The sequence below is a fragment of the Microtus oregoni genome, unplaced genomic scaffold (genome assembly GCF_018167655.1).
Source record: "Microtus oregoni isolate MIOR12 unplaced genomic scaffold, Mior012 000036F_ref0000092, whole genome shotgun sequence".
Taxonomy (NCBI): Eukaryota; Metazoa; Chordata; class Mammalia; order Rodentia; family Cricetidae; genus Microtus; species Microtus oregoni.
This window is the reverse complement of record NW_024543095.1, coordinates 17,780,228-17,923,904: the sequence shown is the minus strand read 5'-3', so window position 1 is coordinate 17,923,904 and position 143,677 is coordinate 17,780,228. Positions and strand designations below refer to the sequence as shown.

The 143,677-nt window shown below is 44.8% G+C and overlaps 4 protein-coding genes and 1 non-coding gene across 7 annotated transcripts; 3 read left to right on the top strand and 2 right to left on the bottom strand.

The window, feature by feature from the left end:
- Positions 1 to 24,246: 24,246 nt before the first annotated feature.
- Positions 24,247 to 24,379, top strand: LOC121433117. Its single transcript, XR_005972281.1, has one exon. It is a non-coding gene; the product is annotated as a small nucleolar RNA SNORA40 (small nucleolar RNA).
- A 22,991-nt stretch (positions 24,380 to 47,370) lies between these two features.
- Cript (CXXC repeat containing interactor of PDZ3 domain) lies at positions 47,371 to 55,531 on the bottom strand. The gene is made up of 5 exons (XM_041631296.1): positions 55,425 to 55,531; positions 53,096 to 53,161; positions 52,561 to 52,615; positions 48,888 to 48,991; positions 47,371 to 48,262 (listed from the first exon to the last, which is right to left on the bottom strand). Exons 1-5 carry the CDS (start codon positions 55,438 to 55,440, stop codon positions 48,198 to 48,200), a joined length of 306 nt encoding a protein of 101 aa, XP_041487230.1. The 5' UTR covers positions 55,441 to 55,531; the 3' UTR covers positions 47,371 to 48,197.
- Positions 55,532 to 55,685: 154 nt separating this feature from the next.
- On the top strand, positions 55,686 to 83,100 carry Pigf (phosphatidylinositol glycan anchor biosynthesis class F). Of its 2 annotated transcripts, none has more exons than XM_041630994.1 (6): positions 55,686 to 55,784; positions 57,261 to 57,509; positions 59,444 to 59,535; positions 60,862 to 60,978; positions 71,216 to 71,324; positions 82,786 to 83,100. In XM_041630994.1, the coding sequence occupies exons 2-6, from the start codon at positions 57,282 to 57,284 to the stop codon at positions 82,897 to 82,899; spliced, it is 660 nt and encodes a 219-aa protein (XP_041486928.1). In that variant the 5' UTR covers positions 55,686 to 55,784; positions 57,261 to 57,281; the 3' UTR covers positions 82,900 to 83,100. The 2 variants fall into 2 exon arrangements, with proteins under 2 accessions (XP_041486928.1, XP_041486929.1); XM_041630995.1 differs by lacking the exon at positions 55,686 to 55,784 and adding an exon at positions 56,872 to 56,978.
- Rhoq (ras homolog family member Q) lies at positions 80,287 to 120,182 on the bottom strand. 2 transcript variants are annotated; one of them, XM_041630996.1, is made up of 5 exons: positions 119,758 to 120,163; positions 119,166 to 119,224; positions 85,472 to 85,636; positions 85,101 to 85,196; positions 80,287 to 83,446 (listed from the first exon to the last, which is right to left on the bottom strand). In XM_041630996.1, exons 1-5 carry the CDS (start codon positions 119,897 to 119,899, stop codon positions 83,291 to 83,293), a joined length of 618 nt encoding a protein of 205 aa, XP_041486930.1. In that variant the 5' UTR covers positions 119,900 to 120,163; the 3' UTR covers positions 80,287 to 83,290. The 2 variants fall into 2 exon arrangements, with proteins under 2 accessions (XP_041486930.1, XP_041486931.1); XM_041630997.1 differs by having other exon boundaries at positions 83,340 to 83,442; positions 119,758 to 120,182.
- Positions 120,183 to 139,054: 18,872 nt separating this feature from the next.
- Atp6v1e2 (ATPase H+ transporting V1 subunit E2) lies at positions 139,055 to 139,735 on the top strand. Its single transcript, XM_041631361.1, has one exon. The coding sequence runs from the start codon at positions 139,055 to 139,057 to the stop codon at positions 139,733 to 139,735; it is 681 nt and encodes a 226-aa protein (XP_041487295.1).
- Positions 139,736 to 143,677: the final 3,942 nt, after the last annotated feature.

Below are 143,677 nucleotides of genomic sequence, written 5' to 3'. Positions count from 1 at the left end.
TCTGGTTATTTTGGCTTTGCTTCTGACATGTCCACAGGGAGACTCAGAGGAACTCAACTCCCCGAATCTTCCATGTTGATAAGAGTCATTGTCCTTTGTGCCTGGCAGGGTTTCTTGCATATAATACTCTCAGCTTGTATCTTCTTAAGACCTGAAAATCATTGCTCCACTTCTCTCTAACATTCTGAAACACCCGGAGCAAAGCTAATTTTCTTTCTCTGTCCCTGGGATTCAGTCTTCACAAGCTCACCCGAAAGTTCCCAGCCATATGAGCATGTCTTAATTCATCATTCTTAAGTCAATATCCTAGATACATGTTCTGTGTTCTTCCTAAAGACAGGTGTCCCATTGCTTAGTTTATTTGGATGCCAATGACTGAACTTGGGCCTTGTACATGCTCAATAAGCACGTGTCCTTCCACTGAGATACATCACCAGCCCCCAAATATATATGTTTTCATTTTAAGATTTTATGTGTGTAGGTGTTTTGCCTGCACATTCTGTGCACCGTGTGCATGCCTGGTGCCTTTGGAGGCCAGAAGAGAGAGCCAGATACCACGGGACTGGAGCTATAGACCACTGTGTGCTGCCACGTTGGTACTGGGAATTAAACCAATGTCCTCTGAAAGAACACCAGTAATGTTAACCACTGAGCAATCTCTCCACTCCATCCCCTCCATTTTTTGATTCAGTAAAGATTGTTAGATATTTTTAAAGAAATAGTCCGAAGCCAGGCATAAAGGTCCACACCTATAATCTCAGCACGTTGAGGCTGGAGCAGGAGTATTGCAACCTGGGTTACATAGTGGATTCCAGGCTGGAGTAAGAGCCTGGCTCAAGACAGGCAAACTTGGAGAATGAGAAAAGACAGACAGGAGAGAGGGAGAACAAGAGAGGAAAGAGGGGGAGAACAGGAGAGAAGAGAGGATATTTGTACTGCACTCTTTCTGTGGTTTTATTCTTTACAGACTCCCATAGTTGGATGATAGATCTTCTCCTCTCATCAATAGTTGCTACTTTCTTTTATACATTTTAAAATAGATTTTTAACATCCCTTTTGCTTATGTGTATGTGTGAGTGTCTGCATGGGGTTATGCCATATGCGTGCAGAGGCTGTGAGGGGTGAAATCCCCTGGAGCTGCCTGATGTGGGTGCTGGGAATGGAACTTGGGTCCTCTGGAAGAGCAGCCAGTGCTCTTAACCTTTAAGTTACCTCTTCAGTCCCCTTTTGAATCTCTATTTTAGTTTTTACAGTTCCCCTGATCTTTTACTGTGTGTGTACATAAGTGTACATAAGTGTACTGTATGTGGACATAAGTGTACTATATGTGGACATAAGTGTACTGTATGTGGACATAAGTGTACTGTATGCGGACATAAGTGTACTGTATGTGGACATAAATGTCAGTCATTGTGTTCACTTGCTCTTGTGTTCCTTTTTAGTTTTGTTTCTGAACTAAAATTTCCTTTAATTTTTGAGTCCTTTCCCATCCTTTGTAAATTTTAAAACTGTGTTTATATTCTCCTTTCTTGTGTGTGTAACTTTGCTAATGCTTTTCACTTCCGTTTTGTAATGGTAGGTCATGGTTTTGAACTTGTGTGAGGACGTAACCTTATTTAGCCCCCATTCTCCCTTTATGAATAAGCTTTTATGCAATTGACCCTGTTCCTTTTCTACTGTTTGTTTCTGTGTGAAACTTGTTGTCTTGAACCTTTAACAGAAGACATGCTTTAGCTGAACAGCATGCCTCTGATGGCAGAAAAGCTAACTTCACCGGGTCCCTGCCCAGTGGTTTGTGTGATGTTTGAAGGCCTGAGGTTTCCTGGCTCCATTCTTTGCTCTTGCTTCTCTTCCTTCATCTCAGCTGCCACAATCCAGTTCGGTTTTAGTTCTGCTTCCCTAGTGTGGAGCACTGGCCTCTTAGTTTCAAGAGTTCTTGGGTCTAGAGACTGCTCCATACCCCATCATTGCTGTGAACTCAAAGCCCTCACCCACTGGAAACACATCAAAATCCCCCCAGATGCAGCGGCTGTCAGCATGTTGGTCCCTGTGTTTCCCAGTCTTTGCCAGTTGGAGCCGTTCTTGTTCCTAGTTCCATTAGACCCATCCTTCCTCCACTTTGCTTCTTCCTGCCAGGTATGGATAGCATGCGGCCCCGTGACTCTTCCCTTCTACTAATGTTTTGAAGTTCATGCTAATGTTCATAAAGTATACATACATACATACATATATGATTTATTTTTGTGTATCTCTGTGCATGTACATATACGTGTGCATGGTTGCCTGAGGAGGAGCAGAAGGTATCAAATCTCCCTGAACTGGAGTCACAGATGACTGTGATTGCCCTTCTCCAATGTGGGTGCTGGGAACTGAACTCTGGTCCTCTGTAAGAGAAACAAGTACTCTCAACTGCTAAACCATCTCTCCAGCCCCATGAACTATATATTTTTATCAAAAATTTTATAAAAAATGTTGGTCTTTCTTCTCAAATTACTCTTTTTGTGAAGGGTGCTAGGCAAATTTCAAATAATACCTCCTCCTCTGCTATCTTTCCAGAACCCTCTTCAACTTTAGGATGCGGGTATATGTTGCTAAATTTCTTGATATGTGTCTCAGTTACTGATCTATCGCTGTGAAGAGACATCATGACCAAAACAACTTATAAAAGAGAGCATTTAATTGGAGCTTGCTTACAGTTCAGAGAGTTAGTCCATTATCATCATGTCAAGGAGCATGGCAGCAGGCAGCAGGCATAGTGCTGGAGAGGTAGAGACTGAGCCTGGCATGGATTTAGAAATCTTAGAGCCCACCCTGAGTGATACACCTCTTCTAACAAGGCCACACCTCCAAATCCTTCCTAAATAGTCCACCAACTGGAAACCAAACGTTCAACTATATGAGCCTATGGGGGCCATTCTTAGTTTCAACAATATGCTATATGTAGGCATTTTATTTATATTAATAGACTTTCTGTTTCCAAACAGCATAGGGAAATGCCTGAGCATTCTTGGAAGCTGTATAGCCTATAAATTCTCCTGAACCAAAGTCTGGGACTAAAGAGTTTGGTAAGGGAGGGTGGCGAGCTTTGGCAAACTCCCTCCAGGCTGTCCTGAGACAAAGCACCTGGAGGACAGGGGAGCTTGCCGACTTTTGGAGACCCAGGCAGGAGACAGATTCATAGGAATCCTTCCGGGAGCCACATTTGAAGCAGAAAGTGCAGATAGCTATAGGCCAAGTTTGAATCCAAACATGTTGGAGAAGTTTATTTGGGCATTTCTCAAACCACAGGTCACATGTCTGTGTTACTTCAGATTCCTTAAGAAATCAAATCCTCTGAGAGGACAGTTGTTTGTATTTATTCCTCTGTTTCAACAGGCGTCTCATTAACAGCAAGGAACTTTGGACATTTTTAGACTGTATACTCACATTATTCATATGCCATATGAATAAACCCAACGCCTCTGAAACTAGTCATTGACTCAGAATCCTGCTGTAGAAAAACAAAACAGTCTATTTTGGACTTTATCTTCCAAACTGGGGTGTGGATCAAGTCTAGTTGCTGGCTAATTACATATTTTAGAATATTAGATTCATCAGGCCTTGTATGTTTGTGTTAACATTTGCTCTTGTGAGTTTCATGTTTCCTCCCAACTCACTGACCGTGATGCATGGCCTGATCATGTTGGGGTGGGAATCCCACCTACTTCTGCAAACTGCCCTATTTGTGCTGTCCCTGTCATTAGGAGCCTTAAGACAAAAACTCAGAGAAAATTTTTTTCTAGGACTTCTAGGCTGCTTAATCTAGACTAGATTAAGATCATGTGGAACTGATCAGTTCAGTGTGAGATCGAAGGGTATGTTGAGCCCCCACTACCAATTTTCTTTTTTGTTTAAAGTTTTTCTTATGTAAAATGTTGTATTTTGCAAAGACCCATGAAAGAATAATAGAATAGCTATTTTTAGACATCAGTGACAACTAAATCTATACCACTGCTAAATTTATGTGAATTTTACAGAATACTAGCCCACAGGCCATCTAGATCATTAATAGTTTCCAAATACTATTTCTCCTATAAACTATACACTCTCCTGTACCTTCTAAGTTCATCATGTGGCTTCCATCCATTCATTAAAAGAATTCATAAAATTATTCAAGCTTCCACCTATCAGGCATCCACATAAAGTAAGACCTAGGAGACGGTGGGATATTTCTCGTGGAGTTATCAGAGTAAAGCTCACTGAGTGCTTACTATACACTTGCTATTCACAAGTACCATGGTAAACCATATACAGTTTCAGAGTAATTAACCCCTAGTAAATGCAGATCTCTCAACTGGCGTTTGTGAAGTATGAAATGCCAAAAGCTGTGTGTTTCAGTTCTTCACATGAAGACACTGTTAATTGCCAGAATATGTAGCTTGAGAGACCTATCTATTCCTCCATTGCATTAGTTACACTTTAGCTGAGGAGGAGGGGTGTTTTCTCTTTACTGTGTTTAAACATATCCAATATGGAGGAGAGAACTTTAACAGACTATAGTAAGAAATGGGACCTAGAAAAGTAGCTGGACCAGGTTAAGGAAATGGCGTCAGCGGGACAAAGAGAGAGTTTATTATTTACTTCTTTGCAGGAAAAAGAGATGACATGTTTTGGTTTGCTCATTTTTGTTTCAAGATGAGCAAGAGGTTCGTATTTGGAAAACCAGACTCAGGGAAGAGAAGGTAGCAGTAGACAAAGCTTCTTGGAGGACTGTGCCAGCTAGATGTTTGTTCAGTATTATATTTTGGTTTTGAATAATAAGTATCTGGGCCGGGCGGTGGTGGTGCACGCCTTTAATCCCAGCACTTGGGAGGCAGAGGCAAGCAGATCTCTGTGAGTTTGAGGCCAGTCTGGTCTACAAGAGCTAGTCACAGGACAGTAACTAAAGCTACAGAGAAATCTTATCTCAAAAAAACCCCAAAATATAAAAGAAATAATATCATGGTCTAGGAATATCTGAGTAAAAACACAGGTATGTGAGATACTGAAGTCTAGAGTTTTATGTCAGCATCAACATGAAGATACTTAGGGTCACAGTAGTCTACACTGCACATGCTCATTGGCTCCTTTTCTAGCAAGAAGGCACCACTGAAACCATACAGAATGTAGAAATGGTCGGAAAGCCTCAGCAATGACCTGGAAATGAGGTAGTTACTGGAGGGGAAAGCATTATATAAGGAAGACCTGTAGGGATAAGTCCCGCCCCTTAGGGGGCGTGTTCGCCTCGGGCTAATGTCTGCCTATAAATTTGGCCAGCGTGCCCCCAGCATAGCTTCTGCTTTCCTGGTCTCCGCGGGAACGGTGGTTCTGTAAGTCTATTTCTACATTAAAACTATATATAATTTTACAAACTGTCTGCATTCATTTACGCCGCTACATTTTGGCGTCCAACGTCGGGCTATTTTGCCCCCGACTCAAGCGGGTAGCCCGCTAGCTAACACAGCACCCTCCCGGGTGCTGTTTTTCAGTTTGTGACTCAGGCCCCAGTGCCAAGTCCGAGACATACTCAGCGACACAGGCCCATTCTGCCTGCCTTGGCTAAGTTTTGCAGCGGAACCCCACTGCCTGAATTAGCAGAAGCTCAGGTACCTGCGGTTTTGCAACAAAAGCTGCCACAGCATCAGATTTGGTCTGATATAAAGTGACTTGGCCAGGCAGTGGTGGCGCACGCTTTTGATACCAGCACTTGGGAGGAAAGGGCAGGCGGATCTCTGTGAGTTTGAGGCCGGCCAGGCAGTGGTAGCGCACGCCTTTAATCCCAGCACTTGGGAAGCAGAGGCAGGCAGATCTCTGTGAGTTTGAGGCCTGCCAGGCCGTGGTAGTGCACGCCTTTAATCCCGGCACTTGGGAGGCAGAGACAGGCGGATCTCTGTGAGTTCGAGGCCAGCCTGGTCTACAAGAGCTAGTTCTAGGACAGGCTCCAAAAACACAGAAACCACCACTGGCAGGAACCGATCATTGCAGGTAAAAAAATTTTTCTTTTATAAATAAAATGTCTGAACACATTACTGTTCAAGAATTTAACAATTTTTTTAGTTGTACCATGTGGGAGATTTTACAAGAGGTGTCTATCGCACCACATCTATGGATCCTTCTGGGATTCGTAGTTTACATTGGCACCAAATGGTTTGATAATAGAAATATGATAAAGTCTTCACGAGACGAATCCAGGATTCTTAAGGTAGAGATTGAACGCTTAAAAACAATTGAGAATGACAACAATCTTCTCAAGAATCAGGTTGAAGTTCTCCAGGCTGATAACAATCTTCTCAAGAATCAGGTTGAAGTTCTCCAGGCTGATAACAATCTTCTCAAGAATCAGGTTGAAGTTCTCCAGACTGATAACAATCTTTTCGAGAATCAGTTTGAAGTTCTCCAGGCTGATAACAATCTTCTCAAGAATCAGTTTGAAGTTCTTCAGGCTGATGTTAAGGAGAAATTCATTACTATGGAAGAGGGAACAGCTGATCTGGATCGTAAGGTTCAGTCCCTTTCTGTAGGAACTGAAACATTAGTGGCTGATATTAAGGAGAAATTCATTAGTATGGAAGAGGGAACAGCTGATCTGGACCATAAGATTCAGTCCCTTTCTGTAGGAAATGAAACATTAACTGAGAGAATCAAAACTGCTGAATGTGACAATCGGATTTTGTCTAAAGCTTATGACAGATTGACGGAAAGATTGTCAATACAAGAAGGCACGGTTTATGCCATAAAAATTATGTCCAAAGATGAGATGTTATCTCTAACAGACAAACTTCATACATTAGAATCCTCAATGAAGGCTTTGGAACATAATTCTGGACAGGAGATTCAGACATTGCAGAAGGCAATGGTGAATAGAATTGAAAAGATTGAGGAATTTCTAAATTCTGATGAAGAAGAGCAAAGGGTAGAAAGGCAAATTTTAACTACATCTGTGGGTAAGTCTCTCCGGGACAATTTCCACAAAGCTCTACCTACAGCTCTACCTGCCTTTCCAGTAATAACAACAGAGAAGGTGATTGGTTCCAAAAATCCTAGGGTCATCAAGGAGGACACATGGGAGCCTGTCCGTATGAATGATCTCAAGGAAATAAAACAGGCTGTCATGACGTTTGGGATGCAAGCCTCTTTTGTTAAAGAGATGCTAAGATCTTGGGCCACGACAAGCAGAGCAACCCCCTCGGACTGGCTCCAGCTGAGCTCTGCGGTACTCGAGAGTGGACCGCAATTGAAATGGAAATGCTTATTCAGGCAAGAGGCTAGACTCTTAGAACAGCAGGAAAAAGCCAAGGGAATTGACATTTCCCTAGATCAAATTCTAGGTGAAGGGCCCTTTTCCGATCCTCAGGAACAAGCTAATTTGGATGAAAACACACTCTCCATGTGTACTACAGCAGCCTTAAGGGCTTGGGACAGGGTACAAGACCCAGGACAGAGAATGGAATCATTTGTCAGAGTTAAACAGGGTCAGAGAGAACCCTTTAGTGACTTTTTACAAAGATTAACTAAGGCTGTACAAATAGGGATATCTGACCCAGAAGCAAGATGTATAATGATTGAGTCTTTGGCTTATGAAAATGCAAATGTGGAATGCAAAAGGATTTTGGGGCCTTTAAAGCTCAGATCAGCGCCTTTGGAAGAATGGGTCTTGCATACACTCAATGTTGATACATTTGATTATGGCACTGAAGCATGGGTAGAAGAAGCTATTTCCAATGGTAAAAGGAGACACCAGAATACCAAATGTTTTAATTGTGGCAAAATGGGTCATATGAAAAGGAATTGTAGACAACGGATTTTCAGAAATAATAATAATAATAATTATAATAATAATGCATCTTTCAGAAATAATAATAATAATAATGCATCTTCTAGAAATAACAGAAATAGGAGGACTCAGCCTTCAGGTTTATGTAGAAGATGTGGAAAGGGCAGACATTGGACGAATGAATGCAGGTCTACAAGAGATAGACAAGGCAACCTGATACAGTCGGGAAACGTGAGGGGGGGCCTCACAGGCCCCCATGGCAAACATGGTTCAGTCATATCCAGTTTCTGCAGAGAACGTGCCTCATCAGGACAATTAGGAAGCCCCATGCCTACTGTTACAAGCAATAATGATCAGAAAGATAAGTTACGTGTGTTTTGGCAAACTTCTATAAATGATCAAAGACCTAAACTGAGAGTGTGTGTAAATGGCATTTTTATTACTGGCCTGCTGGACACAGGTGCTGATGTAAGTATCATTACCCCAGAATCTTGGCATCCGTATTGGCCTCTTCAGAATGTAAATGTTCAGCTCCTGGGAATTGGAACCCTATCTCGAGTAAGGCAGAGCACGAGATGGGTTGAATGTATAGGGCCAGTGGGACAAATAGGAAAATTAAAGCCATATGTAGCCAATATCGCAATGAATTTATGGGGTCGTGACCTATTACAACAATGGAATACCGAAATTAACATTCCTGCTAAATCTAGAGCGTATATTTCTGAGAATAATATTAAAAGATATTACAAACGGAGAAAACCGGCCATTCGGGCTGTACAAGAACAAGCAATTGATGTCCCTTCAGAGATACCAACAGCCTTGCCTCTAAAATGGTTGACTGAGAAACCAATATGGACAAAGCAATGGCCTTTAGCTGAGGAAAAGTTACAGGCTTTAGAATAGCTGGTACAAGAACAATTAGATGCTGGGCATATAGAAGAATCTACCAGCCCTTGGAATTCTCCTGTATTTGTGGCTAAGAAAAAATCAGGTAAATGGAGAATGGTGACAGATCTCAGGGCCATCAACAAGGTTATTCAACCTATGGGCCCTCTGCAATCTGGAATTCCTTTGCCCTCTTTATTACCAAAAGGATGGCCTCTCATAGTTATTGATTTAAAGGATTGTTTTTTCACTATACCTTTGCAAAAAGAAGATAGAGAAAAATTTGCCTTCACAGTGCCTACTTATAACAATTCTCAACCTTCCAGGAGGTACCACTGGACCGTTCTCCCCCAGGGTATGTTAAATAGCCCCTCCCTGTGCCAATATTTTGTGAACCAACCATTGCAAATAATACACAAGAAATTTCCCAAATCAATAGTATACCATTACATGGACGACATCTTGTTATCCGATTCAAACATGGATACCTTGAACAGACTGTTTGAAGAAATAAAGATACTTTTACCTAAATGGGGATTGCAATTAGCTCCTGAAAAGATTCAGAAGGGAGATTCTGTTAATTATTTAGGTTATAAAATAGGTTTGCAAAGAATTAAGACACAAAAAGCACAAATTAGGAGAGATCGCCTACGGACTCTTAATGACTTTCAAAGACTGTTAGGAGATATTTCCAGTCTACGACCAGCTATTGGAATAACACCTGATTTAATAATTCATTTGAACAAAACCTTGGATGGTGATAAAGATTTAAACAGTCCCAGAGAATTAACAGCTGAAGCAGAAAAGGAACTGACAATGATTGAGGAAAAATTACAACAGGCACATGTGGACAGGGTGAATCCAGAGCTCGATTGTATTCTCGTCATACTACCATCAAAAATTTCTCCTACAGGAATTTTAATGCAGAGAGATGATATTATTTTGGAATGGATCTTTTTACCACATAAACCAAGTAAGAAACTGAAAACTTATGTGGAAAAAGTCTCTGAGTTAATTATAAAAGGCAAGCTGAGACTTCGTCAACTAGCAGGCATATAGACCCAGCAGAAATTATAGTGCCTTTCACTGCTGATGAACTAAAGAAATTATGGGAAGATAATGAACCATGGCAAAGAGCTTGTGCTAATTTTTTGGGAGACATTAATAACAACTATCCAAAAAGCAAGAGGCTTAACTTCATAAAGAGAACCTCTTGGATTCTTCCTCAAATCGTCCGTGATGCTCCAATAACTGGAGCCCGTACATTCTATACTGATGCCAATAAATCAGGGAAGGCAGGTTACAAATCAGAAGACTTGGGTAAGGTGGAACAAAGTCCGTATAATTCTGTCCAGAAGGCGGAATTATATGCCATTCTTATGGTGCTAAGGGATTTTAAAGAACCTATTAATATAGTTACAGATTCACAATACGCAGAAAGAGTTATTTTACATATTGAAACTGCTGAATTTATACCTGATGATACTGAACTAACCTCATTGTTTCTCCAGGTTCAAGATTTGATCAGGAACAGGCTTTGCCCTATGTACATAACACACATCCGATCCCATACGGGTCTGCCAGGTCCTCTAGCACAAGGTAACGCAGAAATTGATCAATTATTGATTGGCAGTGTGCTACAAGCCTCTGAATTTCATAAAAAACATCATGTTAATAGCAAAGGTTTGAAGAAAGAATTTTCAATTACATGGCAACAAGCTAAGGAGATTGTAAAGAAATGCCCTACTTGCTCTTTCTATAACCAAACACCACTGCCTGCAGGGGCTAATCCAAAGGGCACCCAAAGGAATGAAATCTGGCAGATGGATGTGTTCCACTTTGCAGAATTTGGCAAATTAAAATATGTTCATCACACCATTGACACTTATTCAGGCTTTCAGTGGGCAACTGCTTTATGTTCAGAAAAAGCTGATTCAATAATCACTCATTTATTAGAAGTCATGGCTATCATGGGTATACCTACACAAATAAAAACGGACAATGGTCCTGCTATGTTTCTAGGAAAATGAAACGGTTTTTTGATTATTACAATATCAAGCATGTTACAGGTATACCATACAATCCTACAGGTCAAGCAGTCATAGAAAGATCAAATCGAACTATAAAGGATATGTTGAACAAACAGAAAGGGGTGGAAAACACCCCCAGAAATAGGCTACATAATGCTTTGTTAACCTTGAATTTTCTCAACGCTAATGAGAAGGGAACAACGGCTGCAGAAAGACATTGGATAATGGAAAAGTCTACTGAACTAAATCAACCAGTTTATTTCAAGGATGTGCTGACCTCACAATGGAAGCCAGGATATGTGCTACGTTGGGGAAGGGGTTTTGCTCTTATCTCCACAGGTGAGGAAAAATTGTGGATACCATCAAAATTAATAAAGGTTCGGTTTGAAGAAGAGAAGCCACTTGGAAAAGATAAATAACAATTCTTGCGCAAGGATGGTGAGCAGACTGATGGTAAGAAATAAAGATTGGTTGGGGGCAGGGTTCTTTTCTTATCTCCACAGGAAAATACTCATCTTCAAAGAAATTTAGGGACCCTGAATATTTAATAACTGATGGATGGACACATTTTGTAAGTATTAATTTTTATATACATGTCTTATTAAACATTTCTTTATAAATATATAGAGCTGGTTTTGAAGTTGGACTCTGGCTCAGTCCCTCTCCAATTCCAAGCCTGTTAGTAAGAGAAAAACCCAGAGTTTCTCGAGTTTCTGTCTCATGTCAAGAGCCATGATATGGGACAGAAAGAAATATGAGTTTAGAAAACATCTTTGCTTTTCTTCATATCTATCATACTTTTCATTGAATATATCTATCATGCCTTTCATTGAATATATATGTATGTCTATATATGTCTATATGTTTAATGTTTAAGTTTTTCACAATGAACAATGAGTTTTTCCTGAAGTGACATTTGAAGTTTCTAGGAAGAAGATGGGGCCCCACAACAACAACTCTACCTGGTTGATATGACGTCATGATACTGATAGCGCTACTACAAGATCTGTTTTGGATACCAGCTGCACAAGATGATCCCAACTTGGTTAGCTGAAATGGTGCACATCTTGTACAACATTCTGGCCAGACCTCCACAAAATACTCAGAGACTATTTGCAATTTTAAAAGACATTGATCTTGAAATTTAACCATCATTTTACTTTCACAGGATCCCCCAGAAAGAACGTCGCCCCCATGACAGCTGGAAGTAATTCTAGAGGACGACGTCCCCTCTCCCAGTAAAGTTTACCCCTGGGTTTAGGGACATCATTTAGGGGTTGGGAGGTTGGGGGAGGAATTTTATAAGCTCAAGGATCATTTTGAAAAAAAAAAAGAGGGAATGATGGGATAATAGATTTATAATTGTGAGTTACTGCTTTTAGACAAATATATTGGTATCAATTCTTGTATATTGAAACAAAGTTAAATTATATGGACTATTGTATGCATGCATGTTTCTATGTCTGTTTAAAACATTTTTATGTATTGACATATATTGTATTGATATATATATTGTATATATTTACCATATTGCAATGTACATTTCTACCTCTGATTAAGATACTTATATAATGTTTGTGTATTGATGTATATTTGCCATATTGCAATGTATATTTGTACAGTGTTTATATTTGGAGGTCATTATCCTCATTTGTTACACAGTTGTTTATTGTCTTAGTCTTTAAGTTAGATAGATATTGAGAATTATATAGATAAATAGTCATCTAAGTTTGTCATTTATAATCAGACTAATCAGGTTCTTTAGATATATAGAGATTATACTCAGTATAGATAGATAATCTTCAACCCCTTCAAAGAGCTGTAGAAAATGGCCTTTAATCTAACTCAGAGTTTCATGATAGTGAGACACAATTGCTCCTGGCAACACTGCTCTATTCCCGAGAGAATGTTGAGCACCAAAGACACTCCACCTGGAGCCTTTCTATTTGGCAGAACTGGCCTTTGGGCAAAGAAATGCCCATGCCTCAACCATTGACACAGATACAGAGCGTGCATCAATGGATAAAACAGGACTGTCATATCCTGCCAAGACAGGGTAAGATAGTTTTGAAAAGTTCCTTGCCTTTAATAATGGTATGTCAGTTATGTTAGGCCTTAGCCAAAATTGGTTGACTCAACATTGCAAACGAGACTTTGGGTGATTGCCCAGGTAGTCAGTTGTCTCTGTCAATTGTTGCACATTTTGGATATATCTTGTTTGTTGAGTAGTGTTTATTCCCTTCTCAGATCTTTGACTGAGTTGAAGATTATATAATTGTAGTTACTCTTTACATTATTTGGACTCCTTGAGATAGAATGTTTAGCAAAGCTTTTGTTCTCAATATTGTTTGTTATATTTATTATTTGTTGTTATAGTATGTAGTTGTATTTGGTTTAGTTCTGTCTTATTTAGACAAAAAGGGGAGATGTAGGGATAAGTCCCGCCCCTTAGGGGGCTTGTTTGCCTCGGGCTAATGTCTGCCTATAAATTTGGCGAGCAAGCTCCAAGCGCTCGCTTCTGCTTTCCTGGTCTCCGCGGGAACGGTGGTTCTGTAAGTCTATTTCTACATTAAAACTATATATATTTTTACAATCTGTCTGCATTCGTTTACGCCGCTACAAAGACCAAACAAGAGCACAGTTGCATTCTTTGAAAATGTGCCGCTTCTGTACTGTGCCACCAGGAAGAGTTTACCAGATGATCCAAAGTGAAAACGGAAGGAAAGCGCCCTTGAACTGTGAAAGAAGTAAGTTTAGCACATATAAAGACCTTCTACTTTACACTTAAGTTATAAATACATTCTGCAGAGTTATAAATACACCATAGCAACAAACATCAAGGCAAACAAAATAAATGCTGTAGGGATAAAGTACTCACAATGAGTTGTTAGGGAGATTAGAACCAGTTAGCATGTGTCTATACTTTGTAAACCTGGTGTACTGATGATCACTTTGATCTTCCCATCAGACATTTCTTTCTTTGTCTATCAGCATAGTCTTCTAAATGACCAAACAATTTAAGATCTCATACAGTGACACCCAAGCAGAGTACTTGATGGGAGGGAGGCTTTGGGGCTTTGGGTTGTTGAATCCTTTTTTATACTTTAGAGAAATACCATCTTCCAAATGCTGATGCTGATCTTACCTCATAGTACTTAAATTCGGATGAGTAAGGTATTTGAGGAACGTAAACATTGTCATCAATAAATAAGCCCACGAGATGCATTGCTATTAGCAATGTGATGTTAATTTATGGGCTACGAGACTGGGTTGAAACTTCTAGGTTCCACTGTGGTTTGTGCTACTGTGCAGGGAGTGGCTCGTGTGTGTGTGTGTGTGGTGTGTGTGTGTGTGTGTGTGTGTGTGTGTGTGTGATAAAAGGCAAACAGACACAGGTAAACAAGGTTGGACCAAGACAGCTGTCTTCTTAGGCTGATGAGGCATTGCTTCAAACTCTTGAAACATGTATTTATTATTTACTTAAAGTTAGCTTGGGAAGTCCAGGAAATGAGGATGGGATAGGCGTCTTCTCTGTTGGTTAAACAAGTTGGATCTGTTTCTGCTCACCCAAAGAAGGTCTGCAGTTAACCACACATAGCCTTCTTTGAAAGCAGGTGATTGAAATTCCCTTGCTACCTGAGAAGCTCATTAAACTCTATGAGGTCTGAGAACCACCTGAGAGGCAGCGAGAGTGCTTACCTAGCTTTAGTCTACAGGTTGATTGTATAGCACACAGCCAGGGCCTGATATTTTTACAGAATGACAGCATATCACCCCGTTCATTTCACTCTTCAACTAAAAAGAACAGTGAGAAAATTTAGTCTGTAAATTTGAGATCTTTTTGACTTAAATTATTTGCAGTGCCCATGGATGGCCAGTCACTAAGTTGGTGCTCCGTGAGGGTACAGATGGTATTTCTATAACCACATCATCTAGCCCAGTGAGGGCAGGTAGTGTTTGAAAAAGGGGCCGCTAGAATCTGATTTAAAGACTATAATGCTGGTCCACTCTCTCATTGTGCTCTTAGTGTTATCCTTGAAGGTACTTTATGGCCATTACATGTAATCTCACATTCCTCAAACTGTCAGTCAGCTCAAGCTTACGAAAGGAGGAAGCGACACCGGGAGGAGCCACTCACATCATAGCAGCCAACGACACAGGAAGTTCAGTGGTTCAAGTCCAACAATTCAAACTACTCTCCCTAAGAGCACACTCTACATTGGATTAAGTTGTGCTATGTAAAATAGCGTGTGCTCAGCTGTGCTGGGTCTCGAGGGAGGCTAATCATAGTGGCGACCTAATTTTTGACAGTGTGGCTTGGGAGAAGTAATGTGGGAGACCAGTTCTGGAGCTGTAAATTCAAGTTTCAACATCATCTCCTTTTGAAAAAGCCATTTATCTTCCATGCGTTTCATTTACTGCTTCAAAATATGAAGTTCTTATCACATACAAGATTATAGGGAACTTTAAGATGTGTGAAACACTTATTTATGTCTTCTTCAGGCTCATAGTTTACTGGGGAAGATGAAATCAGTAATCTATCTGCAAGGCAGAACACAAAGAACCCACAGTTGCTCATATATATATATATATATATATATATATATATATATATACAGTATCCTGAGCAAGATAAATGACTTCCTGCTGCAATAATCAGGAAGGCACTCTAGAAGCCAGTTGAGCTGAGGATTAAAGGATGATTAAATTTCATTAAGCAGAAGACTGGGGGAGGGCGGTTCAAACAAGCGCTTGGGCAGCAGCGAAGGTGCAGAGCTGGAGACTACAGAGCTATTTTGGTATGCTTCGACAGATGGCTTGTGTGGGTGGCCCATGGGAGATAAGGCTCGTGGCCTGCTTCATCCGTGTCATGGAGTGGCCAATTTCTGCACTGGAGAAATAGAATAAGGAAGATGCCTCAAGAGAACCCTAGGATGGAAACTGGGAGCCCAGACCTCAGCTTCGTCACCACTTCTCTGGACTTTCTTGGTCATGTATATCACTAGGAAGTTATGTTGTCCTCAGATGTCTAGTGGGGAGAACTGACTGTTCCTACATGATCCTAAGAGTTAAAAGGACAGAGTGAACAGCAAGGAGGAAAGGCAAAGGAAAAATGGCTGTGTCTTCCCAGTCAGAAGCAGCTGGGAGTGGAGGAAGCTGAGTACTCTTGAGAGTACTAAGTACTTGGTGCGCAGTAATGTAATTCTTCTTCAGAACAGGGCAGAGAAGCTTGGGCAGAGTGCAAACTGGGATCGCCTGGGCTGACCATGCATCTGCCAGTCTCTCAGATGGAGGCATGCAAGCAGCGAGTGTAATATCAAATGGAAGGCTCACCGTGGCAAGGGAAACCAGGGCTAAAAGGCTCCTGGAAGTAGGAGATTGGGTCAGATCTGAACCCCAGGGACATCCTCAGAGAACAAAAGCCTTCTGATGTACCTGCAGTTCATCAGCCGGCCAGCCCCTCTGCTCCAGGGAGGGTACAGAACAGGAAGAAGCAGTTCTTTCCTGGCCAGTAACTTACCTGGAGCCAAGCTACTCTGGCATCCAGACTCCAGACAGGATGGGTGTGCCACCACCTCAGCTTCCTGGATGAATGAATCCTGCCCTTTTCAACCTATTTCCTCTGCTCTTAGATTCCAATGAGGATTCTACCAACAACAAGTCCTGTGTTTCCCAAACAAGAGTTGGTTTAACAATTCCTCCCTTGCCTACTTGGGTCAGGCTAGATGCCCGTTGAAACATCTCAAGTCCGGGTTCCAGAGGCTGTGGCTTCTTTTAGTGTCTGGGCTCTGTGGGCAGGATAAGGCTATCAGGTGGACAGATCTATCAATGTGGCACTGTCCATAAAATCACAAGGATGAGTATCAACCTTCTGGGGAGTTTTTCTTGACACTCCTCATCAAAATCACAACATCTGTCAGCTCAGTGATGAAATGAGCCTGTCACCTCTAGTATGGGCCAAACCCCTGTGACACAGAGCCTTCAGGATCCCACTTTCTGTCCTGAGTATGTGCCCAGGTGTTGGGAGCGGCAGACCCCTGGCCCCTTGACTTTCTTTGCCTGCTTCAGACCCTTTGCCTGCTGGAGTGAACTGAACAACTTGTTTTCCTGTGCCTGCAGCTGCTCTGAGCATCAGACCCTAATGGCAGGGGAGTGGGTTCTGCTGAGGCCTGCAGCTGAAAGATCCTGAGAGCTGAGGTGGCTAAGGCCCTATATATATTGCCCCTGAACACAATAGAATTGGCATTCTTGTATCAAGGATGACCCGTGTCCCCGTCCATCTGTGTGCCTGTGTTTTTAAGGCCCCAGCCTAGTTCCCGGTTCACATACCATCCCATAGTGCAGGCAATACACCCAGGCACCTTCTTTCTAAGCCAACATTTGACTTTCCATCTAAGGTAGAGCTCGTGGGAAGATGAGGGAAAATGAAGATCATGGCCATGGAATCTGGTTCTGGGCAGAGATGTACTTTCAAGATTGCAGATACCCACATCCACCGCTCACTAGGCAAAGTGATTTGGAGATGATCTCAGGGGTCTGGGGATCTTGAGCTTCTTCATTCTGCCCTGACCAGTGGCAGGGGAGAAAGGGAAGGTGGGGAGTGGTCAAAAGGAAGAATTAAAGCAAGAGAGCATTTGTCTGAGTCCCTTGGGGGAAAAAAAAACAGGTGACAAAAGGGACATCAGCCCAGGAAAATTATTTTCTGTATCAGTCTCCTGCTCTGTAAAACATTACGAAGATATTCTCCTTTAAACCTAGAGGGGGAAAATACCTGTCATGTCTTTGTGTGCTTGCCACAACATTATTTTAGTGGGAATGGTGGGTTCTGGTGATGTGTTCCTGCTACCACAAGTGAATACGTTTCAGAAAAGTACTGTCTGCGGTGTGTGAGGGTCTGCCATGCTGTCACAGTAAAGGAAGACAGCGGTTAGACCTTGTTTCTGGCAGCAAGTGGACAGGAGCAGAGTTCAGTGCTGAACTTGACTTTTCCCATCACAGCTGCTGTGATGGGACCGGGGTGTTTGGAAGCCTAGGAAAGCCTTTGCCAAAACAGAAAGGGCCTGAGCCTCGAGGTGATATGTTTGCATGCTGAAGCGTCCAGGAAGACCAGGATAATAATAGATCTCTTGAGTAATAAGAGTACCCATGATTTCTTGTGACTTCTGCACACACAGAGTAAGGAATTAGGAATGTGTGTCTATGCTGCCTAGAGATAGGTCATCACTACATGCTTGCATGTGTTTGTTTGTTTATGAGCTATTTTATATAGTGATACGTGTACAGTACACACCTATGCACTAAATATTATTTGTTCTCCACGTTGACTCAGGAAAGATTTTAGGAAGCATGTTTTTAAGACAGGATTTCACCATGCAGCCTAGGCCAGCCTCAAACTCATGGTTCTCCTCCTTCAGCTTCCTGTTCCTTGAGAGTGCTCGTGCACACGACCAAGCTCAGCTAGGAAGCATACTTTATTCTATGATTTGTAGTTCATAAGGCTTTGCGATACATAGTTGTCTGCCTTTATCTTTGGGGTATATGTTCCAAGGTCCCTAATGGATAGATATTTAAAACTGGGGAAGTACCGAACCCTATATATATATACACTGTAAGAGGGTAGTGGCTAGTCACGTGACCAAAACAGCTAGCTGCTAAGTGACTAGTGGCCAGGGAACATATGAAACATGGGTATGTTGGATATAGATTTGATTCACATTCTGGAATGGGTGGAGTTGGCAATATATTTTATCACACTACTCAGAACAATCCAGAATGTAAAACAGTATTTCTGGAAATTTCCACTTAATGTTTTCAGGCCTTGACTGCTGAAAGGGGGAGACACTGTGTGAAAAGCCATCTCTACTCTTCAGCAAGTCAACCTGGGGGAGTAATTAGATACGTCCAATATCATTTCACAAAATCAGAGTTCAAAGGGAGAAGAATGGAAAGTAACATGCTTGGGTATATCTGTCCCTGGATTTACCTTGTATTTGGCTATTAGATCAGATAGGATAATCTCTTTTAACAACTTTTTTTTTTCTCTCCAGATGACCCCAACCTGCTCTGTTCACTGGTCCGGCCTGTCTCCAGTAGGTATGGACTTCTTTCTTTGAAATTGCTGGTGCTCGGTGATTGTCTGTCTTCTGGTAAGACAAGCGCTCTAGGATCAGGGCCTGCTGCTTCATAAGCCAGGGCCTGTTTCCTAAGGAGAGTTCTGTGCTATCCCACCATGATCACACACAGGGCAGATCTCCCTGCTTCCCCAGACCAGGTCGCTTGGAGAAGCTGCTGTTCGCTTACTGAATTCAGTTCTAGTCGGCCAAGTGGTGGTAACAGGACCTCAGGCAAAACGGGTTTGTGCTGCAGAGTAGAGAATCCCACCACAGCCAGGGGTTGCCCAGTGCAGAAGATACCGTGTTTCCGAGTGGCTCATTCGTCTTCTCCTTCTCTTTGTTCTGTCACATACCCTTCCAGCACCCTCTTTCTGTCTCCTGATTGTCTTCTATAACCTAGTCAGCAAACCCTCGACAGGGGAGGAAGTCTTCCACATCTGCCTTATATGTTTTACACAGGATAAAACAAAACTAAACAGTAACACATATCGCAAAGTCCTGGCATTGCCCCAGAGTCTCTCTAGTTGACAGCGTCAACTAAAGGATGAAGTTGGGAGGTTTTGGGGGACAGTAATTAGCTGTCTGTTGGAGAGTTTTAGAGCCCCTTCTCTGGGCTCCACCATTATCATACAGTCCCAAATTATTTGGGTGAATCTATTTGGGTGCAACTGTTTGGCCTGAAGTTGTCCCCCAAGTGCTTCAACACTCACATGTACACACACACACACACACACACACACACACACACACAGACAACAGCAACAACCCCCCTCCGAATCCCAAATTGGCTCCATGTAGCAGAGAAGAGTTTTAATAGATTGAAAATGATACCCAGATGCTCAACACAAAGGAGGAGGCCCTGCCCTCCAGTTCTGAGCTGGCCACAGTGCTCCTTAGCCTGGTCCCTCCCATCTGGACAGCTGCCCTGAGCCCTCTGGGAGGCTTCCTTGGGAGACCGCCCGGGAGCTCCAACTGGCCCCAAATCCAAAGAAGGCAGGCAACCCATCTGGAATACATTGTCCAGATGAGCTCTGCACTGCCAGGCACCCTGACAGCTTCTTGGGTCCATGTGACGCTTGGATTGAATCCACCCAGCTCCCCAGACAGAGGCTTCCAGACGTCTCTTTGACTCCTTTCAGAATCTGGATTCCAACAGAGGTACAATTAGACCTGCTAGTCACTTCCAAGTCTGGCTTTCTCAGGGAAAGGACCAAGGTGTGCTCTGAGAAACACTTTCCAGCAGCTCTTGGCCTAATCACAAAGAAAGAAAGGGAATGGTTTGGGCAGGAGGCCTCTCTCTGTTTCCTTTGTATTCCCACTGTAATATGCCAACCATCCATCCAGCCCTGACAACTGACACTTATTTGGAAAGAAAAAAAGAGAATAATCCCATTCCATGACACTTGGTGTGTGTGTGGGGAAGCTTTGTAAGTGGTAGTCTTTCCACACCCTCTTGACACCATGCGAGGTCTGGGGGAGGGGAAAGGATTGGGAAGGCATTTGGGATTGTCCTTAAATCAAACCGTCAAAAAGACTGAGGGCTTATGTTTTCTTCTTTAAAATCATAAATCCCCGAAAACAATAGGTTGATTACAGTTTTTCTTCTAGGACAACAAATGCTCTGTTGGCGTGTGAACAGTATTAAATTACTCCTTCCCAAAGCCTCTGCCATCTCCCTTTTCCCTGTTTCCACTCCTTATTCATTTCTTCATTGATAAGAAAAATGCGTAGTTTCTCCTAAATCTCTCATCAGAGAGCAGATTCCTAGGTAATCGGGCCTATGTTGAAGAGAATCTACTGTGTCTCAGACCAATGCCCTCACATGACCAGAGTGACAGTGAATCTCAGCATTATCAGCATCATTTCAAAACTGCTTTCGAAGCTTCCAGTATGTTTCTCTAACAGGGATATGTTTCATGTCCTGTGTGTGTGTGTGTGTGTAAGTCAGCTGTGTGTGTGTGTAAGTCAGCTGTGTGTGTGTGTGTGTAAGTCAGCTGTGTGTGTGTGTAAGTCAGCTGTGTGTGTGTGTGTAAGTCAGCTGTGTGTGTGTGTAAGTCAGCTGTGTGTGTGTGTAAGTCAGCTGTGTGTGTGTGTGTAAGTCAGCTGTGTGTGTGTGTGTGCATGTGATGTGTGTAAATCAGTGTAGATGTACATGAGCCAGTGTGTGTGTGGAAGTCAGTTGTGTGTGTGTGTGTGTGTGTGTGTGTGCAACTTTCTGGAGTTGGTTCTTCCCTTCCACTATAGTATTGAACTCAGATCATCAGGCTTGAGTGGCAAGTGCTTTTGTCTGTGGAGTCATATTGCCAGCCCAACCAATTCTTAATACAGAATTATTTAGCTGTGTCTGTCTTGTTCAAGGGAGCCATCCAAGACATGGCTGTCGATAGAGCTCGTTTATTGCTTCTCCACACCGAGGAGAACCTCTTGGATGAAGCACGTGTCCTCTGCAGGAAGCCTTTGTGCCAGATCTCCTGGGCACAAAGAAACAGAGGATGTGGTGGCGGTGGGATGGGCTGGGGACTGCTCCACTGCAGACACGAGGACTAGAAGTGACAGTGCCAGGCAGGCGGGCAGCTTACGGCCAGGCTCACCTTGGACGTCATGCCAACTCGAGTCTGAACTTTCCAGTTTGGTTGGCAGGGCATAGCCCAAGAGAATTAAGAGGCCGTTAGTGACTCAGAAATCCTCTAGGTACACAGATACCATGGACAAGTTTGCTTGCCAGATGCAGGGCATAGCCGTAGGGGCTGAGTATAGGTGAATGTTCCACCCCAGGAATGAGACCAAGAGGAAAGTTCACCTTCACCAGCCACTGCCCACCCCCATGAATGAACCATTCAAAGTAGCTTCAAGAAAGGCAGGGCAATAAGGAGAAACGTTAGACACCAAGGTCAAAACTTTCAGTAGACGTGGGGGCTATAGAAAGAGCTTTAGCTCAGGGCCAAGGGCTGTTACTCAGTAGTCAAGGCAGAGCCCTCAGACCACCAGTTCACTAAGTAACAAAGACAGTAGGGCAGTAAAATAGATGCACGGCCCTTCGTAGTGGACACCCAGCTATGGCAATGCTCTCTGACTCTCTGCCCTATTGGATCGTGAATAAAGGACCAGAGTGGGCTATTTATGTACCAAGGCCGGCGGAGCCAGCTATGCTGGACTAGGGAAGGCAGAGGAAGAGGAGCCAGCATGTGGGACCGGCCATCTTCAGTCATAAAGGGTAACATTTATGATTAAAATAGCACCTTGCTATTTTAATTCTGGTCTTGTGCCAGCCCGAAGTGGTAGAAGAAATACCACAAGAGTTTAGGTATCTCTGGGGTAGTCTGGCTGAAACGATCCGCCAGTTTGGGACCCCTAGATATGTCTTTTTATTAACTATAATGGGTTCATTTTCCTCGTTTGTAAAAATCAGGAAGATAAGCTAAACTAAAGGTTTTCCAAGCGTCCTCCGAAACTGGCAGTATCAGCGTCACCTGGTGGCATATGGGAAATTCTTGGGCCCTACCTTAGTTCTGCCAGATCAGAAACAATGAAAGTGAAGCCCAGAGACCCCTGCTTTTAGACGTCTCTGGGTGGTTCTGAGCCCAGCAAAGTCTGAGATGCAATGGCCTAAATAATTCTGAACCTGTGTGCCCAGGTGCCTCTGCCTTTGCATCTGCCAGAAGAGAAGAAAGGCGCCCGCCCCTGCTCTCACACGCACAGACGCCCCCAGAGCAGGTCTCGGTACACAGCCTTTCTCTTTAGTCTGTTGCTAAGCCAAGGTTGTCTCTGCAAGGGGTGGATTAGTGCGCCAGCCAGCCAGTTAGAGAGGATGCAGCGTTCTTGTCTCCTTTACCTCCTGCCCAATTAGCCAGGGGTAAGTTAGGAAGATTTACTCTTTTCCACAAGCAAGGTCACAAGCTGAGGTTGTCATAGAAGCCGGTTTCCACCCTGGCTCTCCCGAGGCTGCAGCAGCGGATTGGCTAGTAGGCAGATGGCTCTGCCTGGTAGCAGGGATTTAATAGGCAAAGCGATGCAGGGGGGAGAACCAAAGGGGAAGAATAGCTCTGCTAAGCCTGTTGCCTTCTGCTTAAAAAAATTTATAGGTCTATTTATAACCTGTCTTGCTCCACAAAGGGTTTCAGGCGGCTGCATTCCTTGTTGGAAAATCCTTGATGCCAATATTTGGCATCTGATACCAAGGACTTTCAGACCCAGAGCAGGGGGCCAAGTCTTTGTTCATGCGGCCTCAACAGAGCTCACAATGGGTACCCTAGGCTTTGTGTTTTAGGATATCCATTTTTCCTCACCTCCTTTCTTCCTGCATATCTCCACGGAGGATGCAATCAGCATCTTGTCTGCCCCTGTCTTCAGTGGGCATATAACCTGCCCCTGTCTTCAGTGGGTATATAACCTGCCCCTGTCTTCAGTGGGCATATAACCTGCCCCTGTCTTCAGTGGGCATATAACCTGCCCCTGTCTTCAGTGGGCATATAACCTGCCCCTGTTTTCAGTGAGCATATCAGTTATAATCTGATAACTCCTGGTTTTCATCTTTTCCTTTTGGGTTAAATAAGTAAGAGCCAACCAGAAAAAGTCCCAAAGCCCAGTTTGAGACTTGATTGTCAGAGCTCTGTAAATAAAGGGAACCCTCCAACTGTCCTCAACTATCTCTTCCTCAACGGAAAATGCCAACTGCTCCTTTATTGATTGGACTCATACTTGCAGTTAATTTGAATTTTGAGGGTTCCTTAAATTAGGTAAACTCGCAGCATGCTTTGGAGGGAGCCCAGTTCATAGTAAATGCTCAATAATTGTTACATTATATAAACAAAGTAAACCCCAGTGACATGGATGCTACTGGACCCTCTTGGGAAGTGATGGGCTGGGGCTGTTGATCCAACTAGGTTCATCCCCTCACAGGGATCACTGCTCCCTGAGTCTGGACTTCAAATTCTGGACTTGTTTTACCCTTTCAATGATCTCCTTAGCCTCCAGAGAAATTTAACAATCGAATTTTATTTATTTATTTTGTCTTTCAGAATGAGTGGTTCTAGTTCCTTGACAAATCTCCCATAGGAGGCTTATGTGAAAGACTTATTGCCTTTGTGGTAGCCAGCATTACCTACAAGTGGAAATGGCCACATGCATTGACACTGGCTGAGGGTCTCTGCAAAGGGCTGCCTTATTCTGACTCCCAAGTCCTTGGGTCCTGGACTGCAGACTTGCTGGGTCTCTGACACATAATCTGCCCCCAGCATGGCTTTGCTGCCATTGCTTTATCTGTAGGAGCTCGTCCCTACCCTTGCTGCTCACACACGGTGTTGTTTTGGACTCTGACTAACCATAACAAAAATGGACAGGGAAGAGCCAGGAGCAAAGGATAGACAAGATGCTTCTGAAGAAGAAAAGAGGCTTAGCCTGCTCAAGGTCAAGACTCATTATTAGTAGCATTTGTGTGGTTTTTCTTGCTGTTGAGCTGGTGGACAAAGACTTAAAAGGCAGATGCTAAACAAACACTCTTTTGTAACCCAGGATTCATTGTTCTGTGTGCGTTTTTGGTATGTGCAAGAAGAAATATAATGATAAAAGGAACTGCATTAAGCAATAGAAGTTATAACTTTGGGCAGGGCTAGACTAGCACACAATAGAACGGAAGAGAGAATGCAGAACGGACCACGCCTGGACACTGGACACTGGAGGTGGCTATAGGGGATGGTGGCTATTTTGAGTGGTCCTGGAAAGCTAGTTTCCTTATACATGGAAAAAAAAAACAATGGATCTCTACCATATACAGAGAAGAAAGAGTATGAGAAAGTATATATACATATATATATATATATACAGAAATACATACACACATATATACTATATATAGCAAATTTGAAACAATTTGTAAAACCTCCATTTATTTTGTTATTTATTTATTGTCGGGGCACATGTAGAGGTGAAGGGACAGCTCGAGGGAGTTAGTGGGTCCCAGGGTTGAATTCAGGTTCCCAGACTTGGTGACAAACGCCTTTGCCTGCTGAGCCCTCACTACCCATGAAGCACTTGTTAAGTATGCCTTATAAAATATAAGGTGGGCTACAGTATCCATTTTTAATGAGTGCAGTAGTACCCCCAATGCACACACTTGCACGCGCGCGCACACCAAAACAAAACAAAAATTTTTAAAAATGGCCCTGAAAGGATAAAAAAAAACAGTATTATCTTTATATACAAAGCACAGACATATATATGATACAAAACCCATTTACTCATAGGATTGAAATGTCAGTGAAACTGATTAGAAAAGAATATCTGGAAAACTTTAAAGGTTAAAGGGCTGAGCGTGCCTGAGGCCATTCCTTGCCAGGTGCCTTAGTCACTGGTCGACTGCTGAGAAGAGACACAGTTACCCCGGCTGCTCTTATAAAAGAAAGCGTTTAACTGGGGGCTCGCTTACAGTTTCAGAAGGTCTGTCGTTATCATCACGGCAGGGAGCATGGGAGCACACATGGCCCTGGAACAGTAGCTGAGAGCTACATTCTGATTCACAAGCAGAGAGACTGGGCCTGGGCCTGGCGTGAGCCTATCTATCCCTAGTGACACACTTCCTCCAGCAGTGACACACACCTCCTAATCCTTAGAATCCTTTCAAATAGCTCCAATACCTGCTTGGACTAAGCCTTCAAATATATTAGCCTAAGGGAGCCATCCTTATTCAAACCGCCATAAACATTATAAAGGGCAGAAGAGACATCACAGGTTTCAACACTGTAGTCACCTCTGAGGGTAGGAAGGGTGGGGACTGAGACAAGGGAGGTACCCAAGGGGCTTCAGTTAGCATTGGAAACATGTCCCTTCAGCTGGGTGGGATGGATTCAAAGGTGCTGATTTTCTTCTGTAACATGTATGGGAAATGGATACTCATGTGCAGATACAATCTAGTTCATAGAGCTTGGTTTGTTTGTTTTTTTTAATTGGCAAGGTAGTAACTAGAAAAGCGAGGTAAAATGAAAAGAGTGCTTCCTGGCCTGGAGAACTGGCTGCATTTTTCATACCTGCTGCTCATCTGAACATCAAGGAAATAATGTCCTGCCTTCAAAGTTGTTATGATTAAATGACGTTATATAAAGTCTGTGGAGTGAAGTAGTAAGGGCGGCGGCGGGGCTGCGTCCCCAACACCCCAGCCGCCTGCCCGGCTAGCTTATGCCCCGAAATAATTACACGGACACTGTATTCTTTTAAACACTGCTTGGCCCATTCTCTTCTAGGCTAATTCTCACATATTAATTTAGCCCGTTTCTAATCATCTATGTATGGCACCCCAAGGTGTGCTTACCGGGAAGATTCTAGCCTATGTCCATCCTGGGTCGGAGCTTCATAGCGTGCGTCTGCCCAGGAGCCAGGAGCATGGCGTCTCTCTCAGGCGTCTACTCCAGAGAGGAGAGCTGTGGAGACTCTGAGCTCACTTCCTCTTCCTCCCATCATTTTGTTCTGTTTACTCCTCCCACCTATCCTCTAACCAATAAAATGGGCCAGGGCAGTTCCTTTATTAGCCAATGACCTTCCTCCATCAGTGGAGTCACATGTTCCATCAGCCAATGCCCATCAAGTATTTTCTCCTCTTCTCTATCTTGCCATTTAATTCTGTGGCTTATGGCCTATGCCTTTATGAGTTCCTGTGTTCTGACCTCTTGATGTCCCTGACTCTAACCCCAGCTCACTGGGTCCTGCACGAAGACCTGGGCCTGTGTCCTCCCTCAAGCTGCCTGACTCAAGTCAAGAGCCCCCAGAATGCTCAGCCCACAGTGTCCTCACAGTTCCTTACAAACTAGATGTTAATAAAAATAGAAATTAAATTATTATCATGGGTTCTCTCTTCAACCACAATTGGGACTGCACTAGTCCCACCTTGTCCAAGATCCCTAGAGGACGTCAAAGACCAGAGAGAATACTGAGACCGGTGAATAGGGCTTTTCCAACATGTACACATCTGTGATAAAGCTTAATCTATAATTAGATAAATAAATGATTAATGGCAATAAACAGAATGAAAATGACACAGTTATAATATGCTATAATACAAGTTACAATTTTTTTACTCCTGAAATTTATCCTTCAGCATTTTCAGTAAAGGTTTCTAAGCCATGGATAAAGAGAGCTACAGTGATTGTAAAAATCATTTAGAACAGTGATCACTGCTAAAGACCCACCCGCATCTCAAAAATGTAAAATAAAAAGTAAGATGAGACCAAGACAGACCTGGCTTCAAACCTGTAGGCCATGGTGCCCATAATCTTGGAACTCAGAAAGTTGAGGCAGGAACATCAAGAGTTTAAGACCAGCCTAGGCTGCACAGTACATCCCTGTCTTAAATAATAACTTCAATAAGTAAATAACCTGAGACAGACCTGCATGTCCTTGTCAGTCAGGCGTAAGAGTCTCAGCCGTCTGAGTGAGTGTCTTGCTGTTTTCTCGCATTGTCTCTAAACAGAACAAGAACACCGGCACTCTAGAAGCCAAGGTTGAAGAGCTTGCAACAGACATGTGACCAGAATGACTTTGTCTTTCTTTGCACGATGCCAAGCTGCACAGTGCTCTGTAAATTTAGTGAATTGCAGAGCTGCTTGGCTGGCTGCCGGGGGAGGCTTGGGATGGGAACAAATGAGACTCAAGGTGCCAAAGAAAACTTGACCCATGCTCTAACAGTGTCTCTAGGCATGGTTTCATACATAAAAGCCGTCAGCTGGGCCTGTCCTTTTCTGCTGTGTAGGGTGGGGGGGGGGGGTCCCTTAATAAGGTTGGGGATCTCTGAAGGCAAGGACAGCAGGTTTTTAGCTCTCCTCCTTAACCAGCTTCTCTGGATTCTCCTTTGTCCGATCTGTGTTCTGAGGTCAGACTCTAGTTCATGACTATTGGAAAATCTTAAACTTGGCTCCTGCAATGCTGGTGGGTGCTCTTGGATTCGAGTGTGTGTGTGTACAATGCTGGTGGGTGCTCTTGGATTCGAGTGTGTGAGTGTGCAATGCTGGTGGGTGCTCTTGGATTCGAGTGTGTGAGTGTGCAATGCTGGTGGGTGCTCTTGGATTCGAGTGTGTGAGTGTGCAATGCTGGTGGGTGCTCTTGGATTCGAGTGTGTGAGTGTGATTTCCTAGGGCTGCTGAAAGATTTACAGATCCACAGGAGATTATGTGCATGTGTGTATGTACACAAATATGCACATACGTATGCATGTGTTCACAGATCTTTGGTCTTCCAGCCAGGGAAGCACAGATTGCACAGGGACTGAAGTAGGTCGTGCCCCCTGCTTATGATTCCTATAATTTCTACTCACAAGGTGCCGAGATTGTTTTTTTTTTTTCCACAGATACTTTCCCCACACAGATCCCCTAGCATGCAGAAGAGGCCCTGCAAGTCCAGCCTGCTTGTCATAGCAGGACCTGGGAACAACTTATAATAATCATGGGCGCTTACTGAGTGCAGGCAGCTCTTGCTGGGGGCTACACAGAGTGTAGGCACGCCATCCTCTGCTCGCTCACAGTCCTGCTTTGGGAGAGTCGCTGCTCAACAGGAAAAGCTAGGCAATGCTCGCTGGACACCTGGCCAGCACCCCACCATTTATTGCCCATGGTGTAATTTGGGTTCCAAAGACATTTGGACTGGCCAAGAGGGAGGTTTTTGTTTGTTTGTTTGCTTGTTTGTGTTGTTCTCTACCTTGGCACAGAATTGGTAGAACTCTCTAGAATACTTTCCTGATTTCCAAGATGTTCAAATTATAGCCCAGAGAGGTTCCTGACTTTCTACTCATTGCATGGGCTGTTACACTCCCCATGTTTCAGTTTAAGAACTGGAACGTTAAAAATTTCTCATTATTTTTAGACTAAATGACTATTAGCATCTTGCATCTCTGTCATCTAGTTTAGAGATTTTGTTCAAGTTAGTTGATCTTTGTTTTTTTAAATCTGTGAAACAGGGTAAATAACACCTTCCAGGATGATTGTGAGGGTGAATTAATTGTGTGATACTCAAAAACAAAACAACAACAGCAAAAACCCAGTTGGTCCTTACTTCCTCCTTTCTGCCCCCTTTCCCCCCTGGTTTTTCAAGACAGGGTTTCTCTGTGTAACTTGCTGTCCTTTGTAGACCAAGCTGACTTAGAACTCACAGAGAATCACCTGCCTCTATCTCCTGAGTGCTAGGATTAAGGCATGCACCACCAGGCCTGGCTTCTTCCTACCTTTTTAAGACCATAACAAACTAAAAAAAAATTTCCTGTTCCATTGACAAGCTAAGCTCAGATTCACATTGCAAAGCACTGTAAAGCAGTTTAGGTAAACCAAGGGCATTGTACAAGGTGCTGTGGGCAGGACAGGACCCTGGGATGGGCACGGGATTGGGAAGGGGTGTGAACTGACTGAAAAGCCTCCAAAGGGAAGATAAAGACTTTTTCTGCATCTTAAAAAACAGTGCTGAAGGGGAGGTCTGCAGAGGCAGGGGGTTGACAGCAACTGCAGAGATAAGCAGCTTCCAGGGATGCAGCTGTGAGTCTCAGTAAGCAAGGAGTCTGGTGGCTTCCAGGCAGCCCAAAGATCCCGAAGGAAGACAAATGGGGCATTCATTCAGGTCTCCATGGTAAGCATGCCATAGCAGAAAGTTGTGTGGGCAGCATGTCTGAAGAGACCGTCTGCCCCTCTTCAACCACATGAAGTAAGGGAGAACACAAGAGTCCCTGAAGTGCCATGGGAAGAGGGACTTTAGCGGTGATTTAAAACTGTTCTGGGTACACTGCCCTCTGGTTATAGCCCTGTGCCAAAGGTATTTGCGAGGCAAAGAGGGCCTCTTGGTTTGCATTTTCACATACGGAGCACATCAGAAGACAGCCAAGTTCAAGACATTTTCCCGTGGGGACCGGGGAGATGTTCCCATTGGGTAAGATTGCTTGCTGTGCAAGCATGGGGATCTGAGCTCAGCCCCCCAGCATCCATACAGAAGCCAGGTGTGACCCTGTGAACACCTGTAGCCCTGGCACTGTTTCTACAGGTGGGTAGAAACAAGAGGTTCACTAGGGCTCAGTGGCCATCCAGTCTACCCCCAAAGTGGCAAGCTCTGGGTTTAGTGAGAGACCTTGTCTCGAGAGGATAAGCGGAGGGTGAGAGGGCGGGACCTCCACCCTGGGAGCATGGGCATATGCATTCCCACACACATGTGTACATACCTACATACAACACACATAGACATCCAGTCTGGTGCTTTCATAGCAGTGATGGGCAGTAGGAAGGTCTCCTGACTATGGCTGTCCTATAGACTATAGAACAGAATGGAATCTTTCTTGAAAGGAATGTCTGACATTGGACTGAGAGGCAAATTGAATAGAAACACAGCCCTGCAATGCTAATGGATCACACTCAGGCCCAGTTGTCTCTGTCTCTTCAGGCTCCCTGAGCAGAACCCAGAGGTCCCATGATGAGGATCCCTGGCTCTCCAGAGGCCACTATGGTCTGGAGAGGCAATCCAATTTGCATTTGGAGGACAATGCAGTAACCCTGAGATCCAAGAACCCAGGGCTGAAATGCATGGTACCCAGGCTGCTGCAGCCATCCCGCAGTTCCTCTACACAGATCCGGGTCTCCAGGCTTAGGCCAAACCGGAAGTAATACCCAGATGGGGAGATATGACATTTGTCGAATACTGGATGCTAGTGGCTTAAGGCGAGAAGCTAGGGTGAAATACACATGAAATAAAAATTAAACTGTCCAGGCTAGCCACCTAGCTGACTGGTGATAAGGGATCCACCTGAAGGCAAACAGCACCTCGGAGGTGAATTCCCTGGACCGGAGAGCACAGCTCCATCTCCAAAGAGGAAAGTGATTGCAGGTCGGTTGGACACTCACGGAAGAACTGACGTCACTACTCTTGTCACTGGTTCCAGAGAAGGGTTCCTGTTCGGAAAATTGTTTCTGTTCTGAAAGTGTGTATGTGGGGGGGAGGTGCGTCTTGTTTCCTCTTGGTAGCTCCAAGTCCTTCTTGTACTTTCCAAAATATAGTTCAACACCTACCCACACCATGAACAATGAAGGGTGACTTTGCCAGGACCACAGAGCTTGTAAAGACTAGCTTAACCACATCTCTTTTTTTAGAAAAAAAAGTTAAATATTTGCTTATTTGTGTGCATGTGTCCAAAGAGGTCAGAGGAGGGTATTGGATGAATCTCCTGGAACTGGAGCCACAGATGGTTGTGAGCTGCCATGTGGGTGCTGGGAATTGAACCTGGGTCCTCTAGAAGAACAACCAGTGCTCATAACCACTAAGCCATCTCACCAGCCCTCTTAACCACATCGCTTCTCAGGGAAAATCTGTCTTATCTAACTACATCTCTTCTAGCCTCACAGAGTCTCCATCCTTGGCCAGTCCTCTTTGTTGGGGAGGAACCCTAGCTTAGGGTGGATGGAATGTCTTGAATCATGAGGCACAACAAAGTGGAGCAGATGGCAGGAGATGTCTTTGGTTGCTGAGCCAAGGTGTATCTAAGTGGATGAAGTCTGGAGATAATGGTGTTTCAGCTGGTAGAAACATGGGCTCTGACTCCAACTTTCCGGATTGAGAAGCTGCATTCACAATGGCCTTAGCCAGCTCAGCCCTGCGCAGCCACAGTAGCTTCCTCTCTGGACTCCAGGTGAGGGAGATGGCATATCTCTTCAGTCTAGCCCTGGCAGTGGACAACCAGCTGACACTTGAAAACGTCTTTGCTTTCCCACACATGTCTACAAGGTCACTTATGTGAATGGAAAAAAATTCTTTCTTACATTTTTTTTCATTTTTATAATCTGTTGGTCTTTTCTAAAACCCCCGACCCCATTATTTCCTTTCTTTCCTGTAGCCCTGGCAGGCCTTGAACTCACTATCCTCCTGTCTCAGTTCCTGAGTGCTGGTATTGCAGATGAGGGGCACCATTCCTGGCCTGTCTTCCCATACCTAAGGTCCCACAATACTTTACAGACCCAGTCCTGTTATTATTTTCAGGTGTGTGACTTTTGTTTGGGGTGCATTTGGTTAACTGTGAAGCTGTGATTCTTTGCCCGTCTAAAACACCTGATGGTCCTGAGAGAGTTGAACGGCCAATAGCGAGGCAAAAGCAAGGACAGGCAGGGCTAGCAGGCAGAGAGGATAAATAGAAGGAGAACGGAGAAGGAAGAGCAATGAGAGAACCAGGAGAGAGAGCACCAGGGGCCAGCCACCCAACTATACAGCAGTCATGGAGAAAGACATAAAGAAAGGTGTACAGAAATGGAGAAAGATAGAAGCCCAGAGGCAAGAGGTCGTTGGGATAATATAAGACAAGCTGGCAAGAAACAAGCCAAGCTAAGGCTGGGCATTTATAACTAAGAATAAGCCTCCGTGTGTGTGATTTATTTGGGGGCTGGGTGGCGGGCCCCCCAGAAGAGAAAACAGAATAAAGCATCATTACACAGTGGCATGCACCACATTCACTAATCTGGTCCTTTCGTAAGTTTCTGTGTATCTATGTATGTTCATGGCACACATACAGACCACAACACACATAGACATTGTTGACATGTATGTGAGGATGTGTTCATGCTTATGCACCTGTGTAGAGGTCAAAACCTTTGATACAGGGTCTCTTGCTGAACGTGGAGCTAGGCTGGTGGCCAGCAAGCCCCAGCCGTCCTCCTGTCTTTACCACCCGTGTTGGAGTTACAGGGCTGTACATGTTCATGCCTGGCTCTGTACATCGCTGCGGGGTTCTGAACTCAGGTCTTCATGTCTGCGTGGCAAGAGCTCTTACCCACTAAGTCACCTTGCTAGTCTGCCCAGTCACAGCCCTCTTATTCAGAGACAGGGTTTTGCCACAGCCCAGACTGGACTTGAACTCATGGTCCTCTTTCTTCTGTCTCCCAAATGCTGAGATGACAGCTCAGCCCACTTCTGCACTGTCAGTTGTGTTTTGGATGGTTTTCAAACGTGTGTCTTGTCATTCCAATTGTGCAGGAGGTTACTTTGGATTTAATACGAAGCTGACTGTTTTTAAACCTAAGTACGCTGTGTAGATTAGTTCATCTAATCTTCACAGCAGGTCTGGGGCAGATGCCATCCTGTATCTTTCCTGTTTAGCGGAGGGGAAGAGAAACGTCCACAAACTCTTTTAAGGTTCTTGTAGGGGATGAGGGAGTTGTAACTTCTCGTCTACAGAATGGGATGGCTAAACAGCACCTGCTTCAGAAGAGCGCCATGAGGAATGTGCGAGCTACGGAGTACAAAGCATCAGAACGGTGCCTGGCACACGCGCGCGCACTTCAACGACGTGGGGAAGCCCATGAATGGAAAGCTACATGACCAAGCTGGAGATAACCAGGTACTTCGATTCCTGATAATCCATTCCTGTGTACCATGTCTCCCCTGCCAGGTCCACTGGTCTGCTCTTCTTCTTTCCCTGAGGCTGTTGGCAAGGCTTCTCACAGATGGGGAGACTGAACTACAGAAGTCATGGTCCAGCCAGGGCCACAGTCAGAGAATTCCATAGTGACTCTTCCTGTAGTCAATGGGCCACTCTGCTGACATTAACTGATATACTGGAAATACTGTCTTGGGCATGGGAAATGCTCCTCTTGTACACAGATGAGGAAGCAGGTGCAGGGTGGCCCTGACACAGCTCTTTCTGACCTCCCCCCCCCCCCCAGGGCCTGAGACCAGCCAGTTCTGCTCAACAGGCCCCGGAGCAGGAACTGGTATGTTAACTTATTTTATTTAATAAAAGAAACCCAGAAGCTGAGTATAAACATGTCCTTACTGGGGGACAAGTACCAGCCTCGCCTGGCCTGTTTCGCAGTGATCTATGATGGACCCCAGATCTCAGTATCTGCCGTACTCTGACTTCAATAGGCACATCAAGCACACCTCGTCTGACCTGTTGCTAGGGCAACCAGTTGTCTAGTTTGTCAGAGGCCAATCGTTTGACAGCCCTGTATCACAGGAAACTCCTCAGTCCTGAACAGTGATGTTCTGGGGCTTGGTGCTCAGTACCCTATAGATTTCCAGAGAAACACTTCTTTTTTTTTTCCCAAATAGTCCCCATATCATTTTAATTTTGGGAGCAGCTTGAACACATTTTCAACCATGGGCATAGGGAACATCATGTGGCATATGTTCTGTCCTGGTGGGCAGATGCCCAGGGTTTATTCTCCATAATCATGCCAGAGTTGTGTAACCAGTCATGTAGCAAGTTCTCCTCCCGTCAGTGCACCCACAAAGCTATTATTGCACCCGAGCATTTTCGAAGGTCTACATTCCGCAGCACCATACAGAATAGAGAGATGAGTTTGGCATCAGATGGTGGTGGGGGCAGCTTGGACAGAAGACAGAGCAATGACTTCACAGGGAGAAAGATCTGCTGTGAGTCTTGTCTCTGAGGGGGTCACTTTATGACTTTGAGCAAGCTTATCTGCTAGGTGACAATACTCTGCAAAATCGGCAATGACTCACATGAAGCAGCTTGCAAGGAGAGGGTGTGATCAGCATTGATGTCTGACCCAGGAGGCCCAAGGCAAGACTTGGGCACCCCATGACTGGCAAGGGCCTGAGCTCAAGTGGGGTTTGGTATGACTGCCCAGAGAGATGCTCTTGAGTGGCTACTACCTGTCTCACATGGCCACACTCTTCTCTTCCCACTTTCAACATCACTCCCTTAGGCAAGCTTTATCATAGACTCATAGCATCCTGTGCTCTGTTTCTTTATACACGATAAATTTATTTTGGTAGTCATTTAAATTCCGTCTTCCTCTTCTAACAACAAACTTTCTAAAGGTAGAAGACATATCTATCTTGTTCATTCCTGAAGTATTCACAAATACTTGTTGAATTGAAATAAACCCATCAAATGACCATCCATAGGTATGCGGAGAAGACAGCGATCGCCTCGGAAGTGGTCGGCCACTAGATGGCGCAAATGCCCCACACGCAAACTGCAAGCAGGCTTTCTCAAACCCGAGGGATGGGTGGCAAAGGCTGTTTCCAAATCTGCTAGGAAGGGCTTCTGTTGAGTTCCTAACATCTGTCTTTACTGAGTGCCTTGCTGGGGCCCTTTACATTGCTTACTATAGTTCTTACAACCGTCACTGGGGAAAGTTGTAAGGTTCTTCCCACTTTCAAGGGAAGAAACAGATGTCCAGCAATTTGAACTAACTTAAGAGACACAGCTTGCAGCAGGAGATTAACATTGCAAACCCGAATCTGTCGGCTTCCACATCTGAGTTCTTTCTAGTGTATGCTAGTGCTTTTATTATGGTGGCCTCATAAACCAATAATGTACTTTCTTCTATTTTTAAAAAAAATCTTGCCAGGCAGTGGTGGCACACGCCTTTAATCCCAGCACTTGTAAGTTAGAGGCCAGCCTGGTATACAGAGTGAGTTCCAGGACAGCCAGGGCTACATCCTTACTGGTGACGGTTGTTTCACCACAGACCCAATGTGAAGTCTCTGCATGGCCTTTGGTTTCCAAAGTTAACTTACAAAAGAGGGGAAATCAAGTCTGAATAGACTCCGTATCTTTTAGGCCAGACATTTAGGTCCTGAGCTTGTGGATAAGCTAAGCATAGTACTTGGAGAAAGAAGAAAATAACCCTCAGTGTATCAGCCAATCATGAAGAGCTAGCTCTTCATCCAGCAAGTAAGTTTGTAGCTGGCCTGGCAGAAATGAAGAGAATCTAAAGAGATACTGAGTCTCTTGATTTATCTCATATCTCTCAATTTAGCAAACTGTTGAAACAATGGATCCCGAGGACATGGGAATTTGCCCAGGAATCTCATCGTGGAAGAAGGAAAGGGCACCTGTCAGAGGAGGAACTGTCTCCATGAGAGAAACATGATACTGATACCGGATGAGACTGATGATGAATCCCTTGTGGCAGGGACCACATCTTCTCCAGGGTTGCTTAAATGCACACACCCTTGGCCCTCCATTTAATCTTGGATCTCACTTCAGGCCCCCAAAGACAGACTTGAAAGGCTGATGGATCTCTTTGTCCCTCTTCCGAGGGTGGCCACATTACTACTAATTTTCCTTTGTTCTGCTTTCCATTTATAATTTGATTATTTTAGTTGGCTCATTGAGAACCTGACTTGGGGCATAAGGTGTTACTCCCAAATTTGATAACAGACTCACACCCAAGGTTGAACAACACAGGTGGGTTTACAACCTGGTCCGTGATGTTAACTGTGGGCAGGTGAGTCACATCTACACACTCGGCACCTCAGTGGCAGGCAGGTGAGACACATCACAAGAGAGAGCATCATGAGTTTGAAAGCCGGAAAGATTCCTGGAGCAGGTACTCCCAGATCCGAAAGGCAGAGGCGAACAGAAAACACATCAGGGAGACAGCGAATAAATTACATCCTTTTTACTCAAGGTGCAGACCAAAGACCAGAGGTGCTGGCCCTCCCTGATAGCTTGTGGCATGCTATCCCAGACCTCCTGAACAAGAGTCTGCACCTTAGCAAGCTCCGAGTGATTCGTATGTGTTTAAGACTTCCAAGGACCAAGTGTTTGTGTTTCTAAGTCTCTTTAAAATATACTAACACTTTAAACTCATCTTCCTTTTGGATTTTGTCTTGTTTTTAAAGGTGTTGTACTGTGAACTCGGCTCCTGCTGTTCTTCACATGGACCCCCATAGATACTGCTATTGGCCAAGTTGTCTGTGAGCTGGTACGTTATTAACTAGATGGGAGGCTCTTGCCCTGAAGGGTTTTTGTATACGTCTATATGAAACAATTTCAGGAAGCTAGACCTTGAAAACAATCTGAAGGATTAACTTTTTAATCACTAAAGGGACTTTCACATCCTCATTTGAACTGTGATATACTATAATCCTTTGGAGATAAATAACTTCCATATGTTACATACATCAGTACTCCTCAACTCACTGTTTAGCTCCTCCATGCCTCTCATTCAGCATTCCCAATTCACGAAAGTTGAAACCTGGAGTCCATGTCTACTGAGATGGACGGAGAGCTCTTAAGATCCAAGCACTTCCAATGGAACTGATTTAACGTCTCCGCGAGGAGACAGTGCCCCTTATGTCTACCCGGGTTCATGTGTCTATCTACCCAGGAACGTTATGTGAGCCCATTTGGATAGGCAGTGTGATCTAAATTTAAAAAGCATCAAAAGCTCTGAACAGAGAGCAACACGGTCCCTTGGCTGACAGGTCCCTGTTTGCTGTGTCTAAATAGGGGAATTTAGATGTAAGGTCCCTTCCCTGGTCTAGTATTACATGTGCCTGGTTCCCTAGGAGTAGGAGCATGGGTTGTTATTCATTAAACCCAGAATATATATTCCCAAATAGAAATGACCCACACTATCCTCACTCCCAGATATAAAAGTTGAGAATGCTGGTTACCATGGCAACTCACCTTCATGGAGTCATTTAGAAATTCAATTCTGGAAAGTGACAGTATTATGTACCAGCACCTGCAAAGTTCTATAATATTTCCTCTACTTCCCTTCTTGCCCTGGGCTATGGTGCCAAGGATTGTCATAATCTGGAGAAGCAGTCAGGGTTCCCGAGCTGCCTTTCGGGCTGCTGGCACAGAAGGTGCCGACAGGGGTGGGAGTGAAGGGAGGCCTCGTTTTGTTTTACTAATTCTGCAGCCGCCCTCCACAAACTCCAGCAAATATTGAGTGATGTTGCAAGGTGTTACGAGAAGTGAAAAGCAAGCTGCGAGTCGGCTGGCGTGAAGACTTTGCAAACACGGAAGGGTGATGTGTGGCAAGGCAGACGATTACTTCCGGGAGTCCGCAGAGCGGAACGCTAAAGAGCGCCTTCTGCCAGGCGCTGCCATCGTGCACACTGAAGTTTTATTTTTAAACACAGGACCTATTTAAAATTATTTGGCCTAGTAGGTCTCCCATTTTGGACCCTGGGCTCTTGGGAGCTCTGGAGTTACTGCAAGAAATCTGCAAGCGCCCTGTGTGTTCTCTCTGCAGAAAGGATGAAAAATGTGCTCATTTCTATGAATTAGTTTTCAAGTGTGCACGAATATTAAGATGGCCAGTATGCATAAATTAAAGTTAACTCATTTGCAATGCTACTGACTACGTCTTAGCTGTGTTTTTAAATCAACTGATCATAAAAACGGGGTAAACATCATTCTTGAGCATAAGGAAAAGAGGTGATTTGGGTGGAGTTGGCTGCTGAAGTCTTGATTCTGAGGGCAGAGGAAAGGGATGCCTTACTGTTCGAAGGGAAACTCTTCTTCAGCTACTGGCTGCATTTTCATGGCCTAAGCGGAGTTTATTTACCACCATCTTCTAGAACGTTAGCACCTCTTAGGGGCCCTTAGTTGGCCAATTGGGCACTTTTTTTCTCCATGGAAATGTCATATCCGAATATAAGCTGTGACCGATGGGTGGAATTCTTAGTACACATGCTCTTATGACAAACATAACTGAGGTACTAGGAGTTAGACAGATACCCCGAGAGACAGACAGATGGGGAGAAGGGCCATGACTAGGTAATAAAGAGTGTGAACTTCCAAGATGGCTAGCTTCTTCCTCATGATGCAAGACACATTTGACTGCTTAAAACAAAGGACTCCTGGGGCTGGAGAGATGACTCAGCAGTTAAGAGCACTGACTGCTCTTCCAGAGGACCCTGATTCAATTCCCACTGCCACATGGTGGCTCAAACTGTCTGTAACTCCAGTTTCAGGGAACCTGATACTCTCACACAGACATACACACCAATACACATAAAATAAAAAGAAATAAATAAAAACAAACAATCAAAGGACTCCTGCTTAAAATCAGGCCTCCTGCTGATAGATTGGCTCAGTAAGTTCAAGGCCTGATAAGAACATGTTCCGCAACAGTTGTGGGCCAATCAGCCATAATGTCTTTCTTCAAACTGACCAACCCTGAACTGGGGGACCCCTCAAAACCCCACCAAGCCCTCAAGGAAAAGTTTGGCTTAGGCTTCCTGAGACCCTCCCACACCCTGCTTTGTAGAGGGTCTTTTTTCTGTGTGTGCCTACTGGGTATGTGTGCTTCTTACCCCTAATAAAAGCTGATTCTGTCTGTTGCAGTTTGCTTGTTCCATAATTTTCCTGGTGCTACCTTTCATACTTGAGATTTTTCCTGTCTCTTAATTTTTCAATTGGCAGAGGCAATGAGCTGAATCAAAACCCATAGACAGGGTTAATCCCAAAGATGCAAGGAGAAAGACCACCAACCCAAATCATTATGACCAAATTGATTAAAGCAAACATTTTTTATTTGTGTACATGGGCTGCCTCCCCCTAAGGCAAGATGTGAGGAAGACAAGGTTTTTATAGTTCAGGAGTACGGGTTTTCCAAATGGAGGATCTGGTAGGCAAGTAGGCGGGGCTACAGGAGCAGACCATAACAAGGTAGTCAAGACAACAGGTGGTTTTAATCGCCTTTGGAAACAAAGACATGGGTGTAAGAGGTCATAACAAGGTGTTGTAACAACTTTTTGAAATAAAGGCATAGTTCCTGTTTTCTTGGAATAGGCAGTACAGAACTATTTGTAGTTAAGGTTACAGGTGGGACATAGCCCAACCCTTGAGAAACAGAGGTTAATTTCTAAAAGGAATGGGTCTAGTTTGTCTTTACTATAAGATGGCTTTCAAGCCTAAGATGGAGGTAGTGTGGTCCATCAACAGTAACTTAACTATTTAGTTCCAGACCTCCTTAAATTCTCATTGTCAAAGATGGAACTTCAGTGAATTGATGACTTTCAACCTTATTTTACCCTGGAGCCTTGTCTAGAGAAAAGGAGGGGTCAGGAGATGCCAGGAGTTCACTGAGAGGGGGCAAAGGGCTTGAGGAATCTGACCTTCAAGTATATCCTTCCATGCCTTTATTGTATTCTTCACTGTTTGTGTGATCCCTGCATTTCTCTCGAATTTTCTTGGGCCCCAGGAGACATGCTTAAGTTTCAATGGGGCATGAAAATTGCATAGCTGCAAACAACAAAAAAGACGGTGTGCCATGCGGCAGACAGTGCTTCTGTTGGCGTCCATGTATGGGAATGCTAAAAGAAAGATTTCTGCAGATATTTCTGTTGGATATTGTGTTGGTTAAATTTTTGTAAAATTTGACACCAACTAGAGTCACCTGGGAAGAGGGGAGCTCCAGGAATTGCCTCAGTGAGATTGGCCTGTGGCCATGTCTGGGGGCATCTTCTTGAATTGTGATTGATGTGGGAGGGCCCAGCCTGCTGCAGGTGGTGCCACCTGTGGGCTAGCGGGCCTGGGCTTTATAGGAAAGCAAGCAGAGCAAGTCATGGGAGTAAGCCCGTAAGCAGTGTTCCTTCGTGGTTTCTCCCAGTGAGCAGTCAGTCTTGGTCAGTGTTAAATCACAGCAACAGAGACACACACCATTTCTTTGCTGAGGTCCTGCCACTTTCTCGGGGGCTCTACTAAGGTCACAAGAACATGTACTCCAAGTCCTACAGGAACAGCCGAGACTGCTCATCTTCCTAGGTGGGCCTGGGTCATAGAGCACAGCTCCCTACCATAAATCTATTTTCCCAGAGGTCTTGTCCTCATCTTTTCTTCCAAGTATTGTGTCTGTGCCATGGTTTGTTTTCCCCCATCCCAAGGGAGCTTCTAAAAAAATGCCAGGACGACTTTTGTTATTGTTGTTTCTCTGTTTCTTGCTGTTATGTGTCTACTCTAGGCTCAGGGCATAAAATCTTGACATTTTCTATAAAGGGGACTGGACATCCAGAACTCAGTGCTTGGAACACACTCAGGGCTTTGGAACACAGCATTAAAATACGATTATTTTTCTCAGGATTGGTGGATGATGGAAGCTGTTGTCTATGACAGCCCCTCAGCCTAAGTCTTGGCAGGAAATGGGAAAGAAAAAGCAGCTACTCACTGCCATGGCCAGCCCCTTGAGACATTCTCTCTATTCAAACGCTCTCTCTTTGGAAAGTCCCTAACCCTCAGCCTCTTGGAAACACAGCTGCCTCTGATTTAGTAATTTCTACTTTTACCAGAACAAGAATAATTCATTAATAGTTTATTGATTTATTATATAATTGTAAATTAATAGTTTAATGATTTATTAATAGTAAACCATTATTTTATTCAAAGCCTTTTTAAAACCCATCGACTTCCTGTGGTGAGCTATGAAGTAGGAACAATGTCCTACCTTCACATCGGTGACTTCATCTAAGGGGTCTGATGAACAAAAAATACATCATATTTGGATGTATGAGTCTTTTTTTTTTAACGGTCCAGAAAATATATTTAATAAAATTATAGAAGAAAACTTTCTCAACCTAAAGAAAGATATTCCTTTTTTTAAATTTTTTTTTTATTGAGAAAAGGAAAAAAAAAAGTTTCCGCCTCCTCCCAGCCTCCCATTTCCCTCCCCCTCCTCTCACCCTTCTCCCCCTCCCCCCACTCCTCTCCCCCTCCCTCTCCAGTCCAAAGAGCAGTCAGGGTTCCCTGCCCTGTGGAAAGTCCAAGATCCTCCCCGCTCCGTCCATGTCTAGGAAGGTGAACATCCAAACTGGCTAGGCTCCCACAAAGCCAGAACATGAAGTAGGATCAAAACCCCGTGCCATTGTCCTTGGCTTCTCATTGGCCCTCATTGTCCGCCATGTTCAGAGAGTCCGGTTTTATCCCATGCTTTTTCAGTCATAGTCCAGCTGGCCTTGGTGAGCTTCCAATAGATCAGCCCCACTGTCTCAGTGGGTGGGTGCACCCCTCGTGGTCCTGACTTCCTTGCTCATCTTCTCCCTCCTTCTGCTCCTCATTGGGACCGTGGGACCTCAGTCCAGTGCTCCAGTGTGGGTCTCTATCTCTATCTCCATCCATCACCAAGTGAAGGTTCTATGGTGATATGCAAGATATTCATCAGTATTGCTATAGGATAGGGTCATTTCAGGTTCCCTATCCTCAGCTGCCCAAGGAACTAACTGGGGACATCGCCTTGGGCTCCTGGGAGCCCCTCTAGGTTCAAGTCTCTTGCCAACCCTAAGGTGGCTCCCTTAACTAAGAATTGTGCTTCCGTGCTCCCCTATCCAGCCTTCCTTTATCCCAATCCTCCTGTTTCCCCAAGTTTCCCCCATCCTCCCCTTCTCACTTTTCTCTCCCTATCTCCCCTTACCCCCATCCCACCCCACCCCCAAGATCCCACTTTTCTCCCCGGCAATTTTGTCTACTTCCCATAGCCAAGAGGATAACTATATGTTTTTCCTTGGGTTCACCTTCTTATTTAGCTTCTTTAGGTTCACCAATTGTATGAGTCTTATAGTTCAGTCGGGGAATGAAAGAGCGCATGTAAATGCCCGTGGAGTGACCTCAGTATGATGGGGAAGTGCAGGCTGTAGGTCACAGAGCAACAGGATACCTAGCAAGGCCTTGGAGTGACAAAGAAGGCTTGCTGGGTAGGCTAAGAAGAGGACCAAGGCTCTGGGTGCATGGCTAGCTCTAACAGCACTGCTGTAGGCAGACTGCCCTGTATGTAGGAAGGGAGCAAAGAGCAGCTGGCATAGCTCTGACTCAGACCCAAGTCCCTAGGAGCAGTGATGGGCTCTATGTTTCAAAGCTGGTGGTCTTGAACACACTTTTTCTTCCACTCAAAAGATTGAACTGCGCATGCCTAGGCAAGAGGCTTCCACTCCCGTTCATCCACATGCGCTGAGAGAATCAAGAGCCCATGGAGGATCTCTTCTCCCTTGCCACTTGGGGAGGAGGGAGCAATGCTTTACAGGGGCTATGTTCCAGGATGTGGGAGGCGTTAAAAGCTGGATCAGACCTTTTGCAAGCAATGCATTTCTGTGATTAAGCCTTTGGGTAAAGCTTACTTGTTTCAAACGGGATGCTTTAGCTGAGTGTGTTCATCTGGGTGTGGGGTAAATGCCTTAAAGCACAGGTTTGCTGCGAATAATTTGCAGAGGAGTTAAAATTCATTTTATAAAATAAGGATTGCCCGAGTTGTAGGAGGCTTTCTGGCCCATTGAATCATGGGAAAGAATTATGTTTCTGCAGCTGTGAAAAAGCAAAACTAACATCCTATCTGGGGAACCCCAGCCGCATCACCCAAAGGCCGATTTCATGTCATGGAAGTGAATCAGAGGGCTGAATTTGGAGAAAGTTCATAAATTCTAGCTTACACAGGAAATAATTACACACTATTATTATTGAGTGAATGTAGCAAGAAATTATGATCCTTGAGTAAATAACCAGAAAGATCTAAGTCCATTTGTGTTAAGTGCAAACGGTCCTGTGGATCAAATTACTGATCATTACGCTCATGGATGTACAATAAGATGTGCTTCAACTTAGGACAGTAGACAATCTTCAGAGATGTCTAAGCGGCTTCTGGCCCTGACATTAATCCGGAGGTCACTGGGGAATTAAAAAACAGTCTGGGAAAATGTTGAATCATTGCTGGGCAGCCATTAACCTTACATAGCTTCTCAGTTTCCCAAAGATACTGAGCATTTCTATGACAAGGGTCAGGACAGCAGACTCACTTTAAGGAACAAGCAGTAACTACTGTAGGCTTTGCAATTCTGTCGTCTCACAAAAAAGAAGTCACTGAATGTCCTAACAACTATGTCCACAATAGCGAGTGCCCGTGACTATGTTCCAGTATGACTTTATCTGTCAAAATAGTTAACTTGCCCCTGGGCTGTGGTTTCTTTATGCCTGACTCTGAATGGTTGCCATCAATGCAGAAAGATTTTAAATTCTTTGAGAAAAATTAGGAGCTCTCTGGGGATCCACAGCAGACTTCGGTGAAACAGTATTTTAAGGGCATATTCGTCACTAGCCAATGGACAGTGTCCTTTAATATTTATAAATCCTGCATGAAGAAGTCTGCTTTTGTAAGAGGCCAGATGCCTCATCAGGAAGCAGGTTTGGGGCTGGGATCAGGGAGAAGTTCTAATCTGAGGTGTAAAACGCTTAGATTAAAGGAATAACTATATTAAGCATATTCTCTTACACAATTCCTTTCTCTTATATATATTCTCTTTACACATTCAACTTCAACCAGTTTAATCTCTCATATCCCCCGTTAACATCTTTCCCCTCATTTCCTGCTGTTAGCCTTTGGTTTTGTCCCCACCATTTCTCCTATTGACATTTTGGGTCAAAATTTAATTATTAGGTTGGTTTCTGGCCTAACGTTTGTGAGGGCACTCTCCAGTACCACAAACTAGATGGACAGCTAGACAGATAACAAGACAGACAAGCAGGGATGAGAGTATAATGTCCAGTGAACACGAGGAAGATGTTGAAACTATAAAAATACAGGAAACTAAAATTTCTGGCAAAGTCAATAAAATAAAAGATATCTAATTTTGATCCTCAACTTTCCCCCTCTAAGACTACATTACTATATTTGGAGGGGGAAGGGCATGAGAGGACACCCCATCCATACCTAAGAGTGAGTGAGGAAGAGACAGAGTTAAAACAGTGTGGGGGTAAAAAGTTAAAAGATGCATGGCAGAGCTCGAGAAAGGATTCCAGAAATCCTTCATAGCCATCGTTCTGTCGGCCAGACAGTAAGGTGTGCACGCGTGTAGCGTGCAAGCCCATTAGGGCAGGGAAAGTCAAGAATGGTTGGGAGTTGAAGAGTCCCCAGCTTTGGCACAGGGTGTGTAACTCCAAAATTCCAGCATTCAGAGAACCAGATGTGGTGGTTGGTGCCTACAATCCCAGTGTTCGGGAGGCTGAAGCAGGATGATAGATAGGAAGCTTGGGACAGCCTGGGCAACATAGACCCTGTTTCACATTATTTCTTACATTGTAAAGCTGGGTCTCTGCCTGAGGCACCTTCTGATTGGTTTAATGAAGAACTAGATGACCAATAGCTAGGCAGGAGAGAATAGGTGGGACTTCTGGGCACAGAGAGATAAACAGGGAGGATTCTATGCACTGTGACTTCTCCAGCAGCCTCTCCAGTTGGATGTGCTGTACTAAGTAACTGAGCCATGCGGCAGAATGTAGTTTAAAAATATGGGTTAACTAAGTTACAAGAGCTGGTTTGGAAAAAGCCCAAGCTAAGGTCAAGCTTTCATAATTAAGTCTCTGTGTTGTTATTGGGGAGCTGGCCATCCCACAGAAGGAAGTCTGACTACAATTAGAGAAAGCTTTTTACAGGACCCTGTCCAAACACCTAGCATATAGAGTGGAGGAGCCCTCACTGACAATAAGGCTTCAGAAGTAATCCTGAAAGGCCCACGCCCCCGCAGGAGCTAAACTACCCTTTGAGAGGGCTCCTCTACATCAATCCCAACAGAGCTAAAGGTATGTCAAGGAGCAAGCTCAACCATACATAGTTCCTCACAGTAACAAAGTCTAGCAAATCCCTTTCAAGAAATGCACTTTAACATTCCTGAGATTTGTTGTGGGCCTTTTGTTACCTTAGAAGCAAAGGAATTTCTAATTTTATAGCAATTTTCATTGTGATTAAATTGTTAAAAATATATTATTTATATAACTGTGTGTCTATGTGTGGGGTGTGCTCACCTGTTTGTACAAGCAGAGGTCAGAAGAGGGCATTGGTACACTACTTCACTATTTTTCCTGTTCCTCTGAGGCAGGGTTTCTTCTTGAACCTGGGGCTTAAGTTTCTGCTAGGTTGGAGGTGCTACCGTGACCCTCCTGTTTGCTTTTTTTGGTCCTGGGATTATAGGCATCTGTAGGGGACCCTAGTTTGTTTCATGGGTGCTGGATCTGAACTCTGGGCCTTACAATTGTGGAGCAATTGTTAATAACTGCTGGGTCATCTCTCCAGGCCCCAACCACTGCACTTTATCAAGTGGGTTTTCTACACTTTGAGATGCTCATGTAGCTTTAATTTTCTAGTGTATGTACCTTTAATAGGTTTTAAAAAAATGTCAGTCACCCTTGAATTTCTAGAATAAGCCTAAACTGGTCACAAAACATTGTCCTGTGTTGCTGGATTAGTTTTCTAATATTTCTGTCTTTGGTCTGAACATTAGCTTTAATAACATTTTAAGTATATTTTTCAGAATTAGAGATTTATTTAGTTGTGTGTGTGTCTACGTTTGTATGGAGGCTGTGAAGGCCAAGGTGAGGCTGTGGGTCACCATGTCCATGCTGGGAACCGGAACCAACTCCTGGGAGAGAGCAGTGTGCACTCTTGACCACTATTCCCCCACCCCCTTTTAAATATAGTCTCATGTAGTCTCGGGTGGCCTTCCACATAGCCAAGGGAAACCTTCCAGCCTCTAATCCTCCTGTCTCTATTCTGCAAGTGCTGAAGCAGCACACTTAGTATATATGGCACTAGTAATCAAACCCAGGGCTTCATGCACCCAGGCAACCGCCCTGTAGGCTGTTCTTATTTTCCAGATTTTAAATATTTCACGATAAACTTCTCTGGCTTATTCACAATATTACTGGGAACTTAAGTTCACATATTTGGTCTTTGGATTGCTTTAACTACAAATATTTTAGCACGATGTCAAATTAAAAACCAAGCGGAGCATCGTTGCCATCTGGTGGAAATGCCTGTTACCACATTGTAAAACGGTCCACTGTGATGCCAGTCTTTCTGCTCAGGAAATCAGCCCTGCCAGTTTCTCACTGGACCTCTCCAATTTGTATCTTTATTTTCATCCACCCACCACTACCTTAGTTCAGCTTCTCATGTAATTATTTGGCTAAAATCATTGTTCTGAAACAGGCCCAGATTCTACTTTCTGTGCGAACAGTTTAAAACGATCAATCTGCCTAGAGATAAGAATACAGCAGGAGTCCAACGAGTACCGGTTAAATTTTAAAAGCACTCCACTCCCTAACAGTACCTGGAGGGAAGCAGAAGCACACACTTGCACGAACAGACTGATAAATGACACACATGCTGGTTGTCTTGCGGGCTTGCCAGAGAGAGTAACACTTACACCAGTGACACTTGGCAGAATAACCACAGGGCTTGGGGTGGGAGAACAAAAGTAAAACAGATCTGAGAGCAAAACATCCCTGCGGGAGAGTATTTCCATAGATGTGCCCGCCTGGGTCCTGCTATGATTTCTGTTAAGGTTTTGGTTTAAAAATGCCCGTGCTCAGAGAGGCCAGCGTGCTCTACAGGACAGCCAAGGCTACGTAGAGTGACACTGTCTGAAAACAACAACAACAACAACACCCAAACCCTAGAACTCCAAAACTGATTACAATACAGAAGGATAGTTTTTGTCCTGATAGATAGTATTTGTATTTTACATTATTCAGTAATCTTTCTGATTACAGAATAATAAATAACAAAGCATCCTAGAAAAACACTAAAAAATCTTGTAGATAAAATGAACTTTTTCTTCACAGTAATTTTAGAACAATAAGCAATGCCTACTTTTTCATTATTTATAGTGGTTCCCACATTACATAGTGGTATGTATGTTAAGATTCCACAACTCAAAACAGAATATCCTTTTGGTCTCCTGGTAGGCTGAAGGTTTTAAAGATAGAAGGCCTAATTCTAAGAAAGCAACAGAAGAAAAACCTTCATTTGGAACCTCAGATCCTGGCAGTCTAGGGTAGTATCATTAATACACACACAGAGCCAAGCTGTTTGTTTTATTGGTTTCTTGGGTGGGGGTGGCAAAGAGGTTAAGAAAGGGTTTGTTTCCTGCTTCAAAGAACACTCCCAAGCAGAAACCTTCATTCTCATATGAACGACACTGCCTCCACGCCCCAGCTTTCATGACAACCTGAACTTAAGATGATGCTGACAGGGTGCATCTCTCTGAAGTACAGGGCACTCGGCAGGAGAAATGGGCACTCCGTGGGCTCCTGTTCACAGCTAAAAGGAACTGGCACTTTAGCTTCAACAACAAATTTAAAATAAAAAAAAAAATGTAACTTGTTTGACTTGTGGCAGGACTGGTTACTAAGGAACCATTTAGCAATAATGGCCTTGAATATTTGTAGCTAATGAAAATTCATTTAACCAAGGACTGCTGATTCTAAGAACTGTGACATCTGTGAGGAAGGGAGGAAAACTAAGTCTGAATGTCAAATTCAGAGCAAAGCATCAGTAATTTCACGTTTGCAGCATCTATAAATAAAATACACGGGCCATATAAGAGTTATATGAATAATGTTAAATTGAAAGTGCATACAGAACTCAGGAATATGTTTTCTCATAAATTTTGTCACTTATTCTGGTTCAGTAAAATGCTCACAAGGAAAATAACCACTTAAGGCAGAAGACTGGTTATATCATTGCTGTTCGGAGTTTCATGAGAACAAATGAATCAACTTCCTGCTTTAGATTGAATCATTCATCTTGAACCAGGTTATTCTGCAAGATGGAACATCTGTGTTACAACTTGAAAAGTCAAAGCAGAAAGTACAACCATAGAAAGCCAGAGAGTTCAGCAGAACATCTAGACGGAAGTCTGTTTGTAGTTTTTGGTATCCAAGACCTTTTTGCCACACATTGCACAGATGCCTGAAAAAAAAAAAAAAAAAAAAGAAAACAAGTGAGCAACCAAATCGTACCAACTTCTGGTTTACTTATGGTACTCTAAAGCTGAAGACCACTTGTGGGCGTGGAGAAAGGGCTCCATGGCTAAGAGCACTGACTCTGCAATTGTGCCAACTAGAGTTTGGAGCTCAGCATTCACATAGCCTCACAAATGCCCGTAATTCCAGACCCAAGTGGGGTGGAGACAGGAAGACCCCTGGGGTTTGCTGGCTTCCAGCCCAACTGAGGAAACAGAAGCCCCAGGTCCAGAGAGAGATCCCTCCACGAAAAGGAGGAAGTAGAGAGTGCAGAAAAAGAAGACACGTGATGCTCTCTTTGGGTTTCTGTGTGCATGCCTGGTGTGTCTCACATGCGTGTACGTGCACAAACACAGGTACAGAAACACACATATAAGCTTAAGTAGAACCTTTAAGAATTTCAAAGCATCATAAAAGAAAAAAAGAAACATCCTTTAACTACAAATATATTTTAAACTCAATTTTGTCTTAGAAAAGAGAGTATTTGACTAAATACTTCTTTCCGTTATCCAAGTTAACTGCAAATCAAGTATATTTGATGTAAATAGAAAAATTAAGTTAAAGAAACTTACCTTTTTTGTAGGCACAGCCTTGGCAGTAATGAGAACCTGGCTGGTGTACAGAACTTTTACAGATTCTGCAAGTGGAGAACTTATTCTTTCCATACGGATCAAACCTACAAAGTTTAAAAAAAAAAAAAAGACATCCATTTGCACGACAATAGAAACTCTTCACCACATTTTCTCCCATCAACTTCCATGACTGGCGGACAGACCTCCTCTGGTTCATTACTGTGTAATATGTATGCATTCCGCTGCCCTTCCATGTAAGCTCATGAAAAGCCAGCTGTATTTATTTTCAGACCTGTTCCTATCACTTCTGTATGTTATTCTATCTGGGTGACAAATATGAAAACTGATGAAATGTGTGTATAAGCAATGGTTGATTCTACAAAAAAAAAAATCTAAGAACCCGCTTTAGGACAACTAAATATAAACTGTTAACTAACATTGAATTGGGTATGGGTAAGCCAACCATTAAAAATATTAAAAATATTTTGTGTGTGTATGTGTCTGTGTGTGTATGATGCCACATTTGTGTATGTAGTTGTAGAGGTCAGAGGGTTTGGGTCCTTCAGAGATTGACTTACAGGTGGTTTTGAGCTGCGTAATGTAATGTAGGTGCTGAGAACCAAACTCAGGTCATCAGTTCCAGTCCCTTCTTTGCCTTTTTTTTTTTTCTGTAAACCCAGGCTGGATGACCCTGCACTCATGATTCTTTTTTTTAAAGATAGATAGATTTATTTATTTATTTGTTTATTTATTTGTTTGTTTATTTATTTATTATGTGTACAGTATTCTCAGTTTTCTGTCTGCATGTATGCCTGCAGGCCAGAAGAGGGCACCAGATCTCATTACAGATGGTTGTGAGCCACCATGTGGTTGCTGGGAATTGAACTCCTTTGGAAGAGCAGGCAGTGCTCTTAACCACTGAGCCATCTCTCCAGTCCTACTCCTGATTCTTTTGTCAGCAGCACCCAAGCACTGGCATCACATGCATGTGCCATCACACAGGCTTCAACTCTGTTCCACTGAGGTACAGAATATATATTCTGGTGACGGTTTATATGAGGAAAATGATATAAAACTCTCATACAGGCTTTATCTCAGGACCCAGTGATAGATGAATACACCCACAGTTTATGTTTAAGATAAAATGTGGTATGTACCTCTCCTAATGACTACTTACTTTCAACAAGCATTTTTAACTGACTGTTCTAATACCTTTGAATAAAGGGTTTTCTACTATAAAAACATGGTATCCTATCGGAACCCTAGGGCAAATAGCTTTAGAAGAGATAGTTCTCCCCAAACTGGCAATAATGTTCTAATTTAAAACATTTGCCTAGCTCTAAAATGACTATTTATATTTTTTTCTGTGTAGCATCATAGTCCTGGTGTCCTGTCTGGGGTACAATCTAGGAGCTTCTTTTTGAATTTTTTTGCCTTCATTTCTTTATTTTTATTTTATGTGTATGGGCATCTTGCCTGCATATGTCTGGACACCTGAATGCTGTGCCAGAAGAGCACTGATCTCCTACTGGAGTTGTAGGCAGCCGTGAGCCCCACATAGGTGCTGGGAATTGAACCCAGGTCCTCTGAAAGAGCAGTGTTCAGTCAGTGTTCTTAACCACTGACCCCTCTCTCCAGCCCCATTATTTTCTATATTAACAGATACCCTTTGCTTGCTAGTTTTTATTTTTTAAGACAGACTCTAGTTATATTACCCAGACTGTCAGGGAATTTACTATCTTCCTGTCGGCTTTCCACAGGCTGGGATTACCAGCGTGCATCACCACAGCCAGGCAACAGGTCACTATTAAAGGCTAACCTTCCTAAACTCAAGACAATCACTTTACTCCCACAGGAGTAAGGATGCTTGGAGTCCTTTTCTCAAACCATATTGTTATATCTTAAGACGACATTTAAATCTCCGAATTCTTATGATGAACTCGTAGTTTTTAAAGATGCTATTATTTTTTGATATTCTGTCTGTGTGTGTGTTTGCGTGCGGCTGGTGAATGTGCTGCAGAGGCCGGAAGATGGCAGCGGATGCCCTGGAATTGGAATCAGAGGTGGTTGTGGGTCTTTTGATGTCCAAACTGAACTCAGGTCCTCTGGAAAAGCAGTGCTCTTAACAACTGAGCCATTTCTCCAGCCTCCTAGTTTCTTGCTTCTTATAAGGGCACTGGAAATTCAATGTAATGTAGGTAGGATACTTTCTAAAATAAGCTAGCTAGAGCCATCAAAAGTAACAGCCACACTTCAGAAATAGTAATTTATAAGCCTGGAGGAATCAAAGGTATATAAAATTACACAATTCATATAAATAACTAGTAAAACCTGAATGGTCAGGAAACACAAGTCAACCAACAATACACATATGATGCTCTGCTGAACATTAGGTCCATTATGCTGGTTTTTTTTTTTAATCGTTTCTAATAAGCACCTACTATGTCACAGTCAGTTTATAAAGTAAAAGCTTTATTATTATTTCTTTAAATCATTGGGATGATGCCACACAATGGCTACTTATTCATTTACCAAATATCTACTGAGTACTTACTGTTCTAAATACCAAAGATGAACATTAAAAATTTTCTGCCCTCACCGAACAAATATAGGAGTGGACATGGAGAAAAACAGTCCAGTAAAACAAGTTTTTCAGATAAGCAGTGAGTGTGACAAAGAGAGCCCAGCTGGAAGCTGTAGTGGAGAGGAGATAAAATACTGGCTACGGACCCTGCACCAAGGAGCTCACATCTCAGTCAAGTAACAAGTCAGGAGGAACCTCCGAGCAGCAAACATAACCTGCTTCAGGTGACAGTGGGATTGGCAAATCTCATGAGGCTACATGACTAACGAGGAGGAGTGTGGTATACTGGGAAGTCAGAAGAAAAAGATGTCATATCATGGAGGACCTTCTAAGCATGGTAGAGAACTTAGATTCTATTCTACAGGAAACCAATGGAAGGCCTTAAGCAAAGGAATGAATGACCTTCTAGATGATCATTCTGGCTAAGAATGTCTCAGTGTGGTAAAAGGAAGCAAAGAAATGGGATAGCAGTATTCATGCAAAAATTTAACTGAATATGATGAAGTACAGTGTCAAAATCTTGTTTTGAAGATGGGAGACATTTTGTTCTCATTCTCAGATGAAAAGGTAGAGCTCAGAAAGGGTAAGAAACTCCAGGTCATATGACTACAGAGAGACAGACTCTCAAAGTAGTGCTTTGGCAATGACCCACATTTTCTTTGTACCTGTAACATCTCTCTATTTTTATAGTATAGACTGAATACAGAAAAACATTGGGTTCCCACCACCCTTGAAAATATCCTTTGCTGTATATGCTTTTTGTTTGTTAGCTTGTTTTTTTGGAAACAGGGTTCAAACTCAGGTCCAACTCAAAAGCTTATGACTTTACCTCATTTCTTTGGTACCTTTGATTTGTAGGCAAATTAACAAGTAGATGAAATAAAAATCATGTTTTCTAGTAAAATAATAGAAAGTAGCACTAACATCTTCATATATTGTATAGGGTGAAGGAACAACTTAGAACAAACAGTATGTTTGCATGCCAACACTGCCTAACTCGGCCACAAGGGGATCCCGCTTAAGTTCATTCCAGTAGGCTTGCTATTTCAAAAGTCACTTTATGACTGCCCTGGGTATGTTCTCACCTACCTTGCTTTTTTTGAAGTCAAAGCTTTGTTTTCATTCAGCTTCCTTCCTCCACTTTCTATATATTAAAAAAAAAAAAAGTGCATACATATAAATTTACTTCTGTGCATTTAACATATGTTAAATAACATACATTTTACACTTCTTAACTATATTAGGAATCCATACATGTAACTCAGACGATGAAACAAAAGATATAAAATCACAAGGGGAAATCCAGTACTCTCTAGTGGTTTAAAGATGACATAAACTTTTCACTTTGCTAATAGTGAAACACTAAAGCAGTGTCCATAGTATCTGATCCAGTTCTTATTTCCTTTTTTATAAATTTATTTTTATTTTATGTGCATTGGTGTTTTGCTTGCAAGTATGTCTGTGTGAGGGTGTCAGATCCCCTGGAACTGGAGTCACACATAGTTGTGAGATGCCATGTGGGTGCTGGGAATTGAACCTGGGTCCTCTGGAAGAGCAGTCAGTGCTCTTAACTGCTGAGCCATCTCTCCAGCCCCAATTCCTATTTTCTAATAGGAAACAATACCTGTGGTGTTCCGTGCACCATCTTTCCATGTATCTGGAGTGATAACTCTGCCGAGTTTCTTTTCACCTGTTATAGCAAGATAGCAAAAGGAAAGTAGAATTAGTATCTAATAAATACACCATGTGGAAATAAAATAAGCCCATTTCTTTTCTAATTTTAAAATAATAAATATACTATATCATTCCTGAGGTTCAAAATGACATTATGTCAGATTATAGTAGGAGCCTGCTAATGTTGGAGTAGAAACCAGTGAATGAAGACTTAAGGTAGTAACTGTGGGCAATGGATAACTGATTCTAAAGAAGGTTTACTGGACAATAAGATGCTTTTGCTGTTTATATTTTAAACAATTCTGACAAACTTCAACATTTCCTAATTACCCAGTATGTACAAAACAAGGTACTGATGAAAATAAAGCCTTGAATCTAGATTTCAGGGGGCTTATACCAAGTTCACTAGTTTCTTAAGAGCTTGTAGGTAGATCATAGGAAATAAATGAACCAGGTGGATTGGTACACAAGCCTAACATGTCTATTTCTATTTTTTCTTGTTAAGAATCTATAGCGTTTATCAGATTTTCAAAGTGATCCGAGACTTTAAAACAAGTGAAGAACCCTTCAGTAAAAATATAAGTTGGAAAATAAAGTATGACAGTTGTGAGCTAATTGAAACAGTTGACATATCTGGCAATAAAAATATAAAGAAGATGAAGTCAAACTTCATAGATAAAGGACACATCCTGAGGAAAGGCGTGGGAAGTTCAGGGTCTGCAACAGCACCAAGTGTGACGGCGTAAATGCTGGTGAAAATGAGGCTGGAAAGATAAGCCAGGGCCTCATCTGCAGAGGGTCTTAGACACCCAAAATAGCCAGAGTTCCTGCCTACTGTTTAAGTAGGGAAAAGGTGAGGGTGGAGAAGTGAATTTGACATGGATACATCAATGGAATGGATGTGCTAGCTGAGGCCAAACACTTCCCAAAGATTTATGGAGCCAGAGAAATAAAGTAGATCAAAAAAAAAAAAACCCATCAAAAACAACAACAACAAAACAATACAAAACAAAAAACTACCTGGAATTTAGTAACTGAAAGGTCAAAGCTTAAAAGTTCTTTTAGTAGCACAGAAAGCCAGTTTGTACTATAAAGCTGTCAGAAGTAACTCTAAAAATCTGGAGACAACTTTTGGCCTAATTTATGACACGAGGAATGACAGAACTATTGTGGTTGCCTGACAGTATGGCTTTTGTATGAGCATACTTTTACTTGCAGGGCGAATGTGATGAGCAGACAAACTAGGAGGTTAAAAATAATAAAACACCAGATATTTTTTTCAGAAGAGCAGAGAAGTAAATAGTGGGAGGAGGAAACGACCTTTTGAGGCACATAATAAAGCCCAAAGTATGTGCATTTTATGTTAATACCACAACGGATCTTGGATTCTCAAAATTTTTATATTTCTTGGAGATATTAACTCACAATTTCCTTCTATCCTCAATGCCTGGTGGGACAAAGCACTTAACAGCATAAGAAGAATCACAAATAGCCGGGCAGAGAGCGCGCATGCTTTTAATCCCACTCAGGAGGCAGACACAGGTGGATCTCTGTGAGTTCGAAGCCAGCCTGGTCTACAGAGCTAGTTCCAGGACAGGCTCCAAAGCTACAAAGAAACCCGATCTTGAAAACCAAAAACAAAACCAACAACAAAGTTTTCAACAGATTTCAAGGGTTTCATTAGAACTAAAAGGGTGAAAAAGATCCTTTCTGGAAGCCAGAATATGAAATACACATATTTCTTTGGCGATTTTTGAGACTTTCTTCTTCTCCTGACCCAATGCTGTGGGTGTGGACCGGATGGCACAAAATACGCAGTTAAACTTAACCTGTATTAAATGTTGCACTTTTAGACTCAAATACTATAGGGACATACTACTAGTACTAGAAGCGATTTCTTGTTTATAATCTTAAAATGTAACTGAAAGCCTGGAATTTATACTTGCTACACCTGGCAAACTCTCGATGCTACCGAAAGACTTTGAAGATCCCTTTGAAGCCTCTTGGAACAGTCAAGAAGTTGTAATTGAAGAGATCCAGGAAGAAGGGCGGGATGGGAGCAACAGAAACAAGCAGAGATGCAGAACTGAGACCACTCTGAACACAAAGCATAGAACTATGCAGTCCCAGGGACAGGCAAGAATGACAGGGGGGCATGAAGGAAGACAAAGGTCAAAACCACAGCCCCGCAGGAAAAAAAAAACAAAGGTCAGGACCCCGAGAGAATTTCTTCAGGTCCCTCCGGCCTCCTCCTCCCACAGAAGCAGCCCTTAACTTACATTTTTCGCACACCATCCTTCCACGAACGGTCCCCTCAACCACCAAGGCAGGAGCAGCGGCCAAAAGACATCAACAACACAGCCGGGGAAGACTTCCCCTTCCGGCTACGTCAGCCCGCTTCCGCTCTCAGCATCCAGCTCTAGCCTATCCCGCACCCGGAAAGCCGCGGGAGGGTCAAACGAGAGCCGATGGGCGGGGCTTCTTTCATTGTCCCACCCCTCTTCACCAACGATTGGCTGTAGACTTGGGAATCCCCACCTCCTGGGTCTGCGCCTGCGCGAGGACCATGGCAGCCCGTCGCACCTGAGGAGGGTGGGAGGCTGTGGTGTCCCCTTCCCTGCGGCGGGCGGGAGAGTTAGGTAAGCCGGCGGCGTGCCCCTCGCGCTCGCCGGGGGCCGGTGCAGGACTCTGCCGACTGCTGCGGTGGCCCCCCCCGAGCGCCACGCGCCCTGCGGACCCGGGGATGTCCGCGCGCGGACCGGACCCTCTCTGTCCCCGCGTCTGTGCACGGGACAGACCCTCTGTTGCTGCCTCTCAGGTCGCCCGGGTGGGCAGCACGGGCTCGCTCTCTGCTGACGCCCCTCAGTTGCCCACACTCCCGCCATCCGAGGTTGGGGCAGCATCCCGAGCCACCCTGGGTGGGGTTGAGCTGCGGTGCGCACCGGGGCAAAGGCTGCGTAGGAGGGCTCGGGAGCAGCCGCGCCTTCCGATCCGGCTCACGTCGGATCGCGACTGCAGTTGGTGGCTTTCCAGGTCTGGAGTGCTGGGGAACTCAGGGTCCGCCAGTGTCCGAGGAAGGGCTCCATTCAACGAGCCTAGGCGTTTGGGTACCGCTCGCTGTATTAGATCAGAATTTTCAGGTGGCCCAGAAGCGCTCTCTACTCAGAGGATGGATTCCTGATCCCCTACCTGCCCGACCCCGGCACTGGAGGGAAGAGTCTCAGAAACTTTCCCCAAGTCTTTTTTTTTTTTTTTTTTTTTTTTGCTTTCTTTTCTTGGGGAAAAGAATTTCCCCAAGTCTTTTCCCCACGTTCTTCTCCGAACCCCTGAAGACCTCTTCGTGTTGAAGAGACTGTGCTTGAAACGACTTTAGTGTGTTGTAGCCTTGGCCGTGCCTGCTAACTTGTTCGTCCAGTTTGTTTAATCAGTATCATATCTACCTTTGAAAACGACGGTGTGAATTAATTGAGGGCTGGTAGAACAATGCCCAAACGGTGGATGTTTCTGTTTGGGCGGGATTTTCGCCACAATGTAATATGTATTACTCTAAGTTCTTTCTTTATTTTAACCAGTATAACGTATAAACAGCCAGTTAGGTCAAATATACGAATTTAGAGATCATAAACATTGTTCCTCCTTCTCAAGTTCTACTTTTGACTAGAATTTAGAATCTGTGACAGTGTTACTTTTTTCGAAGAGCTTCGGGAGCCGTTAGTTTAACATAATGTCCATCTAACTACCGTACTCACCTCCATTTGCACGGCCAAGTGTATACTTGGTTGGCATTTAGGAACTAAAGTGATTGCACTTTCCTGATTTTGGCCAAAAAAAAGGTAAAATTAGTTCCTTAATTGTCTCTAGTACATGCCCCCTTTGCTGAAACCAGTCATGAGTATTTAAATTTTTACTGATTTTTTTTTAAGGCTCTGAAAGATATTTGTATCGTGTTAGAAAAATCTAAAGTAATAGGATATCAGTGTGTGTTCAGTGCTTTGAAACAAATATATTGCCCATGGAAAATTATTAGCACATGTTCTATCTTTAGAGTATTGAAGTGTTTGGGACATGGGGGAAAAAATCATTGTTCTATGTTTTTCTTAATCTTTTCCTTCTAGATAGCGACCTAAGAAAAGACCATGAAAGATACTGACATCAAGAGACTTCTGTATACCAATCTTCTGTGCATATTTTCCATTGTCCTAAGCATTTTTATCCCATCCGTCTTCTTGGATAACTTCTCGATATTGGAAACTCACTTGACCTGGTTGTGTATTTGTTCTGCTTTTGTGACTGCTGTCAATCTCGTGCTATATTTAGTAGTGAAACCAAATGTATCTGCTAGAAGGAGTTCATTATCACATAAGGTAAGGTTTGCTTATTAATAACCAGTTTCTAGATGGAAGTAATAGTGTAAGAATGAAGCATTGTGCCCCGTAGTGGCGCCTGTCTTTAATCCCAGCACTTGGGAGGCAAAGGCAGGTGGATCTCTATGAGTTCAAGGCCAGCCTGGGCTACAGAGCTACTAGTTCCAGGAGATTCAAGGTTACCTTGAGAAACCCTGTCCTGAAAGAACCAAACAAAGAATGAAGTATTGTTATATCCTTGAGTTATTTACAGCATATAAAAGGAACCAAATTCACCCCCAAAAGCAGCAGCCTGTTACTTACAGTGTTTGATAGATCTTTGTTGTGTATTAATTGTGGAATTTGGCTCCTTCAGTGCATCACAATATAAATATGAGCCTGTACAATCATTGTTTTATATCATCACTGAACATAACTTTAACACACTGCAGTTTATTTTCATTTATTTTTGTACATTTTTTTATGTGGGTAGGTGGGTTACACTGTGTGCAAATACATGTGGAGGCTGGAGGACAACTTCAAGTATCATCTTTAGAAACACTGTCCACCTGTTCTGTACAGGGTCATTCATTGTCTGGAGCTCACCAGGTGGTAGGCTAGGCTGGCTGGCCAATGAACCCCAGAGATCCTCCTGTCTCTGCCTAGTGCTGGGATTACAAGTGTGCCCCATACCTAACATTTTACTGTGGGTTCTAGGAATCAACTCAGGTCCTTGTTGCTAATTGTCTGAGCTGTCTCCCAGCCCATGGATATTTTAAAAGTTTGTATTTTTGTTCTTTGGTAACTTTGTACGGGCACACAGTGTGTTTTGATCAATTTACTCTACTCCTAATCCCTACCTAACTTCCTTCCCTTTTTGTCATTGTTGTTGTTATAACCTCCAGCGTCCCATATCCCTTATCATGGATGTGGGGCCGTCCATGGAGCATGGTCAACCTACCAGGGAGCACACTCTTAAAGACAATTGACTTTCTTTGCCTTAGTAGCCGTCAGCTGTCAATAGCTTCCTCAGCTAGGGTTGAGGCCCAGCCTAGGTATTTGCTCTCCTTAAATAAGTGAATTTTCCAGCAATTGCAAATTAAGTCATTTCACACATGGTCTACCTTGACTAAACAGTTAAAAGTTTTCAGATATTAGAACCATTTTTTTCCAGAATAGTCACTATTCTATGACCCTTGACAAATGTGTTAAATTAAAATCCTCACTGAATATCCAATAATATATAAAACTCCGTTAGACTGTTTTTGCCACCTTAACTGACTTACAGTTTAAAATGTTATTATGTGTTTTATAATTATATCTTCTTGAGTTTCAGGTCAAGTGTGTTCCAGGCATGGACTTATTTGTAGATATTCAAGCCTTTAAAAATATTATTTATACAGCAATATGAATATAATTTTGGAAATTAGTATTTTGCTTTTTTGATGTAATTTCTTCAGTTTTGTTTTAAAATGAAAGAAAATAGTAGTATTTATTATTTTCTGTAGATAATTCATGTGGGATCACTGTGGGTTTTGTATCCTGACAGTCTTTATTAATAATATTGTAATCACACCACATAAACAGAAATCAGTTTTGGTTTTTGTAGTGTAGAGTATATTTGTGTGATATTTAAGAAATATTTTATTGTGTGTGTGTGTACGTACATGTGTACATGCAACACAGCTTTCATATTGAGGTCAGAGAGTAGTTCTTTACTTTGATCGTGTGGGTCCCAAAGATTGAACTCTGGTTATCAGGCTTGGAGGCAAGCGCCTTCACCCGCTGAACCATTTTGCATTTTCTGTAGTTTTGAGGACTGTGTATGTTGTGAGACGTGATCCAGCTGTTTCAGACGCCGTGGGAGCCGCGTGTATTCATGTGTTAATTGGCAGCGTTGGTGGCTTTTAAGAGGGTCTTGCATCTTGTCTTCAGTGTACCCCTTTCTCTCTTAGGTCACCAGGGGTTTGAAGTGCTGCATCTACTTCCTTCTGTCTTGTTTTTTCCTTCATATCATTTTTGTTCTGTATGGAGCACCGCTAATAGAGTGAGTTCTGAATATTTACTTTTTGTTTTCATGTATTAGTTTACTAAATGATCTGCTAACCTCTAGCAACTATAGTAGAGTCATAGTTTGATTTGATTAATGGATCAGGGTAGAAAAAACTATCATTGTCCTATTTTTAGTACTGTTATGTTAAAAACATTGAGACAACTTAATTCTACATATATTTCTGTTATTTAGCTTTCTGATACTCATCTGTACATTGTAAACACCATATATACATTCACATACATACATATACACACACATTATAGTAATTAGTGTGTGGCTGTGAAAAACCTCCAGGTGTCCAGCCTTTTGACATTACAGCATGATGTGGTCATCTACAAAGTTGTATTTAAAGACCTTGTGATCATATTACCAAAATCTGGCAATTTTGTAAGTTTATGATTTGGGATGCATTCATAGCTATCCTTGGATGCGGGCCATAGGCTGGACATGCCTTGATTTATGTAGGCAACTCGCTATTGTAATATGTGTATATTGGCTATAAATAGTATTTCAGTGATCAAATATGATTTTAGAGTAACTGAATTTATTTTCTTAAGGGACATAGATCCCTTTATCAGATATCAATGTTTATATTAAAATTTAAGTCTTTAAAATTGGCTAGTTTCAAATTAGTGGAAACTAAATTCACAAATATTTTTTATATGAGACATTTCATTTTAGCAGTGATTAAATGATCATGGTGAAATGTGTGGTTGTACATGCACATATAAAGCTACAGGTGCAGATACGCACATAGTTGTATATGCACAATAAACTAACAGATTATTCTATTTCATGCAGGGCAGGCAAGTTTTCTTGTCATGGAAAATGGTTTCTGTATAATCTATCTTAAGAGAATCAGTGATAGACAATGTGTTCCATAGTTCAAGATTTTATCAAAATGCAAATTGTTAGACTCCAGACATAAACTCTTGAGGTGAAACTTGCTGATCGTTAGTCTAGTCTCTTAATGTTAAAAAGCAAAAAAGCAGTTAAACTTCAGAGTTCTGAAGGTTGTTGAGGAAGAAAGCTAATTACCTAGAACTGAGCTTTTTGATGGTTTTGTTACAAGGCCTCAGTCTGGATCTTCAGATTTTTAACATTTTTGAAATTTGTGATTAAAGCCAGGTAATTTCTAGGATGTCTTTGCAGCTAGTAGAATGATTTAGTCTTACTTAGTGGGTCTCAGGTAGTTTTTCAGAGTCAAGTGTAAGAGGATTCTTGAATAGTGAATGCTCTCACAACGGTGATAGACGCTTGTGAATACACGGACCCCAACACTTTTGAAAGGTTAACAGGTTTTCTTTTTCATCCTAGGTTGGTGTTGGAAACATTTTTATTTGCAGTTATTCTGTCTACTTTTACTACAGTACCTTGTTTGTGTTTGCTAGGACCAAACCTCAAAGCATGGCTGAGAGTGTTCAGTAGAAATGGGTAAGTTGAGCATTTCTCTTTTAGTGGCACTAGTAATTCAAAAGAACTACAGAAGTCTCTCTTGTTCGCGTTGGTGTACTCGTCCTGTGAGTGTTTCGAGGCGTTTGTCTGCCTCTCCCAGATGCCAGAAGGGGCGGTGCTGCTGGAGAACAGAGGCTGAAGGTAGACAGTTTGAGAGAATTCTAGACAGAGAACTCCAGCTCCTGCCTCCACGCTAGCGAGACAGAGTACTACAAGTACTCGGTCCTTCTGTGCATTTCATAATGTAGAAATGAAGTTCACAATCTCGAAATGTTTCGTGTAGCCATCTCTTTTTATGGTAATGCTGAGAGTGCAAGCTTCACCGCGTCATCTATGATCTATGTAGCTACCATACCCATGTTTTCAGCATATCTGAGTTAAAGTTTTAGCTTCCTTAAAGCCACTGAGATGATAGATACTAAACATGGTTAATTTTTAACTAAGAAACCAGGCGAGTTAGTCCTCACGGTTTGCCCTATTTATAACCCAGCAGCAAAACTTCTGGAGCGTTTACTGTGTGTTGCACATTATGCTGGCTCTGTGTGGGCTCCAGAGTGCTCAGATTACACTGGAGGGGAAGGGCCGTGTCTTTCACGGCTACGAATGGAAAGAGCAGCTAAATGGGAGTAGAGGGAGAGAGAACAGGGCTGCACAAGGGGACTGGTCTGCGGTGGATGGCATCAGAAGTCCCAAAGGCAGGAGGATGCTTCTGCAGGGTGCTGGAGGGGCACAGAAACTGAAGTCAGCTTGTGGTTTGTGTGATTAGGAAATTAGCTCAAGGAGAACAGAGCGTGGGCTCTGGGTAGCCTGTCTCTGTAAGTTACAGTTTTCTTTGGAATGAGTGGTGGTTATTTTTTATATGGTCTTGCTGTGTTTTATTTTTATTTTTTCTGGAACTGCTGTCTTTATGAGTATAAAGTTTCTAGGATGGAAATCCTTACAACTGAATATCGACCCCTCCCCACAGTGTTAGCATAGTATCTCCAATGGAATTAGTTTATTTTTAGTTTGAAAATTTTAAATATGGAAACTGGCTGAAACTTTTAATGGTTTAGCTAGATTAGTGATTTTGCCAGCTTTAAATTTTGTGTCAAAGTTATATATTTAGGGGACACAATGTAACCTGGTTCTATAGTTTGTCTGTCACTAGAAAGTTTTGTGTTCTAAAACTTAACTGTACTTTGTAAAACTTTGGCGGAATTGGAAAAGATGGAGTTAGAGTCATAATGCTTGGAGACTTCATTAATGACAAAACAAAGAAGTGAAGAAATTAATAAATATGGTAGCACAGTTTTACATTGAACTGTTATTGAAACAATTCAACAACACACACTATATTAAATAATATTCTTTTTATAGGAAAAGACAAATTTGATTCTTAGCAGTTATTGTGAAGTAGTGAAAGATGGTTATTGGAAATCTGAATATGGCTTATGATACATTAAGTAACCTAATATAGTTGGGAGATGTAGTTATATATATTCCTTATTTATTTATTCATGTGTGTATATGCATGTGCATGTATGTATGTTCAGGTGCTGTTGTGCCGTAGGGCATGTGTGGAGGTCAGACAACAACTTTGGGTGGTTGGTTCTTTCCTGTCACTACATGGGTCTCAGAGATTGAATTCTGGTCAACAGATTTGGCAGCAAGTGTTTTTATCTGCTGTGTTATTTAGGTTTCTTTTGCTGCAGTAAAGCACTGTGACCAAAAGCAGCTTGCGGAGGAAAGGATTTATTTATCTTACATGTTCCAGTCATAGTTTATCATTGAGGGAGGTCAGGGCAAGAAGTCAAGGTAGGAACTGAAGCAGAACCATGGAAGGATGCTGCTTACCGGCTTTCTCCTTTTGACTTGCTCAGCCTGCTCTCTTACACACCTTCATGCCCAGGGATGGCACTACCCACAGTGACTACGGCCTCACAGACCAATCATCAATCAAGAAAATGCCTTACAGATCAATCTAATGGAGGCATTTTCTCAATTGAGCTTCCCTCTTGATATGATGTAAAGTTATGTCAAATTGAACCATCATGCCAGCTCATGGGAGAAAAAAATTAAAAACAATATACAATTCATGCACTATTAGTGTCACCTGCTGAAACATGAAATGACGATTTTTAGTACAGTCACAGGTCTGCATACCCACCACTAGAGTCAACTTTAGGGTTTTTTTCATCACTTCAAAAGTTTTATATTCTTACGTCTTATTGCTACCCTGTTACTGTGTCTAAGCAGCCATGAATCTTGTTGCCCTCTCAGTAGGATTGCCTGTACTGGGCATTTTGTATAAATGAGCCCTACAGTTTATGATCTTTTGTAACTGATTTCTCTTACTTAGCACAATGTTTTCAAGGCTCATTCATGTTGTATCATGTATTGATACTTAATTTCTTGCTATAGTGGTATTAGGGATTAAACCTTGGACCTTGTATGTGGGAGGCAAGCAGTCTACCAACTGAGCTGCATCCCTGGCACTACTTAGCTTAAGCAGAAAACCCACCAAGATTAAAACTTGTGTATGGAATGCAACAGTTATGTCCGAAATTGGAAGGGTAGAAGAGGTAGAACCATGGATCTCTAAAGAATGCAGAAGGTGGTGAAGTATTGGTTATCTCTGAGGAAAACATCTAAGAAGCTAGTAGATAAGCTAGAGAAGCTTTTCGTGGACACTTTTTAGCTAGCCTGTGAAATTTGAGCCCTATTCAGAATGAGAATAATGAGTAAGATATTGAATTGATTTCTTGGTTATTGAAAGTTAGGCTTGTAATAGGAAGCTGTTAGGTTCCTCATATGCCACCGAAATGTCACTAGACTATAAAAGCTACCCTTCCAAAATTTCTAGAGTAAGATAATAAAAATCAAAGAGCAAGCGTTCAAGAAATGTTTATCAAATGGATTAACAAATATTGGGAGCATCTATCTCCCAATCTTATCTCTATCTCAATCATATGTCTATCATATCTCCACCCTAACTATAGTTTGTCTCAATAATTCTGTTTGCTTTTTAAGTAGCAGACCAGCAAGTGTGGTACATGAATACCACAGAGAAGAGTACAGCTTTGCCAGTTAATGCATATGGAGTGCACATGACCCTGTCATTAGAGTGAACAGAAGTTTCTGTGTCTCCATATTGATTAGCGTAGCTAGAAGCATTGGAATGAACCTAAGATGCTGAGGGTGAACAGGTCTGTTTTGAATTGGCATCTCACCGAGCTTCAAATCAATATAAAACATTTATACTACTTTTAAGTGAAATAACTAAGTTTTAATTTATTTGTTCATTTGTATGTGTATGGGTTTTGCTTTCACATATGTCTGTACCTGTGTATCCCTAGTGCATGGAGGCCAGAAGAGGTGGTCGGAACTCCTAGGACTGGAGTGGCAGATAAGCCAGCTAGTATGTGGGTACTGGGAATCAAACCTGGGTGCTTGGAAGGACATCAGGTGCTCTTAGCCGCTGAGTCCCCTCCAGCCCCTGGGTTTAATGTATTTATTTGCTTGTTCATGTAAATTTAGTGCTGAGCTGAAAACGCAAACATTTTGAACTTGAAGATTGAGACTTCTATATAAAGGATCAATTCTGATGCTTTTGAAATTTAGATACTTAATTTCATTAACAGGCTTTCGCCATAAAGTTATTCCAGAAAAGTAAACAAAACCACTTCTTAGAGAATGTTCTTGTAAATAAACTGATGACAAAAAAGTAATTTGGTTTCTTAAAATATTTTTCCAGTTTCTTGTTGGTCTGCATAATATTGAATATACTTGATTTGCAAGAGTTTAATTTGGTTTGTCGCCTTGTATTTTCACTGCGTGTTCCTTTCACTGTGGACTGTCTTATAAAGGAGAGCATAACCTAGCATATGCCTGTGCTTTGCAGTGAAGTTTGCCTTTTGATTTCTCAGTTTGTTTATGCTGTTATTTAAGTGTCTGAGTTAGTGCTTGGTCCCTTGAGCTAAATATGTTCCTGGATAGGATGCTCAGATCAGCTCTCAGTAACACCTGTTCTATAGATGAAAACAGGCTTCTTTTTGTCATCTTTATATTGAAACAGATTTTATATTGAGAAAACTACCATGGATATTGAGTCAAAGATTTGCTCATATAAAAATAGGTAACTTAGTCTGAATGTAGTCACACAAACTTAGCAAAGATTTTAATATTCATTTAGTGGGGAGAGTTTATATTGAAAATTGTGTAAAATATTTTTAGCCACCAGGAGGAGTTGTACCCCCCTTTTCCTTAGATCAGATTCTATTTGGATTAAGCAGGTGTACTTACTGTTAATTGCATCCAAGTGGCCGATACACTAGCATACAGGAAGCACTCAAAGTGGCATATTTCAGTTGATATATAACATAATGAATTTCAGTGAAGCCAAGTAATATGGGCAGGTACATAGGCCTTATTGTCATGAAGAGTGACCTATAGCATTTCTTTAAGTACCTTAAAATTTTATTCATAGCATAATAATAGGCCATTTAGTCTGTTCTCAGCCCTACTGGTTATGTGCAAATGTTCTATAATCATGACTGTACTAGTAGTAATAATATGCTTTAGATAAGTTTATTATGGAAACCTATGAAATGAAAATAAACTGGTATCAGTCCTGCAAGAAGTTAGTAGGAATTTGCCTAGTTTTAATTTTTTACCATTTCTTTGTTATAAAAGAATGCATGTGTGTACATATTTTTTAGCCTAAGTAGTAAAATACATAAATTTTGTAGTAAAGGCATATGATTTTAAATAAGATTAAAGTTAAAAATTCAAATAATGGAACAGAAAGTTAGAGAACTAATAATACTATTAAAGGAACAATAATTACAGATTTTATGTACTCTAATTTTGTTTCTTCATATAATGTGCAATTTTGAAACAAAATCAGTTACTCTAATCACTGCCTTATAATTTAGTTTAGCCCACTGATATATGAGTGTGTGTGTGTGTGTGTGTGTGTGTGTGTGTAAAATGTATCACGTTTTGCATAGCAACCTCAGTTATCAGATCTTTAAGTGGAATGAAACCTCAGCCTGTATTGTTTGGACCATGGAGGAATACGGTGATGCTGTAATACAGATGCTGGTGCTTCTGGATACAAATAGGACATTCTGTGCTTCTTAAGGATTCTGCCAGTCTTTGTCCTTGGTCTAGGATGGGAAAGACAGTAGTTTCCTGTCCTGAATACTGAGAAGGAGAATAGGTCTCTGTGGTTGAATTAGTCTAGTATTCATATCACTAAAATTGTTCTGGGATTGGTTTACTGTTGAAAGTTATCAGATTTTCCCAGCTGTAAATCAGGTGGTGCACATCTTTGTTCCACCAAACTTAAGCAAGGGTTTCTTGGAACAATGTGAGCAGTGTAGTGCACATATTTGTTTCAGCAAAACTTAGGGAAGGGTTTGTGAACTAGGCTGCTGGAGTAGAACGCAGGGACCAAAGGCAGCTGGTTGACACTGTCAGACTCGGGTCCTAATGTGAAGAATGTATATACAGCTACATAGATTTTCTCACCAACACAACAGCCATTCTCTGACTCATTGTCAGCTTTCCTTGTCTTTTATGACTCTAAGAGCTGTTTTCTCCTGGGCCCCTGCCAAGGACACAGATGGCTCCACAGTGGCCTCGTCTGGTTTCTAAAAGGATGTATAAACCCTGGCCAGGAGTTTTTAAAGTGTGAACCATGGAGCTACCATTTACTCCACTTTAGCTGAGTATTACTGTTGAGTCACAGAGGTAGCATCTACCTTGGTCTTCACCATTCTTTCCCTTTGCCTTAAGATAAACAACAACAGCAACAAAAGCCACAGGTAGAAAATAACACCCAGCATTCAAAATGCAGATTCACAACAGGAAAAATTGGAGCCAGTTAAGATGAAAAGACAGCACCAAAGAGAATTCATTTGTTATATTTCTGAGCAAATAGGTAGCCTCGACAGGTTGTCAGTGGAAAGTGTGAGAAAGAGAAATAGACATGGCACACAACTGTGAGGGTGGGTGTCATGGGGTGGGGGGGGGGGGACATGTGCACAGGCAATGAACAATGTGTTCCAGGAGAACATGTCCCTGGACCAAAACCAAACATTTTCATACGATTTACCATAGAAAAATGTTATTAAGTATATTAATTTAGTAAAAAGAGCAAAGATGAGAAAATGAGCCAAAATGAAGGAGACCAGACTGCAGAATCAGTGCCATAAATTCAGAACCTAAAGAACATCTTTAAAACATATTTTAGAAATGTCAAGAAGCGGCTGGGTGGTGCACACCTTTGTTCCCAGCACTTCGGAGGCAGAGGCAGATGTCAAAGCCCGGTCTACATAGGAAGACAGTGTCTCAAAAACAAAACAAAACAATGAAAGAAATATTGAGAAGCATAAAGTAAGTTGGAAAATCAAATTTTAGTGTGAAGGAAAGGTTTGAGCCAGTCAAAATAAATGAAGGGTAAGGAAAGGGTTGGGAAGCATGAAGTTACTAGGGAACATCTGACAGATATGGAGAAAGGACAAGGGAGGCTCACACCTAAGACTCCACGTGCTTCTGTTGTAAGAAGAGAAGTTAGGAAAGAGGCTCATTACACCAAGAGAATACTTGAATGAGTTAGAGGTGTAGAGCAGAAGACACTGTAAAGTAACACAAACAAGTTGTTCAATGGAAGAAGAGGAATGAGAAATATAATTGTACCCCTCAAAGCCTCAGGTGTTCCAGCTAGCCGTAATGTTGCGATATGTTCAGCTTCCTCAGGGGATAAGGCTTAAATGAACCTCTACACACCAGTGAATCTGCTCTTACCTGCAACCCTTCTCCTCCTTCAGGAAACTCGGCTTACACCATCTAACCTCAAATGAAATCTAGACACAATAAAAGAGAGACAATAGAATGAGCAGAAGATAACCGCATCTTTTTGTGTGTGTAAAGGGAATACTCAGCAGTATTGGAACTCTTGGAAAATGAACTAAATACTATAGAAAAAAACACAAGTAGAGATGAGTTGGAAAAAATTCTTATTCAGACAAAATGATTTTTTTGTATGTGAAATGTAAGATAACCAGGGGTAACGAGATGCTTAGAATCTTCCAGAGAGTGGGGAAAGCATGTTACTTGTAGGAAAGGGAGTGGAATGATACTGAACCTTTCGGTGGGAACCAGGACCCAAGGGAACAGTGCTTTCCAAAAATCTGAGGCAAATATTTGTGGCAGTCATAATAAAGTCATTTTCAGATGTAAAGTATCTCTTCAAACCTATTTTTGATAAGAGAAGGAAAGGTGATGGGGGATGGAGGAGAGAGAGGGAATGAGAGAATGGATCAAGATCTGACTCTGAACCCAGGCAATTGATCCCAGAGCAGCGGTCCCGAGACAAGGAAATTCCAAGATGATAGTGCAGGATCCTCAGAGGACTGAGCTGTCAGCAGGCTGAGAGCAACCAGATAGGAGTGAGTGAGACACTTCAGAGAGAAAGGGGAGCAGAGAGAGGAAGCAAACATCTAGAGTACTACTGAGATAGTTTTCCTTTTCAGTGTTTAAGATGAGTTAGTGACGGAGATAAACAGGTGTGTGTGTGGGGGGGGGGGGAACAGCTCTAAGCACCTGAGGAAAATTAAAAATTGTACTTATTAAGAGAACAGACATGTAATTGTGGTTTGCTCTATGGTTATTACAAAAACACTTGTTATCCATTCAGCTAAAGGGGGCAGTTTTAGTATTGAAGAGATGACAGAGGGAGACGTTGACACGGAAGCTTGTGGATAAAAGGAGCTATGTCTTCTACAGTAAAACGCAGAAAGTAATGACATCTTGAAATATAAGGCATGCAATATGTATATACTTAATATATAAGTATATATTTATATGTGATATATGTTTAATTGGAAGCATCTGTATAGGGTGTAGAGATCAGGTAGAGGAGGAGACTTTTATTCTTATTGTTGTCTTTGACTTTAAAGATGTTACGTAACAACCTACCTTAAGACCCAGCAATACCACTTTTAGGTATATACCCAAAGGATGCTCAATCATACAACAAGGACATGTGCTCAGCTATGTTCATAGCAGCTTTGTTTGTCATAGTCAGAACCTGGAAACAATCTAAATGCCCCTCGACCGAAGAATGGATAAGGAAAATGTGGTACATTTACACAATAGAGTCCAGCAGAAAAAAAACAATGAACTCTTGAAATTTGCAGGCAAATGGATGAAGCTAGAAAACATCATATTGAGTGAGGTAACCCAGACCCAGAAAGAAAAATATCATATGTACTCACTCATAAGTGGCTTTAGACATAAAGCAAATAAAAACTAGCCTACAAGTCACAATCCCAGAGAACCCAGACAGCAATGAGGACCCCAAGAGTGACATACATGAATCTCATCTACATGGGTAGTAAAAAAGACGAGATCGCCTGAGTAAATTGGGAGCATAGGGATCATGGCAGAGGGTAGACGGGGAGGGGAGAAAAAAGGAGGGGAGCAGATAAAAATATATAGCTCAATAAAAGCAATAAAAAGTTACATAAGTTATTTTGATAAATGCATTCACTTAAAATACAGACTGCAGAATTTTTATAGTTTTGTATAGGTCTTCGTTCCGTATTTTTTGATGTTTATAGTATGTAGGATCACAAACAATCATGGATACGCTGAACAATCAAAACTGAAAACCTCTTGGATGTTTGCACTTTTTATTTTAATAAGCAAAAGTTGGTTACACTGTGCGGAATAGTGAAACTGTGAGGAGCATCTTTGTTGGCACCAGTGGCTCTGATTACAATCCTTCAGTGACTTCTATAGCATGACTTGAATGCAGCCTGAACCATAAGTCTGCTGCATTGAGATACTCCCACTTCACACTGGCTAGAGACTGGAATCCACAGATAACTAGGAAGATGTAAAAAACTGGAACCTTCACCCTCAAGTCGTGGGAAAATCAAATGTTTTAACTGCTTGGGAAAACTGTCAGTTCCTCAAATAGCAGGTGACCCAGCTATTTCCTTCTAGGTATAATCCCAAGAGAGACGAGAACATGTTTCCATACAGAAATTTGTTCACAAATGTTCCTAGCAGCAGTTTTTTTTTTAATAGCCAAAAAAAAAAAAAAAAAAAAAAGGTAGAAACAACCCAGATGCTAACCACCTTTTGATTGGAGAAATAAAATCTTTAGTGTCCATTCAAGGGAGTATGATCCAGTGACATGATTGAAGTGTCTATACATGCTACACCATAGATGACCCTTGAAAAGATCTAAGTGAAAGGAATTAGCATAAGAATTCATGTCAGTTGAGCCCACTTAGGTGAAATACTTAGAATAGGCAGATCCATAGACATAAAGTAATTCAGTTGCTTTGGGCTATGGGGAAGGGGAAAGGAGAGTAGTTGCATATGAATGAAGAGTCTCTTTTTATAGTGATTAAAATATTCTAATATGTCTGGTGATAAATATGTAATACTGACTATCCCCAAAACCATTGCATTATAAATTTTCGATTAGTAAATTATGTGACTAGAACAGTATTTCCTAGGGTTTTTTGTTTGTTTTTGCTGTTGTTGCTATACTCAATAAAGTCATTATTTAACAATATCCCAGGTTGGACTAGAACTTGCTGCATAGTCCAAGCTAACCCTGATCTTGTAGTATTCCTCCTGTCTCAGCCTCCTTTGTGCTGGAATTACATGTGTGAGCTACCACAACTGGCTTGAAGTTGTATAAAACTCTGACCCACTTCTCCAGCCTGTTTCCCGGCTTGCACTAGATGCAGTCATATTGAATAAAATATGGCATGAAGATGAGTTGAGAAAACTATTCTACATCCATATATACACACACACACACATTTTATTTATGTAGATATGCATATGCACTTTAAGATAAAATTGTGTGTGTGTGTGTGTGTGTGTGTGTGTGTACACCTGCACAGACTCTTTCTGGAGAGGAACATAATCATTTGGAAATGAACGTTGCTGTGGGGAAGGACTCAGGAGGTGTGATATGAAAACATACTTGTTATTACAGCACTCTTTGGGACTGTCTCCTCTCACAGTGCACACGCAGTACCTTTAAGTGGAAATACGTGTGTTATCTTCATGTTTCTATGCCAGTTTGTGTTGATTATGTAAATGGGTGAGAAATGTGTGTAGCATCAATTTGTGCTAGTGCTTGTGTGATTTTTCTAGTTGCTGTAATATAAATTGCCAATAACTTGTGTTTTGTGTCTTACAGAGTTACCTCCATTTGGGAGAACAGTCTTCAGATCACTACAATTTCAAGTTTTATAGGAGCATGGCTTGGAGCATTTCCTATTCCACTGGACTGGGAAAGACCATGGCAGGTTGGTTTTAAAGACTTCAAACGAACAAAATGTGTGTTGGCACAGTAGTAGGAAAGCTGATAAAGAAAGCTAGTATGTGGTGCAAGGTATTTGGTTGTTCAGTAAAGTAGGGAACACAGCTCAGTCTCGGTGGCTGCTATTGGGATATGATCCAGTGCCACAGGCATTCATGTTGGCCTGGATCTACCGTACAGCTGTTTTTTTTCTATATGCATAAGTGAGTGTTTCATTTTAAACTGTGCGTATATATGTTGTATGCATGTATCTACTTACGTGTGTGATTATGCATTTATCATGTGTGCAGGCCAGAGGTTGACATCCAGTGTCTTCTTCTGTTGGTCCTCACCTCATTTTTTGAGACAGGGTCTCTCACTGAGCCTGGATTACTGATTGGCTAGGCTGGCTAGCCATTGAGGCCCTGGATCCCCTGCCTGCACTGAGATTACAAATGTTTGTCACTATGCCTGCCTTTCACATGGGTGCTGCTGATCCAGACTCAGGACTTCATCTGCAGAACAGTCACTCCTCATCTGATCTTAGATTATATTTTCGTAACTAGATAGATTGCTTTATTGAATACTTACCTTGAAATATGTTACAAAGCATATAGCAAAGTAGTTTCTAAAACAAGCTTTGTTACATTTTTATTTAGCTCATGTGCACATATGTCTGTGGGTGCACGCATGCTGGAGTGCATGAGTAGGAATCAGAATAGGTTCTCACCTTCCCCCAGGTGGCTCTAAGAATCAAACAGGTGCCCAGGTTTGGCAGCACCAGCAGGTACCTTTACCCACTGAGATGTCCTGCCAGCCACTACGTAATTTTCAAAATAAAGGCAAATGGTTTGAAAGGAAGCTGAACAGTACACGGATACCACTGAGCCCCCCTTGGTGCTTTGAGACAAGGTCTCTTGCATAGCTCAGGCTGACTTTGAACTTGTTCTGTCATCCAGGCTGGCCTGAAACTTATGAGCCTTTTGCTCCTGCTTCTAGATTACAGATATGAGTCACCACACCAAGCATCATTATCTTAATTTTTAGATATGGTTGTTTTGAGACAGGATCTTATGTAGTCCATGCTGGCCTTGAATTCCTGATCCTCACACCTTTCCTTCCCTAGTACGGGATTACAAGCATGCCACCGTGTTCTAATACTCTCTGTTGCTGCAATAAAACACGGAGCAAAGGCAACTTGGGGGAGGGAAAGATTTATTTGGCTCATACTTCCAGGTTACAGTCCCTCATCGGCGGAGGTCAGGAGAGGAACTCAAGACAAGAATTTGAAACAAAAACCGTGAAGGAACACTGCTTGCTTGTTCCCAGGTTCATGCTTAGCTAGCTTATGGGATGGTGTCGTCCACAGCTGTCATCCTCCTGCATCGATTAATAATCAAGATAGCCCCCATAAGCATGCCCACAGGCCAGGATGAGCTGAGAAATCCCTCGGGTGAGCCTTTCTTCTCAGATGACTCTAGGTTTGTCAGGTTGACAATTCAGATAACCAGGACACGCTATAGTTTGTCAGCTTGACACACAAACTCATCACTGTGGCACCATAACCTTTCCTTTTTTTGTCCCCAAGATCTTGTTTCACCAATTTTTAATTGTTTTATAATATGCTACTTTATTATATAGTTATTTTATAATGTAATAAACTCACTATTGATCATTTAGTTTATTACTTGTATTTACTATAATAAACACTGCTGTGATAAATACTTCTGAATCTATAGCATCATGAATTTTTCCTGAGATAATTTCTCCTAAAAGGAACAATGATATTAAAAATAAATGTACTTTTTTTTCCAACATGAAGGGAATATTTTCTAGTCTCAAAGAAAAAAATATATGTGCCTTTTAAATTTAAGCTGTATTAATAATTTTTGTAGAAAGTTAAAATTAGCTTTTTTTGGCCCCATTCGGTGAGGGAAAACCACCGTTTGTATTCTCCATGCGTGCTGTTCATGATGTACGTGGTTTTTTAATCTGCTTTTTCCCTTTAAACTTTATATAATGGTGTTGCCACACTAGCGAAGAATTATATAAGTGCAACATTCTATTTTCTTAAAATAATATGTCAGGTTTTTTTCCCCTTCTTTTTGGGTTTTTCAAAACAGGGTTTCTCTGTGTAGCCCTGGCTGTCCTAGAACTCGCTCTGTAGACCAGGCTGGCCTTGAACTCACAGAAAGCCGCCTGCCTCTGCCTCCCTAGTGCTAGGATTAAAGGTGTGTGCCATCACTACATGGCAATACATCAGTTTTTACTGAATGGGCATTTAGGTTGTTTTCAGTTCACTGTAGCAGCATTAATTTTATTATTGTCATACTTAAGCATGTATCTGCATATTTGCCGAGGTTGTAGGGTCAGTTCCTGGGTAACAAATGGTTGGAGTTAAGTCTTTCACACATACTTCACTTATAGGACCTGAATTTTCTGTTGAACATACTGCCTATTTTTAGATCCATTTTTGTGGTTTCACTTAGATGTTCTCTCTCAAACAGTTGAGTGTTTCTTTCACATTCAATAATTCTGGTGAGCCGCCCTCCGCATGATGATGGATTGTTCCGTGGTAGAAGTCTCAGAAGGAGAATGTGGCAGTACTGGTGTATCGGGAGGTCTGGAGAATGTGGCAGTACTGGTGTATTGGGAGGTCTGGAGAATGTGGCAGTACTGGTGTATCGGGAGGTCTGGAGAATGTGGCAGTACTGGTGTATCGGGAGGTCTGGAGAATGTAGTAGTACTGGTGTATCGGGAGGTCTGGAGAATGTGGTAGGTAGTACTGGTGTATCGGGAGGTGTGGAGAATGTAGTAGTACTGGTGTATCGGGAGGTCTGGAGAATGTGGTAGGTAGTACTGGTGTATCGGGAGGTGTGGAGAATGTGGTAGTACTGGTGTATCGGGAGGTCTGGAGAATGTGGTAGTACTGGTGTATCGGGAGGTCTGGAGAATGTGGCAGTACTGATGTCCTTGTGGGGTGTCAGTGCTCGTGAAGCAGAGTCCTACTGCTCATCCTGTGGTGACAGAGCTGACATCTCATTGCAGTCAGCCATACTTGGTTTCATTCAGCTGAAGATAGTGACATAGATTGGAGGGCAAATTATTGAAGAAGGTACATGAATTATTTCAAACAACCAGATTCATGACTTTAGGTTAATATAATTAAATCTAAATATAGAATATTAATAGAAACTAAAGCACAGTGGGACATCAGCTCTAACGAGTTGGTAAAATGTCAGCGTGTGTATATACATTACCTACTTTAGTGTCTACAGTTTGATCATACCTGCAAGTCCACAGAACTAGAAGCCATACTGTGGAGGGCGATGTGCTGATTAAAGCAGGTGTCTGGTTTGCTCAGAAGACATTATTCACAGTCCATTGTCCAGTTTTAGATTAGCCAGGCTTTTCTGCCACTATTTTTTTGCCCTCTATACTTACAATGAAGAGTGAGCAAGATTCAAATTAATATCAAATGTTTTAAATTATTGTAGTTTTCCCTTAACTTGTGACATTGGGAAGTGTGATTTTTGAGACAGGCTGTCACTCTGTAGCCCAGACTTGCCTGGAATTCACGATATAGCCAAGGCTGGCCTTGAACACCTGATCCTCCTTTCCCCACATCCCAGGTGCTGACTGAATTGGCCTTTTGAATCTCTGTGAGTGTGCACTGTGCACTACTGCACACGGGGCAGTCACCTCTTAGATCTCTGTGAGTGTGCACTGTGCACTACTGCACACGGAGCAGTCACCTCTTAGATCTCTGTGAGTGTGCACTGTGCACTACTGCACACGGAGCAGTCCGGTGGAGGTGCCTCATCGTCACCGTGTACACCTAGCTAGCTGCCTCTCTGGCTCCTGTCTCCTGGGGTGACAGCAGCTTGGGATACTACTGAGCCATCTTCTGAATGAGGGACTTTAAACAAAGATTTTCTAGTTAGCTAATTTGAATCCATTACAAGTTGTTAGTCATCATTATTGAGAACATTTCATTCAGCTGGGATACACTGGCTGTTTTGTTCGTTTTCGAGTACTACCAGTGAGAGCCTGGCTTATTCGCTGTCATCCTTCTAAAGGGGGACACGTATGCATAGGGAAGAAGAGAATCGACGTCTCGGGCCTTCTACTCAATCCTTCACGCTCCTTTTAGGGTTTTCTAATAAACTGGAGGAGTGATGAGGTTTTGGTTTTTTCTTTCACTTTCATTTTCAGCAAACAAAGTTTTTGTGGTGCTATTGTTATTTTTTAATAAATTAAACTCTACAGAACAAGACCTCATGGTGGCTCATAATGTTGCCAGAATCTGCCAGAAAAGTGGTAAAGGAGATAAGGGGATAATGGCATTTCCTAATGTGGGGATTGTGCAGAAGAAATTTCAGGACACAGTATACTGGGTAACTCTCCTGTGAGAAATTTCAGGAGAACGGTATGCTGTGTAACTCCCCTGTGAGATACAACATGCTATTAAAGGCGAATTTTAGTTCTTTGTTTCTTGTAGCCCAGTACACACTTGATATATTTAAGGTATGTTCAGAGCAAGCATCTCTGGGTTCTGTTTTATTTATATTTTGGAGAAGCAGGAGCATCTGGTTTCTTTAAAAACACACAGCCAACAAAAAGCCTGTCACACTTTAATGCTGTTTTCTCTACTCTGAATTCAAATTTGATTTCGTAATGTTCCTGTGGCCAGGCGTTGATGGTGTTCTGAATGAAATGAGAAATCTCGGGCATATTTGTAGTTTTCAGATGGATTCTTCATTAAGGGACAGGGAAGGCTCGTGGAAAATTGGTGCCAATGAAAACTTACTTTCAACTTAATGTGAGCTTTCAGTATTTTAGTAGCGACAGGTGATGAAACTACTGGATATTTCCATAGTTGAAGGAAGACCTCCCTCCCTGTGTAGAAGGCAGCAAAAGAAGGTGGCTACAGAAAGCAGGGTAGGAGGTACCTACCACACTGCTGTGACCTATGAAAGGTGTGGTTTGCTGACAAATCTTTCAGCATACACAAATGGCAGCTTCATTATGTACACCGAGCTCTCACCGTCTGCTTTTAGTCCTGTTCTTTCTGCTAGTAGTCCTTAAGTGAGTTACTTTCCTTTTGTTTCTTTGGTATTTTCTTAAGCCAGTTTATTGAGGTTCTTGAATTTCATATCGTGTTCAATTCTGTGTGACATTTCAGATACAAATAGAACATGAGTCATTTGTAGGTCTCTATGTTCTAGGCATGGGTCTTGGTGCTGTGCCAAAGGAAATGTAATCATGGCAACTGTAATGCAAGGTGGATCTCATTCCTGTTCTTAACCCCCACAATGTGTGGAAGGGAAGAGTACACTCCATGTTCACCATTATTTGACTGGAAAAGGAACGATTTAGGATCCGAACAAAAGCTCCACCTACACCCTGATTCTCTTCACTGCTGGAGACTGAAACAGTGTTTGTTTCTTTCAGGCCGTAGCTTTGTTCTCTTTAGAGTATTAAATTGTTTTCTTCTCCCACATTGTTTCCTCTAACTGTCGTCATCACCCCGGAGATGTCTGTATTTTTAGACCAAAATTTAATACATTTTTAGAAGCATATTTAAAGCTAATTTACAGTGCTGTTGTACTGTAAAACTCATGCTTTTTCTTCAAGCATGTGCACACATATGTAGCATGTGACTATAGGAAAGTGACATCTGTCGTGTTCTACTTACTCCTTCTAAAGACTTGTGTGTCTGTGCACATGTGTGTGCCCATGGAGTCCAGATGTGGTGTCATCAGAGTAAATAGGGATAAACTGATGGATCGCAGAGGAAGGGCTGTTAGCTCTCTGCAGCCGGTTCTGTGTCTCTCACAAGCTACTTGTTAGTGGGTTTACTGCCCTGAACTGTTCGAATCCATCTGACGAGGTCTGGTCATGTACCGCCTTCAAATGATGATTTACGTTTCCTTTGAATTTGGTCTTGCCTGTGTTGCCTTGGATACTCCTAATGCAAATGCTGCCCTCTGGTGTATGGAGCTGCTCATCTGGACCTAGTTTGCTAATTGCAAATGGACACTGACCTGCATTTACTCTGACCTTTCTCCTACTACAAAGAACACGTAGTTAGGAAATTACTTGTGGAGCGGTGAATTCCTGGTCAGGACTCCTTAAAAGTGACAGTAAACACTCCTGAACACACATATGCATGCACATAAGCTGCCTCAGTCCTGTCAGCACAGCTTACAAAGGGCACATCCTTAACCCAGGATCATTTTCCGTTAAGTATTACTTTTCCCAGTCTTGAAATGTGTAACTATATATTAACATTTTACTTGAATACAGTATAATCCCTTCAGCAAGGGAAATACCAATTAACCTAAAATCATGTAAGTCCCAATTCAATCAAACCAGTGATCTTTGTTTTATCCTTTACTTTGGCATTTTGCAGTGACCAATTCAGTTATAATCCTAGGACTTCTAGTTTCAAATTATGCAAGAATTTGTGACATTTGTGAATTTTAGAAAATGTATATTTCAAAAATATGATTTTCTATCCTGGCGAAAAAATCATATGGTTTTTTACATTGATATTTATTATTGCTGTGTATGTGTGAGCACCTGCAGGGTGTACACTGGACACAGTACAAAATGGCTAGATCTCGCCAAGGACCACATGTTGAGTAAATCTTAAGTCAAGATTCAAATCCCGTGTTCTTAATCACTGTATATACCAGCTGGAGCGCAGCCGAGAAATACCACACACTGCATAGATGTGCGGGAGCGGTTTCTTTCCTAAGACAGCAAAGTGACACGCTTTTGTTAGATTACTTATTTTACATACTTTGTGTCCATGTATGTGCTGTGTGTTCACAGAGGGTGTTGAATCCCAGGACTGAAGTTACAGATGGTTGTGAGCCTCCATGTGGTGCTGGAAACCATACTCGGTCCTCTGGAAAAGCAGCCAGTGCTCTTCACTGCTGAGCCATCTGCCCCAGCCTACACTGTTCCTTTCAAACAGTTTTTATTTCACATAAAAAAACACACATGTTCAGTTTATTTGTATATTTTAAAAGTGCTTTTTGGCTTATGAAGATGAAATTATTTTATTTCTGGAAAAAAACTTACTACAGGTTTCATTTACCCAAATTCTATACTAGATAATATAAAATCTTTATTAATTTTTATTACTTTGAGAAAACAGACCTCTTTTTGTTCTTATTCAAGTGATAAAGGAAAAAAAACCACAGTAACATAATTTATAGGAAGAAACATAATGGTGCCCAGAAAGCAAGGCATTTTTATTTATTGGGGGAAGGGGGTTGCTTGAGTTGGCTTTTTGTTTTCCTTTTTTTTTTCTTGGTGTCTTGTTTTTTTTTTTTTTTTGAGTATGCTGTAGCCAGGCTGGCCTCAAGCGCGTGGTGATCCAGCCTCTGAAGTACAAGGTCAAAGGCGAGATTTTGTGAGATAAAGTCTTGCTTTGCAGCTGTGCTAGTCAGACACAAGCGAGAGTCATCTGTGAGGAGGGCACCTCAGTGAGAAAACGCTTTCATGAGATGGGGCTTTGGCAAGTCTATAGGGCATTTTCTTAACTAGTGGTGTGGGAGGGTCCAACCCATTGTGTGTGGTGCCACTCCTGGGCTGGTGGTCCTGGGTTCTATAAGCAGGCATGACTTCTGTATCAGCTCCTGCCCTGTTTGAGTTCCTGTCCTGACTTCCTTAGATGATGGATAGAGAGATGTGGAAGTGTAAGTCAAATAAACCCGTTCTTTCTTCCCCAAGTTGCTTTTGGATATGGTGACTCATTACAGCATGGCCACCTTAAGATGGCATCCTATACTTCAAATGAACCATCCTCTTCCTCGGCCTCCCGAGTGCTGGGATGAGAGGCAGGTGCACTGTGCATAGCTAGGATGCTGACTTTGTACCCGATGAAGCTGCTCGTCTCTAAAATAGGGTTTTCTTTTGATAACTTTACTAATTTTATCTACTTGCATTGCATTATGTTGTTATATAACATGAGATGTTTCTTCCAGTTAGTGATTTTAAAGAAATATTTGAAGTTAAAAGGAATTAAATAAAATGATCATCACTTTGGTGGCAAACTATGAATGGCTTTCTTAACATGAATGTCTTTGTTCTCAATTTCCTATTTTCCTTAGATAAAACCAAGTAATTATATGGTGATCTCAGATCATCATAATTTGGAGAAGTACTTGTATCTCTGCAGCTGAAATAGCACATAGGTTCTAGAGATTCTCAAGAAATACGAACGTGCCATAAAGAATCTTAAAACAAGTCTTTCTGTGAAACAGGAAAATAAGTTTTAAATGGAAAACTTAAGATCTCATTATTAAAATATAATTAAGCTGGGCTGAGTTGATAAGTCGGGATGAATTCTGTGCTGTGGTGTGGTTTTAAACATTTTAAAGCAATTGTAAGGAAGCCAGCAAGAAGCGCGTAGGAGATTGTTAACTGTTAAGGACTTGTGTGTCACCGGAGAGCCATGCCAGCCTTCTGAAAGGCACAAAGCCCGCACCATCACTAGAAAACCGTCTGGAAAGTTGGGACATTTTCTTTTGCTGATGGTATGGCTGTCTTGAGCTTTACATAACAGCGACTTACTGAATGTTCCGAGCTTTAACCCCTTAGAGGAGAAAATCATTTAAACCAACATTTATTTTATTTTTCCACATTCTTTGGAAGTGAAGTATGGCAGCTGTCTAAAGTGTGTGGCTGTGTATGTCTGTGTGTTTGAGAACAGTGAACCACAGAGTGATTAAAACAGAATTTAGTGCCCGAAATTGGAATTTGGCTGGGAGCCACAGGGATTGTTACTCTCCCCACACTCTGACTGACAGAGAGCCTTTTAGGGGGTGCAGGTGCTCACACATTACCGACAGAGGACTTTGTAGAGGGTGCAGGTGCTCACACATTGCCAGGGGTGAGCAGTCTCAAAGCAGAGGGAAGGGATTAAATAAAAACTACTAAGGTGAGAAGTTGAGTGCTTTACATAAATAGTAAACTGCATTTCATTTTATTTATGACCCCATATGTTAGGAAGGGACGCTGTTGAAGTAACAATCACTTAAAAAGCAACAACCAACAAACCAGTATTTAATTTGGTATTTAAAACCAATAATTAAAAAGTCAAATGGAAGCAATGTCTAAAGTAACTAAGATAATTCATAACAAATAGCAGGAACCCAAGCTCTTACTTATTGAAAATATAATTCATTGCAAGTGAGCTACAATGCAAGGATGGAGTGAGGGCACACATTAGCCAAGTTCTATGAGATTCCCCTAACAACTTTAAAGGACTTCAGAACAAATCTTCTGTGCAAACACTGATGAATTATAATTTCTTCTAAGTTCGTTCATACATGACCTTATTCGAAGCACTGCATTCACTAGCACAATTCATGTTAATAAAATAGTTTTGAAACGTATTTTCTTTCTTAGGTATTTCACTAGTTTGAAAGGGATTTTTCCAGAGACTAGTCTGAATTTCTGTCGCAGCTTAAGCCTTTAATGAAGATATGCTTCTGAAAAATAAGGCATATTCTCTATAATCTGCCCATGAATAGAAAACAAATCTTTGGTTTTTTTTTGGTTAAAGTGGCAGAGAAGATTTTGCAAAAAGAAATACTAAATAACCAACACAAAGAGTTCTTAACAAGCAATGGGAACTCCAAACCCCATCAAGGTAAATAGAGTACCTAAGGCACCTCAGGTTCAGATGATACAATCGTCTGCTTAGAGTTCGAGTATTCTATATACATGGTTCTTACCATCTGCAGAAAGGGAAGCTGAAAAGGTGATGCCCGACTATGAGTGCTGTGAATCAGAAGAGAGTGAAGGCTCATGAGTGGGAGAGACCCTGGAGAGCGTTCCCATGGTCACAGCATGAGGAGACCAGCGACACCAGTGCACCTTTCCCGATTCTTAATCCACTTCACTGCCTAATACACTAAGTGTCAAGGGTTTCACAAATGTAGATTTGAAGAAAAAAAGAGAAAAACCAAGACCCAAACCCATCAAATCTCCAAAGGCAACTTGGAAATGAATAACACTTTACTGTCGGGATTCCTTCATATCATGGGTTTGACAACTTAGCTAGCATGTTAACTCATTATACAGTTTCTTTCAGTTCTATCTAAAAACAGACCAAAACAAAATGGGGAAGATACAGAAGCCCCATCTGAGCATACATAAGGCCATGATGCTTAATGTGAACCACCGCTGCTTGGAGAAAAAGACATCCCACGTCCACTTCCAAGAGAAAGCTCTTGTCCAGTAGACTGTCCACTACCAAGTGGGGGCGTGTGGTGCTTAGACTTCAAAAACTCCTACAAAGTCACATGCAAGACAGTACATCTAGATTTGTGACTGGTAGAACATTTAAGGCTGTCATTTTCAAGTATCAATGTTTAGTGTTCCATTACCCAATCTGTGCAATAGACAAAGCTGTGAGCACAAGTCCTGGAAGATAACACAAGCTCGCTAAAGACAAAGAAGTCGTAGTTTAAGCAACAGCAAATTTAAATCTAAGAAAGGCCGGCAACACGATATGGATTAGATTATGCTTCCCTAAACTGCATGAGGTGGTTCTCATGGAAGCGTCACCTAACACTACTGTCTGTTGCATGGCATTTAGAATAAGGCAGATCCATAGCAGATTGAGGAAGAAAACCAAATGGTACCAGCCAGTTATTAAGGTGGTTTGTCTCCACTACACTGTGATGGCCTATTCCCCGAAAAGGGTCAGCAGTGGCTCCAGTACACCGAATAAGCTTTACAAAGAGACATGGAAGTTTGCTCCCCATATTTTTTTACACAGGGCTTTTTATGTAGGGACCCACATATCCTGTCTGCGGCATTAAAGAAATCACCATTATTTAGTTCTGGTTTAATAAAGTATGACATGGCTGGAGAAACCGTCTTGGGAAGCCTGTAGTACTGTTTGCCTTGTACTCTATGTGTATAAGCTGTGGGCTGTACCCTCTGTGGCTACGGTAGCCGTAGCTCATGGAAGCCAAACACCCTCACATTCCACAGAACATGCTTAGATTCTAGGTCTTCCCTGACCCCACGGAAGGTTTCTAAGGTTTGTCAGCCTCCTCCCTTCTTGTTTCCTTTGATGTACACAGCCAAAGTGGGAATTAGAAAAATGACCAACTAACTCAGAGAGCTAAACTGAGTTCAGGATTATGGCACACTATGACCCAATTTTTAAATTTGTACCTTAGCATGTATTTCATGCAATCTGGGGAACATCAAACTACATCTACAGCTGCCAGAAGCCTTGCTACCTTCTGATGCACATTAACTAAAATGTGTACATTTTAGTGTTCGTGGTAAATGCAATTGTGACCTATTAAACCTTTGACATTCTTTAAGAAAGCACATTAAGCTTCACTATAGAAATGTTTATGTTATACTTAATTTGTGCTCAAGTAATAATAAAACATCAGTTGGTTTTGATTTCATAATTCTTTCCTCAGGTGTGGCCCATCTCCTGTACACTCGGAGCAACCTTTGGCTATGTGGCTGGCCTGGTGAGCTCACCACTCTGGATATACTGGAATAGAAAGCAACTCACATACAAGAGCAGTTAAGAGGAGGAAGGGGAGAAGCTGTTTCTTGGTGCAGATTCCATAAGGGCTGTGCAGAGGTGGATGGTCAAAGCCAAGCGGTTCCATTTACAGCACTGTTGTTTGTCAATGTTGTCTCAACGTGATGTGATTGTAGCTTTTAACTATGAAACCCCTGAGAGATTGTACCTTCTAGTTGAAATAAAGTATTTATAGTAGACTGTGGCTTCAGATGCTGTTTGCTGCCGCTTAGACCTTTAAGAAACATTCTCTGTGAACTCTGTAGAATGCTGGGGACAGGTTCCCTCCCCCCTCAAGTTAAACTGCTTCATTGTAAGAGGTCAGGACATTGCCGTAGCATTTCAAATGCTTTCTGGGAGAAATGGACAGTTTCCTTGGCCGCTACAGACTTTTCTCACGTAATCAAACAACAGTTTATACATCTTGATCCTATTCTTTTTTTAACTGTGTGTTTCTTTGGAGTTAAAATGGCTATGATAGCCTCATCAAAAACAGTCTTCAAACCCTTCTGGGTCAAAGCTGAACATTCCACATAGCAGCATGCGCCTATCTGGGAAGAAAAGAAAAGCCACGATTACATAAAACAGTTTTTATAGAACTCAGTAACAGCACATTGTATGGGAAGTTGTAAAATACAGCTATGCCAATTAATACCCATATTCATAATCTCCAGAGGCAGACAGTTGTTGAAATGCTAGTGTATGGCCTTCTAGATTTCTCTATGAAAAGTTCATTCATCAAATAGATACTTGCTACTGCTTAAGTGCTGAGGACTAGAGGAGCACAGAGCAGACACAGGCAAGTGCTGGGGAGAAGGAGCAGAGGGAGTCCAGAGAAGCCTTTCAGGTCAAGGTTGAGCAGTGAGTGAGGAATCCTGAGGAGCCGAGCAAGACCCAAAGACCTATGTGGGAGGTACTTGGCACAGCCCAGACAGCGGAGAAGCCAGAGGTGGGAGCGACAGGCATGTGACTGCTCACTGTGTAGACGCTGGTCATTCTCCAGTGTCAGTTTCTCAGGATCGCCACGCTGCTCTGTCCCTACTGTGTTCTCCAGGTGACACATGGCTTCTGGCTCTCTAGCTCTGTGCCCACAACCTTAGGCTTGATCTCTCTCCCTCAAAGAAAGAGAAAGTCTCAAGAGCAGGGAAGGAACTCAGTGTTGTCCTGTTGTGTTGCCAATGTGGAGGCTCGTGCTTGCTTCTGACCTGGTGGCCTAGGGTGGATGCTCTTAGCCCACTATCTGCAGGGACATATGCTCTCTGCTGACTAATTCGTCTTACGTAAGGGGCTGCTGTATGCTGAGACGCCAGCGCTCTACACATTGGCCGACTTTATTTCCAGCACCTGATATGATAGCACATTTTGTAGTCCACTCTCTGCTACAAAAAAGTTCCGTTTTGTAGAACTTTTGCCTTTGTGCATTAGAAATTCCTTCTCTCCCCAAGATGATAAAGTCAGATGCAAGCAATTTCTCAAGTGGTTTGTTGGTGAAGTCCTTTCTATTTGCTTTAGGAAAACTGTCCTCCAGAAAGTTCTCTTGCTTCTTCCTGTCTCCTAGTAGAATATTCTGAAAGACCTCACTAGATAGTACTTACACAAAAATCCTATTAAAGCTAATGGAAAAGAAGGAGGAGGAGGAGGAGGAGGAGGAATCATCCAATGTGGAAGGGAAAAGAATCTAGCTTTGGTTAGGTAAGGGAAAATATGAGTTAAAAGGTATTCTATGTATCTGTAAATATGTTTTAGAAATCTAGCCATATTTTTCTTTTTAGCCACACATTTAAACTGTTACCCAATGTCACTTCAACTACACCGAAAGCAGAGCCGAATTTGGCACACTACAAATATTTCAATAATTAAGAAAGGTATGATGTCTAAGCACCTGCTTCTGGCTTTTAAAAAGCCACCTACCAATGGCTTTAAAGACATCATAGTTGTAAGCATACCATAGACAGGCATGTGACCTGGAAGCCCAGCTCTGACAATTTTACTGCGAGATCTCAGGCAAGCCCCCCTGATATTTAGAAGCACGTCCCCATTCTTTCTCGTCTGCAGTCAGGGAAACAGTCTTTCCTTGTGACACCAATGCAGAGATAAGAGAGATAAGGGGAGAGAAGTACCCAGCAGCCCTGGGACACAGTGCACAGCGCAGCTGGCTTCTGCTGTGACTTCACATTCATGGGAAATCCAGCAGGAACTCATTACCTCTTTTGCTAGTTTCTGTCCTTGTTCCACACAGACAGGTTTTTCTTTCATGTCGTTCAGTCTTGCTAAAGTTTTGGGGTCATCTCGGAGATCAATCTAATTAAGAAAGATCGATAGTGTCCCATCATGTATATTTTAAAAGAAACCAATGCATATAGTCCCATTTAAGTCCACATATTAAAAAATAAAACAGGATTTAAAAGATATTAATATAATTTGGGAGAATTATTTTTATGTAAAAATGAGAGGAATTACCATTTGAAACTTGTTAAACACATCATTTGCTAATCCTAGGGTCTTTTGTCTGACAGCAACCCTCCAAACTAGCTGGAGAGCTTATTCTTAACATAATAAAATCCAAGCAGACACACCTGAGTTCCTATTAGTAAGAAGGGGACATTTGGTGCATATTCCTTAAGTTCCGGTACCCATTCCTCTTTCACGTTTTGAAATGAGGCTGGATTTACCACAGAGAAGCATATGAGGAAGACATCAGTCATGGGGTAAGATAAAGGCCTCAGACGATCATAGTCTTCCTATGGACAAATAAAATGAGAAGTCATTATTTACACTTACATGTCTACCAATTAGTAACAATAAATACATTAGGTCACATGAATCAAAAAGTTCATCCAGGACTGTATCTCTCCATGAAATAAGATGATTCCACTTGTTTTTGTTTTTCATCTTTTTTTGGTAAAACAATTTAATACAATTAACAAATCAAATAAAAACTAAGAAAATAGGGTGGCCCACTCCGTAACTCCAGCATTTGGGAGGCTAAGGAATGGAGATGGAGAATTCTAGGCCTGCCTGAGCTACAAAGTGAGATTCCCACCTCAAAACACACACACACACACACACACACACACACACACACACACACACACGGAGGGGAAGAGAGACAGAATACACTGATTCCTAAAGCTATCACTGCAAAGTTTGTACAAAGACCCAAGACGAGCTTGATGCTAAGTATTCTAACATAATAACACACACTGAATAAGTACAGCAAGTATTACAATGGTACAAGTAAGTCCAACATGGTCTTTCATGGACTTATTCCTGAAAACTGTGATTCACATACAGAGGATGGAGAGCTAGAGTAAAGATGCTGGGCTTCCAGCTGGGGCTGACAGCGTTCTTGGTGCTTAATGAACCTTCACAGAGACTCTTTGGTTTTGCTTTTCTTGCCCTCTCCCCTCCCATCCTTTGTGCATACGGTATATGGATATTAAATGTGTAAGTCACAACCCCTCCCACTTCCCTTTCTTTCCCAAATGTTTTCTTTGTATTTGCCAGCTTTTTTTTCCTTTGCATATATACACCTGGAACATATATACACACATCCATAAAGCCACACATACATTTTACTCTGCAGGCACCTTGTCTACTCTGCCTTGGTAATCACCACACCAAAATACACTGAACTATTACACGGGTCACACCGCTGCTTCAGGGCTCCGTTCCTGACTACACTGGACTATTACAGGTCACAACTGCTGCGTCAGGGCTCCTTTCCTGACTACACTGAACTATTACATGGGTCGGGGCTCCGTTCCTGACTACACTGGACTATTACAGGTCACAACCGCTACTTCGGGACTCCCTTCCTGACTACACTGGACTATTACAGGTCACAACCGCTGCTTCGGGACTCCCTTCCTGACTACACTGGACTATTACAGGTCACAACCGCTGCTTCGGGACTCCCTTCCTGACTACACTGGACTATTACAGGTCACACCGCTGCTGCGGGGTTTCCTTCCTCACAGGTTTTAGTTTCTGCCACACAATAACTATCTCATTTTGCGTGATCTCATTTCTGTGACACTGAATTTTAAGTACACTCTAGCAAGAGAACAGAGTTGGGGTTCCACTTCCGCCATGGCTAGACTCATCTGCTTTCTCGGAAACTGGTTTTGGAGTAGACTACCCCTTAAATGACCCACTTTACTACCAGAACTGTATAAGTGCGGAACTAAGAGAATATTCCCAAAGATCTTCCATTTAGTTTCTGCAGCATTACTCTCCACTGAAGAATTTTCCTTCCACGCCATCTGACATTTTTAACTTCAGTCCCAGCACCTCCCCCTACTTGTGAGTGACTAGTTCCAGAATCCCCATGACACCCAAATCTGCAGATGCTCCAAGTCCCTTCTATAAAATGGGGCCATTACTTATGTGTAACCACTCTCCACCCTTGTGTACATCTTAAGCCATTGCTTAGAGTGCCTAATCAACACAAAGTTAGCTTACTGTATCTCTTAGTGTCCTGGCTAGTTTTATGTCAACCAGACACAAGCTGGAGTCACTGGGAAGGAGGGGGCCTCAATTAAGAAAATGCCTGCATAAGATGGGGCTGTAGACAAACCTGTAAGCATTTTCTTAATTAGTGATTGATGGGGAAGGGCCCAGCCCATTGTGGGTGGTGCCATCTCTAGGCTGGTGGTCCTGAGTTCTATAAGAAAAAAGGCTGAGCAAGCCATGGAAAGCAGGCCAGTAAGCAGCTCCCCTCCATGGTTCCTGCATCAGCTCCTGCCTCCAGTTTCCTGCCCTGTTTGAGTTTCTGTTCTGACTTCCTCCAGTGATGGACTATGATCTGGAAGTGTAAGCCAAATAAATCCTCCCCCCACCCCCAACTTGCTTTTTGGTCATAGTGTTTCATCATAGCAATGGAAACCCCAACTAAGACACTTAGGGAATGACGGCAGGAATAAAGATCTGCATGCATTGTATATTTTCCCCCAAGTATTTCAATCCATAGTTGGTTAAAATTTCATAATTGGATATGAAACCTGCAGATAAAAAGGGCTGATGTATAACATCTAAATCCTTGTCTATGGACATTAACTTTTCTATTTTTTTTTTTGTGTGTGTGTGTGAGTCTTTCATTTGGCGATATTTTGTTCGTGCTTTAACAAATAAAGCTTGCCTGAAGATCAGAATATGGAGCTAGCCACACTAGTTAGCCATAGAGGCCAGGCAGTGGTGGCTCACACCTTTAATTCTAGCACTCCGGAGACAGAGGCTGACGGACCATAGCGAGTTCAAGGCCACCCTGGGACACAAGAGATGGAATCAAGTCTACTAGAGAAACAGAGCCAAGCAGATGGTGGCTCAACCTTTAATCCCAGCACTAGGAAGGTGGAGACAGGCGGGGATGTGGCTGAGCAGAAAAAGGAATATAAACTGGAAGGAACAGCAGCTCAAGGCAGTCAGTCTGAGGATTCGTAGAGACGGGATCTTGCCTATTTGGACCTCTAGTGGCTGGATGCTCTGCTTCTTCTGATCGTTCAACTCTCACCCCTTAATATCTGACTCTGGGTGGTTTTTGTTTTTGTTTGTTTTTTGTTTTCCAAGGCAGTGTTTCTCTGTGTAACAGCCCTGGGTGTCCTGGAACTCGCTTTGTAGACGACCAGGCTGACCTTGAACTTACAGAGATCCACCTGCCTGCCTCTGCCTCCCAAGTGCTGGGATTAAAGGCGTGCACCACCACTGCCCAGCTCCGGGTTTTTATTTAAAAAGACTAATTAGGATTGTGTTACATTTCAAATGACAATATATTCTACAGCAGCGTTGCTGGCTCATCAAAGAGCCACAGGCAGTGAAAGTTTCCGAGGTGACTGAACAGAACAATTGCTACAATCTTCGTTTATTTTTTCTATTTATTTAATGTATACAGGGATTTCGCCTGAATATGTAAGTGTGTGTGTGTGTGTGTGTGTGTGTGTACGTACGTGCATATACCTGGTGCCTACAAAGCCAGAAGAGCTGTCAGATGCCTTGAGACTGGAATTGCAGATGGTTGTGAGCCACCATGTAGGTGATCTACAAGAGCAGCCAGTGCTCCTAACTGCTAGGCTGTCTGTCCTGCTGTCTGGCTTTACTTTCCAGTGTGGAGGTTTCAACTTACTTCTGACTACATCTGAGCCCTGTGTTTAGAAATCAGGCCCTAGGCAGCAGGCGAGCTCCTGTACAACTGGCTGCAAGCATGCAGGGACGCAATGAACTATGCTCATTCTGGCCTACAAGGGTGGAGAGAGGTATCCGTGAGAAATGAGGCAGCTAAGAAACAAACAAAGATACATCAGAGCAAATAATACAATCAGACACTTATCTAAAAAGAAAACACCAGAAAAAAATACTGAATGTCTTCTGCAGTCAAGGAAAAGGAAGTCAAAATTACACTAATTACACTATCGTACCCCAATGAGAATGCTATCAGCAAGAAAGCAAGAAGGAGCTAGGATGCTAGGCATATTGGCCAGACGGAACCTTTATTCTCTGTTGATGAGAATGTAAATTAGGACAGCCACCAAGAAAAACAGCAGGGAAGTCCTAAATCACACATACGGAGCCTCTGAAAACTGAACTACCATATAAGCCAGTATACTGCCCCAGAGTATATATTCAAAAGAATCAGAGTCAGGATGCAGTGGAGACACTGGTCCACCCGTTGTAAGAACATGAGGCCATTAGAACCCAGCAAAATACCCACGTTCACTGTGGCATTATCCATGGTAGGCTAGTTATAGAATCAGGCTAGGTGTCCATCAAAAGGTGCATGGGTAAAGAAAATGGTCTGTATATGAAACAATTTCATTCAACAACGTCATCTCGTTTGCAGGAAACTGGATAGACCTAGAAGTTGATTATGTTAAAATAGGTCAGACAGAGAAAGACAACATGTTCTCTCTCATTTGTGGAAAGTAGCAGGGGACAGCTAGGGAAGGGTTAGGGACACAGGGAGTGAGGAGGGTAGAAGCATGGGGTTGTGAGGGTGGATACAACCAAAATATAAATGAGCGTATGGATACATCACAGAAAAACCCGTTACTGGAATTAGTATGCATTAATAGTTATGTGGAGTGCCGGGGAGCTGGCTCAGGGTTTAAAGGCACTTGTTCTTGCAGAGGGCCCAGGTTCAATTTCCAGCACCCACATGGAAGCTCAGAGTCATCTGCAACTCCAGTTCCAGGGGACTGGACACCCTCATCTAACCTCTGAGGGTACTAGGCACACACATGGTACACAAACATACATGCAAGGCAAAACATTCATGTGCATAAAATAAATCTAAAACAAATTCCAAAACCCTGTTTTAGAAGAGCAGTCTGAGTGTCAGGTGGTACACTCGGTCGTCCTGAGCACGTCTTCAACACCATGTAGCCCCGCAAACAGCCGGCACGTGAACCGCGGAAGGGAAGCGCACAGTTCCAGAATGGAAGCTGCTGAAAGCTGCGAAGCAAACCTGCCCTTAGCGCTCTGGAGTGGGCTCTTCCCACTAAAATCATTCCTCCCACACTTAGGTTTCCAGTTTTCACAGGCACCACAAATGTGGTGTTACCCCGGGATGAGGAGGAACAGTCTCCACAATGCGGTGTTACCCCGGGATGAGGAGGAACAGACACAATGCTGTGTTACCCCGGGATGAGAAGGAACAGTCACAATGCTGTGTTACCCCGGGATGAGGAGGAACAGACACCCCAATGCAGTGTTACCCTGGGATGAGGAGGAACAGACACCCCAATGCGGTGTTACCCCGGGATGAGGAGGAACAGACACAATGCTGTGTTACCCCGGGATGAGAAGGAACAGTCACAATGCTGTGTTACCCCGGGATGAGGAGGAACAGACACCCCAATGTGGTGTTACCCTGGGATGAGGAGGAACAGACACCCCAATGCGGTGTTACCCCGGGATGAGGAGGAACAGTCTCCACAATGTGGTGTTACCCCGGGATGAGGAGGAATAGACACAATGCGGTGTTACCCCAGGATGAGGAGGAATAGACACCCCAATGCGGTGTTACCCCGGGATGAGGAGGAACAGTCTCCACAATGCGGTGTTACCCCGGGATGAGGAGGAACAGTCTCCACAATGCGGTGTTACCCCGGGATGAGGAGGAACAGTCTCCGCAATGCTGTGTTACCCTGGGATGAGGAGGAACAGACACAATGCGGTGTTACCCCGGGATGAGGAGGAATGGCAAAGACAGAGCCACTGAAACACTCAGCATCCTGCACCCAGCACATGGAAGGACACCAGGCTTTAATAGAATCCCTGTCCCAGGAGAAGCCAACTCTCCAATTCCTCCACAGTCCTTGCAAGGTCCCAGGAACCCTGTGCTCCTGGTTTTATCGCCAGGAGAAATAAAATTTCCTTCCTGAGAAATAAAATTTGCTACACTCTCATCAAAACACCCAAACCAATGTCTCGAGGGCACCACGCGTTTCTGATTAATAGAAGGAAAATGATTTGTTAGCGCTGTGTTAATTGGGCACTTTGGAACACAACCAGCTTAAGACTATTGGAAACATCAAAAAATAGCTGTATTTTTTTTTTAAAGAATGCCAATTTTTTTTTCGAACCAAGTTTATTTCATCAGGGAAACAGAACTCTGTACTTCTTTAGGGGGCTGTGAAAAGAAGGTTAAAGTAGTTGGATGATGGAGGAAGGTCATTGGCTAATAAAGGCACTGCCCTGGCCCATTTTATTGGTTAGAAGATAGGTGGGAGGAGAAAACAGAACAGGATACTGGGAGGAAGAGGAAGTGAGGTCAGAGACTCCACAGCTCTGCTCTCTCGGGAGCAGACGCCTCAGCAGAGACGCCATGCCCCGCTCCCGGGATGAAGCTCCGACCCAGGATGGACTAGGCTAGAATCTTCCCGGTAAGACCGGTTCTCACAGATTATTAGAGATGGGTTGATCGGGATGTGAGAATTAGCCTGTAAGTGCTAGAGCTAAAGGGCCAAGCAGTGCTTAAAAGAATACAGTGTCTGTGTAATTATTTTGGGGCATAAGCTAGCCATGTGGGCGGCCGGGTGTGGGGGACGCAGCCCTGCCGCCCCATATTACTACAGTTGGCGCCCAGACGTGTGGACAACTAAACCCATTTAAAAAACCTGAGAAGGCTTAAAAATAAGGGAAAGAGAGTTTAACACAGATTTTTGCTGTTTGTTGGTGGCGTGCTGTAGAGAGATTTCCTGATTCAGCAACAGTAGCAGAAAAAAAAAACGCTGTGTCATTTTAAAGCGCGACTTCCTGGGGCTGTGCCGCCATTGTGATCTCTGTCTGGCTCCTGCGGGAGACAGAGCTTTTGAATAGAGCATTTGGAGTAAAGTGCTACGATTTGTTTGATGGCAACTAGACTCACTGTGTTCTCGGGTCTGCTCTGCTTGCTAGAGGCAAGCAAGCGCCTCATCTGAGAGAGGCTTCCTGACTCAGCTTTAGCTGCAAAACCCTGTAGCTCATTAAGAGGTCCTGCCACGAAACACTTAAAAGGTGTTGACGAAAAGCTGAACGCATGCTTTTCGGTTTTCAGCCATAGCAGGAAAAAAGCTGCGCTGTTTAAAGATGCCGGCTTTCTGGGCCATCCTGCCAGGGCAAACTCTGACTGTTTGAGGCAGGAGGGCCGGCTACCGAGAGAGGAGAGAGAGGACTTGAGTGTTGTCTGTTGTAGCTCACTTGCTGGCAGGGACCTTGAAATGCCATACAGTTGTTGCAGTAAACATGGCTACAGCCTGTATATCAGCCATGAGGCTGGAAAGCTAAGGAATGGGCTGGATCCAGCCGGCAAAGCCACGCCTTTAATCCTACTGACATTGCTTGGTAAATTAAAGACTCATGTGGTCAGAAAAAGAGAGATATACAGTAAAGAGAGATTCAGAGACAAAGAAAATTTTTAAATGGTTTAAAGTGTGTTAAAAATATATGCAGACTAAAAGTTGAAGTTCTTAAAGTAAAAAACAAAAAAAGGAAGAGAGTTGTTGTGTGTGGTAACACACGCCTTTAATCCCAGTGCCTAGAAGGCAGAGACAAACAGATCTCTGTGAGTTCAAGGTGTAGCAGTGTACACCTTTAATCTCGAATGCCTGGGAGGCAGAGACAGGCAGATCTCTGAGAGTTCAAAGACAGCCTGGTCTACAGAGTTACTTCAGATCAAAGATACAGAGAACCTGTCTCATAAAGCAAAGAGTTAAAAGTAAAAATAAACAAAATAGAGGTTAAAACACAGCTGCACAAAGATGGAAAATACACAGAGAATTTTGATACTGTATGCTATTATGCTCTCTTTGAATTGTTTGAATGCTGAGGAAAGAGCAAAAGCTACTAAAAGATATTTGTTTATAAATGCTGCTGAACTAATCCAACATAGATATTTTGAATTTGTATCTAAGGATATGATACTTTGGAAAGGAGTTTCTTATTTTGTTTTCACAGAGGATGAGACGCTGTTCATTTCTTCTATTCCGATTTGGTATGATGGACCACGCCCTCCTGAAGGGTTGGTGTGAACACCTTCAGAAAATTGCTTCGCTCAACTGCCAACTGAGATGAAGCTAGCACACAGGTTATACCGTGAAAGACCTAATTAACGACGCCCCCATTCAGCAGGAAGCAGGTTGGAGAGAAAAAACTGCGCCCATGTTCCCAAATATGGTTTATAAACGTTCTTTATATTTAAAGGTGGATATGATATAGAAATGAATAATTGACATTAGCATAGATTTTGCTTTATTGATAGAGATTTAAGGTCAATTTTGTTAACTGCATAATTAAGAAATATAGGTTGTTAATGGATAATCATCGATAATAGTAAAGCTTGTAGTCATGTTAGTTAGATTTTCTAGATATATAGAGATATATTTTAGATAGACATTCTTCATGTCTTTCAAAGATTACAGAATAGGACATTTAATGTTTTAATAACTGAGGACTTTTCATGACAATGAGACACTCTGCTCCTGGCAGCACCAATCTACTTCGAGAGGAAGATGGGCATCGAAGAGGATCATTATGGAGTTTGATAGCCATTTGGGCAAGAAACTGCTCTTGCCTGGACTACTGCATAAACTGGACACAGAGAACCCGCAGAGAGAGGACTACTGAACTTGCCTAAGGTGAGATGATCTTTCGGGGTTCCTGATTCATGAAAGAGTCTGCGAGACATTCTGCAGGACACAACAGATAGTGACTGAACTGACTTTGAATTTTCCTGCTTTATGGAAATGTCTGCTGGATACCATGGGCCTGAAGGCTGAAGATGGATGCCCCAACGATACAGAGGAACTTTGGGTGACTGTCCAGGCAGCGAGATGTCTCTGTCATTTCTAGAGTTTTAAAAGTTGCTTTTTTCTTGTTTGCTTAGGTAGTAGTGTATCTTTCTGGAGTCTTTGATGGAGTTAAGAATAGTTAGTTATAGTTATAGTTTTCCTTAGTTATGATAAAGATTGTTGTAACTTTTACTTGATAACTGTTTTGTTATATGTAATTTTGCTATGTTAAAGCCTTTTTTTTTTGTTTAAACCGAAAAAGGGGAAATGATGGAGGAAGGTCATTGGCTAATAAAGGCACTGCCCTGGCCCATTTTATTGGTTAGAAGATAGGTGGGAGGAGAAAACAGAACAGGATACTGGGAGGAAGAGGAAGTGAGGTCAGAGACTCCACAGCTCTGCTCTCTCGGGAGCAGACGCCTCAGCAGAGACGCCATGCCCCGCTCCCGGGATGAAGCTCCGACCCAGGATGGACTAGGCTAGAATCTTCCCGGTAAGACCGGTTCTCACAGATTATTAGAGATGGGTTGATCGGGATGTGAGAATTAGCCTGTAAGTGCTAGAGCTAAAGGGCCAAGCAGTGCTTAAAAGAATACAGTGTCTGTGTAATTATTTTGGGGCATAAGCTAGCCATGTGGGCGGCCGGGTGTGGGGGACGCAGCCCTGCCGCCCCACACAGCTCTGCTCTCTCGGGAGCAGACGCCTCAGCAGAGACGCCATGCCCCGCTCCCGGGATGAAGCTCCGACCCAGGATGGACTAGGCTAGAATCTTCCCGGTAAGACCGGTTCTCACAGATTATTAGAGATGGGTTAATCGGGATGTGAGAATTAGCCTGTAAGTGCTAGAGCTAAAGGGCCAAGCAGTGCTTAAAAGAATACAGTGTCTGTGTAATTATTTTGGGGCATAAGCTAGCCATGTGGGCGGCCGGGTGTGGGGGACGCAGCCCTGCCGCCCCATATTACTACAGTTGGATTCAAAGTTTCCTAGAAATACTTAGTCATATTAGTCCAAACCTGATTGCTCTCATGAGTCAGGCCTGACTTTTCCCAGTGACAGATGTGGACATACCGGAGCACAATTAGATCGATCCTTTCTAGGTATCTACTAAATTGCATTTTTTATGTTAGAATAATTACATGCCAGGAACTATAGCTATAAAAACAGAATTTTTGTAAAAAGCATGTACAGACCTTCCTGGAAGTAAATAATGCTAAACTGACTAAAATGAACTGCTCTTAGCTGCCATCCTGGGCTAGATAACCAGCAGTTATTTTAAGAAGGAGCCCTCTCTTGCTCTCATCCAGTCTGCGTAATTAGGAGGCTAATAATAGAGACAAATTAAAGAATAAGTTAGCTTTGTGTGCAAGGCACCCAGCCTCACACAAAGCACCTTCTTCCCAGTGTACAGTGTCTGCCTCGGTTTAACCTCAAATGCGTTCAAATGCGTGTCTGAGAGGGACGATGCGGGGCTCACGAAGTCTCTCATCTTGGGCAGGCTGTTGTAAACAGAAACACCTTGAGAGTTGGCAGAACAAGCACCCTTACTTTGAAACGCCCATTTTTCCAAGTCAGAACTTTCTCAACCAAATCTCCTGTGTCCTCCTAATTAGTAAACCAATTATACGTTTTAGTTCTAATTGTTAAAATAGGCATTTAACTGGAACATTCTCAGGAGCACGGCTACGTGTACGAAAAGACAATTACCCAACATCAAAATCCTGAATGTTGTCAGCGGGACTTTTGGGCTGCTGATGGGTAACGGGACTTTGGGGCTACTACTGGAACTCTTGACTTCCTACCAACTGCCTACCGCAGACTGGTTTTTAATCAGCCAGGTTCTGAGAACTTATTGAGCAGGTTTTACAATATTGGAAACCAGAACTGGTAGAAATGATCATACACTTAGCAGATGACAAGAATCTCACACAGGGGGAGAAATATGCTCACAGAAAACACAACAGGTCTTCGGGAGCAACAGAACGAAAGTGGGTACCCTATCAGAGAGTTCTGTGCTCAAGGCCCAGCCAGCAGAGCCACCAGCCTTTCCTCGTTAGCTCAATGCTCACTTCCTCCCTGCAGACCTGAGCATTTCCTCCCACCTGGCTGGTCTTCGGATATCTGTTTACAATACAGATCCATACAAAATTCCTCATCAGCCACTGACATTGGACAGCCTGCCTTTGCTGTGCATTGCCAATGAACATTCCATCACCCTGGCCACTCCGAAGCCGTCAGCAAACATTGGCTGAGACTGCATTGCATGAAGATGTCCTAAGATGCATGCACAGACAAGGATATACATGCACAGACAAGGATATACATACACAAGGATATACATGCACAGACAAGGATATACATACACAAAGATATACATGCAGACAAGGATATACATGCACAAACAAGGGGCTTGACGGTATCTCCTGGAGCATCTAATTTAGATGGATATTCAAGACATAAACAGAAAAAGATGATCATAAACAACAACAGCATGGATAGATGCTTATACAGGTGAACAGATAAATGCTTAATCCAAGAATCACCATTAAACAGCCCCGGAGTGCTCAGAATGGTGCTATAGTCAACAAGGACATAGAGAAAGAGCAAGACTCAAAATCTGATTCCTAAACTACATTAGAAACATTTACAGAGTTCTCTCATGAAAGATGTGTGCTAGCAATAAGGCAATGAGGGGCCTGGAGAGATGGCTCAACAGTTAAGACCCCTGACTGCTCTTCCAAAGGACCTGTGTTCAATTCTCAGCACCCACACCTGTTTGTAACTCCTGTTCACAGGACCTGATGTCTTCACACAGACATGTATATAGGCAAAACACTGATGCACATTAAATAAATAAATCTAAAAAAAAAACAGGCGATGAAGTTAAATGAACATGCAATCGCAACACACTAGGGCTTTGAACACCGTAAAGATGTCTGTGCGCACACCCTTACAAGTCAGAATGTTGTATATATCCAAGTGCTGACTAGGAGATACCAAGAAAAGAAAATATCAGAAATGTATTTGAGTCAGGCCTTACAGCTGAAGAGGTCTGAACACATACTGGGGGTGTGGCCTGCATTAAGCCTCTCACTTCTGGGAGCCTTAGTTTCTCTGTAAAATGGGAGGTTGTCAGCAACAAATACTTCCAAGGCCAGAAAAATGCCATAGGGCTAAACCATACTCCCCAGTGATCAGGATACAGTCCACTACCAAAGTCTCCAAGCCCCCTCTGAGACAGCCTGGAATGAGAGCAAGTGGGCCACAGAGGCCTACCTCTTTCAGGCAAGCCCCAGCCTTCTAAGTCCAAAGCAGCTGCGTAGTATTCTGGGAGACAGAAAAGCGGCCTCACCGTCAGGAATGCCCCGACAACTGCGGCTCTGCTATCCACAGAGCAGCAACTGACGCAGCCAATGCTCGCAGCAGTCCACTCCATCCGAAACATCTGTTTTGAGTGGCAAGTCCAAAATAGGCACCGTGCCCTCTGGAAACACCCGAGCCCTCAGACAGAGTGCACACCCAGGCCAGGTGGGCTCAGGCGCATGGATGGGGTAACTCATGAATGAGAAATAGGTTTGTCCTAAGTCCCACAAGATTTTACAGACATTCCCAGATCCTTTGTGGTAACCGTAACTTCTGAAACTTTGTTTCCTCAGTGGAGTCAATTGGTCACTTTCGAGTTTGTTTCCTTGTTAACTTTCGGGTGAAAACAGCATTTCTTCTCCACCTTAGTCAGTGGTGGAGTGGAGCGCTTGCCTGGTACTAGGTGAGATCCTCCTGCACCACAGAGGGACTCGGTATGGCGAGAGGGACTGGAGAGATGGCTCAGAACAGAGGGCTGAGTTCTGTCGCCAGAACCCACGCCAGGCAGTTGACAGTGGCTGCAGTGGCTGCGAGGCCCCTGTCCTCCATACACCTGTGCTCACGTACACACCCCATCCCACTCGTTACCGCATAACTAGAAATAAAAATTAGTATTAAACAGTAACTCCAGGGCTGGGGATGCAGCTCAGCAGAGGAGCTCGCTTAGCATATGTGTAACCTCGGGAGGATCCCCAGCACTGTAGCAGCAACAGCAACAGCAACAACTCGCTTTTCAAAGAAGCGGGATAAGTCCCTTTCCTTGCCCGGTGGAGACTGTATTGATAAAGACGGTTCAACCCCATGGCCAGTGAGTTTGCCAACTTACTTTCTCCTACCTCCTCCTACTGCTAAACAAAAGGAAATTTGGGGAGGAGAAATCATTTTTAGGGTGCTATAAATTCCTAAGAAGTGACTGCGTTTTTTTCCAGAACCTTTTTTGTATATTTAGCCTTTTCCTATTTTTCAATCTTCATTTTAGTTATGAAATAGTATTTGTAAGTCATGGGCCTGATTAGCTCTAGTCAGAGAATTATTGAACTTGAAGGCTTGCTTTCTGAGTTCTGAAGTGTCTTTTCTCTGTCTCTCTGTCTCTGTCTCTGTCTCTCTCTCTCTCTCTCTCTCTCTCTCTCTCTGTGTGTGTGTGTGTGTGTGTGTATGTGTTTAAACAAGTCTGTCTCTCTTTTAATTTACCAATTATTTTGGAGCTTTGGACCCAGATTGCGAGCTTCTCCACAGATACGTTCTTTGTAGCCACCTGACTGATCATAAGGCCAGTTTTAGTTAGCCCAGAGGACAGGAAATGTATTCGATGAGCTCGGGCTAAATGACACCCAGTGGGAGGAACTTCACGGACCAGTACCTCCTCTCTTTAAAAGGGGGGGACTGAACCTGCATGTCACCTTGTGAGTAGCCCTGGGAAAACACTTCTCCTAGAGAAAGCTTAAGTCTCAGGGTTCTGTTTTATTTACGCTGATCCCCACAAGGCAGAGGATCAAGATTCAGCTAAATATGGTCCTCCGTCCAGCAAGCCTCGCTTCCCCATCCATGTGGAGACAATAAATATAGCATCCACATGTTGAGAGGAGGGAGCTGGATACGTGCTTTGAGCTCTTCTAGCAGACCAGGCTGACTTTCCAAAAAAGGATAAGCCACAGCCTATCGGCCAGTGCTGTCTCTTTGGTACAGGATGAGGTGACTCCCCTGGTAGGAGAGGTTTGGGAACTGAAATTCTACACTGTGGGGAGCTATAATTACAAGTCGTTTTTACTAAAACAGAGGTCAGCTGGCCTCCAGCTCCAGGAAAGGAGTTAAATGCCAGCTCACTCTCCTGGGTATAATGCCTGACTTTTTGGCTGGAATTTCATGTTGTTGGGATCATACATTCACTTACTCAGACAACACCCTCCCTCCCTCCCTTCCTCCCTCCCTCCCTCCCTCGCTCCCTCCCTCCCTCAGCTAAGGTCTGGAAACAAGGTGTTGGATGTGGCACACACACTAGCGAAAAGTGGGTATGAATCTTGCCCTTCTGCATTTCTGGCATAAAATGAGGGGCTAGCAAGGGGCTTTTCCTTAGATGGTACAATTCCGTCTGCAGGACATCCTGGAAAGCGAGAGTTGCTTTTGACTGAAAGGGGCCCCTACAGGCACTCTGAGATTGCTACCCCTATCTGCTGAGTATAGGCGTCAGAAACGTGAAAACAACTTTGTAATCACGTGACTCTAGGACCTGATCTATTTTTGTTTTTAGCATAGTTAAAGTACATTTTCTAGGAAGGTGATCTCAGTGTAAACCAAAGGAGAGAGACAATCGTTCCAAGCACTGAAACATCACAAAGTGACACCAGTGACGAAGGTCGCAGGCAATACTGCTCTTAGCATCCAAATAGTCAATAAAACATTATTATGTCAGTCACTCTGGTTATGGAATGATGATTTCAGGAATCTTCCACCCTCGGAATCTAGGAACTTGGTACCGAAATAAATATTTCATGATGGATTCCTTTCCCCATATCCCGGCTTCACACGTGCAATGTTAAAGGCTGACTTGGAATTAGGACTCTAGGGAGGTTGTAGCACTTACAGATTTCATGTGAGCACAAACAGAAGAGAAACGTTAGTTATAAGATGGGGTGGCAGGGGCTTAGTCTGATGAGGCTGAGGCACTGAGTCAGGAAAAGTTGTCCCCAGAGTGCTGGGGTCAGCACTGGGAAAGGAAAGGCCCAGGAACTAGTAAAGGTTTTGACTAGGCAGATGGATTCTGGCAGGGGAGAAGGAAAGATCTCAGCCTGAGGTCTGAGAGCAGGGTTAGAGGTCAGCCCCAAGGCCATGATGGACGCTGATGACGACACTGGGCAAGGCCAGGGGGCAAAGCCGGTCAGAGAGTCAGCCTGAGTCATGGAAGTCAAAGACTGTCATTAAACCCGGAGGGAGGGGGATCACAGAATCCGACTTTTTCAAAAGACTGGAGGTGGACAGGGCCACAAGACAGGCTGTCACTGGATGCTGGAGGATGAAGACGGTGGCCTGGATTCAGAGAACTGGTGGCATCTCAACCCAGGCTCGGGGGACAGGTTAGACACAGGGTTCTTGCTTCTAGAAGGATGGCCGGAAGATTTTACAGAGCACAGGCAAACACATTAGGGAAGAAACTGGCGGCCAGGGTGGACCATGCTTAACTTTAGCCATCACATAGGTAGCTCCAGACAGACTTCAGTACTCCAAAGCCTCTTCTGGTTGAATCAGAACCTCCCGTGTTGACAATGTGAACTAAATTCTCAAATCTGCAACTCAGAAGTTTGCCACCTCAGTAAGAAACTGCTACCCACTCAAGCTGCCCGAGCTAGAAACCCGGAAATCCTCGATGCACTACTCTAATGCACACAAGAATTCAAGCACGCATCTCCAACCAACCGACTCTGCTTCCCTCTCCACACTTCCTAACCTTTGCTCTCTAAATTATTTGGTCTGACAGATCTCAGCTGGATGCCGAGTTCAGATCCACCACCGCTGGCTCTGAACTTCCACAGCACCGATTCTGCTCCTGTTTCTGGCACTGAAACAGTGGTGCCTCCTCTCTCATCTGTATCCCCTGGGGACTCCCTGGGAGCAGGTCTGAGGGCCTGGTATCGGGTATCTGCTAGTTGGTGGCCAAGCCAGGAATCTTCCTGAAGCTTGCACTGTGCTAGCTAGGGCTGGAGCAAGTGTATTAGCTATCCGAACTCTCAAGTGACATGCTAATTTGTTGGGTTGCTATTGTCACTTTTAAAGAGAAATCAAACTGGCTCCTGGGACTAGGGCTATGTCCCTGCTGAATGATGTTTGCTCTAAACTCACTCAGCAGTGACCTCGGAGCCCAGGAGCCTCACACTGAGCAACTCCCGGCTTTTAGCTCCTGCTGTTGCTTCCACCACAGCCTTCCATCATCATCTGGACATTTATGGTGCCGAGGTGCAGAGGACGTTGTCTTTTCCTTCTTTCCAGAACCCTGATCCAGTTCAAGGGTCATCCTCTTCCAGTTAGACACATGGGTCCGGGGAGCCTGGTCCCACCCTGCTAGAGGAGGGCCGTATTTGGGTTAAACTTAAGTAGTGAGTTCCACTCTCTACCCCTGGTTCTTGCATGGGTACACGACTTAAGCTGTCCAATCAGAACGAAGCAATACCTGAGCAGTCCAAGATGCATTTGCCTCTCCTGCTGCTCCCTTGACCTCCTAGTCTACCATCCTCCCCCAAGACGTAAGGATTTACCTCTCGCTGGCCCGGTCTCTGCAGTGCATGGAGCTAGGCCAGGCTGTCCTCAGCAACGGGTCGGAGACTGCCTTGTGTCGCTTTTCACCTTCGGTTCTAAAGGAGGTGGGGGAGTCTTTTGGAAAAGTCCAATTCTATGTATGTGACAACTCAGTCACAGAACCAGTGTCTGTCTCTGGGACTATTTCTTGTCATTGTCTCTTAATAGCACAGAAACATAACTACCAATGTGTCAGTATTGTAAGTAACTTGGAGAGAACTTGGAGCACACAGGAGGGTGCTGGGGCTGCAGCTCAGTTGCTGCGGGGTTTGCTTAGCATTGGAGCAGCCCTAGGTTCGGCCACCAATGCCACAAAAGGCATTCAAGGTGCCCATGCCTGTGATCCCAGCCCTCAGAAGATAGAGGCAGGGAGGTCAGGATTGCCATAGGTACTTCCACACTCCTGAGCATAGCTTATCCTCCTGGGACTTGTGTGACACCCCCCATCCCCTGCAGAATCACTTCCTTTGCCTCTGACCATGTTGTACTGTGAGGGTTGCCATGGAGTCCTGCAGGCCTAGTCTCGGAAAGGCTACCTGGTTCTGCTTCCACAGAAGTTCCAACCATCCCACTGGGCTTCACCATTAGCCCCACATATAGGAGGAGCTTCCTGCTCCATCAAAAAAGCTTACTGCTTATCCAGTATTACACGAACAGCTGGGCAGAATTCTAGCCCGAACGAAGTTCTCTAGACAGCGAGGGTTTGCCAGCAAGGCGTCATAAGCTTGAGTCACTGACCTTCTGAACCTGAGCTGGGCTTGCCAGCTGTGTGGTCTCTAGCAGGTCACCTTCTCTGTCTCCTTTATCTAGACTACTACAGATCCTCACAGTGAGCTGGGGTTAGATTAAAAGAGCTGAAGTGGAAAAGGCTCTCGGCACATGGGGTGGCTGCTCGTCTAGATCCAGCCCGCCAGCAGCCTTTCTTCCCCATTCGCTTTCAGATTGGGGGCAGAGTTATAAATAGGTGTGTGTGTGTGTGTGTGTGTGTGTGAGAGAGAGAGAGAGAGAGAGAGAGAGAGAGAGAGAGAGAGAGAAAGAGAGAGAATGAATATATGTTGTGGGCAAAACTGACTTTGAGAAAAACACATGCTCATGTTTGCTCTGCTCTGGGGACTAGGGAGCCAGCTCAGTGGGTGAAGGGAACCTGACTCTATCCCCACAATCCGCTTCAGAAAGCTAGGTGCCTGTAATCTCAGCGTTGGGGAGGCAGAGGCAGGCAGATCTCTCACTGGCCGGCCAAACTAGCCTCCTTAATAAGCTGCAGGTCAGTGAGAGACCTTAAATAAAGTAAGGCAGTGTTACCTCAGGACAGACACCCGGGACTGACCTCTGGGTCCCATCTACATGGACACAAACGTGAACGTTCACCTACCCAGCCGGGACAGACCGGTTCCCCACTGAAAGAATCTGGTTAGGGAGACACATCCGTGACACTGACCAAACCCAAGCTAGGAGCCAGGGTGACAAAGGCACAGTGGTTTAGCTCTGCAGTGGATGAGTGACAGCAGCCGTCACCAGGGTGACAAAGGCACCGTGGTTTAGCTCTGAGGTGGTTGAGTGACAGCAGCCGTCACCAGGGTGACAAAGGCACCGTGGTTTAGCTCTGCAGTGGTTGAGTGACAACAGCTGTCAGAGAAGTGGCAGCCAAGCAGCTTCCGTGTGTACCGTGGTGTACACACAGGACGTTCTTTGTGTACTGTTTTAGGGAACTGTCTCAACTGTCCTCAAACCCCTCAAATGTGCTAATATAGCTAGGGGTAACTGAACTGCCCCTCTTGCCTCTACCTCCCCTACGGTTGGGAGGACAGGTTTGCACCATCCAGGCCTTCATGCATGCCCGGCAGGTATTCTACCAATCCTCCTACAACCTCAGAGGCTGTGCCCGTCTGCCTATGTCATCCCATCCCAGGCCACTGAAGACAGCAGCCAAACTCTAGGGGACTACAGAAATGAAACTGTCCCAGAAGCAAAGTGTTCCCAGGGGTGGATCCCAAGGTCAAGACCACACCTTGTGACCTGGTCGAATTATACCTTTAGGTTCTGGCTCCGGACCCAGCCGTGTGATACCTGTCCAGTGAGTCCCTTTAGAGCTCATAGTCCACTATGGAGGCTACATAACGTGTTGTTTGGAAAATGAAAATGTAGAAGCCCCCCGTTAACAAGCCGCTGGGTTATTTAAGAAAGCTAGTGAGATCTGGCCGCAAGAGGAAGTCACTACACAGCGGACTGCAGCTTCAGCGTGCAGGGTCAGGGCCGAGGACATGCGCTCTCTGAAGCCACGCGTTAACCCTGTTTATTCAGTCTCTCCCCTCGTCATTCGTGTGAGAGTGCATGAGTGTGTGCATGGATGTATAAAGGTGCTGGTGTGCTCGTGCACAGAGGCCAGAGGTCAAGGTCAGCCATCTTCCTGCTCTCCCTCTACCTTTTTTTTTTTTTTTTAGTTTTTCGAGACAGGGTTTCTCTGTAGCTTTGGAGCCTGTCCTGGCACTAGCTCTTGTAGACCAGGCTGGCCTCAAACTCACAGAGATCCGCCTGCCTCTGCCTCCCGAGTGCTGGGATTAAAGGCGTGCGCCACCACCGCCCGGCTACCTTATTTTTTGAAGCAGCGTCAGTGAGAGACCCTGGAGCTCACCAATTTGGCTAAACTGGTTAGTCAGCAAGCCCCAGGAAGCCTCCTGATTCTGCCTCCCCACCACCAGAATTACAGAATCTGTCCCTCTCAGTCCTATCCCACTCAGCATGTTATGGACTGACACTAGGAATCTGAACTAAGGTCTGCACGCTGGTGTGAAGCCAGCTTCTTGTATCAGGCCTTATAATCCACCATTAAAATAAAAGCAAAGAGATAGAAACTTGTTCAAGGTCAGTTTGCTTTTGTGATGGAGCGAGACGCGGGTCCAAAGAGGATCTTGAGTCCTTGACTGCAGGTCTAGGCTGCTAACAAGGTGCCGTCAGAAGGCAGAAAAACTGGCCCCCTCTTGAGGACTCAGAAGAGGCTATAAGAGCTATAAGGAAACCACCAGATGTCCATGTCACCTGCTCTGACAGCACTGGTCTCCAGGCAGCATTCGCTCCTGATTGGACGGTTTAGAAGGAATAACTCTGGAGCAGAATGCTCCAGACCTGCCACAACTGACTTCAAGCTCTTCTGCCTACCTAAGTTTGTTTCGAGAGCTCATTCTGACCAAAATGGACACAGGATGCTGCGCATGCCTTCCACCCACCCCAGCCACTTCCGCACACCTTCTGTGCTTTTCTCTTAGCCTGGAGCACTTCCTCCACCAAGGGTGTCCCCTCTCCACCCACACCCACACGCTCATGCCATCTCCTTACCCAGGAAACTGTTTGGGTCTGTGGGTGGGCTGGTTTTATGTTAGCCTGACACAAGCTAGAGTCTTCTATGAGGAGGGCACCCCAGTTGAGAAAATGCCTCCATGACATAGGCTGCAGGCCAACCTGTAGGGTACTTCCTTAATTAGTGATTGATGTGTAAGACCCAAGTGCATTGTGGGTGGGGCTGCCCTGGGATGGTGGTCTTGAGTTCTATAAGAAGGTAGGCTGAACCAACCAGTAAGCAGCACCCCTCCACGGCCTCTGCATCAGTTCCTGCCTCCAGGTTCCTGCCCTGTGTGAGTTCCTGCCCTGACTTCCTCCAGTGATGAACAGTGTTGTGGAAGTGTAAGCCTTTCCTCCTCAACTTGCTTTGGGTCAGAGCAACTAGGACAGTCTGCCCTTGACCCAAAGCAGTAACTTTTCTTCCCTGCCTTCCAATAGCAGCAACATCGCAGACAGTTAATGGAGGGGGTTACAGGAGCCACATAACCACTGGCAATAAATAATAATAAAATACATTTTGAGATATGAATGAATGGAAATATGTTTATTAGTCATCAGTAGTGCCAGTGACTCGGGTGACTGAGGATCATGAAAGTACCAAATCTAATCAGGGGACTGGGCTGCAACCAAAGGAAGCTGCAATCTGAGAGACAGTATTTACATGAGAATGTGTCCAGGGGACCATCACGGTCTGTGCAGACCCCACGAGTGCTGGACCTTGGTGGACCCAGATTCCAGTCACTAGAAAGCCGGGTTCACATGTGGAAGGAAAAGGCTGTGATGTGGTTCAGGTCCTAGAGGACAAAACCTCTGACACATTCACTGACTTTTGCTCTAGAGTCTGAATGCCAAGCAAGCGTCGTAAAATTCATTTCTCGGCGTCTTGAGGCAGGCGCTGAAAAGGAGCTGCGCTGAAACATATTTGTGTTTCTAATTATAAAGGGGACGACTGTAGCTAGATCCCAGTGACTGAACACACGCATTTATCTCTCGTCTCGCTAAAGTCCTCTAAGATGTACTGTGATTTTTTTCTTTTCTTTTTTTTTAAGTCATACAGCCACATGGAAAAAAAACCAATAGAAAAGGAAACAGCAAGCCACAAAAATTTTAGAATCTAGAGATTCTGGATTCTAAAAAGAACAAAGTGAACCAGCTGAGCAGGCCCAGGACTGTAGCTCCTGGGCCAACATAGTGGGCCTCAGGAGCAGCTGTCTGAAATACGAATATGTCCCGGGGGCTGAGATGTGAGGTCTGGAGTGGTATGCTCTTCTAGATACAGGACCAAGGTGAAGGCATGGTTTAATTTCTGCCCCCTTCTATGCCATGACAAACTCTAACCTTGCAAAAAGAAGAGGGTATGTGCTTAAAATTGAGGCCCTCAAGGTGCCTTTTCCAACTGGTTCCCAGGATATCAGCAACTCTGTGAGCTGTTGGGCTGGAGGATGGATATTCTTTTCTGGGAAATATGACCCTAGCCCAGGAAGAAAGACAAAAACACTACTGATTTTCACAGAATTCCCAAATGAAGGGTTTAGACAGACCACAGTAGAATCATGACTTTCACCTGGAGGTGGGGGAAGTGTGGCATTGTCCCAAGGGGACGTGTGTCAAAGTCTGTGGCATTTTGAATGCCACAGCTGAAGGAGGGTACTACCCGCTCAATGGAGAGATACCAGGGTGTTTCTGCACATCCTACAGCGCATGAACAGCCTCTTCCCATTAAAGAACAACGGTCCAGCCTGTATGGATGGTATTTGTTGAGAAACCCTGACCTGCGGGGAAAGCTGAATTAAACAGCCCCCTTATGCACAACGTCTCCTCACATGCTAAGGCGGGCCAGCACCCGTGGAGACGCCAATTAAACCTTCTGTGGTCGTGCCTGAGATGTAAGCAGAGAGACAGAGACAAGCACTTCTAAAGAACAAACACAAGAAGTCAAGGCCCATTCAAAGGACCAAGATATCTCCACAGCGACCACCCTGCAGAGAAACACACATGGGACTCCATAGGAGAGGTCTTTATTTCACTAGACTCAGTCACCCCGATGTATACCACAGTCACTAACTCAGTCACTGCGTGAGGTATACCACAGTCACTAACTCAGTACTCCCTGATGTATGCCACAGTCACTAACTCAGTACCCCCTGATGTATACCACAGTCACTAACTCAGTACTCCCTGATGTATACCACAGTCACTAACTCAGTCACTGCGTGAGGTATACCACAGTCACTAACTCAGTACTCCCTGATGTATATCACAGTCACTAACTCAGTACCCCCTGATGTATACCACAGTCACTAACTCAGTACTCCCTGATGTATACCACAGTCACTAACTCAGTACTCCCTGATGTATGCCACAGTCACTAACTCAGTACCCCCTGATGTATATCACAGTCACTAACTCAGTACTCCCTGATGTATGCCACAGTCACTAACTCAGTACTCCCTGATGTATATCACAGTCACTAACTCAGTACCCCCTGATGTATACCACAGTCACTAACTCAGTACTCCCTGATGTATGCCACAGTCACTAACTCAGTACCCCCTGATGTATACCACAGTCACTAACTCAGTGCAGCGCTGGAAGCCTCAGGAGGAATACGCCCAGGGAGAGGCTGACAGATGCAGGACGTGGGTGATGCACGGAAGCGCAGGCTGATGGTGAAATAGGCGGCAAAGTGACATCTAAGCAAGGGGGCAATGCCCAGCTCCACAGGACACAGGACAGAGCGGGTAGTGAGCAAGGCACCCTACATACAGGGCTCAGCTGTGACCAGTCACAGACAAACGCTCATCATCCGGGAGACTAAAACTACAAACTCGCCACTGGGAAGGGCACCCTGGAATCGTGGCGTCATTACAGGGCTGCAGCATTGCAGCGTAGACAGAATGTCTGCCACTGAAATGAGCAGCTGGGAGCAGACAGTGGGCGTGAGGACGGAGGGGATGCGTCCTTGCTGCAGGAGAAGCATGGAGAGAGCTTCTGTTTCTCCTTAACGGCTGACTCTTAAACCATCTACACTAAAATTTTTATAAAAATAATATGACTTTCAAAAAAGCTGGCAGAAAACAGAATAAGAGGTAAATTTCTAAAAGTATTTGCTATCACTACTTAGAGCCGACCGCTTTGACTGTTGTGTTACATTTCCCCTTATTATACACGTGTATGTTTTCAAAGTTGTAGTCATTGCCGTTTATAGTTTTAACGCACGAGTTTTCAGACCGCGTGAATCATTAGCTTTTGACATTTCTTTACAATTTTGTGAAGGCAGATTTTAATGGCTGCTATTATCCTAACACACACTGTCCTGTGCTCAGTAGCCGCCTCTCACTCTTCATCAGTGTGTTTAGAATCCACTGCCGTACGTGATGCCGCGAAGAATACCACTGTATGTAAGTCTGTGTGAGCTCTGAGTATTTTCTTGTTACAAATTCAGAGAAACGGATGGCGGCAAACTCAAGAGGCTTTGTCAGACATCCTCAAACTAGCTGGGGCTGCCTTCCCTCCTAACGACATGGCCCGTCCAACCTTTGGATCATCAACACCACAGAGTTCACACTTAAGAACTGTGATTGAGTTAAACAAAAATCTCTCCCACATGCAAATATCTCAGAATGTTTTAAGTAAGCTTATACTTTTTTTTTTCTGGGCCACATTTATAGCTACTTTGGGGCGCATGTAGCCCAAAGGCCAAGTTGGCCATGCCTAGTAGTATATTGACTTTCCTGTCTCTTGGATCATATTTTTTCTATCTTATCCAATTCAATAGATTAGAGTTTTGATTGGCTACTTGCTTTTCTTCTTCTGTGGCCTACTGGTTTATATCTTTGTGTTTCCCCCTACATACCTGTTGGCAACCTCACTTAGACTCTTGTTTCTTACAAGACAATACAGACGCATGGACCTGACCATCATGACTGTCCCCAATAGAGCCACTTCTGAGTTGAGGGGACTCTACAGAGACTCTGCCTGGGTGGACACATTTGTAACACTTTTCTCATTTTTACAGAATCTTCATTTTCTATGCGTATTTCGGTCAGCTGTGTACATGGCTTCCCAATTCTATAAACCATTCCAACAAAGGGGAAACCCCACTGGGTAGGTATTTTTGTTCCTTACCTCATCTGTGCTTAATACATCCATACATTTGATGAATAAGGAAATTAGGGTAGGATGGGGGTGAGAGAAACCAGAGACCACAAAGGCAACAAGAACACTGGACAGGAGGAGGAAGAACAGCCACATCCTTTGGGGAGCCAAAGGACAGCAGAAGTTTGCACTCTGTCCCACCCTGAATACGGTCCCCAGAACCTAGAAAATGGACATGGAAAAAGACTAGAGAACGTCCAGCTAAAAAGGAATGAGATACTGACCGTTTCTACAACACAAATGAACCTTAAAAACATGTTAAATGAAAAGAGCCAGACATAAAAGAGCAAATATCTTCACAAAAAGCCCAGAATAGGCAAGTCTATGAGATAGAAGTGGACTGATGGGGGAAGAGGATATGAGGAAGGACCAACCGCGGGTGTGAAGTTTCTGGGCGTTGGGGGATGATAAAAATGTTCTGTGACTTACAACATCTCGGCTTCGAACATAAAGCAAGTGTGAACGCATACATCAGCAGTTTGAGCCACCGGTGAACAGCCCTGGCTGACTTGCCAGGTTACTGATACCTCTGTTGCCCCGTGGTAGCAGGAAGGCTGTGTTGTCTAGACCCACCAGAACGATACAGCCTTTCTGCCACCTCCTCTTATGTCCACAGGTCACTGCGGAGGAACACCTGATAGCAGGCAGTGCTCTGTGGGTCTAGACTCACCGGAGAACAGTTCAGACCCACACAGCCACTGTTAGAGCCAAATGGACCCGGCAGCCTGTCTCCTCCTCTGCCCTGCAATGAGTACCATTGTGCTTACACGGGCAATGCATTAAAACCACCACCTACACGCTGATTTTAAAGCCTTCAATAATGTCTAGACAGGTCAAGATCCTCTTCCAAATGGCAAAGTCACTTATGAAAGTTAGGTTTTTTTTTTTTCCCCATAATAACGTGACTAACGGACTCTCTGAGATCCAACACCCACCTAGTTCTTATGGGGATTTCCAAACCTTGTGTAAAGTGCTGTGCCACACATATTCCCCCGCTTAGGGATTTCAACAATCTTCATGGGCAATAAAGATCTACCCAGGAATGAAGCCACATGTCAGATTGTAGCTCGGTCAGTCACAGGGTTAAAATTCAAAAGTGGGGTATAGGTCAACCTCAAATGGGAGGTCAACCTCAGACTTTCTGGATTTCTGGATGATTCCACTTGTTGGAGAGAGTCCCTGGTGTAGGGAGCAGAAATCTCTGCCCCTCCTCTGCACCTGTTTTGTTCTCTTCCCACATCTACCACCATCCCCAGGTTTTCAGGGCCAAGGAAGCTTCTAGAAACACCTTCGGGTAATAAGAGTGTCCGAGCCCTGACCCAGCTGGCCGGCGAGGACAGCCTTTTGCTATTAAGCCGGAGCAAATGGAGCTTTAATTGAACTTGGGAGTCGGAATTAAATGCGCTCAGGGGCAGCTCCTCCAAAGGGCCTCCTCCAAGCCTCCTCGCTCATAATCCTAACCATTATGGTAGTCGAAGGATGATGCTTCTACACTGGAACAAGTTGGCTGTGGGTTTCTGTTTGTTTGTTTTTTGTTTTTATTTTATTTTAAGGGAAACAGATAAATTTGAAAGGAAGGGGGCAGGGAGGACTAGAGAAAGAGGTCACTCCCTAAAACACTGAGGTCTGCCAAGGGAAAAAGTTGCCAAGGTGGGTGTGGACCAACACAGCATCTCCTCTGCCTCCAGCCACTGTGACCGGCCTAGGATTTACGACCAGAAGGGGCCACAGCCCATCTACTCTGGAGCTGAGACACCACAAAGTCAAACCACCATCCCGATGGGGCACAGGGTCTGATGCCATGAAGACGCCTCAGCTAAGGAGCTCAGACCAAGCGACTCAGTGTGCAGGAGAGAGCACACTTTGGCTGGAGGAATACCTGTGGCGTCTACTATCTGCATACCCCTAAGGCAGACAGCACACTCTGGGGCTGAGGTTTGTCACATGACATCCTGCCTCTATTTTTCTGATTTGTCTACAGGCAGGCCGGGAGGGGTCCATTTGTTGAGCAAACGTGGACAGTCCCAACACTTGTTCAAAATGAGGAAGGAGGCCAAGCGAATGTTTGGGAGGGAAGAAGATTAGACATGAAGTCCAGTCACTATCCCCAGACAGAGTGTAAGTGGGTGCGGCACAGGGTGTAAGGTAGGTGAAGGTGGGCGGCTTGCTGAGAGGAGATGCCGGGACTCACCGTGTCTGTGCAGCAGCTCTGACTTTCTGACCTGCATTAGAATCATGTGTCCAGCCTGGACAACTGATTTCCCCAAGCTTGTGATTTAGGAGATGGTGGTAGATTCTGAGATTTGAGATGCCTGACAACTTCCCAGGCAATCTGTGCTGTACAGAGGACTACATTTCAAGAAGCCAGTATATGTAGGAATCCAATCTGAGAAGCCCTGTTTTAACTTAGTTCTCATTAGGAATTCATTACCAGAAGAGCAGACGCTGGCCTCCTGGCAACCCCAGAGACAGACCCCAGTGTACTTCCACCACAGGTCCCAGCCTGGATTTAATACTCGGGGACTGTTGATTGGCCAGCTATAGAGCGATGTTCTCATCTAGCCAGCTACCATGGGACCTGGGAGCCCACGGACAAGGTGGTGGCAATGCAGGTGGCCCAAGTCAACAAACTATATAGATAGCAAGCAGCAGATGGAGATATGGGATGCATGAGGGGTCATTTGGACAGGAGAGACATTTCATTTCAGTGAACATAATAGGCAAGTTCTTTACCATTGTGCTATACCCCAAGGCCCAGACACACATTTGTGAAGAGACAGCTTCCCCTAAATAAGAACACTCCGAAAAGGGGTAAAAGAGAGACCCAAGCGGCCAGTGTGGGGCAGTTCCCCGACCACAGGTCAAGTCAAGTGGGCAGGATAGGGCACAGGAAGCAGACAGGGGTACAGAGGGGGTGTTATCCCTTAGGCTTGGGGAAGTCCACTGACAGTTCAGCCCAGGACACAAGGCAAATGCCACCAAGCTTCGTCCACTCACTCATCCGCAGAGTGGCATGGGCATCACCCCGACATGCCCCTTTTAAGGAAGTACAGTGGTTTGTGGGCAAATAGACAAAACAGACTCAAGCTCACAGGAACAACATTTGCTGAAGCAATTTCAGCACCAGCCCTGACACCCCACCTACGGAAGCCAGCCTACCAGCTCTTCTGCCTAGAAAAGTGATTGGAGCTTTCGCATGACACAGTCAATAAAGGGAGTATGTGTGGTGGAACAAGGCATTTACTGATGGGCAAGCTGATTAGTGTCAACAAACACAAAAGATCCCAAGATTTGCAGTCCAAAGTTCTGCCCTGGAAACTTGTCTTTTAATTTTCACCAACTACATGGCCTGCAGCAAGCCACTTAACCTTTCTGACCCTGCAGATTCTGGCAAACACCACTACCCTCCCTGCCTCACGGAGGTGAGAAAACAGAGAGGCCACAAGCTTGCACTGTGGGGAAAATACCATTCAAGGCTCAGGCCCCAGTCTACCCTGAGGCGCCACAGAGATATCTGGGGATCTGAAGAGGAGGCAGGCTCCCTTCCCTGGCCAGACACCACCAAAGAAATGCAACAATAAAGGTTTCCTCCTCCGCTGACTTTTCTATTAAAATCAACAAGCAACAAAGCAGCAGATTAATATCTCTCTAATTACTAAGTTGTCAGTCAAGAGGGGAAAAGTCCATAATGTAGTTATCAAGCCTACACCTCAAGCTGACAGCCACAGCGGGCATCCCAGGCCCATAAAGACACAAGTGGGACACCGCCCAAGCCTGCCCTCTCTCTACTGCTTCCCACACCCCTGCCAAGATGCGAGCTTTCTCTCACTACTCTACTGCAAGACCTTATTTAGTGCCATGCTTCTCAAACTTGCACTTAGTGGCAGAGACAGGAGCGTCTGTGTTCACACATGCTGGGTGGGGACGAGGAGCATGGGTAAGTGACTGGAAGGGAAACATGAAAGTGTCCCAAGCATTACCTGGCCACCCTAAGAGAAGAGGAAGTTCCCTTTGGACTTAGCGCTTAGCTCCCAAACCGTACTGGACAGTAAGTACTATCATAACCCATTCTGTCATAACCCATTGTATAGTTGGGGACATCAGCCTGGGAGAGGTGAAGCTTCTCGGCGGAAAATGGCAGAGCCTGGGTAGGATTCTACAGCCCAGTGAGACAGCCCATCCTGGCTGGCAGTGCTCTCCTGCCTCCTTCCCTTCCCTACATCTCCCAAACACGATCCTACAACGCTGCTCTCATCCAGCTTCCCACTTGCGCAATGCATTTTGCAGGGTCCCTCCATCTTCCCTTTTCTCCCACAGAAGGCTAGAACGCCAAATGGGTGTCACCAGAACCAAGGTGATGCGGCACTCCTGGGACTAATCCTTACTGCCACCTTGCCCAAAGTAGAAACTGTCTCTGCAACCCATACAGAAGGAAAACGGCTGGGGGGGGGGGGGGGGAGGGAGGAGCTGGGCTGGTGGACTTATCTCAGCCACACCAAAGTACAGACAGAATTTGATGTTTATCTGCAGAATCCAAAGCCCACCTTCCCACTGCCAAACTACCTTCTGTTCAGGAGATCAGGGAGCAAAAGCCTTGATGATACAAAGTCCTGAACCTGGTACCCTTCAAGCCTAGCGAGTCAGGTCAGAGACACTGGGCTGGGCTCGGGGATGTGGTGCAGGAGGACACACAGCGCTCCACCAGCCTGGGGCCCAGGGCCTCCATAGAGGCAATGGCAGACAATGGTCCAGGGGGCACATGAAGGGCTAGAACAGCTGGCCACGGACCACCTGCAGGCTTTCCTGGGTTCAGAGCAGCTGCAATAAGCACTGAAAGAGGAACAAGAAAGTGCTGAGGGCAAAGAAAGCCACTCCCCAGCCAAAGTTGGCCAAATTAGGGCAAAATCAACCCCCTAGGTGTAAAAGGAAACTTAGCCTATCAGTCATAAATTGTTGGATTTTTTTTTTCTGCATTTGTACGTTTTTTTTGCCTGGTTTCTCTGCCTCTGCCTTTTTTCTTCTTCGGAGCATCACTGCCATGCCTGGGGCCTTGGGGTATCTGCTGCTGCCAACACACATGTCTTTGCTAGAAACTGATACTCCCACGGAGACCTGCTTGGCTTTGACAATGAAAGCACAGAAGTCCAGTTCTCCAAAAAGCCCCTTAGCATGAGGCTACAAGTTCAAACCCCAGTAGTGTACCAAAACAAACAAACAAACCCCCCAAAAAACAAAACAAAGAAACTCTAGCCATATCATGGCACACACAGCAATACACGCTCAGCTCCCTGAGGCCTTCCACCTCCCCAGCTCCCCAAGGCCGATGGGGCAGCACTTGGTATGTCTGCAGCACTCAGGCCTAGCATACCTCAGGAAACATTAAAGACGGGAAATGTCACCAGACCTCGGGAGAATCAGGTTGAAAATTGATCAAAGGGCCCAGAAAGGTTGAAGCCCGTCATGGCGCAATCAAGCACTGCCCCCACCCTAAGGTCCCTGCCTGTGAACCCAAGTTGGAGCCGGAACAGACCACCCAAGTCCCACGCAGGAAAACATGGTATATTTTAAACAGCAACTACTTATGAATGGACAGAGGCCACCTTCCTTCTCAGTACAGAGGAGGAAACCAGCATGCCTGCGTGATACGGTACAGCCTAGGATATAAATAGCTTCTACGAAGGTTAGCAAAATGCAGACAAGAAATCCACAGTGGGTTACCAAGGGAAACCAGATGCTCGGCGCCACATCTCACCTGTTGCAGCTCATATCTAGAAGGAGCTCGGGGCTACTCTCAGGCGGGGCTTAGGGAAGCTGAGCTGAGGGCTGTGAGTGGCCATTCCTGATGCCCTTACTTCTGCACAATGCACACTTACCCTGACTCACTGCTTTCCTATCAGCTCACTTGCTTGCTGTTCCCTCTCTGGGAAAAGCCAACCTGAAAAGGTGCCTTGAACTAGCCCTGCCTGAAGAGAAGAGGCACCTGGTGCACTGGCAGCACCCTTGCCCTTCCCTGCCCCTCCTCCCATTAGACTAGTTCTTGGGTGCTATCCCATGAAATGCAGAAGAGGGGAGGGACCTGTCTGCTGCCTTTGTTGGAGGAAGTGCCTCCCTGGCTACCCAGAGAGCCCCTGGGGTGGTGGTGGGGAACCAGTCACAGCTGCTGGGCTCTGTGGCAAGTGGGAAGCAAATCTCATTTGTCATTGAGAAGCTAGCCCAGGGGACACCGGAGTAAGGATATTTATAGCGCTCATGTATGCAACCCTGAACTCGGATGCTTAAGTTGCCAGATACAGCAACCATGTACATAAAGCATGCGTGTGAACTTGGACACAGAGACAGTGGCTAAAATCTATAACTTTGGGGATCCCAAACTCACCCCACCACACACCCTCCCGAGTGTGGGTGCTCTGCGACCTGGGATAAATTGGATCAGAGCTTCCCTCATCAGAGCATGAAGTTCTGCCTTCCTGCCAAGGATTAAGAGATCAGGTTTGGAGCCAGGAGCCAGAGTGCAGCTGCCAACAGATCCCCACTTCCTTTCATTCCCAAGAGTGGAGGCAGTGGGGACAACCCCACCTTTCTAGTCCCTTCCCAGAGCAGACAGAGGCTAGTGCAGAGCCTACAATGAAGGCCCAAAGTCAGACACAAAAGGAGAAGTTCCCCAGAGACAGGCAGAAAGCCAGACCTCCCCAGGGTAGAGGGAGGTGACTGTCAACTTCCATTCCAGAACGCTTGACTGTCCAAATGGCAAGCAGTCCTAGGACCACCCGGGGCTCAGCCAAGAGGAGCAGGGGAGTTCCCTTCAGCAGCAGTGCTTGTGAGTGAGCTGAGTGGTGAGAGATGTCTCCAGACAAGGCACAGGGTGGGGACTGATGCCCAACACACTCTCGTACTCATTCTCTCTCTCTCTCTCTCTCTCTCTCTCTCTCTCTCTCTCTGCTACTCGCAGCAAAGGTCAAGTGACAGCAGCCAGGTCAAGAAGGCCAAAGGTCACCACCTACCCCCCCCCCAACTGGTAGATTCCTAATATGTCAACTGGGCAAATGACGCTTATTGCTTTGCACTTGACTGGAGTCATCAAGAAAGTCAAGACTGAAAAAGTGGACTGGGGTGCCAGCCTGAGGGCGGCACAGCTGCACTTCTTTAAGTAGGTATGCCAAGCGCCCACACGCACGAGCAAACAGTTTGGAGAGAAGGCAATACCTTCCTCCCCATCCCTCTGTCTCTGGGACAGAAGAACCAACAGAAACCTGCATATGCCCCTTGCTTCTCAACTTCTCTACGGAACCCGAAACGATTCCTGTGGCTCCACACATCTGCTAACGCTTCTAGTAGAATCTAGCAACTTTAGGCACGCAGGATACATATGTCCTCTTCCACGTGTGACACCCCTGTTACCCTGCCCACTGCAGAGCACAGTAATCTCTTGTAATACCGTTTGCATGCCTACTATATACAAAGAACTGTGGACGCCAACTGTTTCTGCAAAGGTTAATGAATTTAAGACAGCCTACAGTTCTGCAGTGCAGATGCTAATTGTCTACATTTTACTATTACAGAGAAAGTAAATAACTCAGCTAGAACCACACACAAGGTAGAGACCTGAACCCAAGACGTTTTGGTCTCAAAGCTCATAGTCTTTCCTCTGTTATCTATCTGTCTGAAAATCCTCAACAGGTAAGTATGTGTATATATGTCTATGTATTTATTTACCACTATTAGTATCATAAAAGGAATCATATACCTATTCATAGAAAAGTGGGGTTTTAATAATCAACACAGAAATCTATGTAAGACGCATGAACAATCATTTGATCCAGACTTTTACATACACTCACACCAGCAGTGGCAGGCCCCTAACTTAAATGTCTTCTTTTGTGTTCCCCAGTTGCTTAGCATGATACAATGGTCCTACTATGTTGTCTGATAATGATTAAGTTTACTTCTTACCAGTGGAATGAATTATACATAACTTTAACCCCAAATCAAAGGTACCAGTGAATAAGTGAAAAACCACCGGAGCCGACCATCAGGTAGCACACGACCCCATCACATCCTCCCCACCTTCACTCTGTCTACGACCACCAAGAAAATGACTAAAACTTCAGGTATTCTATGCACACAAGCAATCTGGCCAACCCGGGGAGCATCCCGGCACGTCCCAGGACCTCGAACTGGAGTGGTGCAAGGGTCTTCATCCCAGCAGCAAGCTCTAGGGAGCTGCACACCCTGAGATGTACATACATAGGCATATGGTCAATAGTAACGTATCTCTCTATAAACAGAACTCCGACGTTCACACGTCCTGGTAAACAAGGCGCCTGATTGAAATGCGATCACCGCAACAATGAAATGAGGTAGTATAAAACGTTAAAAATAGAAACTTCCCCTCCAAACTTTATTTTCAACTAATATCAACTTCTTATCTGTCAACAGCACAACTTAAAAGTTGGTGGTATCTGGCTGAGTTCCATTCCTTGCCTTTCATAACTGGCTAAGGCGGGGGACATTGAAAGACTAGCCAAATCAGGCCCCCAAATCTGTGAATCAGACCTGGCTGGCTTGGGCACCTTCATGACAGGGAATGTCCTCTGGCCGTTAAATCGCCAGTTCTCCAGGCTCAGATGTTCCACTAATGGTTTAGAAATCAGGGCCACATCAAGTCCTCCCCCTTAAAAAAAAACCCTCCAACCCACAAGATATTTCTAGACTTCGGTATAGAATCTGAGAGCATACAATTCCAAAAGGCAAATCTAAACAAACAACATATTTGGCATATAGTATCTATGGTGGTCGTAGTTTTCTTCTCCTTCCTTCCTTCTTCCTTTCTTTATCCACCTCCTTTCTTTTTCTTTTTCAAGCCCCTGTGCACAAATAAAGCAGCTCAGTGATTGAATTTCCCCCAGAGCCAGTAGCGGGCCTTCAGTGGCTCGCACATCCTCAGAGTCCTCAAGTCTGCACAATATACAGAAACTTCTTCCTGAGACTGCAGGCCAAACAGCAGAGCTGAATTCTGCAAAACTTCATCATCTTAGCCCCAGAGGAAAGAAAGTGGGTCTGGCAAGGCGGCTGAGCTGGGTCAGGGAGGGAGAGAGAAAGAACAAGCGCCTTAATCCTTCAAGAAGAACGGCCTGGCCCTTCAGGTTTGCAAACACTAGCCAGTGGCAGAAGGGAGAAGTGTTCCTTTCCTCTCTGCAGGATAATCTCTCCAAAGAAAACATGGTCACCTGGCCCTCCAGGGGGAAGAAAGCTCTTCCTCCAAGATTCACACTGAACTCTTAACCCTAGCCTCCCTGCACCCAAGGGAGTGGCTGATAGTTGTCGTTTCTTTCCTTTTCCCCTGTGGTCCTCTGGCAACACCACAAATTACGTTTTCAGGGACTGGAGTCCCAGAGTGCAATGATATTGTAATAAACATAACCAGAACCAAATGCCTTCCCATCATGTTAGATGATGCCATTTCCTACCAATCAGGCTCCTCGGGCAGGCAGACCACTCACCAATGAGGGACCAGACAGAGGCTGTGAAGGGGGGGAGACCTGGTCATCAGCAACTAAAAATAAGAGCGCTTCACCATTGGCCGCCGCCACTTTGCAACAGGAGTTGGAACCCACACAGCAGGCAACATACAGAAAGACCCATACAGTCAAAAACTTTCACGTCCCGGGGGTTCACACTGGTCTGCATTTTCTTTTTGGTTTGTTTCCTTAATTTGCTGACTTAAGAAAAAAAAACCTGATCCAGAAGGAGCCCCTGGAAGACACACCCTCCCAGTCAGACACCTCAGTTTCTAAAGGCCCTTCAGTCACACAGCATTGGCGAAGGGTGGGGGTAAAGGAACCGGCCAGAGGCCAAGACACTCACCTGTCCAGCTGTGTCATAGAGTCCCAGGAGGTACTGCTTGCCCCCCACGGTGACGCTGACTGCAAGGACAGAAGTGGGGGTGGGGAGAGAAGCTCACAATGACCTGAGGTCGAGCAATTTCGCTTCCCACAGGACCCTCCTTTCCCAAGTCACTGGGAGGTGTGTGGGTGCTCCCAGGAAAAGAACACCCCCGTTTTGTGTCCAGCTCTTTGTCATGTGGCATAAGATCTAGGTGTAAGGTGGACTCCTGCTATCCACCCCTCTTCTCCCAAGTCCCAAAGCCACGTCTATCCTAGTGTCCCCAAATGTCTCCCCCACAGGGGCTTTGAGAAGCAACCGTGGGAAGGTCAAGGAGGGCGCTCAGGGAATTGAGAAGTGTGGGAGAAGGGGCGAGGGGGAATATAGGAAGGGAGTGGGAGCTGCTTTGAGGGGTTAACCAGAGTCACAGTCTGGAGGGGGGGGGGGGCGCCAGGCAGAGGGTGAGGCGGGGGAGGGGAGCACGCTCAGGGGAGGCAGCCAGGGGGCTCAGCCAAAGTTGCTCCAAAGTTCCCGGCCCGGGATCAGCCCCTTAGTCAGCAGGACAGAGACTTACCTGCGTAGTGGTCGAAGACAGTGGGCACGTACTCCTCAGGGAAGGCGTCGTTGGCATAGCTCATGAGCAGGCACGTCTTGCCCACCGCCCCGTCGCCGACCACCACGCACTTGAGCATTAGCGCGCCGGGCCCGTGAGCCATGCTGCGGCCGGCCGGCCTCGGGGCATGGTCTCCCCGGAGCCCCCACCCCGGCCCCGGGCTCAACCCCAGCCCGCCTGGGGGGTCCGCCGTCGCCGCCGCTTGGCGCAGCAGGGCCGCCCCCCTGGCCCCATAAAGCGGTTCCCCTCACCGGAGGGGAAGGTGCGGCGGGCCCGGGGTTCTGCTGCCGCCGCCGCCGCTTCGATCGCTGCCCCGCTCCCCGCCCTGGCCCCACTCGCCGCGTCCGCCTGATGGCCCCGCCGATCGGCGCCCGTACCCGCTCCCGGGCCCGGCCTCCCCAGAAGGATCCGCCGGATCATAAGACTGGCCGGCCCCAAGGGAGTCGGCAACTTTGGGGAGGGCGGCGGAGGGGAGGGGCCAGGCGGCTCTGCCCGCCCCGCACCGCCCCGGCCCCCGCCCGCCTGGGCCGGGAGGAGGGCGGTCCCCGCTGCTCCCGAGTGCCGCGCGTCCCGAGCCCCGCGCTCGCACCCGCGCCCGCCGTGGGGGCCCTGCCGCTCACCCTAGCCTGACTCCCCGCGAGGCGAGCGTGGAGACAGTGGAGGAGGCGCCCGGGAGGACGGAGGGGGTGGGGAAGGGGGAGCTGGAGGGAGGGGCTCTCGGGCAGCGGCTCGGGAGGAGCCCAGGGCTCCTCGCGAAAGTGCGGCCAGAGCCCGGAAGCGTCTGCAGGCCCTGGTGCGGGGAGGAGACGTGGAGGCCTTTCGGGGAACCACGACGACTTCAACGGTGACGCAATTGTGCAAAATTACACAGATGTATTTATTTAAACTCAGCCTGGAAGGAAGGAGCCATCCTATCGGCCTGCAAATGCTCCACGCAACTAGAAATCAGGAACAGAGGCCAAGAAGGTTATAAAAATAATTAATAACAATAATTAGAAAGACGCGCGGAGGCTGGAAGGGTGGTGGTTCTCTGAGCTGAAAACTGGGACTCCTGGCTTATTGCTTTCTCTAAAGCATCACCACCCCCACGCCTTTCGCAGCACGAGCTTGAGTCATTTTCTATGAAATTGGTGACTAAGAGATGCAGCATATTGCACCCCCAACCAGCCACAAAGGGGCGAGCCCTGTTCAGGAGACAGCAAATGTTATTTGTGCTCCCCCTGGAGGCGACATCTTCCGAAGCTCCCCCCCCCCCCCCCCAAAGTCTCCAAAAGTATTTGGTTGTGATTCTTGAGATATGATGTGTCCTCATGCTCTGAGATTTGACTGGGGATCCAGGGCCAACCCTGCGCCTCTGTCTGGCAAGTCCGGAAACACTTGTCTGGCCGGGGCCGTTCTGTGGCCCAGTGCTGCTTTAAACTTAAGGCGCTGGAGAGAAGATGCTCTCAGTGCTGAACACACCCCCACCCCCGTCCCACCCCACCCCCTGCTTTCTGACAGGGAAATCGCTCCTACTCACCAATTGGCAGTGGTAGAAATAACTGTGGTGAGAGGGGCGTGGGGTCATTTAGACCCTCGCCCTCGGGTTTTGGATGAGGAACTAGTAGCTGGGAAGTGGTTACTACTGGCAGTCAAGAACTTCGGGAGCACTTGAGGGAAATGCTTACCGCGATGTCCTCATTTCATTCTCAAACCCGAAACCCGATTTCAAATCTACCAGGAGGATTTCGAGTATCATTTAAAGTTCCTTGTGAACGTATGGTAGTATCTCTCTCTATAACCTGCCCATTGCATTTGAGTGGAAGGCCTTGCACTGGCTGCGTTGATAAATCTGGAAGTTATTCCTAAGTTCTTAAAGGCTAAGAAAGGCAGCAAACTGCCTTGAAGTCAGATCTGCCTCTTTCCCGTGGAGAGGAGGGAAGGAACACCATTAGCTCAGGCGCCCCCGTTTTTTTGTTTGTTTTTTTTTTTTTTTTTGCAGAGGCTAGTATTCTGAAAGGAGGATATGTGGAAGAGGCGAGGGAGCTGTGGGAGCCAGCTCTGCTGGAAAGCTGAATTTGGTCCAAGCACCACAAGTTAGCAGCGAGTCCGCCTTTCTCTGGGCCTGTTCTTTTGCTCTAAAAATGTGAGCAGGTCTCCCAGGGACCCCAGGTTCTGGATGGCTGTGGGAAGCTCTGGGAATCTTAGAGCACACTCCAAGTTGGGAACTGATGGGCGCTGAATCATAGAGTAGTGATTTCACTGGCGACGGTGACCTCATTCCCTTGGCGCATAGTAATGCCAGACAGACTGCCAAGAATATTAGCACTCTGGGGACGGTCACACCTGGTATGGCTATGGCTTGAAAAAGGGGGTCGGGGAGTCATTCGGAATACTGCCTCGTCAGCCCCTGCTCCCTTCAACTGGAATAAATAGACCTTTGCAAGACACTCTATTTCCCATGGGCAAAAGGTGGTAAAACAGAACAAAACCCAAAACAGTTCTCAAATGTCAAGGACTGGGGGACAGGAAGCAACTTTGTCCTTAAGCATCCCATAGGCCTCTGCTTCCCCCCCCCCCCTTTGTTCCAACTGTGAGCATTGAAACAGACACAGGTTTGTGTGGGAACAGTGAGCTTGTCTAGGCTGCCTTCTCTTTTTCCTCTACTCCTTCCTTCCTCCTCCTCATTGATTCATTCAGTACTTCATTTAACAAGTGTGAATTGAGGTTGACTAGAAGCCAGGCTTTCTTCCTGGCCAGGGGACTTAGAGCTGGCAAGCCACCATGGCTAGAGGGGGAGCGGAAAAGGACCTGATGGGCAAACAGATAATTACTACGTAATGTAATCAGTACTGTGGTGGAGAAAGGGCAGGCTTCAGGAAGAGCCGAGGAGCAGCCGTGCAGAGCTATGGGCATGCTGAAGAAGGACTTGCAGAAGTACTATCATTGGCCTGGGACTTGTGAGGCTAATAGGAGAAGGCCTGGGAGAAGCAGAGGGCAGGCCCTGGCCAAGGGAGAGCAGCACACAATTTCTTAGGAACGGCGGCCATCTGAGGTGGACAGAGAGCAGACTTAGCGTTGCGTAGGAGCCGATGATGCTGCCTGTTTGTCAAACCTTATTGCCACATAACATACAGAGAGGACCATCTTTATCTACACAGCAAGAGACAAAGATACTGTCTAGGTGAGCCTAAATGGAAGGAGATAGTGAACATGGTGAACGAGGGAGGGATTGGCAGAGCACCGTGTGGGACCTGGGTTGTGCTGTGCACTCGGAGGTCAGTGATGTAGGTAATCTTATTTTATCTCTGAAATACTATGCAGGATGAGACTTGTAGACAGCGGCTATTGGCTGCTCAGTCTAAGACAGCACCACTTGCTTCTAATAAATATTCTTTGTAATTTCATCTCTGTCTTCATGTGACTTGGCGGGAAGCTCTTACTTTCCACATCCTGCCTGAACCCACAAGGACTAGCCCTACATGGGTACCGCAACCAAGGCAAGACAAGGCACACATTTCCTGGAGTTTTCAAATTGGGAGTTCACAGCAGGGCTTCTTTTCTCCTCTTCACTGCATAGCTGGCTTGTGTGGGTCTGAAAACCATTGGCTATTCAGAAACTAGTTAGTGCAAGCCAGAGGCCGGAAAGAAACCACGGTGGAGATGTGCTGCCCTTAAAGCATGCACACACACACTTGCACGAATGTGCACATTTGCATGAATGTTCACCCAAAGAAAGCTCATGGGGGTAATCTAAGTTCAGGATTCTTGTGCTCCTGTGGCTCTTTAGATGGCCAAACAGCTGGTATAGCGTGCTCTCTGGTTTTTTTTTTTTTTTTTTTTTTTTTTTTTTGAGATAGGGTTTCTCTGTGTAGCAGCCCTAACTGTCCTGGAACTAGCTCTGTAGACCAGGCTGGCCTTGAACTCACAGAGACTGCCTGCCTCTGCCTCCTGAGTGCTGGGATTAAAAGCAGCTGCCACCATTGCCCAGCACAGCTCTCCTTTTTGCCTTATTGACGTTAGTTTTCAGTCACTGGTCACCAAAGGGATTCTGACTTCTACAGTGCTCTCCTTATAAGCTGAGGAAAGGAATATGCAAAGGCATTGAGAAACTTGCTCAGTTACACAGCCAAGTAGCCGGGCTAAGGTTTGAAATGTCTTCCAGTCTTATGCTACTGGCCATATGTTCCATGACAGTGCGTTGAAGATTGTAGGCAAAGAAAACGACAAATTTAGTCTGTCGTTGGAGACCCCTCTGGGACTAGAGCATGGATTTGGTGAGTAGGAGGAGACTAAGACAGAGGGAGGAGGGGGAGAGGTCACATTAGACTGAATGAAGCAGGGCTGGAGAGATGGCTTAGAGGTTAAGACCACTGACTGCTCTTCCAGGGGTCCTGAGTTCAAGTCCCAGCAAGTACATGGTGGTTCGCAACCTCTCTAATGAGATCTGGTGCCTTCTTCTGACCTGCAGGCAGAACACTGTATATAAATGAATGAATGAATGAATGAATGAATGAATCTTTAACTAATTGAAGCATTACCATGAATATGAAGAAGAGAGTCAGGTTGGAGAATGTGTATACGACAGAAATCCGCAGGGCTCGCTAACAGCATGGGAAGGGCTTCTATCTTCTATTGACTGCTCCAACCAGCAGGTTTTCCTTGACTCAATAATTAAAAGACTTAGACTTCCTCTGATTGGATCGATTCAGTTCGTCCTTAAGCCAGTCATGGTAGGGAAATGTTGGATGGCTTTTGCCTAACACCCGGGTGACGCCTCATCCATAAAACCATCCTTCTGGAAAGGGGTTGGGACCATTTTGGTCGGCTCTATCCACCCTTCCTACTGAGGCATGGGCTTCATTCTTACTAGATTCTGTGCTTCCCACGTGATGGGCCACAGTTCCAAAGGAGGCTCTCTGCTGGAGAGGCAGCCAGCAGTGTCACTCACCTGGGTTGTTGCTCACTAGGGTTCGCAGGTCCCCCAAGGCTACAGTGGGAATGACAGCTTTAAAGGGAGAAGTGTGTCAGGTCAGGAGCAGAGGAAGGTGACATGCGTCTATCGCAAAGCCACGATTTGTCTCCAGTTCCAGTCTGTTGATTTGTCTCTACAGGAGCCCATGCTCACTCCGAGCCTTGGCACCGCCATCCCCTATGAAATTCCTTATGGGAAGTTGCCAATTAGGAAGTGGAATGATCTATCATTTGTCACCATAATGCTTTCTCTTACACATCGTCCCTATGTTCAGATTAAGCCATGGATGTGCTAAAGGCTCATGACTTCATGTCATTTGGCCGAATACCCTACCTACACTTTTCCTTCCTATTTACACCTCCCATCTGCATTGCTGTCTTTGGTAACAGACATTGCATGGTGCTGTGAGCTGGGGTACTAATGGCTTAAACACTGTAGTGAGTTCTTAAAAGTCTTCGGACCTTAGCAAGTAGAATGATGGAAACCAAGTCTAATAAGATTGCCTCACTTGGTTTCCATTTCCAAGTGACTATAACTAGATTCCCCCTTTCCAGTTCAGTACCTTGCAGAAATTCAGGACAAAACCCCAGACACTGAGGATTCTAGCTCAAGTACCGCTCATAATGTTTGCCATCTTCTGCCTTCCTCCATACCCTGGGTTTAGGAAAGCAGTCTTTGTGACTGACAATGTCACCACCAATTGCTGTAGGAGAGGACACGTCCTTAGGGGTTGATGCAATAAAATAGTCATATAATTTGGGAATTATTCCCTTCCATAGCCTCAAAAAAGGCTGGGTCACAGATTTCTCTTTGAGGAATGAAGTCTGTGTTTTATCCCATGCTTCATGTCTAAGAGTGGTGTAATGGAGTTCCTGGTTCAGAAGTGACAGACACGTGAGTTGTTTACATATATGTGGCAGCAATGACACCTACCAGCCAAACTCATTTGTGGCTGTTCTTTCATAGTAGATGTTCTGGTCAGTGAACTTCAGAACCACATTTTGAATGTAGAGCATCTTCTGGTTCAGTGGTTCTCACCATGACCCCTTTGGGGTTGCGTATCAGATAGTTGCATATCAAATACTTACATTACAATTTGTAACAGTAGCAAAATTACAGGTATGAAGTAGCAATGAAATAATTTAGGGATCACCACAACATGAGGAACTATATTAAAGGGTTGCAGCATTAGGAAGGTTGAGAGCCATTGGTCTAGTTTGTGAGTCTCGGTGGAAGAAAAGAGCTAACCTTAAAGTAAAGAAAGACATTGCAGACGTTCCATCCGTGCCAAATTCATGAGTTAGTGAAACTCAACTTAAATGTAAGCAAATACTCTCTGGAGGTTCAGCTTCAGCGATGGGTACGGAAGTCAGTTTCTGACATGGGAAGGGGCACCTCAGGGCAGGCAGTGGTTACAGATGTGGTATGATTGAGTTCCTGGGTCAAAAGCGGCAGGTGTTCACATGGGTTGTTGAAAGCACGGTCCATTGATGAGAACGGTGGCAGAAGTGGTTTTCTTACCAGAATAGCTCCCGAGGTGTGTGCTGGACACCATTCCCATCTTCAAGTTTTGGTGTGGGAGGTCCTTCTGTCTGTGTGTTGCTTTTATTGGTTAATGAATAAAGAACTGCTTTGAGCCTATAGCAGGGAAGAACAGAACTAGGCGGGGAAAGCTAGGCTGTATGCTGGGAGAAATAAGGGCAGAATTAGAGAGAAGCCAGGGAGGTGCCAGAGATAGACGCTGGGAATTTTACCTGTTAAGCCACAGTCATGTGGCGATACACAGATTAATAGAAATGGGTTAAATTAATATAAGAGTTAGCCAATAAGAAGCTAGGCCTAATGGGACAAGCAGTGATTTAATTAATACAGTTTCTGTGTTATTATTTCAGGAACACAGCTACACTGCTTACGCAAAGTGCATTCAACGTAGACATCTGCTTTTCCACTCCTTTCTCAGGAGGTCAGGTTGCAAGCAAAAGAAACAATGTCTGATTAAACAGAAAAGTCATGGAGAACCTTAAGAGAATCATGAGTAGTAGCATGCAAGGTGACTGGGAACCAACAAGCAAGGGCCTCCTCCAACAAGGTTTCCCTAGGCTTTCTACAACCTTGCATGCTACATCATGAATTAAATAGTATTATGGCAGTTTGGACAGGAATGCCCCTGTGGTAGTTTGAATGTATTTGGCCTTCATAATCTCATAAGGAGTGGCAATATTAGGAGGTGTGGCTTTGTTGGAAAGGGTATGGCTTTGTTGGAGGAAGTGTGTCACTGTGGGGATGGGCTTTGAGGTTTCTTATGCTTAAGATACCATTCAGTGAGTCAGTCGATTTCCTCCTGCCTGCAAGATGTTCAGTCTCAGCTCCAGCACCGTGTCTGCCTGCATGCCAACATACTCCCTACCACGACAATACTTGATTAAATCTCTAAAACTGTAAGCTAACCTCTTAAATTAAATGTTTTCTTTATAAGAGTTGTGGTCATGGTGTCTTTTCACAGTAATAGAAACCCTAACTGAGACGCCTCCATAGGCTCATCTGTTTGAATACTTGGTCCCCAGTTGATGGAACTGTTTGAGAAGGATTAAGAGGTGTGGCCTTGCTGGAAGCAGTGTATCACCTTGGGTGGGCTTGGAGCCTTCTGCTTCACCCCCAGTCTCTACACAGCTCAGCTTTAGCTTCTGTGCCTCCACTCATCCTCATGAATTCCACCCTCGGGAACCACAATCCCCAAATAAACTCTTCTGTATGCTGCCTTCGTCATGGCATTTTGTCACATCAATAGAAAAGTAACAGAGACAGGTATGGTATTATTTGAGCCTTGTCTCCATCAGTCTACTACTGTTCTTATTTTGAAAATGTGTTAGATTGAAGCCGGGTAGTGGTGGCGCATGCCTTTAATCCCAGCACTAGGGAGGCAGAGGCAGAAGGATCTCTGTGAGTTTGAGGCCAGCCTGGTCTACACAGTGAGTTCCAGGACAGCCAGGACTGTTAAACAGAGATACTCTGTCTCTATACAACAAAAAAGTGTTAGATTGGCTAATTGATAAATAATTGAAGTGTGCTGTTTATATAGTGACCTTGGGAAATTCAGAACCAAACACTAGCCAACTTTATCATATCTGGAAAGGAAAGGGTTTACTCTTTGCTACCAGGAAGGCATTTTGGTTCTGCTTCTACTCTGGGGGACGAGAAGGACAAAAAGAAAATGAAAAAAAAGGTGGGATGTATATGAACCCACAAGACCTTTCTATAAGAGAAACCACTGCACCCACAAGTTCTTTGCCCATCAAAATCATATTAGATATAAGAACATCTCATGTCTAAGAACACCAGGGGATAGTTTGTGGCAACCATGCCTACTGTCCATGGAAATGGGGATGTGGACATGAGAACCTTTGTGTTTTGGTACCTTAATAAAAAGGCAAACTATTTGTTCTTTGAATGAGGGCTGAAGAATGGGGGAAAGTAGAGATTCTGCATTCCTAAGACATAAGTAAATACCTCATAAGAACCATGAAAAGCCCAACCACCATCCCGGCAGAGCACCCTGAGCAGGCCATCAACTTCTGTTCAATTCTGTCTACTTCCCTGCCACCGTCCTGGTCTCACACATCCAGGTCAGGATGTGGGATTCCCCTCTGTATGCTGTGAATACCGATTGGTTAATAAAGAAACTGTGTTGGGCCTGCACAGGGAATAGAGGTAGGCAGGGGAAACTAAACTGAATGCTGGGAGAAAGAAGGAGGAGTTAGAGAGAAGCCATGTAGCCCTGCCGGAGACAGACATCAGAACTTTAGATGGTAAGCCACAACCACATGGCGATACACAGATTAATGGAGATGCGTAAATTAATATATAAGAGTTAGCCAATAAGAAGCTAGAACTAATGGGCCAAGCAGTGTTTTAAATAATATAGTTTCTGCATAATTATTTCGTGTCTGAGCTTCCAGGAGGCTGGGAAACAAACAAGTGGACTTCTTACAACAAGGTCTCTTGGTCCCTCAGGGGTAGAAGGCATTGGGCATAGGTGGCATCATGTAGTACGGGAGGCAAAACATCCTTGTCCTACATTACTTATTCTACAGACCTTCAACTAAGCATGGGAACTTCCTTAAGTTCCATAGATCCAAAGCTAACTTACTGCTTATAACATATCATGTTCTATAGCGATACGGGTTTAAAGGTACTGAAATAATTTTGCCTTGTTTGTAAACACTCTCTGTCCCAACCTCCCCCAGGAAAGTTATCTCAAGCCTTTCTCTGACCTCCTTATTTGGTATCTGGAGGGTTAATACGGGGCTAAGAAGGGAATTTGGAATGCAGTTCCAGGAGGCAGGACCACTCTGGTTGATCTCATCTTCTACTTGAGTGTAAGTTAGAATTATGACTTCCTTATAGTCACCCCTTTGAGTAGAATAGTTTCAGAGGTTTCCAGACAAATCCATATAACTACCTCACACTTCACAACTTCCTGTGGAGCCCTGTGTCCCAGCAAGGTAGGCTGTATGGGAGCCCCACTGGAGCAGGCCACTGCATCACCTTCCATCAACACATTTGGTCTTCTCTCATTCAGACAAAGGGCTGAAAACACCCAGGGTTGTTAGCAGTTTATAGGGGGCACTTCACCATCCAACCATTCGTGTGTCGACTCAGCGGGTAGCTATGATGACATCGCTGCATTCTGCCGCCTCCATGATGAGTAAGGAAAAGGGAAAACAGCTCTTTTCCCGAAGAAGTCCCTGAAGAGATGCTGGACTTGGTGTTGGACAGACATTTACATCCTCTTCCTTGCAAACCAGTACTTGCCCTGTGCTGGGGGTTGAGCTGTGTCCCTCTTAAGGGTTGAGGCCAGGACTCTTACGATGGTATCAGAGCAGTGTGTGCTCTGAATATGTCATGTAGAGCTGAGGACTAATAACAGACATGGCTGCTGTTTGTCTCTGAGGCTGACATTTGTGTTCCTTCTCAGTTCTGAAGTTCTGGATGGAGAGCTCTCTCTGAGGCGATATATCCCAAAGCTACTTACTCACCTCACTCTTAGGCTTAGTCCTCTGGAGGCTTCCTGGGACCTCTAATCTAGGCTCACTTCCCCACAGGTAGTTAGAGGGTCTGGTTCTATGTAAGGTCAGAGGGCAGGAACCTTAGAGGTGAGGCCAGGAGAGTTACACTTTGTAATAACAAACTCACCTAGAACTTTCCAAAGATTGTTCAACCTTCACATCTCTGGCTCTTCAGTTCCATTGTGAGGGTGCCAGCATCTCTCCTCCACAGATGTGACTTCCATTGTGAGGGCACCAGCATCTCCCTTTCACAGACGTGACTTCCATTGTGAGGGTAGCATCTCTCCTCCACAGATGAGACTTTCATTGTGAGGGTACCAGCATCTCTCTTTCACAGACGTGACTTTGTTGTGTCAAATAAGACCATCTGACCCTATGTTAGCTAATTTTTGTCAATTTGGCACTAGAGGAAGAGGCAATCTCGATCAAGGAAGTGTCCCTTTCAGACTAGTCTATGGACATATCCTCAGTTAAGGAAACGCCCTTATCAGGCTGTCCTATAAACACATCTGTTGAGCACTTTCTTGATTAATGGTTACAGTGGGACGGCCCAGTCCACCATGGGTAGTGCCATCCCCTGGACAGGTGGAATTGTATACATCCCATTCCCTGGGTTGTATAAGAAAGCAGCCTGAGAAAGCCATGGAGCAGCATTCAGTCATGTCTTCTGCTTCAGTCCCTGCCTCCGGGTTCCTGCCTTGACTTCCCTTCGTGATGGACTGTAAGCTGTAGGAGGAACTAAACCCTTTCCTCTCTAAGCTGAAGCTAGTATCAGAGAATGGGCTGTTACAATAGCCTACCTGGCCCTGCTCCTCAGGAGAAGATTCTGGAAGCATCTGTCAGTCTGGTCTGGAAATGCCATCAAGGGCTTGGAGCTTTAATGCGCTGTTCTGTGGGAACATGGACGATGATGCCAGAGCAATGCTGATGGCTTGTGAAATTTCAGAAGGATGCAAAGCCTCTCGGGGCTGTCAGTATTGGGGATCTGTGGGTTGTGGTTAGCTGTGGCTCTTGGCTAACAAGAGACCAGCACCCCTGAAGTGAAATCTTTGCTTTACTGGGGCAATCGATGCTGGTTACCTAGGGCCGAAAAATCATCTATGACTAAGAAGAGACCAGCACCACTGCGGTGAGACTCTGGAAGCATTCCTGAAGGGTCAGGACCCTGGGACTGTGGTCCAGAGGGGCCAAGGCTGTGTATCGAGGTAGCAAGTGAACTTGGTGACGTGTAAATGCATCCCATACAGGACAGAATCATTGGCTTAGAAGTTATAGGACTGAAGGAGTCAGGGGAGGGCTGAGGCATGGTACTGTGAGGTGCCAGGAAAGGCCACTGGTGAAGGGGCGGCCTCAGCTGCAGTGGAAACCCCAAGGTGCTAAGCACCGTGTGGCAGGGTTGGAGTCCCCGAAAGAAGCCATGAGAGGCCACTGGTGAAGGTATAGCCTCAGTTGTCATGGAGAGTCTTACTTCTTTCAAGGTGGTTTGGGTTGTATCACCCGGAGGTGAGAGAGAACTGGAGGGCTCTTCTTGTGGAGGACACCGTCCCCGGAAACCAAGCTATACTAACTTGAAGCAAACCACTCTTGGGGAGAACCCAACTTCTCTGAAGTACTGCTTTGAAACATCTGGCCTGCAGATGTTTTAGAAGAGGCTAAGTTGTGGTTTCTTGATGTAAATGATTTTGGAAGAAGTGTTTCCCTGCCTTGTCTGACTCACTCTTCCCTTTCTGCCTGGCCCCTACAGGCATTTTACGTTCTGCAGCCAGGACAAGAAATTGCTTAGCCACTGGGATGGAGTCCCCGAGACTATATACGGTCCTTACTGTCATCACTGAAGATGTAGTTTATGCTTTTCTGACTGGATTTTCTCTCCAGGAGTGGACTTCTACTTCCGGAGCAAATGAGTGTAAAGCTCTTACTTGCCCCCTCCTCCAGCTGGCTCCGGAGAGCACAGCATGTAGTTCCCACTGTTTGACAGCCTTAGCACAGCCCAGCTCTGCCCTGGGAAGGGGCCGCATCCACAGCCTTAGCCCAGCCCAGCCACTCTGCCCTGGGAAGGGGCCGCATCCACAGCCTTAGCCCAGCCCAGCCACTCTGCCCTGGGAGGGGCCGCATCCACAGCCTTAGCCCAGCCCAGCCACTCTGCCCTGGGAAGGGGCCGCATCCACAGCCTTAGCCCAGCCCAGCCACTCTGCCCTGGGAGGGGGGCACATCCATAGCCCCAGCCTCATCCCAGCGGCTCTGCCCTGGCTGCATCTACAGCCTTAGCCCAGGCCCAGCCTCAGCCCAGTGGCTCTGCCCTGGGAGTGGGGTTTTGGGGGGCTGCATCCACGCCTTAGCCCCAGCCCAGCCGCTCTGCCCTGGTGGGGGGGGGGGCACATCCATAGCCTTAGCCCAGCCCAGCCGCTCTGACCTGGGTGGGGGCTGCATCTACAGCCTTAGCCCAGGCCCAGCCTCAGCCCAGCGGCTCTGCCCTGAGAGGGGTGCACATCCACAGCCTTAGCCCAGCCCAGCCGCTCTGCCCTGGGAGGGCCGCATCCAAGTGTCGCACCTGATTGCTCTTATGCCTCCTCTTTCATTACTGCCACCCTGTCTCTCATCCTGGGCCTAACCTGTGCCGTCCCTATCTGCTTTATAGCCAGTTCATCTCATTTGCCTCTGCCACCACCCGGTGAATCTCCCTAGCCCAGTGTTTGGTCAAATTACAACCCTATTCAGAAACCACAGGCTCTGTCACTCATCCGAAACCTACAGCCACCTTATCTGTGCCTTTTCTTTCCCCTTACCCTCTCTCACCTTGGATGGCAGGTACCTTTCCACACATCTTAGCCAGAGGCCTTTCTGCACAGTTCAAGTTTCTGCTAAGAATTGGAACTCCATGAAGACTTGAGTCATTCCTGACAGCTTGGGAATCAATTGCAAGTTCCACCAATGTCCTGTCTTTTCCAGGTTGACTTGCTCCACGTTAAGGTGCTATATTGGATCTCCCTGAAACCTCGCTTTGTCCGAATGTCTCTAAATTTCTACATATCCATCCTTTTATCATCATCCTTTCCCCCCATTTGCATTTTATTGTCAACACCCAGACGTTTGAAGCCACCCACATGTAAGATTGCAGACACGCAGGGCCATACACTGTGACAGTCTACGATGAGCTTGGTAGGAACTGCAGGGCTAGATCTTTGCATGCATGTAGCCTTAGTGGCTTCGTGGATGCCTAGTCCTCTGGCTTGTGATTTCCTGTTTACCAACCATGTCTCCCATCACACCAAGAGCTTGGGAGCCAGAACTGGCATGGCCTTATTCTCTCTGTTGGCAGTGCCTGCACAGTGCCTCACACCCTGCTCAGCCAAGATCTGCTAAAAGACAGAAGGGGGCACCTCCTCTCACATACTTAGTTATGAATCTCCCCCCCCACACCCCCGCAAAAGGACTTCCTAAATTGCTTCACCTACTTCCTGAGCCCTACATATTGCCCCATGCTTCAAGTCCTGGAAAGCCCCTTCTTCTTGTTGCTTGGAAACCCCGAAGTGTCTAGAGGCCTAAATCTGAAGCTGCTTCCCTTTGGACGGGGCAGTGAGACCACACCACACACATCTGACCTCAGGCATGCTTACAGACACAGCTGGAATGAAGGACGGTTGCTCAGGGTCTGGACAAGTTTCTGGCTGACAGACTCCTGGCTTCTTCTTGGTTATAGGATTCCTCACTTTTTTAGGGTGTACATGGCTTCATGTAAGCAAGGGCCTGAAGAAATGGAGACTTCCAAGCTCATGCTTCCTCCTAAAACCTTTCCCTCAGTCACAGATACAAAATCACCAGTCCTAAAATGTCCCATCCACAGTCTCAGTAGGGGGTGTCTGGAATATGAGAAACATTTTTTAAAAAAATTAATAACTTACTTTGTATGGAAGTGTTGTGTATTAGTGTGAACATGCCATGACACATGTTTGGAGGGCAGAGGACAACCTGTGGGACTCTGTTCTCGCTTCATCATGTGAGTCTGAGGTACTGAACTTAGGTCATCAGGCTTGGGGGCAAGAGCACCTTCACCTACTGAGATATCTCGCTGGCCCTGGACACCTCCCTTCTCGACCTGGGTGGTAGGTAGATTCCAAATATTTGCTTGGGAGTCAGGACTTCCAAGTTAGAATTCATTAAGCTGCACATTTTTATTCCGTGTACTTTGCTGAATATATGTTGTATTCAATTTAAGAAGACAAGAAAGGAAGGGAGACAGAGAGAGAGAGAGAGAGGAAGGAAACAGCGCATTCCTTCCTGACTCCAAGCCCCTAGTCCAGCGAGTCGCATTGAACAAGCCCCCGCCTGCACCCGCCTCTGCTGAACTGTGGAGTGCGGGTGCCCCGGCCCCACCTCTGAATTGTTGTCATTTTGATGCGGAGCCTGGAGGCCCAAGAAGGAGTGTGACTCAAACTAGGACTGAAGTAAGGGTGGGGCTCAGTCGAGCTGGACATTTTACTTAGGGAACCGTGTGAATGAACATTGCTCAGTGGGACTGCGCTTGCGTGCTTGGGTCTGAAGCAGCAAAGATGCCCTGCTATTGGATATGGGGAGACACTTGGAGGTATGTCTGGCTTAGAGGCCCTGATTTGCTGTCATAACCTCAAATATCATTGGGACAGGTATTACTTTCAGGGAAATAAAATACAGGACTCTGGGTTTTTGTGCGAAAGCTGACATGAGATTTTTCTCACTTTTGTTTGTTGTTTTGCTTAAATCAGAAGCCCACATGAACTCACAATTTCTATCCAAGACAGGCAGGAAGTTACATCTGCCAGACACATGACATGGCACCCGAGTTCCTGCAGACGCATGGCAGGGCACCCGAGTTCCTGCAAACACATGGCGTGGCACCCGAATTCCTGCAGACGCATGGCATGGCACCCGAATTCCTGCAGACACATTGGCTCTAGCCCTGAATTTCAGCTCACCCCATTGTGTAGACACTTCCAAGACCAGCATTAATGAACACAGTAGAAGCGGGTGCACACGGAGGGCCCCAAGAACGGTGAACTGCAGCAACGGCAAGGAGCTGTGATGAGCTACGAGGCGATCCACTCCCACCCCCAGCCTGGGACCTTGGAATTCAGAACTCTGCCCACCATCACCGAGCTATGCCTGTGTCTGGACTACGAATGAGGGCACTGTAAAATGTTCGAAGAGTCCCTGAACTCCAGCCACGGCTATAAAGTTTACAAATTAAGAGCCAAATCAGATCTAGCTCCTTTACACTCAAAGAGGAACTGTGATGAGGGGCGACACCCAAAACCAAGGAGAGGTCATAGCAGCAGTGTGCTGGTGACAGTCACCATCCAGGAAGACACACTCTGCCCATCACTGTGACCAGCCTTCTCTTCTTTCATTTAAGCAATGGCCCCCGGATGTGGATGCTGTTATAGTCCCATTATACCCGCAATGAAACTGGGTGCAGGGGGACCTGAAGCGCTTTAGAAAATCACGTGCATGGTCAGTGCAGAGCTGGGCATTCAGGCAACCCTGCTGGGGAGCCTGCACAGTGGAAGCTGTATGGACACTGAGAGGGGCCTCCATCATGAAAGGAAAACCAGCAGCCCCACAATAGGAGTGACTAGCTTAAAGACCATCTGGTGGATTTTGATTGGACTGCGTTCTCCTTAAACAGCCTTCCAATTTGGCTCCACAGGCTTCAAGAAAAAAGGCCATGACCCGTCAGCATGGCGGCTGTAGTTTGCATTAGTAAATGAATAAACTAGCTGCTTGGGTCTATATACATGTCTGTTAAGGGGAGCCCACTCCAGAATCGGGCCCACCCTGTACCAACTTAATTGATATTCTGAGTGTTGCAAGTGCCGGCTCCAGCTCCGGTGCCAAAGGAGCTCTCTCCTGGACTCCTCTAGGCAGAACTGGCCAGCCTTCCTAAGGGACGGCCTAGCTGTGAATTTGAGCTGCTTGGTCAGATGGCCAGGGTCATCTGGACAGAAGGCTGGACACAAGGCTATGACGGTGCCAGGTTCCAGTGTGTGTTCCAAGTTCCACATTCTGTAGCAGACTCCAGGCGCCAGACCAAAGGCGGCTCCAAGCAGGGAACCGGTAAGGGCTGGCCCCGTGTGTTTGTTCCTCCACGCGCATGTCAGGGTGCCCTACATCTCCAGCTCCCTAGCCTTTCATCCACAGTGGCTCCGAATGCTGGTGATGGCAGAGCCACTCAGCGAGTCTGTTCAAACCGATTTCATCGACACGTCTCATGTAGGAGCAGGGAATGTTTTGTTCTATTGACAAAACAACTTAGTTTTCAAAAGTCTACCTCAAAATAATACGAGATGAGTTCCGTATCGTTCTTTTTGGATAAAAGCTATTTTAAATAGGAACTTACTATGTGGCTCTGGCTGGCCTGGAACTTACTATTAGACCAAGCTAGCCTCAGACTGACTTGCTCCCAAATGCTGGGATTGGAGGCGTGCGTCACCACGCCCAGCCCTTTTGAAAAAATTAAAATTACATGAATGCATATCAGGGTTCAGGTGTAGAGCTTAAAGAACTTACTAGAATCGGTTTTTCCTTCTACCATGAGGGCTCTAGGGGTCAAACTCAGGTTTTCAGATTTGGTGGTAAGAACTTTACCCTCTGAGCCATCTCACCAGGCCTGATTATGACTTTAATATCCTTTTAATTCAGTTATTCTTTAGCTCTAAAATTTATTTAGTTCTTTGTATAGTCTCTCTTATGAATATTCTCATTTTGTTCAGGCATTTTCCTGAGCTTGATGATAGTTTTTGAGTTTTTAAAATTAATTTATTCTTAGACAATTTCACCTGTGTATATAATCCATTCTGACCCTCGGATTCCTCCACCATCCCTTAGTCTCCTCCCACACCCACCTCTTCCATGCTTCCTTTTCTCCCACCAAATCTTCACCATACTTTGTGTTTTTGTTTTGTTTTTTGCTTTGTGACCAATGGGGTTTAATCAGGTCACTCATGAGGACACGGGCATGGAACAATGTAGCATTAGTGACTGACGGATATCTTTGTTACTGAAGAAAATGACCTTCTGTCCTCCAGCAGCTCAAGACTGCCGTCAGCTTTCCTGGGTAGGGTGGGTGGGTACCCCACCAACCCTCATCCATCTGGGATTGAATGTTTATGGATTCAGCCTTTTGTAGGTCCTATGTAGGCAACCACAGCTGTTGTTAGCTCGTGAATGTCATGGCCACACCATGCCCATAGGACAGTATTTTATGGCCCTAGTAGGAAGGTTTGTTTTTTGTTTTGTTTTGTTTTTTGCTTTCTTGTGTTTTTGTTGTTGTTGTTTGTTTGTTTCTGTAGTACTAGGATGAAACCCAGGGTTGTGTGCATATTAGGCAAATGCTCTACCGCGGAATCACATCCCCAGCCTGAGGATTCTCCTCCTCCTCCTCCTCCTCCTCCTCCTCCTCCTCCTCCTCCTCTTCCTCCTCCTCCTCTCTTCTTCATTATAATTATTGCCAGAGGAGGATATGTATATGATGAGTGTTTGCTGTTATAGAATATTATTTTAAGATGTGCTACATTTGTTTATGCTGTAGAACATTTGTCTAATGATGCAAAGATGTATTGCATTCTTTTGTGATGCATTTGTTTAACTCTCTAAAGCTGTGTTACTTTGCCTGTCTAAAACACCTCAATGGCCTAATAGAGAGCTGAACACCCAATAGTAGTAAGGCAGGAGAAAGAATCGGTGGGGCTGGCAGGCAGTGAGAATAAATAGGAGGTGAGACCTGGTAAAGATCGAGGGGTGAGAAAGAGGAGGAGCAAGAAAAGAAGGGGACAGACACATAGCCACACAGTCACACAGCCAGCACAGAATAAGAAGGAAAGAAAAGAAATACAGAAATAAAGGGAAAACCCCAGAGGCAAAAGGTAGATGGTATAATTTAAGAAAAGCGGACTAGAAACCTGCCAGGCTAAGGCCGGGCACTCACAGGAAATAATAAGCCTCCATGTGTTTATTTGGGAGCTGGATGATGAGCCACCCAAAGAGCAAAGAATTGCACACACACACGCACGCACACACACATGCGGACACACATGCACACACATGTGCACACACACGAACACACATGCGCACACATACACACATGCACACATGCTCGCGCGCGCACACACACACACACACACACGCACACCAGTTTGTGAGTATAAGGTCACACATACCATGGAGCATTCATGGAGGTCAGAGTAGAAGAGTTGGGTCTGTGTTTCTTCCTTTACAGGGGTCCTGGGGACCACACACAGGTTGTCGGGACTGTTTGGCAAGGGCTCTAGCCCAACACTCATTTTCAGATCCCAGATCCCAGACGATGCTGGCAGAGGTTTTGATGACAGCTGGTGTAGGATGAGCAGCAGGAAAGGAATGAGACTTTCAAAGATGGATTTCTTAAAGGCCCTTGATACGATTCAAATATCTACACAAGTTGGAAACCCTCCCTGGTGAAAAGACTACATCTGCAGGCCCATGCCTCTCCCCAGGGTGCCTTTCTCCTCTGAGCCATCCTCTTAAATCTGTATCTTTAGAGGCCTTGTGATGCCTTCCCGAGCAGTCTTCCTAGATCGAATCCTGCCTTACCAGGTTCTCATGATTCTCCTCAGTCCTCCCCAGCTCATAATGTATCTATTTGGTTTTTTAACCTTTTTTTTTTAAAATAGTGTGCATGAGTGGTTTGCTTGCATACATGTCTGAGTGACACATATGTGCAGTGCCTGCAGAGGCCATCAGAGGGTCTAGAGTTACAGGTAGTTGTGAGCTACCATATGAACACTAGAAATCGAACTCAGGTCTTAATGGCTGAGCCATCTCTCTAGCCCCACGTCGAGACATTCTTTATGTTTGTATATTGATTTGATATTTCCACTCCATTGACTTTCCATCACTGTGTTGAGAATTCTGGACTAGAATGGCCCCAACTTGCGGCTATTGGGTGACAATGAGTGGAAGAGGAATGGAACGGAGGGTGAAGCCTCTGTTACTAGGGAATGAACAGTTTCTTACAAATCTTCTTCCATCCCTGGCTTTCCGTTTACTTCTCTATACACTGAGGGCTGTAGAGATGGTCTCCAGGGTCTTTCCTTTCAACTCTGATTAGCCCTTTCCTCCTCTGTGGATTCCACAGGGAGGACGTAGAACATTAGGAGCACTCTGGAAACTGCTCTGAATCGAAGGGTCCACGAGCTCTCCCTCTCCCCACGTCCTGAGAGCAGCTATGGCCCTGAGTGACACCGATGTGCAGAAGCAGATCAAGCACATGATGGCTTTTATTGAACAAGAAGCCAACGAAAAGGCCGAGGAGATCGACGCCAAGGCGGAGGAGGAGTTTAACATTGAGAAAGGCCGCCTCGTGCAAACCCAGCGACTAAAGATCATGGATTACTATGAGAAGAAGGAGAAGCAGATAGAACAGCAGAAAAAAATCCAGCTGTCCACCATGAGAAATCAGGCGCGGATCACAGTCCTGAGAGCCCGAGACAACCTCATCTTGGAACTGCTCAAGGATGCGAAGATGAGACTCAGTATAATCGTGCTGGATCCGGATATCTACCAGGAGCTGCTGGACAAGCTCGTGCTCCAAGCCTTTCTCCGGCTCCTGGAGCCTGCGATGATCGTCCGCTGCAGGCCACAGGACCTCCACCTGGTGGAGGCTGCCGTGCAAAGGGCCCTCCCTCAGTACGTGATGCTCTGCCAGAAGCGTTCAGACGTCCAGGTTGATCATAAGGCATACTTGTCTCCAAATGCCGCTGGCGGGGTGGAGGTCTATAGCAGCGATCAGAAAATAAAGGTTTCCAATACTCTGGAAAGTCGGCTGACTCTCGCGGCCCTGGAAAAGATGCCAGAGATACGAAGGGCTTTGTTTGGAGGTAATTCCAATAGAAAGTTCTTTACATAAAGGCGCTGGAAAGGGAAGCTTGGGCTGAACAGCAAAGTCAAAAAAAGTCTTAAGTCATTCGGACAAAGGGAACTGGGGTGGGGGGATGCGTCTGCCTCTTTGGAAGCTCTGGTGTTGATTCCTAGCTTTGAATAGCTAAAAGAATGATATTTTGTCAACTTTGGAATAAAGCACAAATAATGCTTCAGAAATCAAATTCTAGTTCATCCATATTGATGACAATTTCTGGGGCATTTTGAAGTCTGGAATGAATGAAGTGAAGATGTCTTCACCTTAGTTGAGATATAAATAGCCCCTTTGACCTATGAGTCCAAGGCTCTAAGCTTATTCAGCTATGAGATGGGTTTTTCCTTCCTTTTTTTCAGCTTTAGTAACTTGTGACAATGGTATTAAATCAGGGCCAGCATCATGGATGTGCCTGGTCCAGCTTCCCCGGAGCTCATGATCAGAAAAGCCCCGGGCAATCAGAAACGGAACCTACAGTTTCGTGGCTCTAGCTTCTGCCTCGAAATTCTTGCTATCTTTGGAGATGAGTAAGAGAAACGTCAGTGGGACATTTGAGTGTGTACCATGGGTTTGGACCCTGAACTTATGAATGCTACAGATTCCAGAAGTCCACCTGTATTTCCAAAGTACATTCTTGGCCTGTCTCTCCCATCTCCCTGCTGTTCCAAGGTCCAGCCTTCTACGTTACCAGCCTACATCACCACCCCTCCACCCCTGTATGCATGCTGGGTCAGAGTGGGATATACAAACTCTATGGAGTTCAGGATCAACTACAAAGATAGACATCTCTGCTCTTAGTTCAGGCACAGTGTGCAGTTCTTGAGGTTGATGGGAAAGAGAACCCAGCAGTTGTCAAACTTTCTGGGCCCAAGTATCATGGCAGGATCCTCAGGGGCTTCTGAGCAGTCTGGGGTCTGCAAAAAATCCCCCCACCTGCAGGAGTCTTCCCTCAGATAGCCAAATGCCTGTGGAGATTTGGGCTGGGAGAAGCCGAAGTCGTTTTTGTTTACACGTGGGGATTACATAGTGTCAAATGAACAGTAGGACTGGAGATGTAGCTCACCAGTTAAGAGCACTTGTTGCTCCTTCAGAAGACCCCAGCTCATTTCCAGCACTCAGATGGCTCATGGTCATTCATCTCTAACTCTGGTTCCAGGGGATCCAATTCATTATGACCTGTGCAGGCACCAGGCACACATATGGTGCACACACATACTTGAGGCAAACCCTCGCATGTGAACAGTAAAATCTGTGCTCATCTTGCTTTACTTAGGAAGACATTAAGTAGAAAACAAACATGAAAGGTGGAGAGTGTAGCGAGCTGCGTGGTGTCACACCTGATGGAGATGTATAATCAACTCCTATGGCTAAAGGATCATCAGCTGCTTGCAAATGCGTGGGCCTATGGGCAGTGCCCACCTGGTAATCCGGGATTGGCAGCCCATGCCTACTTAAGGGCTGGGAGAGGTTTGCCTGGGGAGAGAGGTCAAGGAGAGAGAAAGAGAGAGGAAAAAGAGAGAGAGAGAGAGAGAGAGAGAGAGAGAGAGAGAGGTCAAGGAGAGAGGAGAGAGGAAAAAAGAGAGAGAAGAAAAAGAGGAAGGAGAAAGACAGAGAGGGAAAGAGAGAGGTTTGCCCAGAGAGAGAGGGGAAGAGAGAGAGTGAATAAAGTCCTGGAATAAACCGCAGTGAGAAGAGCTCCGGTGGTCGCGTCATTCCTTGCGGGACTAGGGTGGCCGTGACAGGAGAGACTGCAGAAGCACTTCCTGTGCCATCACACTTCCCTTACTGTTTAAACAAAGGCGCCTTCACTTTTACTGTACAGTGGACCCCACAGGTTCCATATTTAGTCTGCATGGGTATGTATGCTCTCAGTTGAGTTCGTGAGTATGTGCCTTTGATAAAAGGCTTGGAGCAGAAGAAACCCTGGGCACCTTTCCAGAGCAAATGCTATACCCTGTCTGACCAGGACCATGTACTGAACAGAGAAGCCCATAGGACGCAAACACAAAATTAGGTTATTAGTAAGTTGGGGTACTTCATAACCCAGGGACAGAAATCTCCCAAGGCCTCAGAAAAGAGCTGCAATTGAGACTCAAAAAGCCACTTAGAATCCTCTTCCTCCTAAGTCCTGCCTCCATGATTTGCCAAATTCTCCTCACAGCGTTACCATGCCACCCATTGCTTGGCCTTGCTCTTCCCCCTCCTCCTCTCTTTCCGTGGCCCCAGAATACCCCTTTACCATGTCCCTTCAGCCAAACCAAAAGGGATGTTCAGCCAAGCCCTGACATTCTCCCAGTTCCCGGCCACAAGGACCACGTCCCCTTGAGGGTTCCACACAAGAGGCCTTTATTTCCTGATGTCACTTACACACTGCCTTCCAGACAGGGGTCACCTTTGCTCTTCTTTGTAACCCCGCTGCCTGGGACTGGCACTGCAGCTGGTGGCTCTGGGTGAGTAGTCAGGGACATTCTGGATGGGGGACTCCTGAGTCTCTCCTAGGCTGACTTGTCAGAAGGGAACGGATGTGGCACAAGGGTCTGGGGAAGGGCATCTCCATGGTATTTCAGAATCAGAGCTTGACAAGAAAAACCTTCTCCACTGCTCCTGGGAGAAAGGACTGTAATGGGGCTTTTGAGCTGGGCAGTGGTGGCACACACCTTTAATCCCAGCACTTAGGAGGCAGAGGCGGTGGATCTCTGTGAGTTTGAATCCAGTCTGGTCTACAGACAGAGTTCCAGCACAGCCAGGGCAACATAGAGAAACCTATTTCAGGGGAGAAAAAGTTACTGAATTTGAGGAAGTATGCCTCCTACCTTGCTTCCCTTCTGGCCTGAATGCATCTGGGGGCTTCTGCACCTCTTCCTTCCATGGGAAGGGCCTTGCTTTGCACCTGTGTGCACAAGCTAGGGTGCTCCAGAAGGCGTGTGCCTAACCAGTGTCCTTCACAGGTGTCATAGGAAATGCATCTTCCAGCTTCGAATCTGCACAGCTCCAGGACTAAGTTGGCATGGGTGGTGGACTGCCTCATCATGCTGTGGAGTTGAGAGCCGTAGGTGCCCTACTGCAGGGTACCCCAGGGTCTTCACTTTAGAAGCGCTCGCTCGCCTAGGCATTTGGTTAGCAGGTATGCACTCTGCGTTAGTACTCACATCCTACCCCGAAGAAGGTGTGTTCTTGGAACAAACTGTGAGAACCCCCAAGCAGGCACAGCCCTTCTCTCATTAGCACTTCCTCCTGAGGTGTGAGAAAAGCTGTTGGCTGCAAAGCAGAGCAGCTGTGCCTAAAGTGGCCTGGATGCTGTGGAGACTCCTCCCACTGAGAGGAGCTGGATGCTGGATGCTGTGGAGACTCCTCCCACTGAGGGGAGCAGGATGCTGTGGAGACTCCTCCCACTGAGGGGAGCTGGATGCTGTGGAGACTCCTCCCACTGAGGGGAGCAGGATGCTGTGGAGACTCCTCCCACTGAGGGGAGCTGGATGCTGTGGAGACTCCTCCCACTGAGGGGAGCTGGATGCTGTGGAGACTCCCCCCACTGAGGGGAGCTGGATGCTGGATGCTGTGGAGATTCCCCCCACTGAGGAGAGCTGGATGCTGTGGAGACTCCTCCCACTGAGGGGAGCTGGATGCTGTGGAGACTCCTCCCACTGAGGGGAGCTGGATGCTGTGGAGACTCCTCCCACTGAGGGGAGCAGGATGCTGTGGAGACTCCTCCCACTGAGGGGAGCTGGATGCTGTGGAGACTCCTCCCACTGAGGGGAGCTGGATGCTGTGGAGACTCCTCCCACTGAGGGGAGCTGGATGCTGGATGCTGTGGAGACTCCTCCCACTGAGAGGAGCTGGATGCTGTGGAGACTCCTCCCACTGAGGGGAGCTGGATGCTGGATGCTGGATGCTGTGGAGACTCCTGGATGCTGTGGAGACTCCTCCCACTGAGGG

What these genes read in the sequence shown, in the direction of transcription:
- Atp6v1e2 (XM_041631361.1), top strand. Translation starts at nt 139,055, where the DNA reads ATGGCCCTGAGTGACACCGATGTGCAGAAGCAGATCAAGCACATGATG.
- Pigf (XM_041630994.1), top strand. Translation starts at nt 57,282, where the DNA reads ATGAAAGATACTGACATCAAGAGACTTCTGTATACCAATCTTCTGTGC. An exon ending in AGAGTGTTCAGTAGAAATGG is followed by an intron (nt 60,979 to 71,215) that starts GTAAGTTGAGCA and finishes TGTGTCTTACAG; the next exon opens with AGTTACCTCCATTTGGGAGA. An exon ending in ACTGGGAAAGACCATGGCAG is followed by an intron (nt 71,325 to 82,785) that starts GTTGGTTTTAAA and finishes TTCTTTCCTCAG; the next exon opens with GTGTGGCCCATCTCCTGTAC.
- Rhoq (XM_041630996.1), bottom strand. Translation starts at nt 119,899, where the DNA reads ATGGCTCACGGGCCCGGCGCGCTAATGCTCAAGTGCGTGGTGGTCGGC. An exon ending in TGTCTTCGACCACTACGCAG is followed by an intron (nt 119,225 to 119,757) that starts GTAAGTCTCTGT and finishes CTGTCCTTGCAG; the next exon opens with TCAGCGTCACCGTGGGGGGC. An exon ending in TCTTACTAATAGGAACTCAG is followed by an intron (nt 85,197 to 85,471) that starts GTGTGTCTGCTT and finishes TTTCTTAATTAG; the next exon opens with ATTGATCTCCGAGATGACCC.
- Cript (XM_041631296.1), bottom strand. An exon ending in TTGACTTCAAAAAAAGCAAG is followed by an intron (nt 48,992 to 52,560) that starts GTAGGTGAGAAC and finishes TAAACTTTGTAG; the next exon opens with GTTTGATCCGTATGGAAAGA. An exon ending in AGGCTGTGCCTACAAAAAAG is followed by an intron (nt 48,263 to 48,887) that starts GTAAGTTTCTTT and finishes TTTTTTTTTCAG; the next exon opens with GCATCTGTGCAATGTGTGGC.